Source organism: Mercurialis annua, linkage group LG3 (genome assembly GCF_937616625.2).
Source record: "Mercurialis annua linkage group LG3, ddMerAnnu1.2, whole genome shotgun sequence".
Taxonomy (NCBI): Eukaryota; Viridiplantae; Streptophyta; class Magnoliopsida; order Malpighiales; family Euphorbiaceae; genus Mercurialis; species Mercurialis annua.
This window is the reverse complement of record NC_065572.1, coordinates 65,810,518-65,951,579: the sequence shown is the minus strand read 5'-3', so window position 1 is coordinate 65,951,579 and position 141,062 is coordinate 65,810,518. Positions and strand designations below refer to the sequence as shown.

Here is a 141,062-nt window from a genome sequence, read left to right as displayed (position 1 = left end):
CTACCGTCCAACAGATACCAGCCAACAGTTAACAGCTATCAGCTATAAGAAACAGCTGAACCAAACAGGTTTTTAGGTGCACTCCCAAAATGACTATGGCAGTTGAGTTGCTTTCATGCTTTTTAAAAACCTGAAAATCTTTAATGTCATACATATTTGTTGAGAGTGACACGTTTGTGATGTGATGGATGAAAATGGGAGACAAAGATGGCCGAAATGTGAACAGTACAAAGTTTGGAGACATTCACACCATAGACTATGGTAGTGACTGGGTTGGCATTTTACTATAAAATAAAAACTTTTCTGATCCCCAAAGATATTCTTTTTACAAATACATTTTGTACCTTATCTTTATTTTTCAATAATTATTGTACTCAATTTGTCACATGTTGGTTCTAATAACACTTGAGTACACTTCATTCAAGCCATACATTTAACTAATACATGAATGATTGATGCAAAAATATTACTTTAATATATCACCATTAATATTTTGGCCCCTTTGTTTGTCTCAAACAATACCTTACTCTTTTTTTTTTTAATAATTAACAACACCTTACTTAGTTTGACCAATCTATACAGATTAATTGAGCAAAAACTAAGGAAATATAAAGTTGGATATTATTTAACACTAGAGATAATATTTTGAAAAAAAATATATTAAAATAAAACTTTCATTTGAATCCAAAAAAAAATATTAAATTAAAAAATCAATATTTCAGTAATTTTTCTAATTATTAAATAATATTAGTATTAATTTTTTTTGGTCTTTTTATATGTTGAAAAGATGTCGTATGCTATAAAATTAAATAATGAATTAATTTTAAAAAAATAAATAAAACATCATTAATAAAATATAGAATAAAAAATAAATTTTGTCTCTTTACATGTGGAGAGTTAGACCGTCCTCTACTCTAAATTAGTGTTATAAAGAGTTTGTTAATTTATTTTAAAGAGTTCATTAGAGTTACCTTTAAAATTACATATTTGAAATTTCTAATAGGAAGGTGAATTAGGTTTAATGGCTAATTAAAAATTTGGTGAAAAAGGATTATGTCACGACCCAATCTCAGAGCCGAGACCGGCGCTAGGGAATGGGAGTGGTTGCTCCGAAACCCGTAGCAAGCCTAAAAACGTAAAATAATTTTTCGCGAAACATAAACGTCATGCATGACATAAATAAACACGTGTCATGCCGAAGCACACATGCCAGGCACACATATCCTCTAGCAGTCATAATATATATAACGCAGCAAGCGTAAAACGTTTAAAACTTTAAAACGTTAAAGTAATATTTACAGAAAACTATATATTACAGCTGACTCACAAAATACTTATCTACTGCAGCTCTAAGAGTAAAGTACTGTTTCTTTACATACTCAAAAATACAGACTTCTGGAAGTAGGATAGAAGTCCGTTGCTTCAAGCGTCTTTATCCTGAAAGAAAATCTGTGAGGGGTCAGTATATTGGGATATACTGAGTGAGTTCATACATTTACTAATAAGTATTCAAATAAAACATAAAATCGCAATCAATCATATGCAGCCAAGTACAAGATCCGATTGAAACCCTAATCCTCAATATGTTAACCGTATATAATCAGAGGAAAACTTATCCAATAGTCCGACCCGGGAGTATTCACACTCTACCACGTCAGTCGCGACACTTCTCTTAATCCCAGTGGTGGGTCTAACCCACTAGATACGGGGCTCAGGTTACACTGTAACCGAGTTCACTCTCGTATCACAATCATACATCTACCTTCAGAATTCATGTACTTAATCATATTCACAGCTGTATCAAATCAAAACTGGTGATCACACAGTCCTATTGCCGCTCAATAGGTAGCACGTTCCATCGGATCAATACTGGTTTCAAATCAAGCATATGTGCAACTCACTTAAAGATTCAATATGTAAATCATGCAATTCAAATATAAAGCAATATAAAATAATTGCTTAATTAAATACTTTAAAAGCAAATCGTATAAACTCACTGAAAACGCTTATCCAAAAATACGTCGGGGCTTTAGAAACGTCAAGCTTCCCGAGCTCCTGGTCCAGCTCCTTCTTGCCTCGCTGGATCTAAAACAATTTCAAAACATTTGACTCACATCAGAATCCTATTCTAAGATTGACTCTAGACTCAAGACTCGACACGTTTCACTTTCATTAATCGTCGTGCTTCTCACGCATATCCCAATAAACGATATCAAACTCGTTTACGGATCGCAATTTACTTCTAATTCAATCTTCTTATAACCTCATTAGGTTAACTACTATTCGATTTCCGATTCAATACGCATAATTAATTCAATCGAAGTACGAAGACTCAGGGTGCGAGAATCGGAGGGTGCACGCTCGTGCAGGGAGGTACACGTTCGTGTACCCAATGTTGGTACACGTTCGTGTACCTTGGTACACGTTCGTGTACCATTGATGGTACACGTTCGTGTACCACAAGTACACGTTCGTGTACCACAGTACACGATCGTGTACTGTCGTGCACGATCCCCCGGAATCAATTTCCGGGGTTTCCGACCTGCTATATACGCAAAAACGCTCCAAACTCCACCAAAACGCGTATTCTAAGCTCAAAACGCTATATATCAATCCTATACTCTATAAAACGATAAAATCGTTTCGTGGCCTAAAACTTTGAATCGATATAACTCAAAATATAATCAACGAAATGGTAAAACGTCAAGCTTACCGTGATTACCCGTCGAAATACGATCGTTTGGAGTTATAAAACGTCGGAAACGGACGAGAAACGGAATCGAGCGGCGGAACGATACGGTATCGCCGTTTAGAACGAGAGAAAAGAAAAAGGAGATGAAGGTTCTGTAACCTTCATCTGAAGGTATGAATTATATATATAATGGTTAACTTGCCATTTGGTCCTTGAAACTTTTCAAAACTTACAATTTAGTCCAGATCGAAATCAATTAATCTTTCTATTAATTCATATACGTATTGTTTATATCCAAATAAATAATACTTACTTAAAAAATATAGATTTTCATCGAAAATCCTCAAATCTCTATTTTCGGGCTTAATTGGCTAATTTGCACTTTAGCCCCTAAACTTTGCAAAATTTGCAATTTAGCCCTAAAATGCTTCCACATCCAACTTTTCATAATAACTCCTTTAATCCCGCTAATTGACTCATCAAATTTTTTATTCTAAATTTCCGATATAATCAAATTAAATTCTCCTTAATTTAATTTATCAAAAATCTCGACACGTGGCACGACTTAATTACCTTAAAATATTTTGGGGTATTACATTCACCCCCCCTTAAAATAAATTCGTCCTCGAATTTAAAATTTAGCCACGTACCTCGAGTGAATAGATATGGATACTTCTGTCTCATATCCTCTTCCGTCTCCCACGTGCACTCTTCTACGGATTGACTTCTCCAAAGAACTTTCACCATTGGAATCTTCTTCGTTCGTAATTGTCGTATCTGCGTGTCGACAATCTGCACTGGCCGTTCTTCGTAAGTCAATTCTTCGTTCACATCCACCACTTGCGGTTGAATTATTCGAGAAGGGTCTGGTACATATTTCCGAAGCATGGAAATATGAAAGACAGGATGAACTTGCGACATCTCCTGTGGCAAGTCTAGCTTATAGGCAACTGAGCCTATACGTTCCACGATTTGATATGGTCCGACATATCTCGGAGCCAATTTACCCTTCTTTCCGAAACGAATAACTCCTTTCATCGGTGATACTTTGAGAAATACGTAGTCTCCGATCTGAAATTCGATATCTTTCCTCTTGGGATCCGCGTAACTCTTCTGTCGACTAGAAGCAGTATTCAAACGCTGCTTTATCAACGGAACTTTTTCTGACGTAATCTGAATAATCTCTGCTCCAGTGAGCTTTCGCTCACCGACTTCGTCCCAACAAATAGGAGATCGACATTTTCGTCCGTACAATGCTTCGTAAGGAGCCATCTCAATGCTTGAATGATAGCTGTTGTTGTAGGCAAACTCGACTAGAGGTAGGTACGTATCCCAACTACCTCCGAAGTCTAATACGCAAAGTCGAAGCATATCTTCTAGCGTCTGAATCGTTCGCTCAGACTGTCCATCCGTCTGAGGGTGAAACGCAGTGCTGAAATTTAATCGCGTGCCTAACGCGTCTTGTAAGCTTTTCCAGAAATGAGAGGTAAATACGGAACCTCTGTCTGAAACGATTGATACGGGAACTCCGTGTAGGCTTACGATCTTATCGATATAAATCTCCGCCAACTTTGCTGCAGAATAAGTCGTCTTGATAGGTATGAAGTGTGCTGACTTCGTCAAACGATCCACGATTACCCAAATAGAGTCGAACCCTTTCTGCGTCTTGGGTAATCCGATTACGAAATCCATCGTGATCTGCTCCCACTTCCACTCCGGGATGGGTAACGGCTGAAGAAATCTGTAAGGTCGCTGATGCTCCAGTTTGACTTGCTGACAAGTCGGGCATTTCGCCACGAACTCTGCGATGTCTTTCTTCATTCCGCTCCACCAATACGTTGATTTGATGTCGTGGTACATCTTCGTGGAACCAGGATGAACGCTATAGAGCGTTCCATGAGTCTCCTCCATGATCTTCTGTCTTAAGTCTTCTACATCTGGAACGCACATTCGACTGCCGTATTTCAAGATTCCGCTGACGATACTGAAATCTTGACTTTTTCCTTGTTGTACTTCCTCAATTAGATGCTTCAATTGAGGGTCGTCTGCTTGCAACTCTTTGATCTGATCGATCAACGTCGATTGTATCGTTAACTGAGCCATTAGGTTTCCGAGAGATGAAATTTCAAACTCAACCCCTTGGCTAAACATCGTATGAATCTCGTTGATTAATGGTCTCCGCCAAGTCGTTGTAACGTGCGCGAGACTTCCTGCCGATTTCCTGCTTAAGGCATCTGCCACTACGTTGGCCTTGCCTGGATGGTATTGTATCGTGCAGTCGTAATCTTTCAGTAGTTCCATCCATCTCCGCTGTCTGAGGTTTAACTCTCGTTGGTCAAAAATGTACTTGAGACTCTTATGATCTGTAAAGATCTCGCACGTAGCGCCGTATAAATAATGTCTCCAAATCTTTAGCGCGAAGATCACCGCTGCTAGTTCTAGATCATGCGTCGGATAGTTCGTTTCGTGCTTCTTGAGCTGTCGCGAAGCGTATGCAATCACTTGACCGTGTTGCATAAGGACACATCCTAGTCCAACTCTTGACGCGTCACAGTAAACTGTGAATCCTTCCGTTCCTTCTGGTAACGCTAAGACTGGTGCCGTCGTCAGACACTCTTTCAGTTTCAGAAAACTGAGTTCACATTGGTCTGTCCAATAGAATTTCGCGTTCTTTTGAGTTAACTTTGTCAAAGGTACAGCGATCTTCGAAAAGTCCTGTACGAATCGTCTGTAATATCCTGCCAAACCAAGGAAACTTCTAACTTCCATAACTGATTCAGGCCGTTTCCATTCTATCACAGCTTCGATCTTCTTTGGATCAACCTTAATGCCGCTTTGTGAAACCACATGACCTAAGAAAGCCACTTCCGTTAGCCAAAATTCACATTTAGAGAATTTGGCGTAAAGCTGATGCTCTCTTAGCGTCTGTAGTACTATTCGCAAATGTTGAGCGTGCTCTTTTTCTGAACGTGAATAGATCAAAATATCATCAATGAACACGATCACGAACTGATCCAAGTACGGTTTGAATATCCTATTCATCAAATCCATGAAGGCTGCTGGGGCGTTCGTCAATCCGAATGACATAACGAGGAACTCATAATGTCCATATCGAGTTCGGAAAGCAGTCTTTTGAACATCATCATCGCGAATCTTTAGCTGATGATAACCTGATCTCAAGTCGATCTTGGAGAAAAACTTCGCTCCTTGTAACTGATCGAACAAATCGTCGATTCTAGGTAACGGATATTTATTCTTAATCGTCACCTTATTCAGCTGTCGATAATCGATACATAATCGAAGCGATCCATCCTTCTTTTTCACGAATAACACTGGTGCACCCCACGGGGATACACTCGGTCTGATAAAACCACGATCAAACAATTCTTCTAACTGATCCTTAAGTTCTTTGAGCTCTGCTGGCGCCATTCGATAAGGAGGTATCGATATTGGTTTCGTGCCAGGAGCCAATTCGATACAAAACTCAATCTCGCGATCTGGAGGTAATCCAGGTAATTCCTCTGGAAAAACGTCTGGATATTCCGACACAACTGGCACATCACTTAAATTTACACTTTTCTTTTCCATGTCCCGTACTATCGCTAAGAATCCTTGACATCCCTTCTTCAACATACTACAAGCTTTAATAGCTGAAATGATACTCGTAGAAGATTCCATCTTATCACCCTGAATTGAAACCGCTTCAATTCCAGGCGTGTTAAACGTCACCGTCTTCTTCCGACAATCTACGTTGGCATAGTGCTGAGCTAGCCAATCCATTCCTAGAATGACGTCAAAAGCTAAAACCTCAAGTAAAATTAAGTCGACTAACAAATCTCGTCCTTGAACTTTCACAGGACAAGACGGATAAACGATACTAACTTCCACACTTTCTCCAACTAGAGTAGCTACAGATAAGGGATTCCTAAGATACGCTGGTTGCACTCCTAACTTACTAGCGAAACTAGGCGAAACAAACGAATGTGTAGCGCCCGGATCAAATAAAACTAATGCGTCTTGAGAAGCGATAGAAAAGGTACCTTGCACCACCGCATTGGAAGCCTGAGCCTCCTGAGGATTCAGTGCAAAGACCCTAGCTTGACTCCCGCCAGCCTGCGAAGTCTGGCCAGTACCACGACCTCCGTCATTTCTGCCTCCTCGATTCGCATAACCACGGCCTCTCTGGCCAGTAAAGGTACTTCCTGTTTGATCATATCCTGACGCTATCTGCTGCGCAGTTCTCTGCTGCTGATAGGAAGGCTGTACTACAGTAGTCATCGAACCTTGGGGCATCTGCCTTGGACATTCTCTAGCAAAGTGGCCTCGTTGACCACAGTTAAAACATGCTCCATTAGCAGTGTAACACGCGCCATAGTGCCTCCTATTACAGTTCAGACATAAAGGAACTCCGCCTCCCATGTCACTCATCGATCTGGCACTAAATCCGGTGCCTGAGGTACTAACTCGTGTTCCGCGTCGAGGTCTTTTGCGTTCTCGCTGACGTTGTGTATATCGAGAATAATTCCCAACATATGACTGAGTAGGCGCACTCTGTACGCTACGAAACGTATTGTCTCTCACAGGAGCAACATTGGAAGGGTCAGGAATTCTCCCAAAACGGATCAGAGAAACTTCCATTTGCCTAGCACTATCAATCAGTTGCACTAAGGTTCTTCCGATATCAGACGTCAGACTTACAAATTCAGCTCCTAGACCCTCTACAAACCTTGAGTTCACTCTAACAGGGTCTGTAGTCAGGTCTGGTGCAAACCTACTCACTCTGGTGAACTCCGTCACATACTCCTGCACAGACCGATTGCCTCTACTCAGGGTCAACCACTGACTACGATAACTCTCCGTCACCGCATATGGTAAAAAGTATTCCCTAAAATGGTTCGCGAATTCAGCCCAGGTCATAGTCTCCATGGTTGGCTGAACGTGCTGCTGAAACCAATCTTTTGCGGGTCCTTTCAAAGACATTTCCACCATAATGATAGTCTGTCTCTCATTAGCTTGCAGGCGTCGAGCGTTACGTTCTACTTCTTCGAGGAAATCGAGAGCATCGCCTGTACTGTCAAACTTAGTTGGCTTGAGGCGCATATAAGCCAAAACAATATCTCGATCAGTGAAAGCAACATTGCGTAACTGTTGCTGCTGTAGTTGCTCACGATGCATATTCTGCACCTCAGCCTGATTAGCTTGCATAGCCGCAATTCCCGTAAGAAACTGATTCAGATCAAAACCCACAACATTAGGTTGCTGGGCTTGCGTTTGCACTCCAGGTGCCTGCGCCTGGGCCTCTTGGCCACCACCTCCTCCGTGAACAGAAGACTCATCTTGAGCTTCTGGATGGACGTCATGCGCCCCTTCTATAACATTTCGTGCTGCAGCGGCAGCTCGCTCTACTTCTTGTCGTTGGTCAGACATCCTGACCAAGACAAACAGCGTTACTTAGCCACATAACCGCATATTATCGCAAACGCATACCGTAATAAACGCGCATCTCTTCACATACGAACACACACATAAGACAGACTCACATCCTAAAGGGAAAGCTGAAAGTTTGAAAAACAAACGAATACGTAACAAAGACAAGACAAGACTCGAGTCCTATGTGCTGCAGTAGAATCCTAGGAAAAAATCAATCACTTTTCTAACATAAGCAATGGTAACTGGACCATGCTCTGATACCAACATTGTCACGACCCAATCTCAGAGCCGAGACCGGCGCTAGGGAATGGGAGTGGTTGCTCCGAAACCCGTAGCAAGCCTAAAAACGTAAAATAATTTTTCGCGAAACATAAACGTCATGCATGACATAAATAAACACGTGTCATGCAGAAGCACACATGCCAGGCACACATATCCTCTGGCAGTCATAATATATATAACGCAGCAAGCGTAAAACGTTTAAAACTTTAAAACGTTAAAGTAATATTTACAGAAAACTATATATTACAGCTGACTCACAAAATACTTATCTACTGCAGCTCTAAGAGTAAAGTACTGTTTCTTTACATACTCAAAAATACAGACTTCTGGAAGTAGGATAGAAGTCCGTTGCTTCAAGCGTCTTTATCCTGAAAGGAAATCTGTGAGGGGTCAGTATATTGGGATATACTGAGTGAGTTCATACATTTACTAATAAGTATTCAAATAAAACATAAAATCGCAATCAATCATATGCAGCCAAGTACAAGATCCGATTGAAACCCTAATCCTCAATATGTTAACCGTATATAATCAGAGGAAAACTTATCCAATAGTCCGACCCGGGAGTATTCACACTCTACCACGTCAGTCGCGACACTTCTCTTAATCCCAGTGGTGGGTCTAACCCACTAGATACGGGGCTCAGGTTACACTGTAACCGAGTTCACTCTCGTATCACAATCATACATCTACCTTCAGAATTCATGTACTTAATCATATTCACAGCTGTATCAAATCAAAACTGGTGATCACACAGTCCTATTGCCGCTCAATAGGTAGCACGTTCCATCGGATCAATACTGGTTTCAAATCAAGCATATGTGCAACTCACTTAAAGATTCAATATGTAAATCATGCAATTCAAATATAAAGCAATATAAAATAATTGCTTAATTAAATACTTTAAAAGCAAATCGTATAAACTCACTGAAAACGCTTATCCAAAAATACGTCGGGGCTTTAGAAACGTCAAGCTTCCCGAGCTCCTGGTCCAGCTCCTTCTTGCCTCGCTGGATCTAAAACAATTTCAAAACATTTGACTCACATCAGAATCCTATTCTAAGATTGACTCTAGACTCAAGACTCGACACGTTTCACTTTCATTAATCGTCGTGCTTCTCACGCATATCCCAATAAACGATATCAAACTCGTTTACGGATCGCAATTTACTTCTAATTCAATCTTCTTATAACCTCATTAGGTTAACTACTATTCGATTTCCGATTCAATACGCGTAATTAATTCAATCGAAGTACGAAGACTCAGGGTGCGAGAATCGGAGGGTGCACGCTCGTGCAGGGAGGTACACGTTCGTGTACCCAATGTTGGTACACGTTCGTGTACCTTGGTACACGTTCGTGTACCATTGATGGTACACGTTCGTGTACCACAAGTACACGTTCGTGTACCACAGTACACGATCGTGTACTGTCGTGCACGATCCCCCGGAATCAATTTCCGGGGTTTCCGACCTGCTATATACGCAAAAACGCTCCAAACTCCACCAAAACGCGTATTCTAAGCTCAAAACGCTATATATCAATCCTATACTCTATAAAACGATAAAATCGTTTCGTGGCCTAAAACTTTGAATCGATATAACTCAAAATATAATCAACGAAATGGTAAAACGTCAAGCTTACCGTGATTACCCGTCGAAATACGATCGTTTGGAGTTATAAAACGTCGGAAACGGACGAGAAACGGAATCGAGCGGCGGAACGATACGGTATCGCCGTTTAGAACGAGAGAAAAGAAAAAGGAGATGAAGGTTCTGTAACCTTCATCTGAAGGTATGAATTATATATATAATGGTTAACTTGCCATTTGGTCCTTGAAACTTTTCAAAACTTACAATTTAGTCCAGATCGAAATCAATTAATCTTTCTATTAATTCATATACGTATTGTTTATATCCAAATAAATAATACTTACTTAAAAAATATAGATTTTCATCGAAAATCCTCAAATCTCTATTTTCGGGCTTAATTGGCTAATTTGCACTTTAGCCCCTAAACTTTGCAAAATTTGCAATTTAGCCCTAAAATGCTTCCACATCCAACTTTTCATAATAACTCCTTTAATCCCGCTAATTGACTCATCAAATTTTTTATTCTAAATTTCCGATATAATCAAATTAAATTCTCCTTAATTTAATTTATCAAAAATCTCGACACGTGGCACGACTTAATTACCTTAAAATATTTTGGGGTATTACAGATTAGATAAGATTAGGGTTTAGGAAAAGAACACAAAGTAATTTTAGAGTGGTTCAGATTGAACACAATTCTACTCCACTATTCAATCAATGATTGAGATTTTCACTGAATAAAACTTGATTACAAGTTACAAAAATGGTACTTTATAGCTAAACACCCAACTTGGAATTTTTCCAAAGCAAACCCCCTAACTTATAACTAATTGACTTTTACAAGACTTAAATCAACAACTCATAAAGGAAACAATAAATGTTCTAATAAATTAGAACACCAACCAATCAATGTTAAAGAATTAATGCACAACAAAGAGTTTTTAGTTGTTCAGAGTTTTGAATATTGTAAATAATTATTCTAACCAAGCTCAATAGGTTAGAGCAAGTCTTTGATATCTTTTTGATGATGTGTCAAATTCTCATTGGTTCTTGCCAAAAACTTCATGTTGTAAACTCTTTGAATTCTTCAAAAATAAGCTCTCAGGAGATTATGAGCGATCGTTTAAACAAGGTAAACAATCGTTCCTTTCATTATGATCGATCATTTATCTGATCGTTTACACGATCGTTCACTCGAATGAGTTCTTGAGAAAAAAACCCCAAAAAACTGGATGAATTTTATAAACGATGTTCCATAAAAGTTTCCAAAAACGCTCAGAAACGCTGCACAATTGCTTGAAACAAGTTAGAATTAAATAAATGTCAATTGCTTAAATATATCAAAATAAGATTAAATGACATATGATCCAACAATATTTTTATTGGGATTTTTAAGAAATTATAAAAATATGCCAAAAAATAATCTAATTCGTTGCACGATTAATGAACTATTTAGACATCCAACATAGCTAATAGAACAAGAAAAAACATGTTAACATTCTATTAACGGTAGCATGTTAACATTCAGTTGGCATTAGCACGTTAACAGCCAAAGAAGCAATATAAGAGGCGAAGAGAAAGCAGATGAAAAAGGTGAAAAAAAGTTATAATTTTGACAAGAGTAGGAGTTGAATAAGATGAATAAAATCACGACATGCAAAGAAAATTTGGAAGCAAAGAAAGATTTTTGTAGAAAATTTAAACATCTTTCATATCAAGAAGATCTCCTCCCTTTCTATTCAAGATCTCTCAATCTTTGTTAGGAGTTTTTCAACTTTATTTATTTTCAAAATAAAAAATATCAAAAAGAATTTTCAAATAAACTTAAGTATATTTTAAGAGTATATACGATATATTCTTGGTATTTTTAAAGTGAATATGTAGTGAAATATAGTGTATTTATTGTATCCATATTGTATTTTAAAAGGATATTTCAATAGATCTATAAAACAATTTGAGAAACACTAAGGTCCACTAAAATGCACTAAAGTTTATGGAATAGTAATACCAAAACTCGTAACTAGTCTTGCGGATAAGCAATCATCACAATTAAACCTGCATAGAACTTGCTCGGGGGCAATTGAGATTTCAACATAAACTAGCAGTTTATATAAACAGCTCTAATATATATATATAAAATACTCGGTTCAAATCCGAGACTCCAAAACATGCCTCATAAATATAAATAGTCGGACCACTCCGACAAACTAAAGTATGAAATAATCATAAATGACTAACTAGTTCTATTGCGGTCTAGAGTATAAAACAGTTGACTAGTTTTATAAAAACAAAAGAACCTCCGGGGAGATCGACCAACACTCTCAAATCATAAGCCTGAAAAAATTAGGAAAACAACGGGGTCAGATATACTGATATGAGTTCATAATGCTATTTACTTTTATTAAGATTAAAACCTTTAAATTCTGAAATCCTTTTATACTAATATACTTATATACTTGATAATGTAATACAGTATTAAAATGAAATACCAAAGTATAACTCATAGTAGATGGGAATAAATCCTCATCGATCCCAAAGTAAGCCATACATATAGTCAGCCAATCCCAAAATACTGAGCAGTACACAGTCTCGATACTCGTCTATCGAGTAGCTCGTTCCAATCCAAATCTATAATCATTAAAAACAGTTCGCAAACATTTGTAATATTAAAATAATTTGTGGTACTTAATAAAGCGGTAAATAACACTATAAACTCACAGCTTGCATATCCATGTGATAATCTCGGCAAGCAAGCTAACCCTGTGCAGACTCCAAAGCACCGTAGACGACTGGTCTAAAAATAAGGTACAAGTTAAAAACCATACAACACCTAACTCTAAGAATACTAGACACCACATATGACTAGCATCTAGAACCACAACCAAAGTACAAGTCAAAGTAAAATAAACATCCATGAAAACCAAACAAACCAATTAAGCAAGTTGAGCTTAGATGAGTTCTTAGTCTTTAAATAAATATGGCTACATACTTAAATAATCAGTTTAAACCAATGAAATTCCCAAAGTAGTGTCTTAGCCCTAACCACTATATAGCTCAACACTACATATCGAGCGTCACAAGTCTAAACCGACCCAACGTATACCAAGATATAATCCAAAGTCATTTAATAAAACCAAAGTCTTTTGAAAGCAAGAACTCATTTCAAAGCTTAACAATACCAAACTATGATAACCAATAAATCAATTACCTTGCCAACACTTGGTAAGTTTCATCCAAGGTACACACCACATAAGCAAATCACTTAAATGAAATCACAAAGGATTTAAATACTTCTAAAGACTTAAACTCAAATCTGAAATGAATAAATACCCAACAAATAAAAAATGTAAAATCTTTGTATAACTTGAAACCAAATTGGATATCCAACAATCTATAATAAACTAACCATCTTTTATGCGTCCAAAAACAGTTTTAAAAACATATTTCCAGCCCTTGAATTTTGATTAAAATCACCCTAATTATAGGCACATAACACAAGCCAAAAGCATTGGTTAACCACTAGACAATAACACTTAAAGTAACATCTTAATTATTTAAAACAAACTTTGAAAATATTTTCGGTAATGTTAAACAACTCAAAACAGCGAATTAATCTCATTAAAACCAATTAACACTATTCTTAAGTCTTAGTCAAAGATCACCCATCACCCAATGCATTAGCAAACTATTTAAGCCAAAACCAATAACATAAGATTATTTCAAGATTTTAAAATATGTCCAAAATAGAGTTTTAGGTTAAGAACGTCAACAATTCGGTATATTCAACCATATAAGCAATAATCTCAATCCACCCAAGGTATAATTACATCTATGATCCAATTACAATACCAAAACAACTATTTCCAGCTTTCATAATTCAAACAAAACAGAAAACAATAGCCAAACACCCTAAGTAAGGATCTAATACAACAATCAGTCAATACAACACATAGATTCTAACGTAACACCAATATAAAAGAAGTCACTAACCTCTTGAATGATCAAAAGAAGAAAACCTAGAACATATTTGATTAGGAAAGCCTACAATCATTCAAACACCATAACTAATGAATCCAATTCGAAGGGACAAGGGAATCAATGAATTAAACAATAAAAGATAGGTTTAGAACACTTACCAAATGTCTAAAGCACCAAGAAAGGGTAGGGAAATAGTTGGGAATGAGTTAGAATTGAGTTTAGGGTTTTAGAAAAGAGTGGGGGCTGATTAGGTTTCATAAACGGGGCTTTTATAAGCAATCCCGAAGTGAGCCGGTTCATTGGCCGGTTTTATTGGGCAGAACCGGTCAATGAACCGGCCAAGAGTAAACTGAGCCGGGCCTCTGACCGGTTTGCTCTTTGCCCAGTAAAACTTAGCAAACTGGTTCTATTCAGTGGGTCTAGTCCTAGGTCCTAGGTCTGGTCAAGGCCTAAAATTCGACTCAAAATGCGTTCGAACACGTCCCGAAAGCCACGATACGACCTGCCAAACACACACACAAGTGTGAACCAAACCAACACCAAAACACAAGCACAAACCGAAGTGAAAACACGACTAATGTTCAACCTAAACCAAACATTAAACGGTCTAACAACCTCAAATCAAGTCATAAAAACATAAGGTATTACAAAAACATACACTCAAACACTACTAAAGATACACCATATATACTCTTACAATACACTTAAATTACAACAAGTTTGAAGGAGAAAACTCAACCTTGCTCCCAACTACATCATACACTATTTTAAATTCTTTTGATGTGTATTTTTAAAACTATGTTTGTTTACCATCATTGTCGTTTCTGGCAAAACCCATAATTAGTTGCTTTATTTCGTTTGCCACAAAAGTACCCAACTTATCTACCCCAACACCAACTCCGACATTAAAATACTCAATGATATGTCGTGTGATAATGGTGTGGGAATAGATGATTGTGCGTGAATTTGAAAACAATGATTCTATAATGTCCAACGTTTTGCCGAAAATGAAAAATTCAGTCATGTCGAGATCATAGAAATTATAAGTGGAGGAGGATAAAGGTGTAAATTTGGCATAATTGGACTACGAACAGCCGAAAGAGATGAAACTTGTTGATCTTGATGATGATGGAAACAATTGAAGAAGAGTTTATTATAAATTGAAGTGGTTTGTATGCTAACTAGGAGTTTTTAAATACAATGTCTTTATAAATAAAAAAACTAAAAGTAAGTAAAAGATATTTACGTGGTCAAATAAGTTCGAGCCGATCCAGAATCGACCCTCTCACGTTTCTGGGCCAGTTTTAGCCTGGTTAAGGGTTTAACCAGTTTCGAGCCGGGTATGACTAGCCGATTCACAGGCTGATCTTGCCCATGGCCACCTCGAACACATGAGAAGCTATAAAAATCACCCCATGAGATACTATCTAGCAGCCATGAATCATCCCATGCTAGAGTGTTCTCACCTTTAAAACTACAAATTCTGTCACCATCCAAATAACGTACTTGGTTCTTTCTCTCCTTGGTCGACAAAAGTGGTGGCTATTAGGGTGGCTTTGAGAACAAATAGTAAACATGTCTTTAGCAACGGATCTTTCCGTCCCTAAAGACCTCATTTTCGTCGCTAAATTCATCGTCAATTTAGAGACAAACCAATCTATCGAACAAAATGGCAATCCGTCGTTATTTTCTATTTTATGGCATGGAATTAACGATGGTGGAGCATGGATTTAGCGACGGATTAACTCGTCGCTTAACTGTCGGTTTTGTAAATAAATTAGCGAAAAAATTGTCTGAAATCTGTCGCTTAAGTTGTAAAATTCGTCGACAAATTCACAAAAATGTCTATGGATTTTCTCTGCTTCCTGCTTATTCCATTTTTACGTCAATTTAAAACTAAAATATGTTAAATACAATATATACACACAAAACGCAATGACACAGTAATTGTTTTATATATAATTTAAAACTTGGTAAATTATACAAACGACACTATAAATGAGTAGTGTTGGCGCCATATGAGGGTGGGGGAAGGTAGACAACCACCAGGGACGTTGTGCACTAGAATTTGAATCTCATCACGGACCAGATCTTCAATTTGCTGGGAGATCCGCTCGTTGACCCTATGAAGCTCACACGGTTGTCGCGATGCCGGCTAGTCTAGGTACATGATGCGATATAGGATGAGCCAACTAACCCGATCTCGTACATCCGCTGCTTCCTCACCACGGTGTATCCAAACATAGTAATCTTGCACAAATTCATTTTTCAAGAGATGGAGTTTCACCTCTTCGACATCTCAAAAACTCATCTTTTGACATTTGTTCCTAAGGCAGGGGCATTTTATGTTTGCCCCACTTATACACTCAAGATGTTGTACAACAAATTCAAAAACTCTTCAACATGATTAATGAAATCTAATTGTAATTGTTGACAAAAATGCAAACTCGTAGTAATCTGTAAGTACGGAGTCGATCCCACGAAGATAGTGGTTGAGCGAGAATGAATTTTCTTTTGACTCTTAATTCGTCTAGCGATAGGAAGGAAAATGTTTGATTATCAAAAGAGCAAAAGGAATAAATTGAACAACAATTAAACTAGAATTAAATACTAACTTATGCAATGATTAATTAAAACGGATTTAATAATAGATAAAAAGCGCCTACGGGTTGCTAATCATGCTAAAGCAATTCCTAGAAAGGTAGGTCGAGTATACGGGTATTGGCTCGGGTCAAGTCATGCTAAAGTATCCAAATCCGCTCTCTCAAGCCAGAAGTAGAAGAATTAACAATTGATTGATAAGTCAAAATCCAACTCACTCTTGCACAATTGGATGTCGACTACACCAATCAATCCGATTAATCCGCAAACTCAAACGACCGCTAAATCCATAAATCACTTTCGTGCATCTAGGTCGTAATCTTATGCTTAACTAGGTATATCTGATTAGTTTTACTCTCGCCCTTACTAATCAAATACTAATCAAAGATTATATGATCAAATCAATTTAGGCATTAAGATTAATAACCACAACAAACTCTAACCCATACAACCCTAACCAATCATCTAGCAATCATGTAAAGCAATCATAACAACCCCTAGACTAGCAGTTTAGCTACTCATAATTAAACTTAAAGCAATAACTAAGCAATAACTAATTAACATAACTAAAGTGAAGATGATTACCTTAAATAGCAATGAAAAGCAACCAAACATAAATAAGATAATGAAGACCCATTAATAATACTTGTATTGAAAGGAGTTTTAATACCCAAAATCCAAAATCTGGAAATAAACACCAAGAACATTCAAATCTCTACTCTATTTTTGGAGAACAAAAGGAATAATAACTACTATTTGATTGATTCCTTACAAAAGTGAATGATTTATGACCTAAAAGATAAGGTGACTTATATAGTCAAGACAAATAAGGAAAGAAAAACACCATAGTACAAGAGTGTTGACCAAAAGAGAAAGTGGGCCAAATAAAGCTCTTTTTTCAAAACAGATTTCGTCTCAGCAATTTACTCATGTCTTGATCGAGAAGCTAACTTAAGTTGAGCTTCTCGATCGAGAAGCTCTCCTCAAATCCTTTCGTGCAAAATTCTTCTTCATGTCTTGATCGAGAAGCTCCTTTGGCTTATTCCCCAGATACCGTCATTGCTTCTTCTCCGGGAAAAGAAGTTCACGACCCGTAGGCCTTCTACCTCCACGCCGCATTGCTCCGTCAGGCTTTCGCCCTGGCTAAACCTTGGAAATCTTAATGCCATAATGCCTTTCAAATCCTCCTAGCTATTGTCCTACTGCAATAATTCTGCCTTGCGAGCTACCAAGCTGCTCTACCCTGCGTACTGAAGAGAAGAACCGGAAACTAATCTAATGGACAAACAAAGATTGAATGCGCCCCTCTACCATATCTGTACAAATAGAATAGCGTATTTATACAGAATGGTAAACCCAAGAACCCGACCTTCTATTTGTAAGATAGATAAGTGACCCGCCTTCTCCTCGTTCGATGAGGGGAAGGATTCCTTCTAGCACTGGTTGAGCTCACTTCCCCTTTCCTTGGATTGGGACGCATACATCGAGAATAGACAGATGATACTAACGATGTATAGCGCAGCTTGTGCCAGGATTACTGTCGATTTTTACCATGTGGTGTCGAACTTAGCCCCCATATGCTAGCTTCCAAAGATCAATGGGAGATCGAACTCGTTCCCCAGGAAATGCTAATTCTTCTTCATGTCTTGATCGAGAAGCTCCTTTGGCTTATGCTTCTCGATCGAGACATGTGTAAAATTACACATGTCTTTTTTTTCACGAACTTCTCTTCCAAGACATGCTATGAAAACTTGATTTCTCTTTAACTCTTCGTTTTTGCTTTCGAATTTGATATTTCTTCGATTCTACACTCTTTTTAGCCCAAATAGTTCCGCAAACGCTCTGAATCACCTGAAACATCAATACACGTAATAAGGTATCGAAACACCAAAAACACATGTTGAAACACAATAAAGCGATGCAAAAACTATCCAAATACTAGGAGTATTCTACTCCTATCAGTAACATGTCATTCCCAAGTCTCGTATACATCTAATTGCAATTTGCACTCGTTTCTATAAAACATACTTTTACGTGGTTTAAATGCTTGCTGATCGACAAGTCAATGAAATTGACTGCTAAAAATGTAGGGCCCTTTGCCATTCGCAAAACTGACGCCTACCACTCGATCACGATATACGCAAAAATACGGAGAAAAATATTTAGCTGTCTTTCAATGTAAGTTCTCCAAGTACATTACATAATATATATTGAATAACACTAATTCTTTCAAAAGGAAATAGCATTAGGCAACATATATTAAAGGCAAACTAACCAAAAAAGGCCAAACCTTTTATGAAAGTTTCACAAAAGTCCAAACCTTATAATTTTATCCAATTTATCCTGAAATGCATGATTTCGTTTCAATAATGTCCAACTATGTAATTATGCTCATGTGGCGCCTATGTGGCGCTGATGTGGCATTATGCCATATATCAGCGCTACATAAGCAAAATTGTGAATTGGATATAATTGAACTAAAATCATTCGTTTCCGGACAAATTGGATAAAATTGAAAGGTTTCGACTTTTGTGAAACTTTTATGAAAAGTTTGACCTTTTTTAATTATTTGGCCTATATTAAATAAGCACTAGAGAACATACGACAGAAAGTTATCAAATATTCTTCTACCATATTTATGTATACATGTTTTCCGCGATCGAATTGCATAGACATCAGTTTTGCAATTGTACACATGTACAATCTTGTGTGGTTCAATCTATTGACGATATAAGATGAGTTTTCTACGGCTAATTAAGATTTTATCGGTTTGAATAAAATCTTTATTTATATATATTTTAAAATTTTATTAATTCTATTAAAACTAAAATAAAAACCAGTAAATAATATAACTTACTTGTTGAAGAGAAGACCAACAACAAAGAGGGCAACAAAACGGAGAGATCTAGCAACGGTAATCAGCATAGATCTAGCAGGGGAGAGAAACCTACGTATAATAAGAAAAATAGGAGTTGTTAATCAGTTTTAAATTATAGAAAAATTAATAATTTTAACGTTATTTTTTAAATATTATTTAAATAAAATTCTAACAAAAATCTGGTAGTATTTCACTACATTATGAATATCACCCATCTTTTAGGGAATCTTGCAACCAGTTAAAACACAAAACTAACTACCAACACTCCAATTTATACTAATTAAAGAACTTTAACTAAAATTAATTAAATATTTTAACTAAGATATAGTAATTATTTTTAACTAAGATTAACAACATTTATCAAAATTAACAAATATGTTTAGACTAAAATTAACAAATAAATTTTATCAAAATTCACCAAAATTTAAAATTAACAAAGAATTTTTATTAAACTAAATATAACTAAAAGTAACAAAAAGCAACTAACACTGTGTATATTTTTAACTAAAATAACTAAATTAAATTAATTTTTTAACTAAAATATACTTATTATTTTAACTAAAATTAACTATATTTAATTAACTATTTCAACAAAAATATACTAATTTATTTTAACTAAACTTACTTAACTATTTTAACTATAATATACTAATTATTTTTAACTAAAATTAACTAATTGTTTTAGCTAAAAACCACTAATTATTTTTAGCTAAAATTAATAAATATTAAAACTCACTTTAACGAACGGCGACAGACCGGCAGTAGCGGATAGGACAGCAGCGGACTGGCAGCGGAGAGGACGGCAGACTAAAACTAGAATCCCTAAATAAAACAAAATCAAATACATGAAATAAACTAACAAAAATTAAAACAATACTAAAATTAGAAAACTCACCCGAACGGAGAACAATGAATGCCAGAGGACGACGAGAATTATTTGAATGACGGAGGGCGGTAGGATTAACGGAAGACAGAGGATGCAAGAACCGACGGTGATTTCAGCAAGGACGACGATGATTTTAAAGAAGACTGTGATTTTAGAGAAATGAGAGGAAGAGAGAAACAAGGAAACTGTTTGTGATTTCTAGGTTTTTTCTGACAGATTTCTGACGGACAGATCCGCCAAAAAAATAATACAAAAACGGTTTTTTTTCATTAGACAAACCGTTTAGCGACAATTTACCACCATTGTCGCAGAATTGAATTAAAAATCTAAAACGGAAGTTAGATATAAAAATTCGACAAACATATCATGGGGTACTTTACAACAATATTAGTAGTATAAATTAAATTATTTCTAATTTTAAGTTAAATTTAGGTCAAATTATTTTAAAACTCCTCACATCTGTCATAATCGATACTTTGGGCCCTGTTGTTTGAAAATCATACGATTTGGTTCCTTACTTTTAATTCTGTCAACAATTTAGTTTCTCCATTTATTTTTTATGTTAATCAACCAAATTAAAGGATTTAGGGATAAATTAATTTCAAATTTAAAAGACGAAATTGTAGACAAAAGTAAAAATGGGGAGCAAATCGTTTTTTTTTTTTAATTTAGTCTTTTGACTAAGTTTACTAACATTAAAAATGGATGGAAGAACTAGATCGTGGATGAAAATAAAAGTGAATGACCAAATTATTTAATTTTCAAATAAAAGTGATCAAAATATAAATTCTCACATGTGAGAGACTTTAGAATAATTTGATATTAAATTTAAACTGTCAATCAATTTAAAGTTTATCACCCCAAACTTCCTACCACTTACTTCCGCTAGAATTGTCGATTAAATTAAGTTACCACAATCACATGTTCTACACATTTTATTTCCGCATGCACAAAATTTTTTTTTTTTTACTTTACAATTTAAAATTATAAATGTCACATTCCAACATAGAAATTCTCAGCATTTTAATAATTTAATATATCAACTATATGTTTTTAATCATACATAAACATGATGAATTCTAAGATTACCTGTGGATGATTGATTTGATTTTCATACTAAAATATTTTATGATGTTGTTTTTTATTTATTATATCAAGAATTAAAAAAAGAAGTCATGTTTCATGTTTGATGCATTTATATAGATTGAAAAACTATATACGTATTTTAGCCGCTCAAATATTCACTCAGAAGCAATAAATAGATTTACAAAATTATCTTAATTTTAATAAAATGTACAAATGTTTAATGATTATTTAATTAAATTTATGATGTAATAAAGAGATTTCAGTAAATAAGTTTAAGATTATAATTTGTTTATCTTAAAACATAAAACAAGCTAGTTAAAAGTATTTCACTGGCTCAAAATAATCAGCTTTATTTATACATGCAATTTTAATGGATCATATCTATATTAAAGTTTTTTTTTTCAATGAAATTTGATGATTTCAAAAAAAAAGTTAATAGACTGAAAAAACAATTGGTTTACTTTTCAATTACACTCCAACATATTCATTTTTTCAATTTTACCTTATTTCGGATTTTTTTGATTTTCAATTGCACTCTGCATTAAAAAAATTATAAGGATTAAAATATGTAAAACAACTACATTTAAGGATCATTTCATACTTTTTTTTATTTGGACAAATTTAAACAAGTTCTTAAACTTAAAAAAAAATTCAAATAAATTCTAAAACAAAAAAATCAATTAAATTTAAATTAATTAATTTTTTTATTTTTTTAATTACGGAAGGAGGAGCAGCTTCAAAACGTTTGAATACACGCGCTTTGTCACGTTGGACAAAAGCGTGTGTATTCAAACGCTTTGAAGCGCGTGAAAGATAATTAAAGTGCATAAATTAACTCTTAAACTATGCTATTTAGTTTTATTTAATCCCTGAACTATTTTTTCCCAATTACACATTCAAATTTACTCATTTAATCTCTTTGCAAATACAATTATTTAATTTTCAACCATATTATGTCTAGCATAAATGCTTAGAAGCTTGCAAAATTAATTTATATATGATGACTTAGAATTTTATAAAAATGTATTTATTTCAAATTTTAATATTATTTTTATAAATTATTGACGACGATATAAATTAGAAAAAAATTGTAGAAAAAAATGAAAAATATTTAATGCTAATCAAATAATTACATGCTATTACTTCTTGTACATGTAGATATTATTTTACATTTCAATAATGATAAAAGGAGTTTGTTTCCCTTTTTAACGATATTTATAAAATACATAAATTTGATATATTTTGATGATATTAAATGAAGGTTTAATTGTTTACAATTCATAAATATTAGTGTGTTTTGTAAATTTAACATGAACTTTTAATTTTTGGAATTTTAAGATACCAACTTTTGATTTTTTGCAATTTCAAACCTTTCAAATCAATTTTAAATCGTTCAAGTTCGTGTTAAATTTGTAAGACACGCTAAAATTCATTATTTTTAAAGCAATTAGACCTTAAGTGGATTTTAAAATAATATATACCTTTTTTAAATTCAATACAATGTGCGAGAGGTTAGATAGGTAAAAAATAGTAGTTTAAATATACAATGAAAAAATCAGTTAAGAGTTGTTAATGGTCAAATAGTATAATCTAGACTTTAAAGGTTAAGTAGAATAAAATCTAAACATTTTTTTATTCATGTTAACGTGCGTCTCATTCACGAACAGTTTGAAGATTAAATAGAATAAAATTAAAAATTAAAAGGTTCAATAGAAAAATAACACTTTATATGACACAGAAAATAAAATGGTATTTAAAACGTTAGACTATATATTAAGCCTTTATATTTCTGGTGTAGTGTTTTAAGATAACAATCAATATTTAGTTTTAATCAATTATTAGTAATATATGGACTATGGTCATAGATAGTCACCCGCAAATTGACTACCATTAGAACATGTTTAATCATATTTTGTTTCTAAAGTTCGAATAAATTAATCTTCCTTCTTCTTGTTTGACAAAAATCTTCCTTCTAAAAACCATACATTTCGATCATTAAAAAAAATTACTAGCCGCATAGTACTTTTTTTAATTTTTATTTTGTTGGATACTGTTAAAAATAAAAAGTTTAATTTTATTTATGATTGGTGGTTGCCGATATTAATTTTAGTCTATGTTTTTCAAAATTTTTTACTATTATTGTCTTTTTTAAATAATTGAAAAAGATGAGACATATGGAATAAATTGGACTCATAGTCTAATAAAATGTTGTCCTGACACTTATATCATTCTTTTTGGTCTAGGATTCATGAGATTTTTTGAATGGATTTCAACTATGAGACGACACCTTTAAACCTTCATATTTAGACTAATCAGTACTCGAACTGTGTAGGTCCCTTGCGAGAGGCAAACTCTGACCCCAAATTTTAAACGGCTGCATATATGAGTACGGTTCGAATCCGTGATCATTTAAGTTAGAAGAACGCCTTACCAACTCATCTACACCTTGGGATTTGACACTTATATCATTTGAAATATAACTCATTGGTTATTATTAATACTTTTAGTTATAACTAGTTTCACATTACGTTTTATGTACATGGCATGGCGCATAATATAACTCGTTAATTTATATATTAAGTAAATCCATTATAGCTATGACAATTTATTTTATAGTTTCCCTTTTAAATACAGATTTTAGTATTGAATATTATATTAAGACGGCCCAACACCAAAAATGAAAATATTTAGCTAGAAATGTTGTTTTTTCATGATAGTTTTTTTTTATCTCTCATCATCAAAATTAATTTTATTTTATTTTTTTTTAAATTTATTTCATTATCAATTAAGAAGAGTTTTATTTTATAATTCTAGATAAGCAATTGTTATCTAGTTTTATTTTTAAATTTACTGGATGGTCTACTAATAAATGCTTCTATAATTTAAATATCTCATTCTATGTCAAGTCGGTTCAATAAAAAAGAGAAAGATATTTAGTTAGTTATTTTTTTAGGGTTAATATAAAAAAAATTACGAACTTTATACATTTTCTCATTTTAATCACGCAGTTCAAATTTTCTCATTTTTATGCATGAACTACCACTTTTTTTCAAATTCATGCACGGTGCTGAGCTGACATTCATTTATTGGTGTAAAATGACCTCCACCACAGCGAATTACACCAATGGAGCCGTGACACCTCAGCACCGTGCATAAATTTGAAAAAAAGTGATAGTTCGTGCATGAGAATGAGAAGATTTAAACTGCGTGATTAAAATGAGAAAACGTGTAAAGTTTGTAAATTTTTACGACATTAACCCTTTTTTTTATAATAGTCATTTTTTAATCTTTTTTGTGAATATTTTCATTGTGTCTTTCTCCATAGAGACTAAGGAGAGTTTTATTTTATGATTATATGTTAACAATACAGATTTAATTTTTTTAAACAAATTTAGTAGATAATCTGCGAATAATGCTTCATCTATTCTTATTCAAGCATTTTGTTCTATGTCAAATCAGCAAAAATACATTCTAACATTTGTAATTTCATTTAATATTTGATCAATGAGTATTTCAAAAGAAATTTCCACAAATAAAATACTAATATTCTAATAATGTTTAATACCAAAATAGCCATCATCATCAATGAACCAATGGACGGTCATTTACATAACATATTAACAATGTCGAATACCAACAAATTTATTGAGAAAGTAAAAAGATGCACTAAATAAATAGAAGTGAGCTAAGCCCACATGCCATTATATAGAAACCCCACTGGCACAGCAAGATAGAAAGCAAATTATGAGTATCAATCGATTGCATTGCTGACGGAAAATATATATCACTATGTGCTCCCTTCACCTTAATAACTGAAACAAACCGAACCTTGTAATAATTTGCATACAACAATGGGAAGAGCTCCATGCTGCAATGAAGCCGGAATCAAGAAAGGCGCATGGACTACCGATGAGGATAATAAACTCATTGCTTATATTCAAGAACACGGCGAAGGCGGCTGGCGTACCTTGCCTCAGAAAGCTGGTCAGTTTTCTTTCTTGAGCTCAAGAATGTTCGTCTTTCTCGAATGACTTAATTGCTTTAAAAATCAGAAATTTTATCGTGTTATTCAACATGAATTTTTGATTTTGGCAATTTAATACATGCAATATCATTTTGTTTGCAATTCAAAACACTGAACAATTTTTCATCACAAAGATACTGACGTGGAAACCAAAATAAATATTATTCTGACGTCCAGGTCATCATGTTTTTAACTGAAAATTATGTTTCGAATTGTAAAAATTTGAAAGTTGACGTTCGACAATATTAAAATTGAAAGTTTGTGTTATAATTGCAAAACACTCTTAAATTCGTGATTTTTAAAGCATTAAGCATTCTTGAATTCAAGAATGTCTATCGTTCTTGATGACTATTGCATATTATATTAAGTCAAGAATTTATAGAAAGGACAATGTCAGATACAGATTAGTACTTTCAAGATTGTAAAATGATGTAGTAATTATGATAATGATGATAAACAGGTCTCCAAAGATGTGGAAAAAGCTGCAGATTAAGGTGGGCTAATTACCTTAAGCCTGACATTAAAAGAGGAGGGTTCAGTGTAGATGAGGAGCAAGCCATCATTCGGCTTCATGCTTCTCTGGGCAACAGGTAATTTACTAATTATGTAATGTATTAAGTAGATTTCAATAAAATTTATACATCTAAAATTCACATACTATCACTTTATTTTTCTTTACTGTCATTTTTCCTCACTAAATCTTAGCTAATTAAATAAAAAATAAACAACTCCACAATAAAGAAGTAATCAAAGATTGAATTAGTCTTTCTTAAATATTATTCCGTCGTATCTTATTTATTGTGTTGTTTTCTTTCGTAAATTTTTATAAATAAAATAGTAGTAGCATATTTGAATATTCGTTTGCTTTGAATATTATTTACAAACGTTAACTGCAAAATTATTTGTATAAATTAATCAAATTAAATTTCTACATTAATTTGTAATTTAAAAGTTAAATAGTATAATAAAAAAAGTAAGTTAGTAGATAATAAAAATTAAATGAGAAATATCTCTTTAAGATATCCAAGATAACAAAAATAGTACCACTTTCATCCCACAAAAAAAAAGTAAAATTTAATTTGCACAAGAATTAGAAATGGTTGAAACTATTGAAGAATAAATTTAGTATTTTAAATTAATTATTCAAATTAATATAGCAAATTTGTTAATATAATTTAAAACGTCTAAAATAATAATCTTATCTTCTTTTATTATGAGACGACGAGTATGATTTTAAGAATATAGAATAATCATCTGGTGTCGATAAATGAAATAATTCGTATCTAGTGAATTATTAAACCAATAATTGAAGGTTGCGACATATGTCGTACTATGCAAAAAGTAAGAATCGGAATGATACACCATTCTCCACTTAAAAATTTATTCATGATTGAAAGAAAAATAACACCTTGACCCCCAAATTTACTAAAAATAATAAAAGCCTTATTAGTATAATAATTCAACTTGCAAAAATGAAAATACATTTATTGCCAAAAGTAGAGCTTTTGCTTTTGGGTGCTTTGGTCTCTTTTTTTATGATGGACCGTAAAATGCCAAAGCCTATAATGATCTTGTTCCTAATTATTAGCTCTCAATCATGTATGTTGTATTATTATTGCCAGGTGGTCAGCCATAGCCAGACATCTCCCAAAGAGAACAGACAACGAAATTAAGAATTATTGGAACACATATCTCAAGAAAAGAGTAACAGAATTACCTAATCATGACCCAGTTCCTGCTGCCCCATCCTCATCTGACCCTAGCCATTTGCCTGCTACCTCATCAAACCCTGCCTCTCCTCAGCTGCTCAACAAACCAGCTGCTGAGCTCACACCATCATTGTCAGATGGAGGCGGTGTAACTGCTGATGGTAAAGACAGTTCGTCGTCGCCTGTCACGCCAAGGCCTGTTTCTTCGTCAGCTAGGCTACTCAACAAAATGGCTTCACTGTCGTCTCGTTTTCACAGCCTTAACATGTTGAAGTCAATTTTGTCCAATTCGACGGATCAGAACAAATTCGAGGCTAGTGATTCGGCAATGAGCCTGCCAAACAATGACTCAAATGCGTCACCGTCTGTTTCTACTTCCAATAATGGTGTAGTAAGCGAACAGATATCTGTATTGGAGGATGATAATATTGATCCATTAGCAAATCCTTTTGATCTTGATCATCTCGACCTCTTCAGAGATTGGAACGGAAGTGACACTGACAGTGGTGCATTGGATTTTAGAACGTGTGATACATATAACTATAACATCGAATCTCCTATGTCAACATTCATGTTTTCCGAAGAATATTCTTTCCCGGACCTAATTGCAGAATCATATTCAGACATGCAGTAGTGAAGTTTTTAGCAATGATCACAACAGCAAGCTACGACTAAATGCCAGAATTTCCCCTTCCATTGATGTCATAAACACAGGACGGCCATGCAGAATTTTTATAAACTGAGGTCATAGATTTTGGTCCTGGTGAAGCTTCTCATATCATGTAATAAGTAGAAGTTGTGTGGTGAAGTGATTTAAGAGAAGTATGTACTATGTTTTTTTTTTTAGTACTATTACTAATCGGGAAATTTAGGTCTTCAGAGGTTGTGCAATGATGAGTAGTTGTCAGAATTAGTCCGATTGGATTGCAATAAACAATTTATATTTTTTGTTTATTGCAATTGCAAAGTACTTTCTAATATGCAGAGATAAGCAGATGAATACGGAATGAACAAAAAGAATATTTGACACAAGCAAATGATCTTATCACCCATAGGCAGCAGATTGGCTCTTCTCCCAATGCTTGCCCATAGGCTTTTGGGACAACTTCACCTTGCTTTATAAGTGCTTTAACCTATATAGGTTCCTAGATAATCAGGTTTGTATACATTCCTTTTTATAAAACTGTAAATTATCAAGGTCCAAGCGAACCAATAGCGTAAACATTGACAAGTGATAAACACGTATTGCACGTGAGAGAGTCGATTCAATTAGAAGATTGAATAGCATTTTGTTAAGCTTTAATGCGGTTCCTTGAAACAATGTTGATTAACTAACACAGAGTTTCTATGATTAAATATCCTCTCCAACCGAGGTTAAAAAGGGCTTAGCCCCTATAAAACTAAAAATCAAGAGTTTAACTTATACAATGGCTACTTTGTGATTATTTTAATTAGAAAAAACTGTCCCTATTTGCCAAAATAATTTTAATACCTGCTACTCGGAATCAGACTCTGAAAAAGGCATCTGCCGTGCATCTTTTGGTTCCGTGTCAGTCATGGAAGCAGGTACTTCCTTCTTGGAGGCATTTCTTTCTCTTTCTCTGCGTTTTTGAGTAGTTTCATCCTGTAAGAAGCATGGCAGAATTACTTGACCAATAGTAGCACACAAAAACATCGAGTTTCTATAGCATCAGCCCCTGCCTTCTCAGTGAGAAAATGGAAATTAGGGCAAAGTTCTGGGCTTTATCTTCTCCTCGGGCCGAACAGAGACGGATAATTTACTGAGTACTCGGTATAACTCACGCATTCGTGTACAAACCAGTGCAGACAAAGTAACACCTTTCCTGTACTATTCAAAATTCCCTATTTGATCTAGTAAGGGGAAGGGCAGACCCTCATTTTCATCCCCGAGCATTTTGAATTTCCTGTTTATTATTTATTAAAAAAATCCCATTATTTTAGTATCTCAAAAAATTAAAATCGTTTTTTTTTAAGTTCATCAGTATTTACTCCAAAAATTTCCCTTTCTTTTTCTTTTTTTGTTTGTCCACTAGTTGTTTTTTACGTAAAAGGATGGCCACATTTATAAATCAGATATAACACCTTAGAAATTACTAGATATCACGTGCATCAAGATAATTGTTGCAGTTATGGATAAGAGAAAGCTTCACCTAACTAACAATCTTTGCTTAGCAACAAAATTTAATCCATAGTCAATAAGTTACTTTGGCATAGATAACTCGCTCACCTCCAAGCTCGATTGACTTGGTTGGCTCTGATGAGCGGCTTGTTTCCTCATTAACCACATAGTACCGAAAGACATTAAAGCTCCCAAAAGTAGTATTGGACCAATCCTTGGATCTCCTATATGATCATTAATTTTGCTTCTGATTCCAAGGATCCTGTGCTTGATTCCCACACTTTTGGAAAGAATTCCTTGGGCACCTCTCGACCAGACAGGATCTGATGCTTCAGGAACAAGATCAGGAGTATTTGCTGTCTGCATTAAGAACAAATAAACATTTATGATCAGCTCGAACATTCACGAGAACTGTATCCATTAAACTCCACCAGCATTTTGCAATGAAATATTAGCCATTACACCACGTGACACGGACAATATTTCCACTTTGTTGAAGCTCCAAATTACAAATCTTCTAAAACAAATCCAAAACTCGGATATGCAGTTGTCATAATCACATCGTCAATATTTCAAAAAAGTTAGTGCCCCACAATAAAAAAATTTATGTCAGTGGAAATGTAAGTCATGTGGTTTGGGCCAAACATCTAGAGGGGCAGCCATGTGGTTTGGGCCAAACATCTAGAGGGGCAGTCATGTGTCCCTTTCTATTCCTTTGCTTGTCGTTACAGTGTCTGATGATTAAAGTTAAAGGTGAGTGTTTGGCTGGTTCAGTTCAAACTGAACTGGATGGGACCAAACTAATTAATCAAACTAGTTTTTTGGGTGATCCAAACCAAACAAATTAACAACACAAAACAGAATCAAACCACTGAATGACAGAATTACAAAAATAATAAAAACCGAACAAACTGAATAACCAAATGTTTAAAAAAGAAAGAACAAACCGAACTAACTACTCAGCTCGGTCGGTTTGGTTAATTAAGTCTATAATATATTTCTCATTGATATAAAATTAATGAAAAGTTTTTTAAAAAATAGGCCAATTTACTTTATTAAATTAGACCAAAATTTTCCAGCAACCAAACAGAACCTGCATCAGAAACCGAACAAACTGAACCAATTTAACCATAATTATTAAACTATCAAACCAAGCCAGCTCAGGTATTGATTCAATCGGTTTTTTCAGTCTAACTATAATTTGGCTCACCCCTAATAAAAGTAATTTAAAATAACCCTATTTCAAATGCAAGGTTAACACTTGGATGAAGATATTGCCAGAGGAATAGCTATAGAGTAAATTTGAAGCTTACAAAAAAGGGGAGATCCCTGGTTTCACCATCCCTCATTGTTTCTGAGATCCATTTAATGATCTGTGCCAGAATTAGCAAACAAGAAACATAATCAGAAAAACTATATCCACACAACAGTATTTCCTGCGGTTCAATATGTATCTTGATAAAAAATGACAAATAAATAAGCTCGTTAACATTATATAACAGAATTTATTTTTATTCAAAGTAATGAAACAGAACTAAAAATTCACCGAGAACTCTTAATACCTGTGGAATTTCATCTGAACCATTGTACCTTGCCACAAGCTGTGAAGCATGATCTGCATCCTCATTCATCATGTAATCTTGAGTAGCATTCCTTCTATAGCGCACCATGAATATCTTAGGTACATCAATCATATCCCTCCTTGGTCCGCATGTATCATAGCTGGTCTCAGAATGCAGATAAAAGAGACAATATTTCTGGATACGAACAAATAATGTCAGTGACTATGGAACAAAATAATCATTCACTATGCAAAGTAACTTCAAAAAATTGAAGCACGCATCTTTTCAGGCAATTCTAAATATCAAGGGCAGCCAAATCAAGAATTGTCTCGAAACATTTGAGATATTTGTATCACCATGTGCCATAAAAAACATGCTATTTCTTCTGTTCAATAATAATAATAATAAAATAATAAAAAATAACAGACTGTTCCAAAAATCGTCTCCTAAATGCCAGTTATTATTTCTTCACATTCAGAGTCTCAGAAGTCATGGCATTTTGCTCAAACAAATTATCTTGGTCCTTCTCAACCACTCAGAATTAATTTGCAAACAAAAAATCTAATACACTATGAATTATTTCACGACATTTATAGTCTTTATCATATTTGTTAACACAGTCTTAGTGTGTGTTAGCAGTTTTTAACTAAAAAGAAAAAATGTAATTGTGAACGGAAGTACGAGAACTTACTTCTTGGGCTTCTCCATCAAGCCAAACAAAGGTTAACCGCTTGTTTTGCAGTGCAGTCGCCAGCAATGATGATTGACCTTGATCAACATCACTTGGCTCTCCATTTAACAACAGTCCTTCTACCCTGCGAATTGTCTATGAACTCAAATAAATCACTCCATTAGATAACAAATGATGCTTGCATTCACAAGTTTATGAAAGTCATAATCAAAATCAAGTACGTGAAATCAGATGAATGTACAACTAAGATATAACCTATCCACGAAAAAACATATAGTTCAGCAACGTCAAAACAGGTAGATTTGAATCTCTTTTAGTAGTTACTCAAGTTCAAATATCATTAACCAACTCAGTGAAATTGTCAAATACACAAACATGAAAAACCATAGAGAATGCGGTGTGTACTATCAGATGGAGGTGCATGCACTTGGTAATTTCTGTCAATTCAACACTGTATTTTGATTTTGACTTTAAATATGGATTTATAAATTAAATAATTAGCCCATGAAAGATAATCGTGATAGAAATACTTACTTCACGGATTTCGTTGAGTTCTGGGCCCAGCCTTCCTGCTACAATAACACAATACCACGATAATGTATCATTTCCAGCACGAGAATGTCCTCGGGCATCACAACCAAGCTCCATAGATGTCACGCTTCTTAACTGAGGAAGGACTGAAATACAACTTGAAAAGTAATTAAAATGGTCCATAAAACTTATTCTCTCTGATGTATCTCCATAAATAACCTCAAAAATTTTCCATTTTTAACACAAAGTTTTCTATTATTCTAAAAGTCAACTTATCAGAAAAAAAAAACTACAAGTACATAGAAATGTCATTGACTAAAGCTGATTAATAACAGTTAAAAACAACATCAAGAAGTCAAAAAAACTAGCTAGAGATGGGAAAAAAATACCTTGCAGTTTATTCTTTTCCATGACATCTGAAAACCATGAATTGTTAAATGATCCTGCATCATAGCATACACCAATCAGCCTGGTTCGTGCGAAATAATTTTATCATCAAAATATAAGGCGGCAAAAGCGAACATGAAAGTTATATAGGTGAATTACCATGAAAAACAACAGGCTTAACCCTCGGATCTTTTAAGAACACAATAGCAGGAGCTGATTCCACCTCAAACCTAGAATTCATTTTTTTAAGACAAAATAAAATAATTCTATTAATAAAGACATCAAACGAAAGCATCTCTCAGAAAGCTATTAGCACACAGCAGTAAAAGTTTACAAATCACAAATCATAAAAAAGGAATTTCTTTACACCCAAAAGTGAAGGTCTGCAACTACTTTTCCTAACAATACCCCAAAAGATTTCTGCGTTTCAAAAGCCTACAGGTTCCCCTAGCTCCAATACAAGATAACTATGGGATTGGGATGCCAGGACTTTGAAAATTCAGCCCCAAATAAAACCCTCTTCATAGCCCATGCCTCATGTTCGTTATCCACATTTCAATACAAAACCATTCCATCGAAGTACTAAAAGGTTGTGATGCAATCATAATGCCAAAGGAAGATAACAACACTGTCTTTGCTAAGGAAGCTGGTTCATCAAATTGTTGATATTCTAACTTCCCCATGAATTGAATGAATAGTCAAAAGAAAAACATACTTCCAAAAGCGCATTCTGTTAGATATATGTTTCTCCTTCACCATTACACTTTGTTCAAAAGATCACATGATAAGAATTTATTGCAAGTTTTCTTTTTCATCATCAATATTAACTCACTCTTGTTCTCCTCGTACACCTGCACTTCAGACTAATTTTGAAGTTACTGACTATGTTCTATCTAGACTATCTCAATGTCCCAATCTTTCAGGAAACTTCTAGCAACCGGCACTGCGAGGATTATCATTTACACAACAATTGCTACCAGCACATGCTCAACACAATTCCAAAGAATTTTTAGGCAAATTCCAAGCCAGGAATCATGATAACAGAATGGGAGATCCATGACAGATTTCAAGGAAATTGCAGGCTAATAGGTTCCTCAAGGTATTTGTTATCGTAATAGAAGAAAAGTTAAAACACTGTACTCCGTCAAACGGTCAAAGAAGTGATATTTGCTCAAAAACGTATTAGTAGCACCAACATAGCATGCATAACCTACATGAAATTAAAAAAACAAAAAAGCAGCATACAATTAAGTGAAGGAGATAGAACATCCACATACGTATTCCACCAAAAAGAGAAATCTTCTTCTCTCCACAGAACAAATGCAAAAGAGGCATAATCCCGATACTTATTTGCAGTTTGTCGCACAAATGGCGTAGCACGCATTCCTTCTTTTGAGAAGAAAATGACTTTCACCTATAAGTCAGAAGCAAATACCATTTAGTGTTAACTAGGAGGCCGTAACTACCCAAAAAAACACACTTACTGAAAGGCTATTCTATATCAAAAGCATGTCAATTGAATGCTAAATTCAGTGTGTTTTTCTCTTTTCCTTTTGTACTTTTCCTCCCCAGACCCAATGACAGAAAGCCTCTCATATTTCATTCATAATATATACTTACCATAACTTAAACCCAAGGCCAAATGAGAACCATGAATGCCTTATTTCACAAGCAACCAAACTACTACAGTGGCCAAAATATTGACATTCATTACCACTTGTTGTCTCAAAGAAAGGAAGGAGAGCGACAAAATACCTTGTGAGGACCACTTTTTGCCAGAAAATTCTTTCCCTGGTAACATAAGATAGTTTCTCATCATTCCAGCAGCAGAGATATATGTGGACAAATGAAACACTTCATATTAAAAAACTGCTAAGACTTTTTTATATATATATATATATATATATATATATACACATATGCGTGTGTGTATATATATATAAAATAATGAAATAAACCAGAAACAAAATAATTGTACGCTTCGATATGGCCATGTTATCCATGTCAGACAAATTTAGTAAGCATTGTGACTTTGTGCAGATTGTCTGGTAAATTAACAATGTCCAAAAAATAATCCCAATGTATTAACTCTGATGAGGATTTCACCAATCATCTATTTAATCTCTATATTTATCTGTTCTTCCTTTTATCCCCACAGAATTTCATCTAGGACTGCATAACAGATTATCGCAACTACAAAACTTGCTTCACATGGCTCATTTACCTAACCTTAAAGTCAAGATTTCAAAGTATCCCATCTTCAAAGCAATATGGAAACAAGTTTGACAAAACAAACAAAATTCAACCCGTCCCTTTCTTTTATTCCTAACAAATGTGTTTTGAAAAATTACAGGCCTTTAAAGGAAATGAGATGAAGCCACAGGACTTGTAACATGATAACAGCACATGTTTAGCAAACCAGAGAGGAAACTAAACAGTTTCGATTGACTGCTCCAAAGAAAGGGCCCACCTATTAATACTTGGTTATAATACTTAAGTCTTACTTTTGCTCCTTCCACCTAGTCTAGTCCAGACTTATCATTTGGCATGCAATGCCTCATTAGGAGAAATAATAATAAATAGTTGAAAAAGTCACTTAGAGAAATTCTACAATTTTGGTACATCTGCAGCAAAAAAAATTCCAACTGAATGCTGCTGATAAAATGGATGCTTAAGCAAACATGAAAAAATTGCAAGTCCTTAATCCTTAATGACACAAGTGCTGATGTTCTATACTTTTTTACGTTTTAAATGAGAATTTAAGAAAAAAGAATTCCAATCAAAAAATATAATGAAATAAAGTGGGATCCAAATTACCAGCGTCTCTTTTGAATAATACAAAATGCGAGGTAAACTGAGCACAACGGAAGCAAACCAATCAGTAACTGCATCGACCGAGAGATCTCCCTCATACCTAACACAAAAGACGAACTTTAGAGCCATGCCAAACAGTATTCACACAGGAAGATGCATGTCTAAAAGTGCATAAGCTACCTACAAAAAGACGTAATTAACATGTAAAAGCATTCAACATAAAACAATTTCCGGTGCATAAACCTTCCAGAAAATTTTGAATGTAAAAGTATACCTTGACCAGCCATGATCACTCTTCATTCAAAAAATACAAATTATTTTTCTTTCTAATGGAAAATTATGCATATCTGGTCATTTTCTAATACAATCTCTAATTGCTAACTCACCTCATAAGACATTCTGAAGTTTTACACCCAGGTGGAAAAGCAACAACCGAGGGAAGCCCTACAATCATTATAACAGGTCAAAGGCAAGAAACAGAAGCAGCAGTACGCTTAAAAGCACATAATAAATAACAATGTAATTTGCAGAGGAAAAATAAATTTAAACGTTCAGTTCCATGAGATTTACGTGTTGAGCCATAAACTGAATTGAACCAAGAAACGTAGTAGAACATTGTAAGCAATTTGAATTACATTAAAATCCCTGATTTAGTGTGCCGAACACTTTGGTCCCCACATTTTCATAAAATTTACATGACCATTCACACAGGGAATCATATGAATCGGACCTTCCATATGTTCCCAATTAGATCAATGTAATTTTTAGTAGCAACAGCCAACCTGTCACTGAAAGTTGAGGATAAAATTATTCTGTAAAATTAAATTTAAATGACAAACCACTGTATAGTGTATAACTTGAGGGACTAGAGTGTTGTATATTATCTGGGGATATACAACTCAGTAAGGGGCATATGTTAGTCATTTCACCCCTGGACAACACTCATATGTAAAATCTCAGTAGTCAGTACCGATTCAAAAAAACAAGGAGAAAAAGTGTAATTTGGGCTAAATCTCAAGGACTTGGATGTAATTTGCAATATTAACCCTAATAAAGCAGCTCTGAACTCTGAAGTTTGACATGAGTAGTCTTAACTCTTAATGCATACTGATGCCTTCAATTATTTTGGCATAAATAGCTGAGGGGCATATGTTAGCCATATCACCCCTCACTTACACTCATATGTTAAACATCAGCAGTACTTCTGAATTGCAAGGAGATAAGTGTTGATCGGGCTAAATGTCAAAGACTCGGATGCAATTTCCAAAATAAAAATAAAAATTATAAAAGCAGCTCTGAAGTTTGATATGAGGGTAAATCTCTGATTTTAAAATGTACTAATGCCTCCAATTGTCAAGCTAATCATTAATCGAATCCTTTTATGCTATTCAAAAAAACAAAATGTAGTGGTGCAAATAGCAGCACAGTAATGGCGAGCAAAAAATGTGTTTACCGCAGTCAGGACCAATAATTATTTGAGAGAAATTACATAAGAGATCTACAAAAAACAAAAATTACTATAATATCACTAATAAGCCCTCTAGTAAATCCAAACTATGCAAACACCTTATTATCCCATGAGGAGAAGTAGCAAATAAACACACAGCCTCTTAGCATCGTTGTAGTTACAGCATGTAATACAAACCAAAGCATACAGCACTCCAGCTATAAAACAATAACTGATATCAAAGTTCTTGATTCTATTTAAATTGATTTAACCCAACCTCTTATTTATTTATTTATCAGAAATCGATAATGAATTCCCATTTGACCCTTCACTTATAGCATTTATCTAATCTCTGAACTTTGTCCATTTTATGATTTTTCACACTGAAAACAGTTTACCTATCAGTTTAGCAGAAAAATTGCACTTGAGCTAAGGACATGTATTTTGACTAGAAGTAAAACACTTACCAGTCCTGAAAAAGAGTTGTCCTGTTGGCTTTTTCTCAGCAAGAGATACAGCAAGTTGAACCTCGCCAAGTTCAACCATACCAGTATTTGCAACCCCATCTAATAAAGAAGCTGAATGCACACAAACAGTAGAGGTCATAAACCAGAGCAATACTTGATTGCGTACTAAATGACAAACAGTCATGCTAATTCCTATCAAAAGCATTCAACATAGGACATCATAAAAATAATAACAAAGAAAAGGTTGATTTTAATGAACATTATTATGGAAACATGTGAACATCATAAGAAGAGAAACCTTTGTTATCCTTCAGTTATGTGCCAATGCTTCATTAAAATTGGGAAATTATATTATTATCTGATTTCATTCTCTATTCTCTCTGCTCACAGATGTAATACGTAAAAGTTAAATGCAGCACATTCAACATAAAAGGTGTTACATCTATTTTTAGACCTCTAAAGAAAGCAAGTGAAAAGCATATGAGCAATTTATACTGGCAATACGTACTTAACTACGCCAACTTTTCACAGGCAGTAAACAAAGAAGCTCTGGTTGTATATAGTTTTACTGTGACTGTCTAAACAAACAGGGTGGACCAAGACGAGAAGAGCAATAATAATTGTCACTATCTGAATTTTTTAGTGCAAAAAATCGATGAAAAAAGAGGTCAGACTGTCGATGATAATTTTGCGATATTTATAGCAACTTTGAGCCATCAGCCAATTAATTATAGGGTTACCAATTGCAAGACAAAACAATGGCTGGGTATCAAATACATGCAGCAAAAGTAAGCCAAAGAGATCTTCATTGACATTCCACATTGTCATGAAGCACAAATTGATAGAGCATAAAGCCATTAAACATGCATATAACATTTAACAGGTATAGATACTGTGCAAGAATGGATGGGAGCCAAATTTTTACAAAGGGTAATTTACATAATCTATCACACAATCAATAAAAAGAAAGCATGTGGAAGTCCGTAAATGGACGGAAAAGCTACCAGAAACGAGCGAAGTATGAGCCGGCATGTAATAAAAGAGAGCTTTCAAATGTTTTGACTACAAAATTTTGATACTTCGGCAAATAAAGACATACCAATTTGTTTCCAGGAATTATAGAGTTGGGCAGAGCGGTTGCTCCCAAGTGAATACACCTATGATAAAATGTCAACTCAAAATTGTCAAATGAAGTGTATAAATAATTTTACTTGGAATTACACTAAAAAGAAATCCATTGACAGAACAAAGTTAATAATGAGGAAGAAAAAAGAAACTCGAGTGACTCAAGTAATTCATGAAACTGATTGTATTTTGTTGAATTTATTTTACAGAGAAGAAAGTATAGGATAGTATATTCTGATTAAAAAAGTTAATTTTAAACACAAGAAAAGATATTTCTACCTGTATAAGCAATGGCTTAGAATCACTGAACATAGACGAAGTATCCTCAGTTCTGATGGGATTAAGAGCATGATCTACAGGATCTACTCGAAACATAAAAAAGTGCATTCATCAGATCACTTCAAATTTTAGAACTTAAAATTTAAAAGTTAAAAATACTTATAAAAAGGTAATATTAACGAACCAGGTGATAAAGCTTCAAGTATGGGAGGGCGTATCTGTGTAAAGTTTTCACCAACATATTGTTCTTTGAGCTTGTCAAGAACATGCTGTGCCATGCAAATTCTCAATCATCAATGAAACAATATGACATTAAAAAAATTCGTGGATATAGTTAAATTAGCACTCACAAGTTGCTCATCAACGCCGAAAATATCGTAGTCCCTTTTCCATAAAGGATTGGTCAACAATTCATATGCATATTGAATCTGAGAGAACAAAAAACGAAATCATTCATCAACAAACATATCGGCAAGTCTAGCAAAATCATATTGAGTTGAACGAATCGCATTGTAGCAACTACGAGACTTCCAAACATGAGAAATTAAATAACTAAATTATACAATTACTATATTTTCTTTCCCAAACACTGACAAAAAAACAATATCAAAAAAAAAAAATAACCTCTAAAAATTCAACAGCAGTAGGAACCTCAGTGCCTGCATTCCTGTAATAAACACAAATTCCCCGTTTAATCAAGTTTGCCAGTCAACGTGTAAACAAAATATATAGTCAACATTTAAAATTACATGTATGATTAATTACCACGCGGAAGAAAGCTTCTCGTACGCATTCTTTACTTCTTCGACAGGACTATACCTTTCAATCTTCAAAACTGCCGCGAAAAACAACGAAATTAAACCTAAAAAACCTTTTCAAAAAATCATTAAAATTCAACGATAATTATGGAAAACGGACCATCGTAATGCGAAGGAGGAAAAGAGCGAGGGAGAACGACGAGCTGATAGAAAATAGAGATCGCTAATAGAAGGAGAGGCACAGCATAGGCTTTGACCGCCGATGGAATTTTAGTATCCATCGCTAAATCTTTTTGTTTGTTGCTAAACAGACACTGGAAACTGGACACTATCAATGGTTTATATACAAAAGAGTTGGGAGTGAAGTCTTAAGTTCGAAACTGTAGGAAAAAGGAGATTTTGTTTTTATAGGATTGGGTTTGCTATTGATAAGCCATAATCCTTATTTTATAAATTTTTAATTTTGATTTCAATAAAAAATACTGCAAAAGTTGTAGTAATTAATTTTTTTTTCCTAATGATAGCATTCATTAACGAATAGTAAATTACAATTCAAAAGTCATATAAAAAAGAGAAAATTAGGAAAAATACTCTCTTTTTAAAAATAATAGGATTTCTTACCTCAAGAAGGAAAAGATAGACAAAATACCTCACCCTTTTACTATAATTATTTTTTTACTCTAAGACATATTTATATTATAATTATACCTACTTTTTATTATTATTTTACTCTAATTATATTTTTTTACTCTAATAATATACCACCTGTTACTCTTTTTTTTCCTTTCTCTTTCCTTTCTCTTTTTTCTTCTTTCTCTTCTCTGCTTTCTTTTTTTTTCGTCATTTTTCTTCTTCTTCTTCTTCTTCTTCTTCTTCTTTATTTTTCTTTTCTTCTCCATTTTTATTCTTTTTTTCATCATCGTTCCTTCATCGATCCGTTGTCGCTCCGCCATCGTTTCGTCGTCGCTCCGCCGTTCTTTCATATTTGATTTTAGCGATTTTTTTCTTAATTCGTGGTGATAAATACAATTCATTTTAACTTTCAGATCTAAATAAATTAATCTTGATTTTTTCAATTTTAGATCTAAAAAGCTGCATGAAAAATGATTTTATGATGAAAAAAACGATTTTCTGCAAACAAAACAGCATCTGATTATCATATGAGTATCACTGCATTATCATCACATTATCATAACACTGCAGAAAAAATTATTTTTTTTATAAAAAAACAGCCTCTGATTATCATATGAGTATCACGCTATTATCATGTAGTTATCATAACATTGCAGGGGAAAAAATTCTGCATAAAATAATGTTTGATTATAAAATCGTTATCATAATATTATCATATTTCGTTATCATAACATTATCATATGATACCGAGATGATATTTATGGTATCAAGATGATAATGTTATGATAATATCTATGATTATGTTATGATAAAACAATATTTGATTATCATGTCAGTATCAGTATATTATCATGTTGTTATCATAACACTGCAGTAAGATAACTAGATGATAATGAAATATGATAATGTTATGATAATATCTATGATTATGTTATGATAAAACAGTATCTGATTATCATCTCAGTATCAGTAATTATCATGTTGTTATCATAACACTGCAGTAAGATACCTAGATGATAATGAAATATGATAAGATTATGATAATTGGATGATAACGTGCGCAAAAATATAATTACAAAAGGATTTATGATAACCAGATGATAACGGAGTAAAATCATAAATATTTTTAAACCCAGAGTAAAAACATAAATCTGAAAAAAACGTGAGGTATTTTCTGCAACTTTTCTGTGTTGAGGTAAAATGTGCAAATATTTTTATTTTTGGAGTAAATACCTAAATTTCCCTATAAAAAATTAATATATGATCTTTCAATTTTGATCTAAAATACTAACAAACCACTCAAAATACAAATAAAAAATAAATTGAAATTAGACAAATATAAACGTCGATTTTGCATGAAAGAACTGAACGAGAACTTGAGAGCGAAGTTCCATTGGAGCGGTTCTCAATTTGTCCTTCCAATTTAACCGGCAGTCCACTTGATCCGTTAAAATTTCTAAAAAATTAAAAGAATACCCATCCAAAAATCTTAAATTGACTATGAACTTTGAACAATCATTAGAAATTCTTGAGATATCTAAGAAAACACACCACAAAAGTATAAATTTTCAAGCATAAAAACACTAAAAGTCTTACCGGAAAAACTATCAAACGGTTAAATTTATTGAAATAAAGCCTAAGTTTATAAAATATTAAATTTTTATAGACAGAGAGAGGATGATTTCCAATTGAAATCGAAAAATTACCTCCTCCCGTCCTTCAAAAAATGAAGTATGGAGGAAGTTGTTTAGAAAGAAGAGAGAGGAAATTTTAGAGAAAGACAGTTGCTATAACATTAACATCAATCAATATTATGATTATTATTTCATATAATATTATATATATATATATATATATATATATATATATATATTGTTAAGAGAAATACAAAATTATGTAAGACAATTTATATTTTAAATTTTTTTAATTATATCAATGTGTGGTTTATGATTAAGAAATTAGTCAATCAAGATTAAAAAAATATATAAATTTAAAATTAAAGAGAATTTTTTAAAAACAATAATAATACTTATTAATGAAATTAATTTAGCATATATTACGGTTAATGTCAAATTTAACAGAACATCCACTTTAGCACTTGCTATATGAGTGCATTTCATTTAGACTATATGATTGACCCATTTTAAAGCCCCTTAATCTTACATTTTTAATTTAGTTGATATCTAAATTTTTATTTGGTCTCATTTGATTCTTGAATTTTAAATTTTAAATTTATCTGATCTCTAAACTTTCATTTGATCTTATTTGATTCTTAAATTTTATATTTTTTAGTTTATCTGTTCTTTAAACTCTCACCCGTTTCAAGATCTGAATAAGAAAAAAAACAAAATGCATAGTCCAGATACGACTAAATGAAAGTTAAAGGATCAGATAAAATAAAAATGTAAGTTTATAGATTAAATAAGATCAAATGAAAATTTAAAGATCAGATAAATTAAAAATATAAAATTAAAGGACCTTAAAATGGGTTAATTCAAGATTTCAAGACTCGATTCAAACTATATTAGCACATTAGTGGCGTATGATTGACTTTTGAACCAATGGGTCCATGCCATGTGTAAAAATAATACTTTGTGGATCATCTCTGCTCTTCATAAAACCACCAACGAGAGACAGGCACATTTGTATAATGTTTATATAATATTATAATTCAATTTATTAATTATTTTCTAATACAATTAAAATTTCATCTTTAGAGATAAAAAACATGTTAATTAATTAATTAATAATCTCAAAAAAAACATACTTATTAATTAATTATTCTAATTCAATGCATAGGATTCGTCAGTATGACCGGTGCTCTGTTTACCATGTCAAGAGTCTGGAACAGTGCTTCATTGCATGCTTGAAGGAGAGGTGGATGGATACTGTTCACACCTTTCATTTGTCATTAGAGGAGATGATTGTGATTTCGCTGGACTTCTTACTCATTACTAGGATAACTTTTGGTGGTCAGCCGGTACCATTGATGGTGGTTTCGCGACTTATAACTGATGGAATGAGTATATCATGGAGATTTTGGGTTTTGTACCGTAAGTCAAGGGTCGTACTCTTCAGTATACTGAGTTGTATGATCGCTATCAGGGCTATGTTTCAAGGAATGAACACAAGATGATTAGATTGTTCGAGTCTTTTTGTTTTATTTGATGGGGACTTGTTCTGCAATTCGAGTTCGACTCTTCCTTTATATGTGTTACCGGCGCTGGAGGATCTGGATCAGATTGCGTCCTTTGACTCGGGGTCTACTGCCCTCGCCTATATGTACACTAGCATAGACCAGGTTGTCCGTGGGAGATCCCGTCTCTATGAAATATCATGTACATGTGAGTTCTTATCCTGACCTTCTATCCTTTGTGCATTTTGTCTTCACTGACTTTTTGATTTGATTTTGTGCTCCCCTTTTTCAGATTTGAGCTGTCCAGACTGGTATTTTGACCGAATTTAGTGACTTGCCGGCGCCGGGTATTCTAATAGGAGTGAAATACTTCTATGTATTCTAGTTGTTTTCCGTATGTTGTTACGTTGTTTCACCATACTTTTCGGTACTTTTGTATACCTTATTGTGTGTGTGTGTTGTAAGAAAAACGGAGCAAAGCAAAGTCTTTTTGGCCTGAAGAAGAAAGAATCAATGAATCAGAAAAGGAGCGAAGTTTTGAAGCGTTTTAACGAAGTTTTCCACCCTTCTTGATTTAATGAAGGGCTCGATCGAGCCCTAGCATTTAGAGCTCAATCTTGAGCTCTTGGAAACTAAGCTCGATCGAGCTCTTCTCCTTTAATGAAGAGCTCGATCAAGCCAAGGCTAAAAAAGGGGATTCAGATTTCAATTTTTCACAAGACAAGATGGAGGCCCACTTTCGAATTTAGCCAAACACAACTATTGTATTGGAAAATTATTTTCCTCTTTTGTCTAGACCATATAAGACATTTTATCTCCATTTTAGGGTTGTATTGTCTAGACGAGATTATTTTCCTCTTTTGTCTAGACCTATAAGACATCATCAATTTGAGTAGAGATTATTCATTTTGTAGAGAGCAATTTTAGGGTTTTGTATCATTTTTTTTTTCAATATTTCAAGCTACATTTACTCCATTGTTGAATGCTTTTATGTTATTATTCAAGATTGACTCTCATTTATTATTGAAGCTTTTATGCTTTTAAGTTATTATTCAAGATTGACTCTCATTTATTATTGAAGCTTTCTCTACATTGAATGTTTATTGTTGAGTTTTCAACAAAAGTAATTAGTTTTTTTCTTTAATGCTTTATTGTTCCTTATTTGGTATTATTCTTGACTTAGCCATGATTGGCTAAGCCCCCTTGTTTGGTGGTTAGTATGAAGCTTGTGAATGCATGATTGGGTTAGGGTTTAGGCATGTTGTTGTTCTAATCAATGTTCTTAATGCTTGTTTTAGTCTAACTACCTAAAACATGATCTTAGGTTGATTAAGACTTTGAGAGAAGGTTAATTAATTGGATTAGGCTGATTAGAATCTTAATTGTTAACACCATGAGATTGAGTTGGGGATTAGGAAACCTTAAAATTGATTATTAATCGTTAAATTGCTTGTTAATCTTGTTTAATGCCACGAGAGTGGGTTAGGCTTGGTTAGTTTGTTTGCAGTTTTATAGCTCTTTGAGGCTCGAGAGAGCGGGAGTTATGTTCAAGAGACGTTTGGTTCACGTTTATTGCCTTAAGCCCAATTCCTTGATTGCATAACTTAAGTGTAGTATCGACTTCCAAACCTCTATCTATTAGTATCCCGTTTAGTTGTTATTTGCTTCAATCTTTATCAATTACTTATTCAGATTGTTAGTTGCAAGTTTAGATTATGTTGTCGATTGATGCTTTAATTGTTAAACAAACTTCCTTCTCGTTTTGCTAAGCGAATTAAGATTGGTAAGAAAATCATTCACTTAGTCCACTATCCTCGTGGGTTCAACAACCTGGACTTTTAGTCCAATCTATATTACAAATTTCGTAAATTTCGTAACGATTCACCTCTTAACAATGCAAATAAAAATTAAATTCTCGTAGTTTGTCGCTGCTTGCTCAAAAGTCCTCTTGTTTCTTACTTTTCAAAACATCCAAATGCTAAAAAAAGTAGGGCTTATTCACCAAAAAATGCCAAATCTTTGCGGCTTGAGTCAATTTTAGCCAAACCTTTAAAAACCACCATATTTAGCCAAACTTTATATGTTGTGTTTTTTTTCCAGCCATTTTTGAATCGAACCAGATTTCGTGCTTACATGTCATCCATGTCACTGCCAATTCAATTAAACTAGCTGACATGGCACATTCTAAATCACCAACCCAAAACTAACCAAACCAAAAATAAAGATGACCTGCTCGTCTTCTCCTGGCTGGAGAAGACGAGCAACATGGCTGGAGAAGACGAGCATGTCATCTTCTCCATGGCTGGAGAAGACTCCAGTCATGGAGTCTGAAAAAGACTCCAGCCGGAGTGGATGGTGGCCGGAATGGGCAGTGGCCGGAGTAAGAGTGGTGGTGGCAGCCGCGGAAGTTGATGTCCGTTGATAAATTGAAGTTTTATTAAACTAAACAAAATTTTATATTATGTTTCGAGATTAATTACAATATCCGTTTGAATATTACGATTTTTATTTATTTAGTTAAAATTTAAAATAAAATTATAAAATATGTATGAGTTTAAATAATTAATCCATTATTGATTTGAATAAGTTGGATTTGATTTTATTTGGGTTACTATATGGTTAATTGTGTGGTTTGATTAAATTGAGTTAGTGGTTTGAGATGTTGCCATGTCAGCTAAATTGCTGAGTTGGAATTGACATGGCTAACATATGAGCAATAAATCCGGTTCGATTCAAAAATGGCTGGAAAAAAACACGATATATAAAGTTTGACTAAATATGGTGGTTTTTAAAGGTTTGACTAAAATTGACTCAAGCCGCAAAGATTTGGTATTTTTTGGTGAATAAGCCAAAAAGTAGTTCTCTATAGAAATTTTGTATTTAATTTTGCCAAAACAAATTATCGGTTGTAAAAGTTCGCCGGATTACCCGAAAAGACCATTATGTAATGGCCAAATGTCGTAAAAAGGTCAAACCTTTCATAAAAGTTTCATAAAAGTCCCGACCTTTCAATTTTGTCAATTTTGGCCAAAAACAAATTATTTGGTTTCAATTGTAGCCAACTCTCAACTTGATTTCAATTTGCCTATGTGGCTCCTATGTGGCGCCTATGTGGCATGTCAAATATTGAAAGATCAGAACTTTTGTGAAACCAAATAATTCATTTCTGGCTAAAATCGACAAAATTGAAAGGTCAGGACTTTTGTGAAACCAAATAATCAATTTTTGGCCAAAATCGATAAAATTGAAAGATCATGACTTTTGTAAAACTTTTGTGAAAGATTTAGTTTTTTTACAACATTTAGCCTTATGTAATTCCCAAAAGCCAAATAAAAATATTGCAAAACCTTCATGTCGAAGGACAAATGTATAATGATGCGATTGGCATGATTTTCAACTGCAAAACAAAAAGAGCAACTGAGTTGATCTTTCGATATCAAGTCTCTCCAAAAAAGAAAGTGTAGTAATGCGATCCTTTCCTTGCAAAGAAGCCATACGAAAAACTGAAGACGAGGTGGAATTTTCTACTTCTATAAACTAATATGAAACCAGCTGCCAGTTTTTCAAATGATAATGCATGTGTAATTTAAAAAAATTTAGTAGGTCACATAAAACTTCCATAACTTTTTAGGCTAAACCCATTCTGAGATCCCTCTACTCTTCACTTTTTTTTCATTGAATCCCTTTACTTTATTTTTTCCTTTTCGAGTTCCTTTACTTTCGTTTTCGTTGTTTATATACCCCTAGACGTATAAGATGTGGAGAGAGTGCTACACTCTCCGTTAAATATTAAACTTATGTTAAATAATGATGTGTCAAAATAAAAAAATAAAAAAAATAATATGGCTAAAATACAAGGATCAAATAACACTTTTTTCTAAAAAAAAATGAGTGAGAGTTTTCTTTTTTCCTCCATTAATGGAGGAGCTTTCCTCCATTAATGGAGGAAACGCAGGTTTCCTCCAAATGGAGGAACCCTCCAAAGACTTCCTCCATTTGGAGGAAACTTGCTTGTTTCCTCCATAATTGAAGAAATAAGCAGATCTGTTTGCTCCATTATGGAGGAAACAAGCAGGTCTTGTTTCCTCCATAATGGAGGAAACGAGATCTGTTTCCACCATTAATGGAGGAAACGCTCGTTTCCTCCCATGGAGGAAACGAGCAGGTTTTTATTTTTCTATATTTCGTTCTAGTCTGTAGAGGTCGATCACCTTTTAATTTTTGGGTTAATTGTAAATGTATACACGAACTTTACCCTAATTTGCAATTACAACATAAACTTTGAAACTTGACAATGTCAGTAACCAACTTTCATTTTTTGGCAAATTGGTACACCGACCAATCTCGCAACGACACATGGCGGTATATTACAATGTCCACATTAGTGTTTTTTGTGTTTGGTGTATCGATTTGCCAAAAGTATAAAGTTGGTTACTAGCATTGCCAAATTTCAAAGTTTATGTTGTAATTGCAAATTAGGATAAAGTTCGTGGATGAATTTGCAATTAAGCCTTAACTTTTTTTATGAAAATCACCCTTTATTTAGTTACAAATAAACACATTGATATTTTTAATGAATTTGATTAATGCAATAACTTTAATCCAGCTTTTTTAAAAAATTAATTCAATAAAAATTCTAACTAATTTAATATAAATCGTACATATATTTTTATTATAATTATAACAAATTTAATTAATATGATAAATTATAAATGAATATTATGACAAGTAAGTAACCTTAAAAATTAATAACTAAAATATTAAATTTATTTTAAATAATAATTCTAACTAATGTAATAGCAATTATAAAATGAATATATTAATATAATTATAGTAAATTTAATTAATATATAAATTGACGAATCATCTCGCATAACACATAATGTAAAACAAGTATTAATAAAAAAAGATATTAAAATGGGTTTGTTCATTAACCATCTCTGAAAATAAAACATCTCTTTTCTTTACTAGAAAAAACTCTAAATCAAATAAAGACTCAAAATATAAAATTTAGAGGAGATGGTTCTTGTTCTTGGTCTTTTTATTCGGAAAGCTACCTTATTTACCTTACATATATATTTAAATAACTTTTTCTTTTTCAATAATCATTTTAGAAATGGAGTTTCTTCTTTTTTTAATTCACTTTTAAAAACTTATTGAAGATCCTTAACTTGCCTAAGGTCTTTTTACATGTGAAGGATATTTAGTCTGATTGAAATTGTTTAAAGTTTTTTAAGCTTGGATGTCAATTTTTTTTATTTGATTAAAATCCTTAAACTATAAAAAGTCTTTTTTTTCACAATTTATTTTGATGTTTGTTTTAATGTTTGAGTTTGATGGTTGTTGATTTTAAATCTATCTTTCAGATCCGTTTGAAGATGATGTTTGGAAAGTATAAAATTTCAACAGAACAAACGGTTCATCGGTCTAGTCATATATGAGAATTAAATTAAGACTGTCTGAACTATGTTCGTCGTTGTGAGTCAACTTGACATTTTTAGTGAGATTTTTAAATTAATTCTCCTTATTTCGATTAATATTTTACTTGTATCTTTTTTTCTTTTATAATTTTTTGTTAGATTAAAGTATGAAAGGTTATATATTTACATTTCACTATATGACTTTTATGGTTAATCCTATTCAAAAAGTTACGTCTCTGTTAAAAAATATTAATAAAAGGGATGTTTACAAAAATATTTATAAAAATTAACTCTAAAACTGTACTTTGAAAGTCGTATTCCAAAGCGTTTCTTACTATATTTTTTTCACTTTGTGTTGATTTCCTACTCCAAATGCCGTCAAAGCACGTTTTTTTAATATAAAAAACAACATCAAACATTTTTTAAAACACAATTTACAATTGTTTCCAAGAAACAGCACTTTAAACAGATTATGTTTTAAAAAAATTCAAAAAAATTCAAACGATTTATAATTAGAGAGTTTAGATAAAGTATAAAATAGGGTTAATTCTATATAAAGTTACCATCTTTATACGTTTTTTTTCATTCTAATGACGCCTTTTAAAAGACGTCATCTAAATTTATCACCTTTTATTTTTTTCACAAATATATTATTTATGTAAAAATTCGGTGTTTTCCTCCTCTCAAATAAATGCCCTAATTTGATCAGCGCCCTAATTAAAATAAAAACACTTTTTTTTGTCGATTTCAGTTGTCGAGTTGGTAAAAATACATCAGATTTTTATATTGGTGATAGATTTACAATTTTCAATGTCAGAAGTCCATAGGCTTAAGCCCATAAGATTTAACAATAGGCCCGTAAACAGAGACTTTAATGGCAACCCTGTAATTATGCGACTAAATCTCCTCCGATATTTTGCGTCTCTATTTTGGGAATTACAGCAGCATCTGGTTTCTCATTTCTCAGTCTTCGTATTGGAACTCTGTCGAGGTAAACTAAATATTTATTAGTTTTCACTTGTGGTTTCTCTGCCCAGTAATCATTAAATTTCTGAACAGTAGACCGTGTTTTTCATAATTTTAAACTATAATTAGGATGCTAGTCTGATTGGATTTTGTTAAATTTGAGTTTATACAGACATTATGCAGTTAAGTCTGTTTATGTATTGTCTGTTTTGCTTGTTTAATTAAATTTTCAAGCTATGGGAATCGAATTCATTCTAAATTATAGAATTGAAATTTGTGGATGAACTGCATAAGGAAAAAAATAGTATAGAAATTTATGAACCGTTGTTTTGCGATTATTGGCTTTTCTACAGTAGCTTAAAGTCTAATTTACTTATTAGGGTTAAAGTTTTCTGCTGTTAAGTGTTAACTCTAGTTTTTTTTATAGAACGGATGGCTACTATGGTTCAATTTGTTATATTTTGGTAACTGAACTTTATAGCTGATCAGGCCAATAATCACTTATGTGGCATCAAAGTCGGATAACCATACAATTTTCCGATGCCATACAAGCATTTATTAGCCTAAATGGCTACTCGTTGATATGAAAATGGAATTTCAGAATGTAACAAATTGAACAATGATAACCCGTTCTATAAAAGACCTATTGTTCAGTAACCGCAATTTTTTAATCCTTACTTATTGCACGTGCCTCATGTCATGGGTATACAGTTTTTGTTTTCTCTTTTGTGATGATATAGTGTTTTTAGGTTATTCTAGCTAGCAATGGGTAAAGCAAAAGATGCGGGAGGCAAAGGAAAAGGGAAGCAAGCAGCAGCTTCTAGCGACGAGAATGCTTCAAAGGGCAAGGGGAAAGCTGGAAAATCAGATGGACTTGGAACTTGCACTTATGTCAAAGGTTTTTATCCTTTCCTCTCTTAAATTTTTCTTTTTCTGCAGTTTATCTTTAAAAATTAGAACATTACTGTTGGTGCGATTTCGTCATCATGACATATTCTCATTTCTTAATTTTCTTCAGCAAGGCATATTTTATGCGAGAAGCAGGGCAAGATCAATGAAGCTTACAAGAAATTGCAAGATGGTTGGCTAGACAATGGAGACAAAGTACCGCCTGCTGAGTTTGCAAAGGTAAATATACTAGACTGGTAGATTCTGAATTGTTGACAATTTAATGTCTTCTATTTCTATTCACTTCAAAACAAATCTTTTACAGTGTTAGAGATGGAAAAACATAAGAAAACTGTCTTTCTGTTTTACCGATGACCATCTAATTGAATTATCTTTTTCCCAAGACATTGTGAATTTGTTATAGCTTGTGTCTCTTACAATGTGAATTCAATAAAACAGACTGGCATAGTAGAATTTTTACAGACATTTTAATTCAATAATCAAAATAAAATAAATTTCCGTTTTAATTTCTTTTATACAAAGTTATTTAAATCCATCAATTTTTTGAAGTTCTATACTCTGGTTCCAATCAGGTTTCATCATCTTTGAAGTAATCTAAAGTACTACCTGGCTCACTCCTTTTGTGACAGCTGCAGCCAGTCCTAACTAGACCAAGTTTCATCATTATTTCACCATACCCTTTCATTGCTTGTTGGTTCTGGGTATTATTTGAGAAATAAATAGTTATCCCTGAGCGGATCAATTTGTTTTTGGCTTTTCTAAGCCAAATAGTAAGTTATATATAATTGTAGTTTCATGAGGTGGTGTCTCTATTTTCTATTCCTCAGGTAGCAGCAGAATATTCAGAATGTCCTTCAGGAAAGAAGGGTGGAGACCTTGGATGGTTCCCACGCGGTAAGATGGCCGGCCCATTCCAAGAAGTCGCTTTCAACACGCCAGTTGGAGCCACGAGTGCACCATTTAAATCAACGTAATGAGTTTCTTTACATTCTAACCTATTAAATCCTGTCACTTTTCGTAGTTTAGTATCATTCCATTGATCGAGTCTACATCTGTATGCAGTCATGGATATCACGTAATCTTATCCGAAGGAAGGAAGAATTGATGGAATCAAAGCTCGAACTTATTGCACCATAGATTGTTATCAACATTCTGTAAACTGGATATTAATTGTGGCGCTTCTTTGTTACTTGTGATGTTTGAATACCCTACTAAGCAGGAGTTTTCATGAATATAGTTGTGCCTAGTGATTTTCCCAAATTCAGATCACAGTTTGTTTCCTTTTACCAATTCTTATATTTCTAAAAATTTATTTAGATAAGTAATAGTATTGTTTTCCTTTTAGTCTAGCTGTAAAAACTTGGGTTTTAAGACTTCGAAAATTTGGTTATATTTTTCACAAGAGATATTATAAGAGCTGTTTATTTCTAAGTTATGCATTTAAACAAATTGTTGAATTCTACCTTTCAGATATAAATTAATGGCCAAATATCATAAAAAGGCCAAATCTTTTATAAAAGTTTCACAAAAGTCCCGATTTTTCAATAAAATCGATTTTGGCCAAAAACAGATTTTTTGGTTTTAATTGTGGCCAACTCTCAATTTGTTTTCAATTTTGCCTATGTGCCTCTTACGTGGCATGCACATATATTGAAAGGTCAGGATTTTCGTGAAACTCCATTTTTGGCCAAAATCGACAAAATTAAAAAGTCAGGATTTTTGTGAAATCAAATAATCAGTTTTTGGCCAAAATCGACAAAATTGAAAAGTCAGGATTTTTGTGAAACTTTTGCGAAAGGTTTGGCCTTTTTACGACATTGGCCTAAATTAATTATGTAAATCGAACTTAATATATCTTAAAATTTTAAAGTTTGTTTAGGACCTTTATTTTTGTTGTGAAAAATCATGAAATGAAAATTTAATTTTAGAACAAAAACAAAGGAATCATTTTGGGATCAAAAAACTGAACTCAACAACGTTACCATGTCCTTTGGCAAAAAAAAAAAAACAACGTTACCATGTCCGAGCAGAAATTACACGTCAGCAGAGTGGAGCGCCAACCATTGCAGATAAGCAAAAACGACCTCGAAAATCCAAGACGACACGTGTCAGCCACGCGAATTCTCTTTGAAAGATTTTTAGTCGTAATCGCTGAAATATGGGTGGCAAAGAAATACAAACACAATTATTACAGAACCAAACCACCAAAAATTTTCTTACACTTCAAAATCAAAATTTAGAGACAACGAAATAGATTTTTAAAGGTAAAAGATATGACTAGTGCTTCATTTTGTTCATCCACAACTCAGATCAATGGGTTTGGAGGAGGATTTACTCTCCAAAAAACTCATCTTTTTAACCAACCCAGTTCTGTTACTCTTTCAAGGTATTCACTTTTCACTTTTTTCTTTGTTTTGCTCTATTGGGTTTACGAATTTCTCTGTGTTCTTGGATTAATTGGGTCTTTTGCAAAATTCAGTTTTGAAAATGCTGCTATTTCCTTCAGGAATTGTTTTGAATTATTTGGTGTTGCTTATGCTGATAAATAATTCAATTGACTTGGTTAGTTTTAAAGTAAATTGCATTTATTGAGTTGAAATATGTGCTCATGTATTGTTAGAATGTGTTTTGCACTCTGCTTGTTTGTATTTATGCTGACTTGAGATTTAGATCAGGAGAACTGCTTACTGTCTGACTACTTAAGTTAGTTAGAATTTTTGTTTAATTATATTTTAGATTCTTTTGAGATAGTAGATAGATGTCCATGTCCCATTATACTAATTCTAATTCAATTAGGTTATTAGAAACTTCAAATTTTAACCTTTTTCCAATAAGGCCTTGGTTGAGTTGATCATGGCGGAGGCACTGTGAATATGTGATCTCAAGTTTGAGTCCCACTCCATGGAATGATTGGGTATTAATAGCTGTTGGTTGTTGGATTGTTTAATTGCTTGGTTATTTGATTGTGTTGGTTTAGATTGGAATTGGACCCATTTATAAATGAAATTAGTCATGTTTATAATGTACTCAATAATTTTAAATGCCACATTTTTGTTTTACTGCTTTTTTTCTTTTTTCATATCCCCATCTCTTAAACCATTAAATGTAGCGGGAAGAATCAGGATATTTTCTATTTACATGATTTTTCCTGGGGCATAGCTGGATATTCTGTCTATTTCTTCATTATGTGAACAACTAATTTACAGTTTGATGGCTCTGAACTTTGAGTTCTCCTCCAATTTGCATGTTCTTCTGTTTGATGGTGGAACAGAAAGGCTGCATGTTACAAGTTCTGACCTGTGCTGCCAAACTTTTTTTATTTTATATTCTTTGAGAGTTGTATGCTAGAGTTAAGTTCATGTTTTGGTTGGACATGCGTACTTGTCACTAGTTGGGACTTTCTTTTTCCAGCTTATGCTGCATGACATCTTATAGCTCTAGCTATTATGCAGTTTGTTTGTGACACCTTTGCAACATTTTGGCTTGCATTGCAGGAGAAAGATTCAAACTGTAGTGAAAGCAACATCTCGGGTTGATAAGTTCTCTAAAAGTGATATCATTGTTTCCCCATCCATTCTCTCTGCTAATTTCGCAAAGCTAGGGGAGCAGGTTTGACTCTGTTTTCTACTACTGCCTGTCAGGCATTCTTTAGTGCTCTATAATATAGTACATAGCTCTTGAGCTAAAATGATGCTTGTATGTTTGAACTTCCTCTTTAGACAACTCTTTGTGCTATAGCAAGAGTTTTTTTTTTTTTTTCACTTTATGTTTATTTCCCATTGAGTTCTTGTGCAGTATGCTGACCCATGACAAGTTATGTTCTTCTTTCTTCTCTTTTGTTTTTTGAACTATTTGTGATGTTATGTTCTATTTGCTCTTTTTCTAGGTAAAAGCAGTGGAGCTGGCAGGTTGCGATTGGATTCATGTTGATGTTATGGATGGTCGTTTTGTTCCAAACATCACCATTGGACCTCTAGTGGTTGATGCTTTGCGTCCAGTGACAGATCTTCCTTTGGATGTGCATTTGGTACTTCTCATTTTCATGTTATGTTTTCAGCTATGCAGTTGTTTCTTCCATTTCTCTAACATTAAATTAAATACCACAGATGATTGTGGAACCTGAACAACGAATTCCAGATTTTATTAAGGCTGGAGCTGATATAATCAGTGTCCACTGCGAGCAGACTTCTACCATCCATTTGCATCGTACAGTAAATGAGGTATATTTTTCTTTTGATCTTTTTTCTGTATGCCCACGATTTAGCTATAAAATATTTTGTGGATACTAGATGTCAAAACACAATATATTTCATGCATCCTTGGAGGTCTTCTGAGGGGCTTGAATAGCAAACTTCATTTCTTACGACTGATGTGGATTAGAATATTTATAGCCTTTTTTGGCACAGTTTTGAAGTGGTAATGCTTGCATGCTTATTGGTTTAGAACTCATGTGTTTCTAACAATGCTGTAAGATCACACTGTCTAAGGTGTTGTAAGTTGGTCTTATTCTTTAATATTACAAACAAGCATTTTTAAGACTTGTGTTAATGCTTGAATGCTTAGTGTTTTAAAACTCGTGCATTTTTTAACAACTGCTGTAATCAAAATCACACGTCTTGTTCTTTAATATTACAGGCTTCTAGTTCAAAGTATAATGTGCTTACCTAAATATAAACCTCTAAAAATGCTTGTGTAGAATCCTTATGTGATTTTGAATTTGCAAATTATTATTTTCATATTTTACTCTACTATTAGGTGTCTACATTTTAACATTCTCTTACAAGGTAGGTAAAAAATCTTGGAGCTAAAGCTGGAGTTGTCTTGAACCCTGGTACCCCACTGACTGCAATAGAATATGTCCTTGATGGTAAGCTCATAATTACATTTCTTTGAGATTTTTATGTCCATATCTTTTGAAATTGTGCAATTTTAATAATTTTCACAATAATGTTATTGAGCAAAATTGTTAGGGTTCTCCCATATTTAGTGTGTTTTTTCCTCAGCTGGGACCAGTCTCAAATGCATGTCTATCATAACTATGCATGAATAAACGGAACCTTAAAATTCAGAAATAATAACCTCTGCAATAACCTTTGCATGACAGAATAAACAATGGCTTAATTGATCAACTGTTAGAACTCAGAATATGCAGACATGACGAAACGACTATTAATGTATCTTCTTCTCTATGGATCACTTTCTATCTCTTTGTCTGCATTAATATGTGGCAGTTTAGTCAAATTAAAGGAAGATTGTTTTGTTATTTAGTTTTGTAATGGCTTAGGTTGAAGCTTGCATGAGTATGGTGCTGGCTTAATTCATTAAATAGAACTGCATGTATGACTCACCTTGCCTACTGGTTATTCCATAACCTGCTCTGCTCTGATCACGTCTGAATTGGATTCCTTTACATGGATTCTTTCTTTTGCTTCCTCAGTTTAGAGCTACATTTTATTTTTTTCATTTTAAAGTAGATTCCGTTCCTGGATATAAAGTACAAACACAAATTAAGTTAAAATAAACTTTTAAGAATTTACAATACAACTCAGAAGTCAGCACAATACCTCATGTCACATGGCCAGTTGAAATGCATTATATCAAAGTAATGTTTTACTTGTTCAATTTTTATAGTGGTTGATCTAGTCTTGATCATGTCCGTGAACCCTGGTTTTGGTGGACAAAGCTTTATTGAGAGTCAAGTAAAGAAAATCTCTGATTTGAGAAGAATGTGCGCAGAGAAGGTATAATCGTGTTGGTGAATGCTTTGTGTACTCATCTATACTTGGTAGATTCTGTTTTGTCTTTCCTTGAACGATTTTATAATGTAGTACATCTCAATTTCATGTACAGGGAGTAAATCCATGGATTGAGGTTGATGGTGGAGTTGGACCCAAGAATGCATATAAGGTAAATATCATGTTTCATTTCATTTTGCAGACATTGTAAATCTCGATAGTAATTTGCAGAGTAGTATTTCCCATTTGGGGCCGACATTTTATATATTGCTGTTGGTGGTAAGTTGACACCTCATAGTATTTGGATAATGCTCCTTTAAAGGTTTTCACTGCACAAATACATTTTTGTTCTAAAGTATTCATAAAAGTTGTAAGAAATCTTCACAATGATATTAATTGAAGCTAATTTATCTCCAATTTGGCAGGTTATCGAGGCTGGGGCTAATGCTTTAGTTGCTGGTTCAGCTGTATTTGGGGCTAAAGATTATGCAGAAGGTAAAATATATACAACTTTTTTATGTTCAATTTTGGATGTTGCAGTTTAACCAAGATTTCTGGTATAATTGAACTTTTTCACAGCTATAAAAGGTATTAAAACCAGCAAAAGGCCAGTGGCAGTACCGGCATAATTTTAACAAAAGATCTCATTTGATAAAGGTACCACATCAATATTCTTCATTCTCAATTCTCATGATTATTAATTTATGTTTGGAACATCCCTAAGTTGGTATATTTTGAATTTCTGGCATAAATTAGAACAATGCTCATTTATGTATGGATAAAAAAAATTTCTCCCTATGTGATCCTATGTGTTTCTTGCATAACATAATTGTGCTCATATTTTACGACTTCAGTTCCGATACTGATATTCATCTAAGCCGGTGATGTTCATCTTTGCAGATTATTTGCATGGTAGATAATTAGCTTGTTGCAATCATCGTGTTGTTGTACAATGCACCATTGCTTCCCGGATTGAGTTCATTGATATTACTGATAAGCCAATAAGGATACATCTGTGGTGAGAGTGCTGCTGGGGTATACTATGTACCATATATTCTTTATAGGAATTCAGCTTGTTTGAAGCACATTGTAATATTCAACAGTGTCATTAGTTTCCAAATTAGCCACTTTTTGTATTTTTCTTCCGAAATGAAAATAAAATAAGATTGTTAAAACAGAAATCTTATTTATGTCTTTTTGTACTTCCAAATTTCTACTTGCATCAGCATTTTCTGTTTATGAGTTGACTCGTACACAGGCAAGCTGCCGACGTAAGATATGATGTTGAAAGATTGTCCAGCATATTTGGTAATGAAACCAGTATTGCAACTCTGAAAAACAACTATACTGCTAAGGATTCTAAGAGGTTTACAAAAGTGATACAAAAAAACTATTTTTTTTCTGTGGGTATATGGTAATCAATGCTACGGTACAAACAAATTGCAGATACATCACCTAACAGTTCAGTCACAAACTCTATCTCACACGACTCAAAATATACACATATATAACAAGTCTCATCTCATTGGTCTTCTAAACATCCTGCCTGCATATGGGGCAAGACCCGTGTCTTATGAGCCACTTGTCTACACACGTTAGGTGGAATGTATGGCGGCAACGGGGCAAAGTCCTTGCAGTTTCCCCTTTTACAATATCCTATCAATAGCAGGAAAAGAAGTGTTACTATCTTGAGACCAAAGCATCACCATAACCAGCTATAAGAAAAACTAAGTACAATCTGACGGTCCAAATTTGCCCTAAAGCGAACCCAAATGAAGAAAAGGAAAGGTAAGAAAGGAAAACCTGCAAACATATGGTGCAGCATATGGTCTGTTTTGCCTTGATTTCATCCAAGGTATGACTTGGCAATTTCTTAAGTGAGTCTCCTGACAATCCTCTGGATGCAACTTCACCATGAGCTTCATCAGAACTTAAGTTCGGAATGCTTACCTGATAATCCAGCAAAAAAAAAAGATTTATCATCCCAATATCAAAGATAAGCTTCAAATAGTTGTAAGGGGAGTTCAAATTTGGATTATGAACTCTTAAAGACCCGATAATTAGAAGTGAAACTTAAAATTGTTTCTCCAAATTATCGATATTGCATAAAAATATCAATCTCATCTAAAACACAGATTAATCAAATTTCAACACCCTTTATAATTTCTCATAAATTAAAAAGAAAAAAAAAAGCCAAATTGTGCACTCCGCACCTCTACGTGTTTTTGTAATGACAAAAGAATTGTAAAGAGTATATCATCACGGAAATATCAACATATCAGAATCACAAGATGAAATTAAGTCGTGTAAACAGGACTTCACAGATGAGCAAAGCGTAAATTATTTATATTACAGAATAAGTCAATAAGCTGTTCATTCATAACTCTGATTCAACACTTTGACATAGGTGAAAAATGACTGCAGAAAGAATTTAGTGGATTTAAACACTTTCACAAGGGAACCGATTGTCAGGAATGTTAAACATCATAATGTCAACAGTTCAAGCAAAAATATATAGCGAGATGAAGTAAATGGAGACAGGATCTTTTCATGTATCCAGATAACTAATTTTTCAATAGTAAAATTACGATCGCACTACTAGCTTGTGATAGCATATGCAACAGCTTTTTCCACCAAGTTTCGTCTAACAGTCAATGCACAAATTACATGATAAATACACCTAATAGTCATTGAAGAACAATATCCCCAATGATTGTACATTTCTGGAATTTCTCAATTGAGTAAAAGTCGATCTTACAATATTGGGTGTGAATATTCTGAGATAAAGAGGGAATGAGGTTTCTACACTATATACACAAGGCATTGAAAAAAGTATATATAAAAAATGCAGCAGTAAGATCCAAAAATACAGTTAATAAGAGATAACCTCTAAGCCAATTACAATATAAACATGAAATAGAATGCGTACCTGCCAGTGATATGCAGTTAGAATTGCTGGTGAAAACTGGTCATTTACGAATCTTCCCCGGAGAAGCTCTTCAACGAAATCTGCCTGGACCAGAAACACACACATATAGTTAGCCATTATTAAAATTTAAAAGATCTCAACGTACTTCCTTACAAATGCAAAGCTGTACAAACCATTGACGAAGGACCTCGAGAACCAGATTGTTCTAAACACCAGTAAGCCCGAGAAGCCTCCAAAACCTCAACAGAAAGGACAGCACCAGCAATAGCCCCAAGTCCCGCTCCTCGAAGAACGCCACAATCAGAAGCCCGGCCAGCTAATGCACCTGTAATAGCTCCTGTGACAGCTCCGGCTGCAGTAGCAATGCACAGAGATACCATATATAAGGAAACAATTTCCAACTCACAAAAGGGTTATACATAATTGAGCTCTAAATGCAAACAACACCAAGAAATACGTCAAAAAGATTCAATCTTTTTCATTATCGAACATTGAAATCAATAAATTAAGATCCAAGATTCTAAGAAAATAAATTCAAGAAGGGAAACAAATTACCAAGAGCAAAAAGTCCCGTGAGAGCACCAGAAATGGCACCAGCAACCAATTTAGGAACACAATCAAGAATCCGATTACCTTCAAACTGAACCACAGTTTCCATGATAGGCAAAAAGGTCGAACCACCGCATGTGTGGCATGGATCCGACCCAGATTGAAATTGGGTACAAGAGCAATGAGGTAAAACAACATCCATATGGGGAAAGATAAAAATGTTATTTTTCTTTGTTTTAAATTCTTAAAACTTGTGGCAAACAGATCATGAAAACATATTGAGAGGTGAGGTATTAAGTAAAGTTTATTAATTTGGAATTTGGATAAGGAGTAAAGAAATGGAGGGTGGAGAAAGATTTTGAGATACTCCTTTTTGTCCTAAAAAAGTGGTGAAGTAAGCGAAGGAGGAAGGCAAAGCTAAGTAGTTTCATTATTAAAACAACTTTAAAGTTTCAACAATCAAAAGTCTACACCTTTCTTCTCTTTAGCTTCTGTAGCTGCCAGGTGGAGTTTGCTGATTAATGCAGCCGTTATTTTTTCTAACAACAAATTGAAAGCACATGCAAGTTTATCTTTCCTAGCTTCCAAGGAAAAGTTTTGCTGTTCAATCACAAGCCTTATGAAGTGTAGCATGTCTTGTAAGCACAAGGATGGTCAGTTTAAAGATAGTAATCCTCCTTTATCACCAAAATGAAATGTTAAATCAAATTCTGAATAAAAAGCAGTACTATAATGTTGGGATGAAACTGAAACTTTTATTCAATGATTAGGGTACTAAAAGTCTAACGCACATGCAAGTTAGTACCCTACTAACTGAAAGAAAAACGAGGATGGTAAACTATTTATCTGTCAAGCTGTAATAGTAATAAATACCAGATGAGCATCACTGTCAAAGAACAAATAATCTGATGATTTCATTCGACGAAATCATTAAGCACATCCATGGTATTCCAATTCAGTTTGTGTCTTTGTTTCGTCATTAACTTAAGTTATGCTTCTGAAGGGCTCTGAAAAGGGGCTTCAAGGAACTTCTGTCGAGTCCTTAGAACACCAGAAAGCAGACTTCAGGTATTGATTTTCTTGATAACCCTTTTGTAAGATATGACATATGACTTCATTTGGAAAAATTCCCATCTTTATCATATCAGCATGCAACATCATCACATCAGCCATATGCTTGGCATTTAGATGTCCTTGTAACATGACTGCATAAACCAGCGCATCAGGTCTTAAGCCACTGCATCTCATATCTGAGAAGAATTTACTAGCTTTGAAAATCCGCCCATCCTTGCACAAAGCTTGAATCAAAGACGTATAAACCACATGATTTGGAGAACAAAAACCATCGCCCATTTCATTTACTTGATTGCCAGTAGGGCCATTGCTAGTCTTTTCTAAGAAAAATTTAATTGCATCAGATGTCCTTCCAGCTTTGCAAAGGCCATCTATCAAGCAACTAACTGTGAAAACATTGGGACTGAGACGGGCCTCCAGCATATGCTTATATAGCCAGACAGCCTCTTTCATGTTGCCATTTTTGCAGTGCCCATTGATTAAAGCTGTGAAAGCAACCACATCCGGTACTAGTGATTTAATTACCATTTCGGAATATAAACCCATGGCGGTCTGCATATTTCCCACCCTGCAGTAACCATTAATTAACGTAGAGAAAGTGATGATGTTTGGTTCTATACCCTTCTTTGTCATCTGAGAACATACCTCCAAAGCCTTCTCCATTTTCGATCCCTTGCAGTATCCATCAATGAGTGAATTGTAAATCACAGAATTTATAGGAACCCCTTCTTTCTCCATTTTTTTCAGTAAATCCTCTGCCTCTTCTACTGTTCCTAGACTACATGCATCCTTAATAAGAATACTGTAAGTGTAAACATCAGGTGTAATTTTAAGCTTTTCCATCTCCAAAAGCAAATCCACAGCTATGGAGTGGTTTCCTGCCTTGGAGTGCCCATCAATCAGACTATTAAACACGACCACATTAGGAAAAACACCAAACTTAGCCATCTGAGCAAAAAAGGTTCTTGCTGCTAATAGCTCACCCAATTTACATAGCGCATCCACTAATATACCAAATGTCATAATATTCGGCAGCACTCCATCATTAAGCATGTCTTGATACAAGTGAAGAGCTTGTTTCACATTAGCAATTTTGCAATAACCATCTATCAAAACATTATAAGTATACAAATTGGGTAAAACTCCCAATTCCTTCATTCTTCTGAACATACTTTCTGCTTCCATCAACTTACTCTCGTAGCAAAGACCGCGAATCAGAGTTGTGTAAATCACAACCGTTGGCTCAATCCCCTTCTTCGTCATCTCGTTAATCAAACTCCTAGCTCTCAAAACATCACCTTGGCTACAACAAGCATCAACCAACACATTATATGTAAAAACAGTAGGAACCAACCCCCGCGATACCATGTCATTATACAACTCCCACATGGTTTCAAACCTTCCCCTTTTAACCAATCCATTTAACAACCCATTACACGCTTGCACTGCAGGGAAAGCTTCAAGCTTTCGATACACCCACAAAGCTTCATCAACATGGCCTGTCTCAGAAAAGGCAATGATCAACACTCCAAACACATTGGGACTAAATTTGGATCCGTGTAACTGACTAAGAGCCTTGAAAACCAATGAGCTAACGCGGCGAGGTTTGCAGGAGCGGAGCAAAGTTTGGATGAGGTCTTTTGTCAAACACCTAGCGGTAGTGTATACTTTAGCATTTGTTAAGAAATGGATTACTGCAGAATACAAGTGAAGATTGTCTGTTGGGTTCACTGAGTTTTGTTTTAAAAGAGAATTGAAAGAGTCAATGGCTTGTTCAGGGGTTTTGGAATCAAGAATTATAGTTGTGAGATCGGAGGGAGAATGTAATGATGTGAGAAATCTAAATTTGGATTTAGTGGGGATCGGGCAGTGTTTTGGCGGGAATAGCTTGAACATTGTGTTTATGTGTTAGAAATGAGACAGGAAGTGTTATTAATTAAAGCTGAAGCAACTTAACACCATTACCCTTTCTAATAAAGTTTTCAGCTTCTTCATCAACTAATAGAGTTCTTTTCATTTCATTTAGTTACCTTACTTGGCACTTTGGAACATAGAAATCTTCAAGACTTGGGTAAGTTGGGTTGATTACGCCAATGAGGCAATCATATATTCCAAAGAACAAGAATCTCTCAACCATTACAAGAATAGAAGCTGTGGGTTCAAAGAAAGGCAAAGAATCCTTACTCAAGTCAGCAAGTGATTAACAGGTTGTAAATGGATCGACTGCTCGCGCTCCGGTCGATAAAAATTCGGTTCATGTTAGTTTGTATTGTAAATAAACCGAGCTCAATTTGATTTTATGATTTATTAAAACGGGTTGAACATGAACATAGTGGTGTTTAACTTGTTGACGTTTATGAATAGTTCAATTAGTTGTTTGTGAAGGAGTTCGATAAAAGATTCGCCAACTGACTTGTATAAAAACTCGATAAAAAGTTAAAAAATTTAGCTAATTATTTTTAAATTAAATATAAAATTTTCTTTCAATACATTACAACATATTTTAATTTAAATAAATTATGTAGTTTTGATTAAAAAAAATTATGTATTTTTTGTTCATAATCGTTCATTTAAATTGAGCTCGTGTAATTGTTCAAGAACTCGTTCACATAGCAACTAAACGAACGAATACGAACTAAATATGAATCGAACATGGACAGTTGGTTCATATAAAGAGCAATAAACACTTCGATACTTGGCTTGGTTCGGTTCATTGGAGAGTGTCTTAAACACATCTCCGTGGCTTGATATATGATCTGAACAGTGTAAAACCAGAATATTTGAAAAATACTCCACCAGATGTTATGTCTCCGGCGACTTGATTAACTTGGGCTTTCCCCATAATGTAGCAAATCCACCTAAACAAGCAAAGCCCAAAAGAAAGTCCAACTTCTCACGCTTCTTATCCCATTCTATAAATATTCAAAAAAACAAAAAACAGCAATCCAAACAGAACCTTACCGACTCTCTCTCTCTTACTTCAATTGGCGCGTCCATTTCATAACAAACAAACACTATACACTTTCATTACGCTTCTCTAGCAAGCTATTCCACGGAGACGATGACAATGGTTTCGGGTCAAACCGAAGAAAGATCCGAAATCGCATTCTTCGACCTAGAAACCACAGTCCCGACCCGAACCGGACAAGGCTTCGCAATTCTTGAATTCGGAGCCATCCTCGTTTGCTCCATGAAACTAGTGGAGCTCCGTAGCTACTCCACTTTAGTCCGACCCGCCAACCCCTCTTTAATATCACCAACTTCCGTTCGATGCAACGGTATCACGTACGACGCCGTCATTTCTGCTCCGAGTTTTTCTGAAATTGCTGACACTGTTTATGAGACTCTTGACGGTGAGTTAATTTACTAGACCCACCAATCAGATTGTTACACGTGGTTTAGTTTTGATTATGTTAAGGTTTTTATGTTGGTATTTTTGTTGTGTAGGGAGGATATGGGCAGGGCATAATATACAGAGATTTGATTGTGTAAGAATAAGGGAAGCATTTGCTGAAATTGGAAGGCCACCACCTGAGAGTAAGGGTATTATCGACACTTTGGCTTTGCTGACTCAGAAATTTGGAAGAAGAGCTGGGGACATGAAGGTTATTTCTTGAATTTGTAGTATGTGCTACCTAGTTTGTAGTTGTTCATTGTGATCAAGTTGAATATTGATTATTTGTTATAAATTCTTTTGGATTTGTTTATGTGCAGATGGCCAGTCTTGCTAATTATTTTGGGCTTGGAAAGCAGACACATAGGTTAATATTCTTTTAATTTTTGTATTTTAGTTTAAAAAGGTAATCTTTATGTGTTTAGTTATGGAGATATTCTTATGGGTGCAGGAGTTTAGATGATGTTAGAATGAACCTTGAAGTTCTCAAATATTGTGCAACTGTTTTGTTCTTGGTAAGTAAGTTCTCAATTATTGTGCAACTGTTTTGTTCTTGGTAAGTAAGTTCTCAATTATTGTGCGACTGTTTTGTTCTTGGTAAGTAACTCCGTATTCCAGAAGTAATAACCTTTGTTATGCTATGCTATCCTCGTTTCAGTCAGTTATTGCTCTTTGCTTTTCTTAGTTTCCTTTATGTTGCGTTTGCAATTCATGTTGACGCGAAGTTATCTCGGCCTCTTGTATTGTATTAGCTACCAGATTTTACTCAATGGGTAGTTAATCTGATCAACACAATAACTTTTCTGTGCTGAAGTTGCTTGCGGTCATGCATACATCAAGTCTTTTTATATGTTTTTTTTCTGTTCTGGTATGATACCAACATCAGTCTTCGAGCTCCGGGTGTATATATGTGTAATTGCGTTGTATTCTATTCATGATATTCTTTAACATTTTGTGAGGGTCTTTTTATGTGTGGGGCTCATGATAAAAAATAAATTGGATTTGAATTTTAAATGTAAATGTATATGTTATCAACTTCAGTTTTAGGTCGTTCAGTTTTGTGGTTATCTGATTTTTCTGGCAACGTCCCTCAAATTGTATTGGCAAAACCATTCCTTGCGCTAAGAATTCCTTATTTCTTAGGTTTCCATGAGTGATCTCTATACAGACCATTTTTCATTCAAATTGCATATTTATTAGGTTGACTAGTTAAGAACTGACCGAAATCTGTTGGTCTACAGGAGTCGAGTCTCCCTGATGCTTTTCCAGAAAAAAGCTGGATTTCACCTAATGCTACTACAAGAAGTCGTAAAAATGGGAAATCACCTTTGGAAGAGCATTCCACAAGCGCAGAAGCTCCCTTCTCAAGTTCAAAGTTTGAAAGTATTTCTCTCGGAGGTGTTAGAGCTGAGGGAAGCCATCCAATTATTTCTCTTCTGACAAGTGTTGGATCTAATACAACCCCATCAGATCCATTTGACATGGCAACTCTTAGCAATGAAATAAATACAGATACTGTCCAGAAAGATGTTTCCATGGAAGAAAGGCCCTTGACGGAGGAGTCTTCTGAGCTGCCTTTATCAATGACTGTCCCTGAAGCTGGCAGTGGCGATCCAGGGTTTTTAGAACCTGAGGAAGTTTCTATATCTTCTATTAGGGTATCTTTCGTTCCACTATTTCACGGGATTCAGAGAATGGTGTTGTTGCATGAGAATGTCAGTTTGCAGCTTTGTAGTCCTCGTTTAAGAGTGCGGTTTGGTTTAAGTACAAAGTTTATCGACAATGCTGGGAGACCACGGTTGAGTTTCGTGGTTGATGCACCTCCAAGTTTATGTCATGTTCTTGATGCATGTGATGCTATGGCTCAGAAATTCTCTGTGGAATCAGGTAGCAGCTCTGATTGGAAGCATGTTGTGGACAGAAGACCTGGCTATGCTAACTATCCTAAAATGAGACTCCAGTAAGTTCCTGTCTTTTTTTCTTATACCCTTGTCTTTATTGCTTTACCATATTGCCTCATTTTAGAAGTAATGCGGTTAATGTGTGACTTTATGCTGTGTATTAGGTTCGAACTTCAAACTGAATCAACCCAAAATTTTGATTTTTTTTTCCCAAAATTGAACCGAACCAAATTAAAAGGATTTATGAAATTCAAATGGAACCAACCTAACCGGTTTAGTTGATTTTTCTGGTTGGCTTTGTACCAAAACTTTATTTCTGAATGTCATGTTCTCAATTGCGACAAGCAAGCAAAAAACCAGTGATGTTGAACTTGCCTTAGCTTTCCATCTCTTTCTTTGCAGCATACCCACTGCAGTGAATGAAAATGTAGCTAAGTATGCAACCGAGTTATATCAGAAAGACGCTTCTGGAGCCACGCAAAGGCTTGTATTCAGCAAGTTCGATCCTGCAGAGCTCGATACCTGGCTCATTCCAGGGACCTTTCTAGACGCTTACGTCGCCTTAGTTCCGTATGACTATCAGCAGAATGCTGGCATCCGATTAGTTGCGCAAAAATTAGTCATCCATCAAGAGTAAAAACAAGTGTAACAATTAGGCTAACATACAGTTGAAACACAATTTCCTTTGTTTGTTAGAATAGATTGCTTAAGGCATGGAGGCTGGCTAGTTGTGACTTGACATGTTTACACGTAATTGCAAGATTTGTTAATAACAATTTAAAGTTTATTTATGGGATATAATTTAAATTGACATTTTCAAACAACTGTACGTTTTCAGTACTTGTCTTCTCCCTTGAAACAATTATATTACTCTATATGTATATATATTTTGACAATATTAATATATTAGAGTTGAAAAGCGACATAATTAAACAAAGACAACGACATAATTTATTATTAAACGACATTGCCTAACGCTGACTAGATAATGACATCATCTTTGTTTAGAGAAAGAAAAGAGTTCTATATTCTTCGGACATGGGTAAGCATTGACTTACTATAAAAGTTTGAATTTTTGTTGTTGTGAAGTGTATCTCATTAAGGTGCTATAAACTAATAGAATTTTCACATGATCTTTAATTTTTATAAATACTATAAAGTTATAAAATTTATGAGATGTAAAATTCATATATAATAAATTTATAGAAAGTTAGACTAAATAAAAAAATAATTTTGAAATTCACTAAAAAATTTAACTGCCAAACAAAAAAGTATTAAATTCATGAATATTTGCTTAAAACTAAAAGCTCTATGAAAATAATGTAAAACCATGCAAATTTTATATTATACTAAATGAAAGTGAAATTAAAGTTACATAGGTGTAAAGCGAGTAAGTTATGTAGAATAAATGAAAGATATTTTAAAGAAATAATGATTGGCCATTTTTCTAGCTCCAATTATTTTCAAGCAAGCCTGTAAATAGGGAACTCTATTTCTTTAGCTCATCCTACTTATTTTTAGACTTAATCACAAAACAATACCTCCACTTTTTAGCCCCTTTTCAATTGCATCCCGACGTTACGATTTTATCAGCTGCACCCTAATTCACACCTTTAAGTTTCAATTCCATCATCAAAATCAAATTGAACTCTTTTTCACTCGGAAAAAATTCATAAAAACCTTTATAACGTACTCGTTTGAACTCTTTTCCACATAAAAAGTTAAAAATAGATGACTTAAACTTTTTTCAAATGAAGAAGGGATTAATTTAGTATTTAGGGGTGGAATTAAAACTAAAGATGCGAATTAGGGTGCAGCTGATAAAATTGCAACATCATGATGCATTTGAAAGGGGTTAAAAGGTGAGGAATTTTTTTGGTGATTAAGCCTTATTCCTAGAAGTATGCAAAAGTTATACTATTGAAAAATCAAATTGAATAAACTTAGTTCAAGTTGGGTTTATTTTTTTGAATTAGATTAGTTCTTTTAGTTCGGTTCAATTTTAAAAATAAAATAAATATTAGCTCACTTTTGGTTAGAAGTAAGTAAATTATCCATTCAATTAAAAGCCGATCAATTTAAATAACATTGACTTGATTAAATTACTTTATCTTTTTAACTAAAAAATAATTTTTAAAATAAAAAAATTAAACTGATCAAATTAATCAACTAATTTGATTAACTGTAAAATACAAAAAAATAATTATTAAAAATAAGTGACAAACTCTGATGAGTCTACCTGTGTACCTGTAATTTGAGAATATGAAAACAGAGGTCATATAGAACATTAGATGGAGTCTTCGACTATTCGCTCTGACACTTAAGTCATAATTTTTAAATGACGAAAGAAAAGAGAAAAAAATAGCGGTGAAAGAGGAATATCTTAGAGTTTATGCTTAAAGTGATGTATACAAATGTACCAATAAGATTGTTTAGATGTTATTTTTTTTATTCTCATTTTAATTTGCTGAACTGGCCAATTCAGTTATAATTCGAATTGTGTGTTAGGTGTATGTTCTCATGTCAAAAAGTTTTCTACAATCCCCTTTTATAGGCTAGGCACGTGACTTTCCGAGAGGTGGTAAGTAGGATCCTTCTGGGTTGTACCGAAACTTCCCTGGTCAGGGTATTTCGAATCTATCGACTTGCTACTAATACGTTATAATATCAGGACGAGCTATGTGCTTATCTCGATCGATCTATATAATGAGTGCCGGTTATTATTTTCAAAATTACTAGCAATGATCGAACATATGGACGAACCCAACCAAATTAACCGAAAACTTTCAACCAAAATACATTACTTAATTGGATGCAACCTTGACGCGTAACATGGGACTCCGAGCGACGCGGCTTGACTGTCAAAGTCGAAAAGAGTTAAGACAAGCGAGTGAAGTGGAGTTGAGTTGGGTCAGTTACAGTCTAATAAATAACATCCGTACGATGACTCATCAAATCTGACGCGTGTTCTCTACTCCCAATAAACAACGCGGTTTCTTTCCACCGCCTTATTTATAAACAAACCAACCAACCAACTCCCTATTTTCTCTCCGCAAATGTTCTAATGGCTTCACCTGAAAACTTACACCCGTTTCTTTTCCGAAACGCCTTCCCTTATTCCGACGAAACGTTAACCATCACCAAAGCCCTACAAAAATCCCTCTCCTCCTCCTCCGCCGTCTCCGACACCGCGGATTACGATTTCAATCCATTTCTTTACCTCGCCGACGCCGCCGCTCCTCCAACTCCTCCAACTCCGTCTACTTCTATTCCGCCTCCTCCCAAGCGTTGCCGGATTTCTCCCGCCGCGAAAGTCACCAAACGGAAATCACGCGCTTCTAAAAAATCTCAGACGACATTTATAACAGCCGATCCGGCTAATTTCAGACAGATGGTGCAGCAGGTGACCGGAGTTAGATTTAGTAGTAATCCTCAGTTCCCGGTTGTACCGGTGCTTAAGCCGGAGGCGCAGAGACCGGGGAACCGGTTGTACGGTGCGGGTGGTTGCTTGCCGACGTTAGATACGTCGGCGGTGTTGCTTGATCATCATCAGGAACACTTGAAGGAACAGCAGGTGGTTGGGAGTGGTCGTGGGCCTGTTGTTGGGCCTGTGGACTTTGATGCTTTTTCTAGCTTTCCTACTCTAGAGTCTTGGAAAGTTATGTGAATTGTATTTTTGTTTCTTTTTGGGAGAAAAATGATAGATATGTTATTACTTAATTGGGATGGATATGTTTATATTTTTTAGTGTATCAGATATATTAGTAGTAAAATTAGTTTCATATTTCTAGTAACGGTTGGTTCAGTTCAATTTAACCAAAAATCATTCACTGAATTACTTTATCTCATTAATATTAACCGAAATTGAATCAATTGAAAGCTTAAAAGCTGAGAATCAAACTATATTTTCAGTTAGATTAGCTAACTAGATTTTTTAGATTTAATCACTTAAAATATCTCATTTATTATGTTTTTTATTCATACTCAAATGTTTAATTTCGTCAATTATATTCCAATTTTTTCTCTTTAATTTTTGAAATAGGAGGGTTTCACTCTAAAAAAATGTAAATATGTCCATATTTAGCATGTTTGGAAGGGTTTTCACTCAAAAGAACATGTCCATATTTAGCATGTAGTTTCAAATAACAGATGAACAAAATTAAAGTGTTTTTTCATGACTTTATTGATCTAAGCAGAATTTTTTTATTTCTAATTTGAATATCCTCTAAACCAAAATAGTGAAAATTGATACACAATATAAAAAACATAATTGATAACATAAAGATAACATAGTATTGAGCGAAATTACCTCGCCGACATTGTAATATCACTAAGTTAAAAAAACAACCACCATACAATATGGATCGCTCGAGATAAGCATGTGGCTAATCCGAAGATTAGAACGTACGTCCAGTTAGTCAGTCTGAAATACCAGAGTTGAAGACCATCTCGAGGTAACCTGAACACTCTATTTAGAGACGTCTGAATTAACGCACCTCGAATAACATGAGCGCTCAACCAACCAGAAGGACCATAGAAGATTCTCCGATACACAAGAACTATCTCGCGTCGCATGCACCTAACACACAATTTGAGTTATAACAGAATTCACCAGATCAGCGAACCGAAAGTGGGGACCCTAGCGAGTAGGTCTACATAAACTAGTTTAAATGCAAACATTAAGATACTTCTATTTTCATAATTGCTCTATTTTTTTTCTCTTCTCTTCTCTTTTTTTACTAAAAAAGTATTGCCCTGAGTAACAGAGTGAACAACCGGAAAACCCTTCAGTGTTCAATTCGATCTTTGTATTCTTTGGTCTCAGGTAGCTTGGTAACTCAGAAACTTGTATGTTTAACTGATTTATCACCATTTGAATCTTTTTTAGGTGAAAAAAAATATAATTTGAAATAATTTATACAATTAAAATTGAAAATTTAGAAATAAAATAAAATTGACGATTTTAAAAGTTTTAAATATTAAAAGAAAATTACTCTGAGACCTTGATATGTACCATATAGTTTGGATATTTCTTATTGGAGAATTTTACTTAATAGTCTCCCACTTTTAATTTTGTTAACAATTTGAAATTTTTGTTAATTCCGTTAATGATTTGGCGTTCACTTTCAAATGATTTAATATTTTATTTTCAATTCCGTATACGATTTGTTACTTCTCTTTCAATTTCATTAACAATTTGATATCAACAATTACCAGAAGCTCCTAACTTTTTACATAATTATAAATGAGAGACCATTGAGTAAAATTTTTAAATAAAAAGTATCAACTGCGAATTTAGTATATGTGAGAAGCCTTGGAGCAATTTGCTCAGTAAATAAAAAAAAGGATATATTTTTGAACTATCAAGTAAAACCAATTTTTTATTAACAGAAGTAATTGAAAAAGATCGCTAATTTAGTCTAACCAAATTTGTGCTCACTCTTACGAGAAATTCTTACGTGAACCTAGTTCACCACGTAGGATTGTAAATCATCCATTTATCGTGTGACACATGGCGTAATTAATATGAATAACCAATTATTTAATATCCTTATGTTTTAAATAAAAAAACCTCTAATTAATAGGCCATTAAATAATTGGTTGTTCATATTAATTACGCCACGTGTCACACGATAAATGGATAGTTCACAATCCTACGTGGTGAACTTGGTTCACACAATTATTTCTCCACTCTTACTTCCAATACAAGCCAAATTAAAATACTAAATCAAGCCAAACCATACTCAAAAGTCTCTTCATTTCATTGTCTAAGAGCTCAAGAGAATTTTATGTAGAATCGGACGAGCTTTACACATTACTTCTAAAGGTTCAACTTTAGACAAACTTAACGTAGTCTTCTCACTCATATTAATCTCCCTCCCATCAACTTTCTCCCACTCAAAACATTGTATCAGCGAACCCAACGCCAACCCCATCTCTTTGTACGCTAAACCCTTCCCCGGACAGCCTCTCCTCCCCAACCCAAACGGTAAGAACTCAAATCCCTCAGCTCTGCCATTCTCAAATCTCTCAGGTTTAAAGCTTGTCGGATCCTCCCAGAGTTGAGGGTCTCTCTGAACTGCCCATATATTTATCATCAGCATTGTGTTTGCAGGTACATGGAACCCTCCTATGGTGCAATCAGATGATGACATGTGTGGAGCTAAGAGTGGAGCTACCGGACATAGTCTTAGATTCTCGTATATGATGTTCTGGAGATAGTTCAGGCTTGTTAAATCTGATTCTTGTAGTAAGTTGTTTTGGCCGATTTTGTTGTCTATTTCTGCTTTAGCTTTGTTGAGGACCGTTGGATTGTTGAGTAGGTTTGCCATTGCCCACTCTAAGGCTAGAGATGTGGTCTCTGCTCCTCCCAATAACATAACCTGCAAAAAAAAGAGATTATGGTCTGCCTATGTAGCACGGAAACGGAAAACGCAGTAACAGGAAACAGTAAAACTAAGAAACAGCACTTTTTTAAAAATAGGTTATAAATAGAGTTTTCAAGTTTTAGAAGCATTTTCGAAAATGAAAATGAAACTTTAAAATCTCAAACTCGAAAATCGGAGAATGTTGGAAGTTGTAAGGGAGAAGGTAAAAATGTGAAACAACATTTTCTATGAAAATTGGTTATAGATAATAGAGTTTTCAAGTTTTAGAAGCGTTTTCGAAAACGTAAACGAAACCTTGAAATATAGAACTCGAAAATCAGAGAATGTTGTTAAGAAAACAGTAAAACTGTGAAACTAATAATTTCTACCAAAAATATATTAGAAGTGTTTCCGAAAATGAAAACAGAACTTCAAAATATAGAACTCAAAAATTGGAAACAGATTTTGGAAAAGTTTATATTAAAAAATACTTTCTGTTAGATGGCCTTCAAGCTATAGTTCAAGCCAATTTGCCAAAAAACTATTGAAAAGGAAAAACTAATATTACTTTTTCTGTATAATTAAAGAGTTAGAAAGAACTGGTAACTAACCAGAACGAGGCCTTTGATGAGTTCATCAGAATAATAGTCAGGTTGTGTTTCTTGCCAGACAAGCAAATGATTGATCATAGTATCTCTATCTTTATCAATTCGAAGCTCGTCGATAAGTTCTTGCAAGAACGAATCGACCTTCTTACTAAGCCTAATTAGCTTCTTTCTAAACCCTCCAAAATCAAGCCACTGCAATCTTGGAAACACATCTCCAATATTTGTCATCTCAGTACATCCAATAACCTCTTTCACAAGCATCTTAAGTTGGAGGATCTCGTCACCATGGTACCTTTTCCCTGCAACCATTCTCATAATTATATTAGTTGTCAGATCAAAGAACATAGGCCTTAGCTCTACCTTTGCAAAACCATGGCCAGAAAGTTTATGAAGTCTTTGAAGTAAAAAATTGACTTCGGAAGTTCGGATCGGTAGAAACTTATTGAGACGATTAGATGAAAAGAGCTCAGCGGCAGTTATGCGGCGGAGGTTAATCCAGTGGTCGCCGTAGTTCGCTGCAACAAGAGTTGTGTTGTTGTAGTTTAAATATATGCCTGCTAAGAAATCCTGAGGACGGTTGGCGAAAACAATGTCGTTGTTCTTGGTGAGGCATTCTTCAACGGCCGACGGTGAGGATACGATCACGGCGAGACGGGTTCCTAGCTTGAGATGGATGATGGGGCCGTATTTCCGCGAGAGATTGTGGAGAGTTCTCTGGATGGGGTTTTTGACGACGAGATGGAGATGGCCGATGATCGGAAGAGAAGGCGGACTTGGTGGCAGGTTTTTGTATCGCTTGCTTCTTCTTGTTGTATGTATCAAGAAAAGTAAGAAGAAACTGGTGCTTAGAATTGCAAAAAGAAAAATCTGTTCCATTTTTTTACAGAGTGAATGCATTTTAGAAGCATATTATGAATGATTTTAAGAAGTTGATGAGACGGCATATTTGGTGGATTCATATGTTATGCATGAATGTTAGATCGTATAATTTCAGCTCACGTATAGTCATGCAACATATATGTGCTGAAGTTATAATAGATGACTACACGAGGCATATAGTTGTTGACTATGTCGCACGAAAACTTATCGATCTTTCAGTTCTTTATTTTAATTTTCATAAATGCTTATAAAACTCTATATTTACTTTTTTATTCTTATTTTCAAAAATGCTTTTAAAAGTCTATATATAAAAAGATATTTCTGTAAAAATTGTGGCTTCATGAATATCAAATTAATGAATTAATGTCCACATTTCTCACCTTTACTTTCCTCTCTCTCACAGTCACTGCCATCATTGTTGTTACTGATGGAAATTTCGAGCTGATCAATTATTCCATCTTATTCAATCAAGGATCTGAGGACTTTGGATTCATATGTTTAGAATTCAATCCGCAGTTTGATTGGAGCTGGAACCTGGAAAGCATTCCGGACCTTAAAGTTCTAATATTTGGATTGTAAAAAGAGAAAATATAGAGGAAGATTTTCAATGTCTCAATATTCTTTCCGTGTTTGGGGATTGAACCAGATAAATTATTATAGCTGCAAGATACATTTCAGCTGGCACAATTTTCAGGCACGATTTCTGTCAAGAAACTCTCCGCAAGACGAATCCATAAAGCCGCTGCTTAACCCCGAGTATGCTGAACCAGCGCCTTTGAGAAGAATGCTGGAAGTAGTAGTTCAGACGACGTTCATTACTCCACCACGATAAATCCCTTGGTATGATGCACACACATAACATCTTCCAGACAAAGGCATCATCAATGCCAGGGACTTGGAAATAGAAGCTTCATAGCAATGAAGCTCATTTGAGAAATAAAAGGAACCTCATCAACAGCCATCTTACAGATTAAGATCCTGAAGAATCCCGAGATGCGAGTTCCTCCTCGTCCTCTTCTTCATCCTCATCGTAATCATTAGGATCAGGTTGCCCATTAAGATCCACGTTCACACCATTTACCTTCCTCACAAACTGCCCCCGCACACGGGGCCTCCTTTCCGCGAGTTTTTTCCGGTTAACATACCGAATCTTCTTATCAAAACATCTCTCTTTCCTTTTCTGTCTAAACTTCATCAATGCTGCCTCTCTTCTATCAGTTTTATTTAGTTTCTCAGGGGAAGATGAACCTCCAAATGATGGCCATGGATGAGTATTAGGCATTTGACCAGGCTGTAAACATAAATTAACAGGGTAGTACGGGAATGATGACATGCCAGCAACATGAGGAGAACACTGCGGAAGATGATTGTACTGAGGCCGAATAGCTGAAGGTGCATTACTTTGCAAGTCGTGCAGACTATTTTGGTATAGCTGTGCTGAGGATTGCATAATTACTTGATTCATAACACCAGACATGTAATATGGATAAATATTTTGTGCCGATAAACCTGAGGTATCATGTGGAAGCTCATTTCTTGGATGTACAACCGGCTGAGGGAGCTGCTTATCGTCCTGGAAATTCTTTCGGGCAAATTCTGTTGACATGGGTGGGGTGCAAGATCTCTCGAGAGAAAGAGAATCGGGGATGCTAGAACTGCTACGGAAATCATCCTGTGAATAGCTCTCCCACGCGTCTCCATTTTCATGTATTTGAGCCTCATTAACCACTTGCGGAACACATGATTCAAGTTTCTCTTCTGGCCTGATCAAACTTGGAACAGCGTTATCCTCACGGATGGGAAATTCTTGGGAAGTGTTTTTGACTGTGCTTGACTTGACATAAGTAAAGAAGGCAGATGATTCGCCAATCTTTAATTCACTCTTCCTCGGTCCAGATAATAATTGTCCTGAATATTATTTCCCAACCAGTATGAGCCAGATTCAGATTCAGTATCACTTATAAGAAGAAAAAAAAGATGTAAATGGCCATTAACAAAAATAACTTGAACAAGCATGACAAAAAAAACATAATGGAGCCGTAAAAGAAAAGGAAAAAAGAAAAAATGTTCATCGAGCAGGGTAATTATTAGTTCAAATGAAAGTACTACATTAAAACAATATTATTTCACTCCATTATGAATTTACAAGCAAACCTGAATGTTTAATTCAAAATAACTGTTCTCTGAGTTTTTAATATGTGCAAAATCTGGATTAACTCAACCAAGTGCTTGCGGACAAATATATAATGTCATTTTAAATCACTTTCGTAGAATAGAAATCAGATTGTGAGTTTTTATCTTTATGCTGACAATCATGTTCAATCAAAAGAATGTGCCAAATGTTAAAACGAAACTGTGCGAGTAGCATACGTAAAGCAAATTTAGCTAACCTGTTTTTCGGTCACTTATTCCAGGCACATCGGGTCGATATTCAAGTTGATTGATAGGTGCAGGTCCATAAACATTAGCACAACCAGTAGCACCAGCACCAGCACCACCGCAACCACCAACAGTAGGATTAGCAGAAGCAGCAGGCTGAGGAAGAGAGAAATGTCAACTTCAACACATTTTCAATCACTGAAGGAATGAATGAATTTTGGATTAACATGATCAGTTGAGCTGGTATTGGATCCCATGACACTGTAGAAAAGGGTAGATCCAATCCACTAGACTAGCAATTGACCTTTTTTAGGGAGTACAGGATTCATAAACTGCTAGACTATGCAATAGAGGAATGTTATGCGTTCAACAGGAAAAAAAGAAAAAAACTCATATTCTCAATACATGAAAAGAAATTTTTCAGTATGATAAATCCAAAGGTATGAAATAGGGTAAAAAAAATTAAAGTATAACTCTGCATGTAAATTTCAAGTTTCAGAAAAACGTGAAGTTCAACAGTCCCAACGGAATATAGCTCTCCACAATTTCAGTGCTTAGTGCACAATATAAATCAAGAAATGACAATCAATGTCATACAAGCATGATCCACAGAGCTGGCTGCTCTAGTATCTTTCAGGCTTCACAATAACTAACCTTCACAAAAGCAAAACTATTTTATTTATGTATATAGCAATTTTCGGTAACAATTAATCCTATTTTTTGTCCATTCAAATTTACTCTTCCTCACCGAGGATGCTACTACCTTTCCAAAAGCTAATTAAAAATATTTAAATTTCAGACTCTAGATTAGTTAAGAGCATTTCCATAACATAACAGGTAAAACAACCATGATAAGCGTGAGCCAGCGGCTTCCATGGTTGAAAGTTCACAACTTTACATGTTACCATAGCTCAAAGTATATTTTATACATACCTCGTCTTCCTGTTGAGCTGATACACCAATTTCTGGGTTTGTACACTTCCGAGACTTGTCATCCGTGTCATCTGAGAAAAGAGTAGTGCTATTTGTGTTTGCATCACTTGGATCTGATACTACCAGATCAAAGTCATAAATCAAAATGTTCTTCTCCGCCAATCCCAGCTGCCAATCAGAAATATGCTAATGAGAATCCTTCAGGTGTAACCAAAGTAATACATATTGCTTCAGGTTAACATATCATGAATGCAAACAAGTAAATTAGAAGTGCCCGGCGCCCATTCATAAGCATTTGCAAAAGTAAGAAGACCACATTTAAATCACACAAATCCATAAACAAATGTTCATGTTCCATTTGAGCAAGAGCTTCAAGATAGAATATCAAAATTCCAAAAAGCATTTCATCATTGCACAACCACATCACCACCTCAACAAATAACTAAAATAAACAAGCCAATTGCAAAATCCAATGGCATTCATAATACTTCTCAAGGCACAAAATTAAACTCATAGGGGTGTGTTTATGAAAGCATCAAGAGATAGTAAGCAAGAGAACCAACCAAGCGCCTCCTTCTCCACATGTGTGTCCACAGGTTTAATAGTTCATTAGTACGCAGAGGCTTTACAAGATAGTCCGCCGCTCCTAACCTCAAGCACTTAACAACAATTGAGACCTCATCCTGTGCCGACATCACTAACCAAAGTGAAAGCATTTTAAAAATGAGAATGTACAAGTCCAATAAATTTTTTAACGCAAATTACCAAAATTAATAGAATAAATGAAAGGCCTACTGATCACAGGAATGCGTCGCAACTCTTTATCCCGGGTGATGTACTTCAACAACTTCAGGCCTTTGTTCATTTGAAGGTCAACTTCAGCAAGTATAATATCAATATCAGGTCCCTCGGCATTCAGTGCATCAACAACCTGCCTAGCTGTTCTCACTGCTGTAACTGTTAAGCAAAGGCAGTGCAAGGATATTGTGAGAAGTGCACATTGACTTGCAAAATAAATATAAAAAAAAAATGGAACGAGATGAAAAATGAATCAGCCTCTCTAAGAGGCAAAACATTATCAGGATACTGATTCCTTCACAAACCAATTTCTAGTTGAATGGCATATGTAATAAAATCAAGTCTTAAAATTCATAAAGGATAAAAAAAGTATTTGAAAAGAATCAATAAAACCGTTCTCCCTTCCTTGTAAATTTTTCTTTGTAAACCTACCTTTTCAGGCATTACTACATTATACGCAATTATGACATTGTAGTTTAGCTAATTTGGAGTTATTATAACCAAACCATGTCATGTACCTGGAAAAAAAAATTGATCACCTCTAAGGTAGCCAATTCAAGACTTCCAAACATAACTACACAGCCAAAGCTACCTTAAAGAAGTTGTTCATCTTTCCGATTTGACCAACAACATTAGTTCAAATGAATGTTGGCATTGATCACCCAAACAAGGAAAAGCAAAGAGCTTTCCACACATGTCCAATTTCTGACACAATACCACAGCATCAAACTCATATACTGTATGTTTTACATCAAGCTAAACTTTGACAAAACTCCCAATACATACAATACAATACAATTAGCTTTTTCGAGCATAATTAACTATAATTCAAGTCAAACAGAGTTATAACTATAAAATTGAAAACGAAACAGATAAGGAAGAATGAAATTACCCTGATAAGAGCACTTCAAAAGAAGAGTAAAAACTTCATCAGAGCTTTTAGAATCATTATCACACAGCAATATCCTTACTTTGCTTCTATCTATTAATCCTTCTCCTCCTCCACCTCCATTTATACTCTTCCCCTTCCCCTCCATCATATAAATTACCCAATTGACCCTAAAAAGTTACCCCTCCCTCAACAAAAACAGACACAAAACAATACACTAGAGAACTTCCATTGACAAAATATCCTCCTTTATCATTATTAGGGTTAAAGCATGGATCAGTAGCTGTCCGTACAGCCAATTCATCATAAAAAAGAAAAAGAAAAACAGAATCACAACGAAGCAAAACCTAACTTGTAGATAAAGCTAGGGAAGGAAGCAAGAAGAAGCAGTTGAAGAACAAGTGGAAAATTAAAAATAAAAATAAAAATAAAAAAGCTGCCACGAAGATATTTTATTATTATTATTACAGGCGCAAGTTAGCTCCATCCATGGACACCAAGTAAAACTCGCAAGTTGTAACCACAATTATGCAAGAAGAGAGACAGTGAGAATCATCTGACGGTCTGAAACGTGGATTTGTAGTGGGACCGCTACTTAATCGAACGGATGGAATTAGATCGCCGGAAAAACTCCCACCCTCCTGCGCACGTTAGCTCAACGCCAAAGCATCTCTCTGACTCTCTCCTCTCCCACCTAAATCCTTTGCTTAAACTTATTAATAAAGCAAATAATCAGCTTTTTTATTCTGTTAACTCAATTATTTGTCATTTCATTGTCTAGCTTTATCAGAATTTTTTTAATTAATTGGCAAAAGGTACTAAATTGCCCTCTAGTAAAATTGTTTATTACTTGTACAAAATGTAAAAAATAACAAAAATAAAAATTGTTTGATTTATATTTAAAATAAAATTGTTTGATTTCTTTATTTTGATAATTTTTTAATAACACATACTATTGATCACGTATTTTAACTATTAGACTGTTTTTTTGTTATCATACTTTTTTTTACACTCTTTAGTGTAAAAAAAATATCAATTAAATTTAAAATAGATTTAATAATTAATGAAATAAAAATTTGCATTTAATGTTTTTAAAGTTAAAAATTAAATTATAAACAGAATATAAGATAAGTTAAATATAAGTATTATAAATTAAAGAGTTCGTAATGTCTAATATTTTGAAAATTATAAACCTTTTTGAATTAAATCATTTTAACTGAACTTTTAAAATGTTAAATATAATTTTTTTATTAGAATTAATCTCACCACAGAATAAAGAATGCAAGCGGATGAATGATAGGATGATTAAGATAACTTAGGAGTATAACTAACTTTTTAGTTAAAATTTTTAAGAGTGTTTATCTATCTTTTTGCCTATTTTGGTTTAATTAAATTTCTAGGATGCTCCTGATGCTAACGTGCGCAAGTGATGATAGTGGGGTCGCGGAGCGCCAAGCAGCGTACGTTAGATGCAGTGGAGACGTGTCAAGTTAAGGGACGGTCGGAGAAAAAGTGCAAGAAAAAGGAGAAAGTGTTTTTAGATATTTTGGTAGAGATAGAGAAAAGGCCACGTCATTTTTTAAAGATCCAATCATAAAAATAAATATACTATTAATATAAAATTTTCTTGGATTAATTCCTAAAAAAATCACGAACTTTACACGAAGTTTCATTTTAATCATGAACTTTAAAAGTTGTCATTTAAAGGCATGAACTTTCATTTTGTTTCAAATATATCGCTAAAGTAAAATCCGGTGTATTTTATCGAACCAAAAAATCCTAATCCTATATACTCTAATTAAAAGATAATAAGATTTAATGTCGATTTATAATTTGGGTCTTTCATTAATGGTTTATTGAAGAATTTAGTCAAAAAAAATACACTGAAATGATAGATTTGAAACAAAATGAAAGTTCGTGCATTTAAATGGCAACTTTTAAACGTCGTGATTAAAATGAAATTTCGTGTAAAGTTCGTGATTTTTTTAGGAATTAACCCAATTTTCTTTCATACATTTTTATATTATACTGAGAATTTGCATTACATCTCTTTTGTTTAAATTCAAAAAAAATAAGCATTATGTCTTGAAAAAACTCCGACCTTTTACCCTCTTTTTAATCCTACCTTGACGTTGCAAATTAGTCAATTTTATCCTATTTTGTATTTTTTTTCATTTCAATTGTACCATAAAATATAAAAGTGACCTTTTTTTAATTGATAAAAGTTCAAAAAAAATTCTCTAAATTGACCATTTTTGCATTAGATTAATATTTTATATAAAATTGATAATTTTTAAAGAATTTTTTTGGACTTTTGTTAAATAAAGAAAGGGCATTTTTATATTTTAGGGTACAATTGAAATAAAAAAAATGCAAAGTATGGTAAAATTGACAAATTTTCAACGTCAGGGTAGGATTGAAAAGGAGACGAAAGGTCGGGTTTTTTTAAGGCATTAACCCAAAAATATATATAAAACATGAGAAATTTTTAGGTAGACTCAATACACTATGTCATCCATAAATTAAGCATATCACATTATGACACGTCATTAAAATGATGACAATCTTGTAATATTACCATTCAAATGTGTAAATAAATAACAAACGAATTTACAAGATTGTCATCATTTTAATGACGTGTCATAATGTGATATATTTAGTTCATAGATGATGTGGTGGATTGAGTTTACATAAAAATTTCTCATAAAACATACTCTTACGTATTTACATTATGAATAATATAAATTATATTACTATATTATTAACTAAACAATTATTAGATAAATATATGATACAAAAGTTTAGATTTACATAATTTATAAATGAGCAAATTACTCTAAGGCCCTTCACGTTTGTCATAATTCACAGTTTAATACTTCTTGTTTGAAAATTAAACGATTTGATACCTCAGTTTTGATTTTTAAAACTATAAGGCCAATCTGTTATTTCAGTTAATAATCTGACATTTACTTTCAAACGATTTGGTATCTCAGTTTCGATTATGTAAACGATTTGGTACCTCATTTTTAATTATTTTAACGATTTAGTATTTCATTTTCAAACGATTTGCAAACAATTTAGTATCTCATGTTTTCATTACATTAACGATTTGGTACTTATTTTTAATAGAAGAGGTTTAGAGTTTACAAAATCAAAACTGAGGAATATTAATAAAAACAGAAATCGCATGAGAAACATTCATTATGCAGCCAGGCAACCGATCCAGATAAAATCCTAAACATCAAACCCTAAGGGTAAAACTATAGTATGAACCACAATATTTCACATCATAATCTGATACATCAATTTAGACCGTGAACTTAATCACTACTCTGCTGGTCCTGTAGCCCCAAAATAAAATTTGAATGTCCCCTACTCTGCTGGTCCTGTAGCCCATTGGCCCGTCAGATCTAGTTAGAATTCAATTGTTAAAACAATTCAAATAAGATTTATAACTCTAAAGAGTAAACTCTATAGACATTGCTAGACATATAATGTATAAAGTATATTCTCGTTCTCGATATCAACTTATAGTCCTCTAATTATTAATCACTTTTATTAATAGAGAATCTGATTAAAACATCTTTATGTTTTAATTAATTGAATGTCCTTAATTGTCCATGTCCTTTTCAGTCCTTTAAATATGAGATTTTGGACGGAAGAGTTTTTTTGTTCAATTTTAAAAGTTAGAGGGTCGATTTTTATCAAAAATAAGTTAAAGAGTTGTTTTATACTTTCAAATTTTCAGGGTATTTTTTTGTACCTTCGGCCTTTTTTTAACCAAAAGTTTTATCTTTAATTTTAAAAGAATATATTCATCATATTTGTTTTATACTACTATCATCGTAGTATTTTATAATTTTAACAATTTAAATCATATTTAAACTTTTTTGTATTTATCCAAAGTTATAAAACAACTAATTTTGTCTTAATAATAAATTAATAAAAATATATATTATTATTTAACAATATAAAGTAACTGCTGTTGTTGTTGTTTTAATTTAAATTGTTACTATTATTGTTGTTATTGTTATTATTATTACTGAAAATTTATAATGTTGAATACTATCGTTTTGTCTCATTTTGTTAAATGGTGTTGCTTGTTTGGTTTCCAATTTTAATTTATAATATATGCGAACTTTTATTATTTTATTATTAAATTAGTTTTATTATAAATTATATAAAAATATAATAAAAGTAATATGAAATTATTCATCAAAAAAAACTGAAATGGTGGAATTATATGAATATACTATTTTGTTATAGGATGTAATTTCATCCATTAATATTAATGAGTCAAACATGTAATTTGTAAAGTCAAAAAAGTATAAATTAATTTTTTTAAAAATATAGATAAATAATAAAACTATATATGTAAAGTAAAATGGTCAACATTAATAAAATAAATTTATAGAGAAATTGGAGTTGATTCAGCCTTTCAGATTGCATAATTTTAATGAATTAATCATATAATTTATGTAGTGCCGATGCAGTTATATAATTTCAACTTTTAAAATTTGTAGGACAACTAGGTATTTGTATTTTTAGTACAGATGTCTTGTAATTTTTATGAGAACAATTCATCAAAAAAAAAATTATATTTATCCAAAAAAATAAAATTATGAGAACAACCAAATGTGGCGCATGTTAATTGGTGGCATGTGTGGCCTGTCACGTGAGTAAGAGAGGGCGAATAGGCAAAGATGCGATAAGTATTATTGAACATGTGCTCTAGTTGGCCAATATCAATCAGTTTTAGATTTAGATTTTAGATTGTCTTTTTCTCCTCTCCATGCAAATTGCAATGCAACTCTCTCTCTAATGCCAACTTGAATAAAACAAATAATTAGTGACAATGATTATTATTATTTTGTCTTCATTTCTACCTCTAAATTTACTCTATATTTTTCATCAAAAAGTTTAGAGTTTGAAAATTTTCTAATATGGGTTTTAAATACTAGGCCTAATTACTTAAAAACACTCCACGTTGTAATTTTTTTCCGTTTATAACCCGACCTAGGAAAATTTTCAATTGTACCCTATTTTGAATTTTTCGTTTTCAACTCTATCCCAACTAAGGGTACAATTGATAATTTAAATATTTTAAGGATAAAAACGTTAATAACAATTAAATAGAAGGATTTTACCATATTTTTTTTTATTTGGAAAAATACAAATAAATCCTTCAACTTTAAAAAAATTTAAATAAGTTCACATAATTAATTGTTTTTAAAAATTTATTAAAAAATTAAATTATTAAAAAAAAAATTCGATCTACCACCATACTTCTCCGATCCGTCATTAAATTTAAACAAAAAAATTAATTTGTTTTTATTTTTAGACACCTTCACCGGAGCCGCCGTCCCCCTTCCGGAAAAGGAGGAGCAGCAACTCCTCCTTCATGTTCCTCCATGGAAGGAGGAACATCTATTCCTCCATTTTGGAGGAACATGCGGCGGCAGACGACGGTTTTGTCGGAATTTTTTAATTTTTTTATAATTAGTTGATTTTTTTTAAAAGAGATGGTGTTTTGGTAAAATTAATAACATTTATGTTTAATTAGAATATAGGTTAAAAATGAAGGACTATTTTAATTTTTTTTTTAGATGAAAAAAGATTAATTTAGTGCTTCAGGGTAGAGGTGAAAACGAAAAACCCAAAATAGAGTACAATTGACAATTTTCCTAGGTCGGAGTATAAACGAAAAAAAATTATAAGGTGGGGTGTTTTTAAGTAATTAAGCTTAAATAGTATTAGAGAAAACTGAGATTATTTTCACTAAATGATCAGCACTTTTAAATCAATGTCAGAAACTCAGTGATTTTTCTTTCTTTGATTTAAAAAATAACTCTCTGTGATTTTCACACAATATAAGATACTGAGGATCCTCTCTACATGTGAAATGAACACATGCTTATTTTAAAAACCAATTAAATAAGTTATATACATCCAAATTCAAGGGCTAAATATAGAAAGAACATAAGAAATGTCCCACCTATTCCATATACTACATTTAGAAAGAGCATGATGCACATTTTGAAAGTACCGAATATCGGTCCGATCAAAGAAATAAATAATTATATACTACTTGATGATTTTTCTTTTTAAAGAATGTATGGTATTAAACAAATTGAAATTCAGAGGACAGCAGATTAATGAGTGAGCTTTAAATAGAGTATCAATAAGATGGCAAAGATGAGTACTGTTATTATGGATCCAATTATGCATTTGTTTCTGTTCATCCTTCTTGACATTGCTGTCAATATCTTTCTGCTTATGCCAATATTGTCATCAACCCCATGGAGCTGCAAAATGTAAGGAACAATTAGGACATGGACAACATTTTTCTTCTCGATTCCTACATTTTGAAGTGTCATTTCATTTTCAAGAACTCAAAAACTCTTTATCTATAACTTATTCTTGTAAAAAATGTGGTTTCGGCGTTTTTCACGTTTCTATTTTTTAGGTAAGAGGTTTAGAAGAGGGTTATTGGAACTAACATATATAAATTACACACAAGATCAAGTATTTCTTTTAAAATGGCTATAAACCATGAGATCATAGTTGTTTGTCAATGCCTGAAGCAGAACGAATAAGGGATAAACTATACCGTGTTATTAGCATGTAAGAGAGCTTGGCGTTGTTGATGCAAGTCTTGCAGGATTGAGACACCGAGATCTTCTGTTTCCAACATTGTTCTTCTACTCTCCTTAATTCTATCAGTAGACTGATTCAGTCTCTCTGTCGACATCAATAGTCTTCCTCTTTGATTTGCAGACACCTGACCAGTCAATTCATACATTTCTAGAAAAAATTATATATGTTTAATAGTGTAGCATTTTTCGAACTTGTGAGACTTAGTAAACAACAGGATATTTCCAGAGATTTTAGACTCCCACATAGCATTTCATTCTCCAAACACAAGCAGCACTGTAACATGCGCCAATCATAAAAGTCCCAATTATAAAAATATCTTTCTAATCCCGGGACTATAAAAAGGATATCGAAAAGCAGTTAAAAGTTCTGAGAAGATCGATTTCATGATTTAGTCTTTGGACACTGGAACTGTGATAAACTAGATTCAATTTAAACTAAAGCCAAGGTTTACTGCAATCTGAACCAAGAGAGACAATTAAGAGCAAGTTTCATCAGTGAGTTAAAAACTTTTTTTTATCCAGCCGTATTCTTCACCATATAGTTAGACATATCATTAACTTGGTCAGTCAATAGACTTTAACTTCTGCCATAAAGTAGTAGGTTCAACAGGTTGCATTGCACTCAACAGATTTTATTTGATTGTTTAAATTTATCAATAGAATAGCAGTACTAATATCCGTTTTTTGTTGTTTTTACATTCATTATAGTTTCTAAAACTCTCTCAACCTCCATGAACTTCAGGCACTTAATGTTAATACTAAAAACATTGCGTAAACAGAAACACAGAGCTGTAATTTGACCAGCTTTTGACACTAAAGAGAACTATCTTGTAGCAGCCTAAATAAAGAAGTTGGTGAGCGGTAATTTTGGAGAACATCAAGGAAAATAAAAAGGGTACTTGAGGATAACAAATCAGCATTCCTACACACGAAGTACAGAGTAAGCAATGAATTACAACATGACAACATAAGAATGGGAAGCCTTGGATTAGTAGGAAAAATACTCTGAAACATGCATCTGCAAAATGCGCATATCATAGCTGAGATAGACCAAAAGTATTATGCATTTGTACTTTCTAGAATCCATTCCTTCGTTCCTTTTCATCAATTCAAAGCTTAACAAGATTCAAGAACTAAATCAGATAATTTGAACCAAGGGATAATTGTCAACAAAGTGACACCAACAAACACATGAAATAGCAAGTCCTTATGGACAATGAAGCATTATGCAAATGCAACCAGCTAGTAGAAAGAACTTCATGAAAATCACTCATAAGCAAATGACATTAATTCAATGGAAGCATACCATTACTGCATCTGCCTTTCCCGACTCCAACAACTCATCGCGAGCAAACTGATTGGTATTCAAAGATGTGATTCTTTTCATTTCATTCTTCAAATTATTCAAATCAGTTTTATACTCTCTCAACTTAGCAAGGAGCATTGTCTTTACATTTGGTGGAAGACACCTTGCCTCCAGGTCCATCTTTCGAATCTGTAGTACATCAAGTGAGATCACACGGTCCAGCCAGACTAAAAATCATAACGAAAAACGCAAGGAAAAGAATGTCATAACAAATACACATTACCAAAGTGTCTGCCTCTTCCAATCCTGCCTTAATTTCAGAGAGCTTCTGCTTTCTCAGCTCTACAAATTACAAAACAACAACAATATCATCATCACCAGCCAAATATATAAGCATCTAACGATAAAAATTGACAGTTCTATAATTGAAATGAATTACTATAATATAAAAATAATTGAGCAGATACCACCAACCCTACACATTTCAGATTATGATAACATAATTTCTTTTTTAAAGCAACACAAAATATATTAAGAAGAATAAAACAATTAAACATTTTACATTAAGTAATCAAAACATAACATTTTGTTACCTCCATCAAGAACACTGGTAGACGTGCATTTCCGCGACAAATTCGCAGAAAGCTCGCAGTATTGGCGTTCATATCCTTCAAAAACCTGACTCATCCCTTAGCCTTCACAAATCAATCACCATTAAACGTTATAATTGGAAATTTGGAATGCTTCAGAATGAAGTAAATGAGAATCGGAAAATCAGATAGACAGAGATGATTTTGTTGGTCTGGATTCGCGGGTTTTGGCAACTTTTTACGCCAAGAAAAAGCAACGCCAATTTCGTGTTTTTCTTTTACGAGACATTTCGAATTTCATTGGTTTGGTGCCATTTGTATAATTTTCTATTTATATGTGCCTTCAAAAACAATTTGCACCTTGAATTTTGAGTTAATAGACATTTAGCCACAATTTTAATTTTCTATCAGTTACTCGTCAAACTTCATCATAATGATCAATTCAGTCCAAAAACTTAAATTTTTTACCATATTCACCTGCTAAATTTTTGATAAAAGAACCTAATAAAATGCAAAAGAGAAAAAACTATAACTCTCAATCAAATACAGAAAAAGTAAACATAAAAATTATTAACAAATAAATATGTACAAAATAGTAACATTGTTTTTTATAAAATGAGTCATCAAGTAATAAATAAAAATTTAAGTAAAAAAGGTTAAAATTAGCCATTAAATAATTGTTTTTTCTTATCACTGCATACAAAGATATACTGTAAATATATTTTATTGCTAAACATTAGTTGCCATATTATTTATTCATTAATTTTCATTCATCTTATAAACAAAAATAATTTCTAATTTTTTTTCTCTGAAAACATGTTACTGTATACAAAAATTATGCCCCGTGCCCCTGAAATCATCCTTGCTCTTTGTTATTCTCGCGCGCTTTCTTCTTGCACTCTTTTAAAATTTAAGGGTAAGGCTGTTTTTTATGGATTAAGTTACATAAAAAATGATAAAGGTAACAATTATATGTGGAGAAGCTGAATTTTTGTGAGTGGTGCTGTTGTATTTCATAGCTAAATGATTAACACACCACCTGTTCGACTAAATTCCTCAGTGAAAAATGCGTTGCTTCTTTACACCCAAAGGGGTAGGCTTTCTGTTGAAAAAATTGGACGCCGACAAATCTAAGCATTTTCTAGTCTCTGGGTACTCTACAGTTTTTCATAATCAAGTGCCACTCGAGCTGCAGGAGATTTGCAAGGTTGTTTCGAGCTCGATTGGTAGTTTAGATGATTTAGAATCTAGCTTGAATGGTTTTAGAATTTGTTTGACATCGGCTATTGTTAATCAGATTATTGATTGTTGCAAACATGAGGCACCCACAAGAAGTTTGTTGAGATTTTTTCTATGGTCGAATAAAAGATCAGATTTTGATACGAAAGATGAGGATTTTAACCACGCGATTCGAGTTTTGGCGGAGAAGAAGGATCATACTGCAATGCAGATTTTGATTTCGGATTTAAGGAAGGAGGGCCGTGTAATGGAACCACAAACTTTTGGTCTTGTGGCTGAGAATTTGGTAAAGCTAGGGAGAGAAGATGACGCATTGGGTATATTCAAGAACTTGGATAAGTTCAATTGCTCACAAGATGGTGAAACTGTCACTGCTATGATCAGTGCTCTTTGTGCCAAAGGTCTTGCTAGGAAAGCATATGGGGTGTTTTGGCACCACAAGGATAAGATATCGGAAGTTATGAAGCCTTGCGTTTATAGGAGTCTTATATATGGTTGGTCAGTGCAAAAGAATGTGAAAGAAGCACGAAAAGTAATTCAAGAGATGAAGGGAGATGGGGTGATGCCGGATTTGTTTAGTTTTAATACATTTCTCAAGTGCCTTTGTGAGGGAAACGTCTTACGCAATCCTTCAGGACTTGTTCCTGAATCTTTGAATGTGATGATGGAAATGAGAACTTATAAGATAGAGCCAAACTCGAATAGTTATAATATATTGCTATCTTGTCTTGGGAGGGTGAGAAGAGTTCAGGAATCTTGTAGGATACTCGAATCAATGAAAAAGTCAGGATGCGACCCAGATTGGGTTAGCTATTATCTTGTTGTGAAGTTGTTGTATATAACTGGGAGATTTGGTAAAGGGAATAAGACAGTTGATGAGATGATCGAAATGGGGCTAGTCCCGGATCGTAAGTTTTACTACGATTTGATTGGCGTTCTCTGCGGGGTTGAGAGAGTGAATTTTGCTCTTGAATTGTTTGAACGAATGAAGAGAAACTCGCTGGGTGGTTATGGGCCAGTGTATGATGTGTTGATACCTAAGCTTTGTAGAGGGGGCAACTTTGACAAAGGTAAAGAGCTGTGGGATGAGGCCATGGCTATGGGCGTCACGCTTCACTGCTCAAACGATGTATTAGATCCCTTAATAACCAAAGTTTTCAAGCCAACAAGAAAGGTGGAGGAAGAGGTCAGGCTTCAGGTAAGCATTGCAGCTGACAGACCCAAGACTCGAGTACGGGTTAGGAAAACCAAGAGAAAACGAAACAAGAAAATGGCTAGGAGCCAAGGAGCAAGAAAACGAAAAGATCGGCTAAGAAATAACTGATAACTTGTAAGTTGTTACCCTTTGTCCCATTGCTTGTATTATTAGTCTCCATATGCTGCCTATGTTCTTTAGCTTTGGTGATTAAGAGAGTAAATTATTTTGTCTTACATCATTTTAGACTAACTCCCTTCACCCACTCCATTATGAAGAATAACTAGGACATAAGTATCTCATGGCACAGTTTCCCTATTTGCGGACATAATAATAGTTTTGTTTCTTGCTATACTGAGCTGTGCAATAAAGATGAACAGTTAGGATTGTCTCCAGCTGATAACATTGCTTCATTTTCATTTTTTTATACACAAGGATTGCTGCTTCGTGAATTTTATTGCACGGAAACTTTTCAAGTTCAACGAAAATGTTTCTGAAACCTCAAAACTCTATATTTACAATTCATCCTTATCTAAAATTTGTTTTTCCGTTCCCTTTTTTTTCCGATGTTTCATTAGTCGTGAAAAAGTAGCTGTCCGTTAGCTTGCCCCACGACTCCCACCATGTTCTTGTCTTACTTTCAAACCTGTATTAGAAATTATGCAAAAATCATTGTTACAATATATGTTAGCCTCATTCTCCATCATCAAAGTACCATGACATTTCTTTTGGCAGTTTCTATAATGGCTTTTTTTTTAAATCTTTTGGGGTCTCAAATGGTTAAAGATTGTCCAAAGCTTGCACTTTTCTTGCAAGTTGAGTCCACGTTTACATTGAATGTCATTGTTCTTTCTTTGCTGTCATGATTATTGTTCAATTATCATAACCTAACACACACACCATTCAATAATTAATTGTTTTTCTTTACACAGATAAAGGATCAATTCACCCTTCAATTTTTATCGAAATCTCAATAAAGCCATTTTCAGCATTTTTTACAATTAGTCCCACAACTTTTCCAATTTTGAGCATTTTAACCCCTGATTAGGAGAAGCAAATGGGAGATGATAAGGAGACGGCATGTAGATATTGGAAGGTGGATGGTCCCTACATCAAGCAGACCCATAATACAAAAATGCACATGGAAATGTTTTTATTATTTTGAGAGAGTGTTATTAACGCGCTTGTCGTGGAGCGTGAAAAAATGGGGGATCGGTGTTGCAAAGCTGCAAGATTAGTTCTAACATGTACGAGAAGAAAAGAGGAGAGTTTTACATTTCTAGGATCTTTCTTCTTACATATTAGAATCTCAGGATAGACGCGTTAAAGTTAGATTAGAGCTGTACTTTACCAACACAAAACAGATTGGCCCGCAAACACAGGACTGTCCATTTGACAGACGGATATTTATTCCATTAATTCTTTTAAATTTATACAATTATATTGTTAAAAATGTGTATTATAGAAGGTAAATAAATATGAATTATAGATAATTTAATTTAATAATTTATCAGTTATGGCCAAATAGTTCATAGTTGCATGAGGTTGGAAGTTCGTTCCTGACTTTTTTTATACGGTTGTTGCCTCTTTGAAAATGGTTACTAATACTTTTTCCGTTTTTATTTAATTGTCCATTTAATTAAAACCGTACATATTAAAATTGTGTGTATTTTATCTTAAATTATAAAAATAAATACAAAAATCACCCTATTACTTAATAAATGCATTGTAAATTGATCTATAGTGTTATTTATTAATAAGGGATAAATTTGGAAGATAATAGTTGAAGTCACATTGAAATTTTGAATGAACAATTAAAAAAATGGAAGGAGTATAAAATACTAGTATAAATAATAATAATAATTTTTGAATTAATGTAACAATTAATAAATAATAATAATAATAATAATAATTATAATAATAGTAATTTGTTTTTGAAAAAATAAAAATAAACAGCAGCTAAAAACTACTACCATGTGTAATAACCAAAGTCAAATCGAAACTGATTAACACGCTTTCACTAACTCACATTCACAATTCAGACATAATGTTGTCTTCAAATCTTAAACACTCACCTCTCTCTACTCTCACAACCATCACCACCACCGCCGACGCTGCCAATCCTACATCCGCCGTCTCCACCGCCGCTTCCATTTAGGGTTTATCCCATTTCCCCCAAAATCCTCAACGCACCTAACAAAATCAAGAAACCACAAAAAAAATCAAATTATTACATTAAATTAATGTCAGCTTCCAGATCGAATTTATACTAAATTATACGAAAAGAAAAACAGAAGAGAGAGAAACCGCATCTGTTTGTTCAATTTTTTAAACTTCTCTCTCTAAAACCTTTGCTGTAACTGAATAAGAACAAACATTGAGGGAGCGGTAATGAAACAAGACAATACTCCTCTAAAGAGAGCCAGCGGAGTTGGCGGAGGAGCCTTACCGACCACCGCGAACGGCAGAGCTTCCGGTGGCCGTCCAGCAATGTCACGCGGCCGACAGATCCACAAAACGTTCAACAACATCAAGATTACTATTCTATGTGGGTTCGTTACTATTCTTGTTCTTAGGGGCACAATCGGTATTGGAAATCTCACTAGCTCAGATGCTGACACCATTAATCAGAATTTAATCGAGGAGACTAAACGGATCTTGGAGGAGATCCGTTCTGATAAGGATCCGACTGACCCGGATGAGCCACCGGAGCTTGAGTTCAACCCCAATGTTACCTACACTTTAGGTCCGAAAATTGGTAATTGGGATCAAGAACGTAAGGTATGGCTTAATCAAAACCCTGAATTTCCTAGTTTTGTTAATGGTAAAGCTAGGATTTTGCTTTTAACTGGGTCGCCGCCGAGCCCGTGTGATAACCCGATTGGAGATCATTATTTATTGAAGGCTATTAAGAACAAGATTGATTATTGTAGGATTCATGGGATTGAAATTGTTTATAATATGGCTCATTTAGATAAAGAATTAGCTGGGTATTGGGCTAAATTGCCTATGATTAGGAGATTAATGCTTTCACACCCTGAGGTTGAGTGGATTTGGTGGATGGATAGTGATGCTATGTTTACTGATATGGTTTTCGAGATCCCGTTATCGAAGTACGATAAGCATAATATGGTCATTCATGGGTATCCGGATTTGTTATTTGATCAGAAATCTTGGATTGCGTTGAATACCGGAAGTTTCTTGTTTCGTAATTGTCAATGGAGTTTAGATTTGCTTGATGCTTGGGCTCCGATGGGTCCTAAAGGTATTGTAAGGGAGGAGGCTGGTAAGATTTTGACTGCGAATTTGAAAGGGCGGCCGGCATTTGAGGCTGATGATCAGTCAGCTTTAATTTACTTGCTGCTTTCGCAGAAGGATCAGTGGATGGATAAGGTGTATGTTGAGAATCAGTATTATTTGCACGGTTATTGGGCTGGGTTGGTAGATCGGTACGAGGAGATGATTGAGAAGTACCACCCGGGTTTGGGTGATGAAAGATGGCCTTTTGTTACTCATTTTGTCGGTTGCAAGCCGTGTGGAAGCTATGGGGATTATCCTGCTGAGAGGTGCTTGAAAAGCATGGAAAGAGCTTTCAATTTTGCTGATAATCAGGTGCTTAAGTTATATGGGTTTGGGCATAGAGGATTATTGAGCCCCAAGATCAAGAGGATCAGGAATGAGACAGTGACTCCCTTGGAGTCTGTAGATCAGTTTGATATTCGCCACTCCGCTGATAAAAGCAGTAGATGAGGGAGCAAATGAATCGGAAAGTTAGTGAGCGAAATATGTTGGTTGTGCCATACTTTGTAGGTAATGTAATTCCTCAGTCAAAGGCAGATTTAAAGTTTATAACACTTTACATTAAAGTGAGTTTCTTTGGTAAGTTGTCTTTGTTCTGCTTCTGCAAACAAAATGTTAGAATTCTTTGATTGACATCAATATTGTCTTCATCCTGTGTTTTTGAGTAATCAATGAAGAAAAATCAAATATACAGTTTGATTCTCCTTTTTCATAAAGATCGTTTTGTTTTGTTTTTCTTTTCATTCATTCTTCGAGAAAGTAATTGATAAATTGATTGTATGTTGCATATATTATGGTATATGCAGAGAAGAATCATTTTGAGATTCCCAGCTTTTCTTTCAAGTTAAATAGCTGCCTTCAGATTATTCTTTATGAGATTCACTTTGTGATGTGCTACTTTTGAATTTTGTTCAATGCATTGCAGTAAGACATTCATTTGTTCTTAGTGAGATATTCCATATTGCTAGTGTGTTTTACTTGAAATAGACATCAGTTGCTAAGCCAGATGCCAGAATTTGTGGTTTGAAGTTTAAGAACTTGATTTCTCAAGATAGATCTTGCCATATAAACATATGACATTTCAAGATTATTTGTGTATGATATATGCATATGATCTCTGATAATATTCCCACCGGCTGTGTTTATGTTGTCTCCGCCTGGAAGCGAGTTGATGGAACGTGTTCAAACTCTCGTATTAATGCAGAGTTAGACTGTGTGAATCTCTGCAAGGAATACCAGAAATGCTTCTATTGAATTGAAGCAGTGCCCTGTATGAGCTGCTAAACTACCAACAGGGCTCAAATTTTCTGCAATAACTGTTAGACACCGTCAAACTTTTACTGTTTTACTATAAAAACAGTCACAAACTATTAAACGCTGAAAAGGGGGAGTTCTTAATAATATGCTCATGCAATTTATATGAAAATTGGGAATGCAAAAATCAGAACAGTATGGTTCACTTTACTGTAAAGCCATAATTGTTCAACTCCGACGTTGCCAGCAAGTTTGTAATTGGCAAATTTGTATGCTTTAGATGCTAAATTTTTTGGATCGACCCAGATTCCTGTGAATCTTAATGCTGAATAGCTCTCAGGCTAACTTTTTGTATATCTAAAGACCTCAATTTGAGTGAACTTTTAGATTCTACAACTTTTTTTAAAGTGCTCAAGAAATAAGCAGCTAATTCACATACTGTTTGGAATTGATGTTTAATGCCTCAATATACTTTTTGAATTCGTTTGGATTATTGGTTTGATTTTTTAAAAGTTTGCTTTTTCTAAATCTATTTTTTTAAAAGAAAGCAGCAGCTTTCACAACTCAAAAAAAGTCATGTTTAAAAATGTTTTAATTCGATCAGAATGCCAAACTCTCCCTCAATCACGTATTGACCACTATCCAAATTTATGAAAGCAAGACGTGCAAGGCTATTAACATTCCAGTCTGATAAATTTTAAAATGTACTCAAACTAGTCAAAACTAAGCTCAATTCAACTGCTATGAAAAATTAAATCACTATATAAAATGATGAACAATATTAGTAATAAATTTGTATCTAGCTACTACTAGTTTACCATTGCCATAGCCATAGCCATGTAAAGAATAAGAACACATAATGTATAACAATATCGGACATTACAAATTGCTAATCTTTCTAACTATAATCTGCTCTATCAAACAATTAATTCGGCAATTTTGAAGCAAGAACTTTATGCCTAGACAAGAGCACTTCATTCATTTGAGCAACCTGGTTCAATAGCTCCATAATTTTCTGCAAAATGACAGACACGACAACCAAAAAAAATCTTTAGTGAATCATATTCTCTCACAGGCATTTCAATAAACACCTTTGGATTAAAACAATAGCGAAAAACAAACCTTGTCTTTCTCGTTAACAATCTCCATCAAATGCTCCACGCTCTTTCTCGTCCGCCTCCGCCGCCGCAATCTAACAGAAAACCACCACAACACCACCGTCGCAACAAAAGCAACATTCTTGAATGACCAAAAGGACGGTGATCTTTTTCCTGTACTGCATCCAAAAAATAACCCCACGTTACCAATTCTAGAACGCAAGATCTCAAACGCAAGACTCCACCATTGGGGCAAAAGGGTAACCGGCGGCTGCGGCGGCGGTGGAGGAGGAGGAGTCGGAGATGGTGGAGGATCTTCGAAATCAGATTGCGGAAATGACAACGGAGACATAGGAGAGGAGGGAAAGTACTTCGGATCAGAATTGAAAGAAGAAGGAAGTAAATTCTCGTGGTTGCTTGGAGGAAAAATGGTTAAATCCTCGCCGGAGACAGCGTGGTGAGCGGTGGTGTCGGAGGAGGTGGCGGAAGAGTGGTCTCTAATTACAACCATAGAGAAGCATTCTTTAGAAAAGGAATTCTTGCGCCAATCTTTTAGTAGACCATCTATAATTGAAGTCTCAGTGTCATCTTCATCCATTTTTTTCTGTTCTTTTGTTCTTAAAACCCTAACTTATTGGAGAAGTGCAGTGTTGTAGTTTGGTTTAAATGGACCTTTCAACAATCACAAACCACGACGAATACTCAGCATCCGCGACCACAATCAAATTTGACAACCCAATCCCTCTCATTCGAGGTCCTATACCCGCGTCCGAACCCGACGACCCATCATCCGGCCCGTACGTTCTGGCTTTTCGAAACCCTCAATCCTGAGTCAATGCGTACAAACTCAGTGAATCCAAAATTATGTCGCAGTGCGAAGGCGGGGCGAGGATAGGGTGCGCGGTAGCAGCATCGGAGAAATGCAAGACGCCGTGGTGGCGGAATTTGACTGGAGCAAAATTGGCTGATTTAAAAGAGAGGGAGAATTGCGAGGAATGTGAAATGGAGAGGTGTTTGATTGTCGCTAAAGAGAAGTGCGTCGGCTTTGCTAAGGATAAGTGTTTTAGGCCTTTTAGTGACGCGAGAATTGTCGTCGAGAAAGAGAAGAATAGTTCAATTGAAAAATGTAGAAGTCTAAAAGCTAGTGAGTTGCTAGCTTCTGATCCAAAATATGAATGGTTTTTCAAGGTAAGTTAGACTGTAAAATCTTAAATTTAACAATAACATTTCACGTTTGTAGCGATTTAATCTCATTTTTAAAACATAGCATTGTACATCTCAATTTATGGCGCTTTTATATTGTGTACTCTATAGTCATTTACTCTAAAAGATACTAAAGAAACGGCGCTGTTTTGGATAAGATGACATCACCGAAAGGAACTATTTTTACAATGCCAAAAATTAAAAGATATCGCTACAAACGTGAGACGTTAGGATTTAATACACAAATATCCCTTAAAATTACTGCTATATTTTGCCAGTTACCCTAGCTTTTCTAGCTTCTAAAAATACAAAATACTACGAAAATGAAAAAAGAAGATTACAATGAACTGCAACACATTCAATGAAATGGGGAAAAAAGAAGCTTAAATCAAAAAAAAAAAAGGTCAATTCTGCAGAACACTCAACCAAAAGCTTCAATCTTTAACCATATCTCTCAAACTGCTAATTCTTGATCCTGAATAGCATACAAGGAATGCAAGTGGAAGCTCAAACCATGAAAATGTCTTCTTTTTCAGCATCAAGAACTATCTAGAACTTGCCAATGTATTACTGCTACTGATCATTTGGTTTCTTTACAATTTGATGTCTGGTTTTCGTTACCTTCCATTTGCTAGCTGAGAAAATATTGGAGACCCCACAGTTACTTCAGAATCATCATTTATTGCTACTGCTGTTGCAGCAGATTCCCCTCCTGAATTCGCTTTACTTGGCTTTTCCAAATCTATCAGATTTGTACTTTTATCGTCCAGTGCTTCAGCTTCACTTGAAGCCTCCTGAAGCTGCAATGCATACTCCAAGTTCCATAATACATCTCCCATTCCAGGCCTGTCGACTCCGTATTCTGCTAAACATTTCTCTGCAGCTTCCACGTATTTTTTCAGGGATCCTGAATTAATGGTACCTACAATTTTCGGATCAATGATTTTTTCGATCATTCCCTTTCTGTGCCACTGCATTGCCCATTCTGCCAAACTGACCTGCTCTCTTGGTAAGGCGGGGTTTATAACGGACCTGGCACACAAAACCTCGAAAAGAACAACTCCGAAAGAGTAAACATCGGATTTCTCGGTTAGCTGTTGCTTCCTGAAGTACTCAGGATCGAGGTATCCGAAGCTACCCTTTACGGCAGTGCTTACGTGCCCTTGATCCACTGATGCAGCCTTGGAAAGGCCGAAATCAGAAACTTTCGCGACAAAATTCTCGTCTAGAAGAATGTTTGTTGTTTTGACATCACGATGGATAATGGGCTGTGATGCACCCGTGTGGAGGTAATGTAATCCCCGAGCTGCACCGATGCAGATTTCGAGTCTTTGTTTCCATGATAGAGTAGGTAGGGTCGAGCCATAGAGGTGATCGCGGAGAGGGCCATTAGACATGTACTCATAAACAAGAATCATCTCGGAATTCTCATCGGAGAAGCCAATGAGCGACACGAGGTGTCGATGTCTGAGCTTGGAGAGCATTTGAATTTCTGTCTGAAACTCGTTTATACCTTGCTGCGAACTATGGTTTCCTCTTTTGATAGCAGTTTTAGTTCCATCTTCCAAATCTCCAATATAAACTTTTCCAAAACCACCTACACCAATCACTGCCTTTTCATCAAAATTTTGAGTTGCATTCTGCAATTCAGCGAGCCCGAAATACCTTCCGAAACCCTGATTAGAGAAGAAACCAGAGTAGCCACTCTTGCTTTTACGCGAACCGAACATGCTTGATCTTCTCGAGCCACTCTTACTCGAAAAGAATGTCGAATTAGTGTTTCCCTGCAGAGGAAGAAGCCATGATGAGAAGCTGTTTCGTTTCTGCCAATCCTGAGGTCGCTTCTGCCACCTGATAAAACTTATTGCTAGAAGTAGCATTGCTGACACTCCCATTGCTAGCCCAATTCCTGCAAGAATCTTCATTATGCTTACTCCGTGGGACACATCTGCAGCGAAAAATCCGTTCAAGCTTCCATCTATGTTGCTCATCTTTATCACCTCTAATCCATTCAGAATCGCATTAGCCAATCCTGACTCTATACCGGAAGCAGTTCCAACCTGAACTCTGACAGAACTGTTGGTGATTGCTGAGGCATTGACAACAAAATCCGCATAATAAGCTGTCGAAAGACCACCAGTAAGCGATGATAGATCAAGACTCGACACGCCTATCATGTCATTTATATACACATTGAAGTACAAGTCATTAAGAGACTTGCTGACAATGTCACAGAAATGCATTCTGACCAAATACGAAAATCCTGGATCAACACTCATCTCCCAAGTGAGATTGAAATTAGGCAGAACTGTCTCAGAATCCGCCATCTGATCGGCGGTAGCATAAACCCAAGGCGGAGCAATGTAGGGGCTCGCTCCGCCCTCCCTGAATTTAACGGTACTCGGAGGAACAGACACAGCTTGAGCTCCTTGTGGAAATGTGTTAAATGGTGTATCAGGAAACCATGTTCTTGACAACGTATCATTCTTCGGAGACACAATTCCGCCACCGACATTCAACCGATAAGAAACCTCAAACGCATAATTAAACAAACCATTAAAAGTTCCTCCTTGAGGAAGTGTGGCTGCAGAGTCAGAAATGAGGCTGGCAGGTGCAGAAACAACCTCAATAGCATTGATAAATGCGTAAGAGTTCTTGATAGGCTTGAAAATGAGGGAAAATCTTTCATCTGTAAGATTAAAGAGATATTCTTTGAAAACGACAGAACTATTATCTCTTACAGAAAATTCATGTAAAAGAACAAATTCGTCGGCTGCAACGGTAAAAACCGCGTCATTTAGATTGTATTTCGGATGAGGAAGAGGGTAGAAGTAAAGGCGAATCCAATGCCATCCCGGATGAGAAATATGAAGAGTATATTTTGATTCAGAAGGTAAAATTCTTGCTGTTTTATATAAACGAACAGCCGAAGAAGAAGTATTTACAAGAAGAGAATCAGCTGAAACCTGAACCTCTTCATTGGTTTCAAGATAACTCCGAGTCGAAGAATCCGATTTAAAGACTCTTCCATCATCAAGAGTAGTATCCTGAGATGATCCACAATCGATCAAGAAATTATCAGGAGGAGAAAATGCAAGATCATTTTTAGCAAAACTAAAATTTACTACAAGAAAGAAAAAAACAACTAAAAAAGTATGAGTTTTTCGAGTTTTTGATCCCCCCATAATCTTATCAGAAATGTACAAAAACTAACTAGTGGACCGTGACGGCGACCGCGGTGGTGAAGGAGGAGGAAGAAAAGGAGAAGCTGACATTTGTGAAGAAAATGTAAGGAAAGAAATGGTGGAGTTTGGAAGAAAGAAGTGAAGCGTGTGATTCGGACAAAAATAGTGAACTATAAGAGATAGAGATAGAGATAGTTGGAAGCAAGTAAGAGAAGAACGTGCAAGGTTGTCTGATGAACAAAATTGTAATAGCTTCTATTTTTGTTAAGTTTATTAAAGTTTGTTTGTGATGGATGAGATAAGACTTGGTAGTAACACAATATTCTTAACTGAAACCGAGTTCTGCGTTGAACCTTAAAAGATTTTTTATTATTGTCTCTATTAGTTTCTAACTACTACAACTAACAGAAAAAAGGGCCAAGCCTGCAGCTTTTTTAATCATCCAAAATGTTTTTAGTTGTTTTTTTTTTATTATTTGGCTTATGGGTATTGGAAAAAGGTGAGGGTTTATCTCTTGAATTGTTAAAGATTTGATCTTTTGTTATATTTGCTATGACATGCATCCCATTATGCTATTTTTAGATGCAGAGAATGTGGAGTTTAAGGATTTTATTTGTGGGTTTAAGACGGAAGTTAAGTTAAAAGGTTATCCATAATGCCACCTACTTATATTATTTACTCCAACTCAAAATGCTAAAAATGACATTCTTGACACTAAGATGCCAATTAAATTTAAATAAATTTCATCATTTTTTACTGAATTAAGTTACTAATCAGGGGTTGATATAGCAGCATACTGATATTCTATTAGCTTCAATTTCAGATGATGATATTTATTTTGGAAGGTCAACCGAGCTCCCAAACTTGTATCTTGAGATCAAAGCACTTTTAACCTTTTTAATCAATAGAATTTTTAAATTTATATCTTAAAATCAAATACATCACATATTTAAAATATACAGCATTTTAAATATACAGATTATGAGTTATTTAACCCCGAAACACCTTGGAAAAAAAACACAATATTTAGAATTTAAAAGTTAAAAGCAGCTTACTTATCCCTAAAACACAAGTTCTGAAATATGATTAATTAAAAACAACTTATTTGACCCGAGACACAAGTTCGAGGACCGGGTTAACCCTTTGCTTTATTTATTTTATCAAAAGACTAATTATATAAAAATAGACAGTGCTGAGCAGAAACTAAAGTTATCTATACGCACGAATGCAAATATAAGGACTGATTTGATAGTATAAGAAGTGAATTGATACAAAAAGAATAGGATCCACACACATGTGAATCAAAGAATATAAATTTATAAGTATTGATTTTGGTAAATGGTTCTTTTTATATATACAACTCTTATTATTGCACACTGCAGCCTTGTTCTGCAGCTCTCAGATACACCAATCCACGTTTTATTCTCTGCACAACGAAATCACAAACCGAAGCAGTTAAAAAAAAATCATCAAACATGGTAATTCTAGATACTACATAGTATCTCAGCTTTCGGTGATAACCATAATCGGTAAATACGAATTCTTTGCCTAGACCGATCCATCATGGATCACTCTCATAAGAATTCCATTACCGTTGAATAGTAGAGTTCACTGTGAGAGTGATCCACCATAAACCGGGTCTAGGCATGAGTTTTCTTGGATAGAATGGGCAACGAATAATGTAAGGTTGATGGTAAGTAACAGTCTGGCAGACCAATTAAAATGTATTGAATAATTCCTTAAAAGGTTAAAGATGGATTGTATACCTCTTCTGTATCCCTTAATCGCAGGAGCTCCAATCTTTCATCAGGTCTCCTTTCTGATAAAGTAGCAAGCTAAATGCAACCATAGATCAATATCAGAATGTACATCACTATCACAGTTGATCACATACTTAAAATAATCAAGGAAAAATACCCAGAAACTAAAGCGCTCGGGATCTAATGGCGTGGGCATCATTGCTTCTACATTTAATAGTCTCTCGAGTCTTCTTCGATCTGAGCACACGAAATAGGAAAACATAATGGAAAACATCATTTAAAATCCAAGCATCTTCTTTGTACTAAATACCTAATACAGCAAGTGGCAATCAAATCTCATCAAAATAACACTTTATAGTCTTACTATGACATATAGCATCAAAAGGAATAATTTCTACTGCCATCTTAAACTTAAGAACAGTAGTCAGTGAAATAACCAGCAAGAACATGATATCAGGAAATAATGTCCATAGGTAACATAGCTTGGTGCAACATTTTTTTACCACAAAAACATATTTATCACTTTTTCCCAGCCCAAAAACCACACTCGTCGCCTTTCCCCTGATTGTTCCATTGTGGTAACAAACAATGTATTAAAGAAAATTATGTCCCTAGATATATTTCATTGTGGTAGCACAATAAAAATTGTAGAGGAATAAACAAGGAACAATTAAGGGAACATGCACAGGTCATAATTCTTTGCTTTCACCCCAAGTGTTTACCTTGTCTTGCAGCATCCTTTGCCCTCCTTAACCAAGACTGGGCATATTCTGCTGCGTTATTTGTAATTTCCTGTAACTGAAAACGAACAGAAATGAATCACAGACCAATAACATGTAACATAAGGCGAAATATTTCCTGTATTGCAAAATTAGAACTTTCATGATCAAGATCTGAGGTCTAAATCCCTTCGGATAATTGTTAAGGAGAGAGGTACCCTCGCTTTTCATGTACACCAAGGAGTAATGAAATCTGAGGAACAGCTAAACTTAAACAAAGCCTCCATCCCATGTAAGTTTAAAGAAACTCAAACGAGTCGAACACATTTTATTCTTATACCCTCCTAAAAAAATTGAACCCATTTTTAATTGCTATGATATCATAAAAGTACAAGAACTAATAGAAGGTAACATGATTAATTAAATTTGATGAAATTAATGTTTATGTCAAAAAATGTAGATATTAATCTAACCAAGTATCATAAACTTTAAAAACATTTTCCCACCATTTAACATTTGAAAATCTATAGGCACCAAAAGAACAAGGAAAGGATATTGATGATGAGAAAGAAAAGAAATCATACTTCTGCTTTCCTTGCTGAAGGATCATCTTGTACCCATTCAACCTCCGCAACACGATACCTGCATCGATAATGGAAGAAAAAGAAAAAAATAAGGACGTGAAGGCTAGCTTAATTTATATAGCTTCTATTAATATTCCTAGCTATTGAAATAACATAATAGAAAAGACCAAGCTCACCCATCTTGATCCCAGGATCGAAGGATGCGACACCTACGACGACTCTCAACCTGCAAAAGAAAAAGATTTTTTATCACATAGGAATCAACATAAATATGTAAGGTCTAGATCCTGTACATTCAGATTTTTCAAGTTTCCAAGTGTTGTATTCTTTACCCAGTAGTCACAAACAGAAATAAAATAAAATAAAGGCCATCTAATGGCAGGTTAAGGTTCCAGTCCTGCATACTAATATTTTTATAAATCCTGTAAAGTAGTTCATCAAGTACACAGCCCTGCCACTTCTAAAATACCAAAGATATACTCAAATACATCATTTTCAAAGTGGTTCATTATGTTTCAGATTTCTAATTTACACGGAAAAGAAAGAGGAGCATTCATACCTCTAGATAAAATCGCCCATCAGGAAGTGGCTCACACCTACAAGCGACGATCAGTGATTCAGAACATTGTTATGTTTAGAAAAGAAGAAATAAAAAAATAAACACGAGAAAAGTCTAAAGACTAAACAGTTGAATGGTTCTCCATAACTAAAACAAAATGAACAAATGACCTACTCTGTAATCTCCACTTCACAGGCAAAGTCAACTATTGATCCTGTATTAGAGTCACGGATAACCTGCATAATCACAAAAAAAATTCAATGGTAAAAGGTTTCCAGGCTATGCAACAGCCCTTAAGGAGAAAAGAGGAGAAGAAAAGGACCAGTGTCAACAATCTACCATTCCCATGCGACGATTCCCTTCCATGATTCTCCTCACCTGTCATAATAATGTAAAAAAATGAGAATTAACATTAACTTTGCATCCAAAGAATAGTAATCGAAATAAATAACTTGAAGCTTTTAATAATCAATAATTTGAAATAAAATTCTTATTAAAGGATCAGAATCAAAACTTGGAAAACATAGAAGTAGTAACATGGACATCTCATTATTACATACATGCCACCAAATTTACAGTAGACATAATTGCAACTGTGATCTTAAAAATTGATATTTCTTAGATTCACATTTCATTTAAGCACAGTACACAATCACAAACACTGGTAATCCTTCTTTTAGATACACATAACACAAGATAATGATATACCCACCTTAATACTTTCATGTGATGAAATAGTCAAACTTTAGATTATCAATTCAATGATCAACTCACCATTAGTCTGTATCGAGGTTCAAATATGTGCAGTGGAAACTTCTGACATGGGATAACAACATCCATTACAAAAAGAGGGATCAGATCAGCACCAAAGTTCGTCAAACTTTTATGTTCATGCTTTCTCTCAGCAAATTCCTCTGGGAAATTCTTTTCTATGATGTTGTTTAACGTCACACTGTAAAAATTAAAAAAATATCATAAAATATTGAAGTTTTTAAGCTTTATGTTATCCTTCTCTTTACTTATTGCAAATTTTCCAGCTTGCAGATTTCACTGTTAGGGACCAACATGACGAAAGGAAAGAGGTGTTGCTTATTGCCAAGAACACAAAAAAAAACAACAACAAAGTACATTTTTCAAATAAAGAACTTAAAAATGTCTATAACAAGTGCTTTAGAATTATTGAAATTGTGAAAATGACAATTAACTGCAAGAACAACTTCAAGAAGGAAATTACGGTTCACACTACTCATCAATTGCTTGGCATGCATGTTAAATCATGCTACAAATAAAATTCTGAGACCATAACTTTTCCCACATAAAAGGTGTTCTCAACAGCTAAATCTTTGATATTAAAACAATAAATCTCCACATCACCAAGACTGAAGATATTAGTTTATATACTTTCAGTCGGGCAATAGGATGCTTCTCATCATGCATTTTTTGATGCAGTACCCACACTAGATTTCCTAGATGATTGCCACTCATGGCTGCTTTAAATTAAGACCAATCACAAGAGCTAAATTAAAATTGCAGACAGAATTTACATGACTCGTGCACCTCTTTCATAATGCAATCCAAGCACAAAAAAGAAAATTATTGCTATTCGATAAGAACATTACCTGACTGCACATGTTCTGGGACTGATAAATAGAACGGTTCTACACAATGGACATTTATTACCTGACATGATAATATGGTCAGTAAACATAATAGATATTATACTGTTGCTGAAGTGGCATAAAAAGCTAGAAACACTGACCACAATCCATGGTCTGAAAAAGACATGAGCGGCAAAAAGAATGCCCACAAGGAGTTGTAACAGGTTCATACAGTAACTTTAGGCAGAGCGTGCAATCAAATTCATCACTACGTTCAGGCTTGCTGTAGCTTCTCCTCGATGTGCTGGCTGCCATTTTCTCCAAATTCTGAAGAGAAGCCCGAAGAGGATTGCTACAAATTACACAGTACTCAGCAGAAGAGGGAAAAAAACATATAGTACACACAAAGAGCAAATGGCATGGTGGTAGTAGACCATTCTACAGCACGTAAGTTGTAAATGAACCATATAATAAAACCTTATGCGCTCTCTATCCCATAATAACAGGCTTACTTTCCTTCTTAATCCTTCTCCAAAATACAGGCCATTTTTTTTTTCAAAACTAGGATTTATTAGCTGGTTTCATATTATACTAAATTGGAAAGAGAGAAATTTATTGTTAATTAAGGATATCATGGGGAAAATACACTATTTTAACTACAAAAGCGTTATTGTCTAAATCTATATGAAATAAACTATAAACTTATTATTTGTATGGAAAAGGGAATAAGTATCTTTTAAGAGTTTTAAAAGTAATGGAGCAGCAGGGCAAATAATGCAATACCTAAAAGGATCAACCTGAAGGCCTGAAAGAATAACATCCCGAGCTAGCTCATATTGTTCCAACTGCCAATCCAGATTGCAGGTTGAATGTTAAAGTAAAGAACCCTCGGAGAAAAAGAGAGAGACATAGAGCGAAACTTCAATTTGATCTTACCAGGATAAGAGCACTAGATTTTAATATGTACGAATTCACTGAACTGCTTCTGAGATTCATCACCTTCTCGGCATCTTTCAGAGCAAGCTGAAATTATACATTAAATAAAAGAACATAATTATACTTCAGAAAATATTTTAAATGAGATAAATAATATTTCCAAATTTAGAGAGAAGACATACTTCAGCATGTATAGTAGGATCCAGTCCACTAAGTGGTTTATATTCAGAAGCAGAAGGAGGTCTATGTTTCAGGAATTGGCTAATCCTGGTTAAAAAAAATGTTGCAATTGCAACAAAACCCGTTATAGTAATCAATGTAAAGATCAAAGTACTTCCATGTGATACATGAATGGTCATACTATTGTAGCACATTGAAAAAATCAAGAAGCCAACACAATGAATGATATAATAAGCAGGAACACACAATTACTGTATCAAATGAAGCCAAACCTGCTATAAGCAGCGCTCCTGTTTCCAAGAATGACAGGATCTCCAGGTTTAACATTATTGGCCCTTGAGTAACAATTAATTGCCTGATCAGAGAAGATTAATCATCCTCAATTCAACTTAAAAACAATATTTACACCATATAATCTACTTCGAGCCAAAATTTAGCCCCCAAAAGAGGCGGTCTAAGTTCAGAATTGCTGCAAATAAAGCAAATTTCGAATATTTTTTTCTAACCACCAAAATGAAGAAAGTAGTAAAACAAAACAATTCATCTTCTGCATAACTGGCCAGAAATATTTACCTCCTCAAAACGATTCTCCCGGAATGCCTTATTCCCATTCTGAACCAGATCAAAAACATGACTAAACCTATCCCATGACAATGATGATCCGCCTTCATTGGCCTACAATAAATTCAAGATTTCTCTATTTGAGACTCACAAACATAAATTATTGCATTATCAAAAACAATTGAGAAATGGCAACAGCATTAAAGCTATTGAATAGTCATAAAATTCCCAGAAAGTGACAGCACAAAAAAAGCTATCCCCTTTTGCAAAGCACAATTATTTTCTGCATAAATAATAAATTACTATCCAAATAATTCCTAGATTCTTTTAAAAATTTAAGGTTAAAAAGGAGAGGAAAAGATTGGAAATTTGATCAAAAATTGAACCTCGGATTTCTCGGCAAGTATAGCAGTAAGCGAAAAGACAAGTTAATAGAAACAAATAAAAATTACAATCAGTGTATGTATCAGAAACTGTTATGAGCTGGGAAACACTTTACCAAAACAAACAAACAAAAAGAAACAAAATCAAGGACAATAATAACAATGATGCCTCTGTACTGTTTGGCTTCCAAGAAAATGCATAAAATTACATACTGTCCGATTTAAATTTTTTTTTTAAAAGACAGCTTTTTTATCAAAACACGCATGTCAAGTTGTTAATTTAGAATAAATTTTCCTGCATTTTCTGGGTAACCAATCACTCAAACAGACAGACATTCAAAGAGTAAAATCAAAAGAAAAAAAGAATTCAAATTTACCCAAACATAATCCTCGACGTCTTGAAGACCCTCTAAAGGCACAAGAGACGGCGTCGTTTGGTCGCCTTCGCCGGACATTGCATCAACCAAGACAAAGTACGAGGTGAAAGAGAGTGTTTTGAATGTGAAAGTGAAAATAGAAGAAGACGAGAGGAGTGAGTTAATCAAAACAAAGTGAAGGTTTGGTGTTGGGGTTTGGGTGTCGTGTCTGTAACCTTTCGTTCCCCATACGGACTATATTTCTCTACGTGTTTTCTTTTCTTCTTCTCCGCCAAAACTAAAACTTCCAATTTAGACGTCTCTGATTCATTTATATCACTCTCTCTGATAATCTTAGCCGCTCGATTTCTTGATTCTTTTTTTTTTATTTTTGACTTTGACCAAAATATAGTGATTTAATAATCGAATTTGTGGTCAAACCGATGTGGTCATCAATGGCCGATTCATTCACTATTCAACCGATTCAAATATTGATTCAACCGATTAAAAACATAACAAGATTAATTAATAAATTCATAATTATAGCATATTCTAACTAATAAATAAAATATTATATGATTTAACAGCTTTAATAATTTTAAAATCTATAGTTTTTCGGTTTAAAGAGAAACCGTATTCAACTTTTAATTCAACTCAAATCAGATTGACCATCAACAAGTCGAACGTGGTTTCTAAAAAAAACACAAAATTTCCTAAATACCACCAACCACTAAACAAATTTAGTCCAAAAATAATAGAAGCAGCTAATTTTAGAGCTGTATTTTCTAGAAGCATAAGATAATGTTTCTTTCCTTCTCCAAACAGAAGAAGAAATTCAAACAAAATATTTTAAAATTAAATACATAATTTTTATCACTAAATCAAATAATTCTTTCATCTATAATTAGTAGGCTGATTTTTATTTTTTGTGTTCAAAAGTATAGCTTATTTTAATTTAGAAGTTTATTGACTAGATAAATATTTAGAGTTCCCTTAACTAAATTAAGTTTATCCAACTAAAAATTAAATCTATGAGTATTGTTTTAGTAAAAACATTATTTAATGATTTTTCATAATTTTAACATTAAAATCATTTTATATGCATTTTTTGAGTTGTTCTGAATCACTTTTAATAAACTGCATTCGAATGATGAATGATTTAATAATTAACAAAAATATTATGTAGTTATTATAACTTTAATTATAAACATTACTATTTGTAAGTTAAATAAGTCTATTAATTGGAGATCGGAGTGAAGGGAGTAGAATATCTTAATGCTACACATTACATAAAAATAAATAAGCATCTTTAATATTAAATTCAATGAAAAGTATACTTTTTAATTGAAAGTGATTATTTTTTTTTGTTCTGAATTGACATATCACCTTATTGTTTTTGGTATTTTAAATTATAAAACATCTTTTATTAGTAAATTATATAAGATCTAAATGTCTTATTTGTCATATATAGTATGTATGTATGTAATCCCAAATAAATTAATTGCTCCATGTTATAATATTAAATAAATATTTTTATATCAATGCAAAATAAATTAGACTGGTTAATTTATTTGCACAATACACTAATAAAAAATTTAATCATCAATATACTATTTATATCTAATAAAAAAAATTACTATTTATATCTGATAAAAAATATACTATTTATATATTTAAAAAATTATTAAAGTATAAAATTAAATAAACAGATAAAAAAACTAATTTAAACCAATAAAAAAATTTTCTTTGTTTGTTTGTCTAAAGTATCATTTTAAAATGAAGGAAGCATTAAATAAAAAAAAGGCATAATGAAAATTGATTTGACTCTTTTATCGTTAACAAACAAATTTCATTATATATTTTATACTCTATCTGTCCCAATAGAATTGTATACTTTTTTCATTATCACAATTTAAAAATATATAATTAATATTTTAATTTTTTTTTTTACTGTATCCTTATATACTATAGTCAACAATGCTCATTTTCTTATATGTATCAATAGATTAAAATAAATAATGATTCATTAGTTAATTTTAAATAAAAATAATATAGAGAAATTAGTTTAAACATTATTATTTTTTAGGAACAGACAAAAATTTTGAGATAAGAAAAATAAAAAAGTGCAAATCTATTAAGACAGAAAGAGTATTTAATTAACAAAAAAAAATGTTTTTTAATAAAAAAATGGTTTATTTTCAATTAAAAAAAATGAAAGTAATGAAAGGAAAAAAGAGAATAAAGTCGTATGAATTGTCTAGCTTTTAAAAGTAAAGTATAATTAAAACTAATATCATATATCCAAACTGTGAAGTAAAAAAAAGCATAATTAATTTATAAAACCGGCCAATATTACGGTTCAGTCGGTTTAGTGGTTCATCAGTTTGGAAAGTTTATGGAGTTAAAAGAAAGAAAGAAGTGGCCGTCTTCATAGTAACAACATAAAATCATCCACCGTGGAGGCCGAAAGATGCCAACATAAAATCATCCAGTGCATTCTTTTATAAAGGTTTTTTAATTTTAGTTAATTTGCCAAAATTACATAGTGAAGTCAAACATTAAACTTATTCCACTAGTTTTATAAAATTAGTAATTAAAATTAGTAAAATTACATAGTGAAGTCAAACATTAAACTTCTATTTTCTTGATAACAAATCACCTTCTTCAACACATAACCACACATTTCTTTTTTCAAAGTTTTGGAGAAATGCAATAATCAAATATATTAATCATTTATCAAGTAGTAGTACTTTATACTTTATCCAATCTCAATTAGAATTTTGTTTGATGGACACAAATGAGTATAAATACACTACTTAGTGCATATGAAATTGTAAGTTAATAAAAAAAAATTATGTTAATCAAACTTAATTTACTTACCATTTTCACATTATTTAGTGCTTAAACAAACATAAATCAAAGGTTTAAGGACATTAGACATCAATTTTGTCAAATCTCATTGTTAGTTAAAATTGGTTATCATATACAGAAGAAATGTCCATTAGTGAGTGTCATCTTCGTCTCTTCCGGCTCAGTAAACAACGAATAACTAAGAAACAAACAAAAATCAACAATTCTATATCATAGCAAACTGTCAAATAAGCGTCAAGAATCTGCAGATTTTGTATAGAATATAAATTGGACCGCCGCATCTTATAGTTTTCAACCATTTTGCCTGCTGTAAAGAATCTACAAACTGCTTAAAACGGTTAAACTCAATTATTTTAATCACTAACCAACCTAATGTCAGTACATAAGATAAGCCAGAAATGCCAATTGCAGTAGGCAGAAACAGCAGAACAGCTGATTTTGAACAAACTTAGTAGGATTTGATGCTTTGAAATAAAGAAACTTCACATGACTGTGTGTTTAATTTAGTTAATAGAAAATACCTTCCACTGCCGAATATCGGAAAGGTGATGGGTTCTTAGGTTCCACCTGATGAATAAACCGACATGCTCCTTTATTTCTTAGGTAAACTGTAAACGAGTTCGTTTTCAGCTCAATGAAAGCACGACTCGAGCTTGTTCGTTAGTCTAGATGAACCTAGCACGGCCTCTATCTCATATTCAATAACATGATCAGCTCGTTTACTTTCAAAACTAAACCAAACCGTAAACACCAAATATTATACAATTTCAAACCAAACTGAGCTGAAAATTTTGGTTTGTTTATTCAGTTTGGTTTGATTTTGCACATCCTAGCTCTATGAAGAGATAACAAGGCAACTGAAACAAGTTATAGAATAAAATGAAATCAGGATATTCAGCTTGGTTAATAATTATAAGAAAAAAGTAGAGTTTGGAATTATAGAAGTTGCAAAGGTAAGTATGCAGTTTTCAGCTAACCGAAAGACATCCTTTCTCAAAGGCATCCAATTCTTTGTGCAGACATTTTTGCCAGTTTGGAGCCAAGATGAAGCCATCACGTGCTCTTCATGCTTCATTTGATATCCTGGTTTGGTTCTCGGCTTCATTGCTGCAGTTTGCAAAAGTTTAAGTTAATACGTATAAAGCTGTACAATATCCTGATAGAAGCATATTTAGGTCAGAAAAAGTGAATTTGTATACCTAAATAGTAGAATATGCAAAACTTGCACTCGTATGACTTGCATCATGCCATGTCTTTAGTACCAGGTAACAAATTTGAGGATTGAAGTGCCTCCAACTCTGTAAAAAACATATCATCTATGCAAAATTGGTACGCAGTGGAACCATTTGCATGGATTAATAGAATTTCGCGGCACAAAGTATGTGCACCGATGCCTGGTTATCACACTGGAACTGACCATCATGTAATTATATGTGATCTCAAACAACATTTAATTCCTAACTTCAATCACCAAAAATTACCACAGGAGCATGTTCCCCCGCGGAAATGATGGAATATCATGTTATCCCTCACAACAATCTCCCTCCCTACAATTTTGGATGCACCGCACATAAATAAGTGGCAATCCTCGCAGATCCGCAAGTTCTTCATAATCCTTACAGTACAACCAGGATCCAAACTGATCAATGCAAAGGCCAAAGTCAATTTTTCACTATGAGTCATTAATATACGTCTTTTTTCTTCATCACTCAAATCATAAGGTAAAGAGCTTAGATTCGGCTGGTATCCATTAGCTTGCAATCTATCCAGAAGATTCATCAACACTTGCTTAATTTCAGTAGACATAAAATGAGTCATATCGCCTGAAAAGAATTCGTGAATTACTCCTTTTTTGGTCTCAATCCAGCTACATCCAGGATTCTTCTTCAAACCTTTCTCTCTCATCAACTTCCTTACCCATGAGACATCCTGCCACCTTCCAGCAGATGCATATATGTTAGAAAGAATGACATAATTTCCGATACTACTAGGTTCAAGCTCAAACAAATGTCTAGCAGCCGTTGTAGCCATGTCAGGGTTTCTATAGACACGGCAAGCTCCAAGCAGTGCACCCCAAACTTCTGCTTGGGGTTCAACTGGCATTGTTTTAATAAGTTCCATTGCTTCATTCAAACGACCAGCTCGTCCAAGCAAATCCACTACACAAGTATAAATTTTATACGATGGTTTAACGCCAAAATGATTTTCCATTGACCTAAATATGTCCAAACCTTCTTCCACCATACGTGCATGAACGCAGGCCGTAAGCACTCCAATTAATGTAACCTCATTCGGCTTTACCTCAGTTTTCACCATTTCATTAAACAAATTAATCGCAGCAACAGCATGTCCATGCATAGCAAAACCCTTTATCATTGAGCTATAAGAAAACACATTCTTATCCTTCAATCCTTCAAAAACTGCATAAGCATAATCAACAATCCCACACTTCGAATACATATCAATCAATGCTGATCCCAAGACAACACTATAACCCGTGAAATACCCATGTATACTCTCAGCAATATGGTGAACCCAAAAAGCATACTCCGCTGCACCCAATTGCGCACAAGCCGAAATAACGCCAATCAAAGTAACCTCGTCAACTTCAACACCAGCCTCTTGCATTCTCTCAAAAAACCGAATCGCCTCTTTGGGCTTAGCATTCTGCGAAAAACCAGTAACCATAGCAGTCCAAACCACCATATCCTTCACAATCAACCCATCAAACAACTCACGAGCAGAATCCATATCCCCAATTTTAGCATAAGCCACAATTATCTCCGTCCAAGAAATAATATCCTTCACAGGCATTTCATCAAACAGCTTACGTGCACATTCCAAAACCCCGCATTTCACATATAAATCAATCAAACTATTACCAACAAACAAATCAAACCCAACCCCACCAATCAAAACACACTGCCCATGCATTTGTCTCGCTAAACCTAAATCAAGAACCGCAATACACCCCTTAAAAATTGCAGTAAACGTAAAAGAAACCGGCCTAACATTATCAATTCTCATTAAACTATAAACTTTAACCGACTCAGTTAACAACCCTTGCATTGAATAGCCTCTGATCACAGCAGAATAAAGAAACGGGTTAGGAACTATAACCCGGTTAAAAATAGACCGAGGATAAGGGTCCATGGGGATATTGAGAGCAGTAAGTTTACGGACAAGCTTAGTGATAATATACGAGTTTTGGGCAAATCCATGGAAGAGAATATGGGCGTGAACTTGTTCGATCTGAGAGAGATTGGAGCAAGAACTGAGCGAGTTGAAAATCTGGGTTTCGAGCTGTTGAATTGAGTTAAAGGATTGATTAAATTGTTTTGGTAAATAGGAGACGAGTTTGTTAATGAGGTTAGTCATTGATCAACTGCTTTCTGTTTTGCCATTGGTTTTTGCTTGAGAAGTTTATTAAAGTAATTGTTTTGGCGCGCCAAGGATACAATTTCAATTTTAAATAGTTGTCTGTTTTTCATGAGCATTTGTCAAAAATATACTATATTTAAAAATATTTGGGAAAAGTATTCCAGAGTAGAAATATTCTTTTTCTATTCTTTTTTTTAATTTATTTTTCTACTCTGAAAATTAGTAAAAATACTCCGTTTTTCTTTTAAAAAATGGTTTGAAACTGTTTTGGAAACGGTTTCAAAAATATGCATATAGAAACTGTTTGAAACCTTTGAAAACAAAATTAGAAACAACTTTTTAACCCAATTTTTTTAAAAACCGCTTGAAACCCCATTAAAAACTGTTTATAAAACAGTTTCTAAAATAATTTCAAATTGTGTTTTTTAAACAACATTTGAAACTGCGGAGTAAAAAAATACATATTGAAATTTTTGAGTACGACTAACAAGGATAAACAGGATCAGTACTGGAATTCTTCAATCTTCAGTAGAAATGCATAATGAGTTCTGAAGTTCCACATTGCAGAGTCATTTGCTTCGGCCTACAAAATCAGGGAAGAAAATATATCACTGAAAGATCCTGTGATTATATCTGTCAAATTATGCACAGGATAAGTTGCTAGTTCTGCACGATATGCTATTGGTTCGGCAAGAAAGGTTGTGGGTTTGACAGGAGAGGTTTTCGGATATTTCAGGCAGCAGCAACACAACAGGAGGAACCACAGGAGGCGCAGCTACAACAGGGGGAACTATTGGAGGCGCAACAGCAATATGAGAAATCATTGGCGCAGCAACAAGAGCAATCGACGACGCGGCAACAAGTCTAGAAGCAAGAGTAATCACCATAGTTGGCATTTCTAAAATGAGCTTCTTACTTCTATTTTGTAATTCATCATTCAATTGAGCTAAATCCATTATCATTTTATAAGCAAAGACAAATGGTGGTATCATGCCAGAAAAAGAAATGACAGTATTAAACCAAGTAATAGTGAATTTATTATCGAAACAAGACCGCAAAGCAACTAAATAAAGAATCATACCAAAGAAAACCAGTAAATCAAAGTAAAATTCATTGACTGTATTAAACCAATTAAACAGTGAATTCATAACCGAAACAAAACAACAAAGCAACTATTAAGAATCATGCCTAAACAAAAAAGTAAAAAAACAATGACAGTATTGAACTAATAAAACAATAAATCATAACCGAAACCAAACCGCAAAGCAACTAAATTCATGATCATGCCTAAACAAAATAGCATATCAAAGCAAAGTTAAAAAAATAATGACTGTATTGAACAAAATAAACAATGAAATCATAATCGAATCCAAACCGCAAAAATATAATGGTATGGCACATTGTGACAACAATTCAAATTTATACGTTAATAATTGGCATGCTATATTATTAAAATTAACAAAAATGATAATGAGAATAACTGTATGGGCAATCAAAATATTAAATAGAAATTTAGAGTCAATTGGGGTATAGATTAAAGTTTATGAACGTTTCAGAGACACAATAATCCATGGACTGTTAGAATAAATTACTCTTAAAGATAGTACCGATGAGTAACGACATGTCTTCTCTTTGCTATACAAAAATAGTCAATTTCCTTCCAAGAGTTCACCTAATAATACAAATCAAGATTAATAATTTGAAGAAAAACTTGTGTCTCAATGACTTTAATAATATAAATTGATCAACTAATTATCTAAAATAGGGTTTGGAAATTCATGAAAAAACATGTGTCTCTGTCACTTATTTTCTTATTGAAAATAATCTCTTATGGATAGAGATGAATGATTTATGCACAATTAAATTAAAGCCACAAAATGTATTGTTTAATATTTAATCTTAAGATATGAAATAATAATGTATCAATTGAGTTAATGAGTTGATAAGTAAGCTTCAACCTCCAATTAATGATATAAGCAGCCAAATAATATTGGTTAAATTAGTATTATATATTTAGACTTTAGAGCAACCTAATCATATCACATATATAACTAAGATTTTATAGAAATTTCTCCTTTATATATTCCTTTTGTTTTAAATCATCCAATTTTGTTTTTATGTACCAGAATTAGCTTAACTGTACTTCCACACCGACAATATTTTTTTAGAAAAAACTTTATAAATTGAGAATTATCCATTTTTACATTATAGAACCACTTAGCAATAATAGAAGATTTATTATCACTTTAAAAAAATTACATTTTATAGTAACAAAATGGAGCAGATTCTAAAGCAGTTGATAGCTATATTCTAAACAAATATTCGCCTCATATACCATAATAGCAAAGTGCATTTAGATGTGAAGTTCTATTTCAAAAGTTTTATTTAATTTTAAATGGATATTAAAAGAGCATTTATACCGATTTTTTAATTTCATCTTTATTAATGGTAACAAAGTTTTCTATATAATTTAGGCCAAATGTTGTAAAAAGGCCAAAACTTTCACAAAAGTTTCACAAAAGTCCTGACCTTTCAATTTTGTCGATTTTGGCCAGAAATTGATTATTTGGTTTCACAAAAGTCCCGACCTTTCAATTTTGTCGATTTTGGCCAAAAATGAATTATTTGGTTTCACAAAAGTCCTGACCTTTCAATATTTGGCATGCCACATAGGCGTCACATAGGCTCCACATAGGCAAATTGAAATCAAATTGAGAGTTGGCCACAATTGAAACCAAATAATTTATTTTTGGCCAAAATCGACAAAATTGAAAGGTCAGGACTTTTGTGAAACTTTTATGAAAGGTTTGGCCTTTTTGAGACATTTGGCCTATAATTTATTTTAGGTTGCACTCATCCGAAGGTTCCTGTAATATACTATTTTTATTGAGAAAGCCTATGTATTGTTTTGTTTATTCGTTCAATCTCTCTACTTACTTAATTTTCATTTTTTGTGTCATTTTTTAGTTTTTCTCCAAACTCAATTTTTCTCTGATAACGCACAAGGGCATAAAAATAAAAGATTAGATAAATAGAGGACTAGAAAAATAAAAATTTAGTACATGAACTTTCTGAATAAAAATGATTTAATACATGAACTCTTGATGAATTTTGCCTTTATTTTAAGTTTAAAAAAGAATATAAGAATATAATATAAAATTAAATCATTTTAAATTAAAAATATGACTTTTAAAGTTAAATATTTCAAAATGAAAGGTGGACTTCTAAATTAAACAGAGGAGTATAATTTAATTAGTAGGTCAAAACTATTAGTAATGAACATTTATTCCAACATGTATATAACTAGACTAAATTGCAATTGTGAATCTAAAATGCAAGGTTAACAAAGTAATTAATATTGTGTGTTTGGTTCAAATATTCAAATTCCATTATTTATTTTTTTAAAAGTGTATTGTCTAAATTAATATTATAGTTATTTTTGGTTTAATTAAAACTTATTTACTAACTCTCCTTAAAATAGCAAAGGCTAAATAAAAATAGAACAAAGAATTTTAGAAAATAAGTTGTTATTTGTATTTCTTGTTATTTTCACAATGACATTATGCAGATATAAGGATTTGTAAAACTCTAATAGTAGTAGAAATAAGGTCTCAGACTCAACTGAAAATATTTTGAAATTTCATGGCTTTAAAACTTCTTGTTTAAAGTATCAGAAAAAATTCAGCCAAACATGATAAAGGTAAGAAGAACGGCCAAGCAGAGTAAAAAAGTACTAGTGATTGTTTCTCTTGAATTTTTCAAAAACATTATATTTTTCTTAATTTTTAGATATTAGATAAATGAAATTTTATATAAAAAAAATTCAATTAATGAATTTTTATTTTGAAAGCAAAAAAAATTACATTAAACGGAAGTTGATGATATAAAATTTGATAATTGTAGAGACATATCTAAACAAATTATAAAATTCAGTAAAAACATCTTTTTCTAAAGTATGAGCTATTAAATATATTTTACTATCAATAAAATGAGCTTTTTATATTTATTGCTCTCAATCAAATTAAAGCAGTCATGTGGTATCAAACTAATAATATTATATACCGTCTTTGATCAAAGGGAATTATATACCATCTTTGATCGCACAACTGCTAGAACTAACAACTCTAATTTCATCGTTTCAATTTCTGACTACTTTTTATGTAATATATTTGTTTTCTTCAGCATTTATGTCATCATCAACAATAACGTAAAAATACTTATATTTTGTGGAACTTATTTATAAGAAGATAACTGTAATTGCCTTACAAATCTAACTCGCTTGAACCGCATAATTCAATACCGCAGCTTAAGATGAAAACAAATTATTACTAAAGTTTTGGATTAGAATTTCACTTTTGAAAACACTTTCAACTAATTTTTTAAATGAAAAAACCCATCTTCATCTCAAATTAACTCTTATAAATGGGATTGATTGTCATTTTATATATTGAACAAGTTTGTAGTTAGAAGGTCACCAAATATATTGACCCTTTACCATATCCCTTCCAAATTAAACAAGTAAATAATTTCCTATAACTCATATCTTCCAAGTTCCAACCTAACCTACCACCTCAAATCACTTCATAACAACCTCACTCACCTTTGCTCAACATCTCACCTCATTTCACCATCTATACCATGCTTCCATTTTGGCTCTACTTAAATTTTATTATATATGTATCGTCGGATATCTGAAATCATTATTTTTAAGTAATTCAAGCAAAATTAAATATAATTTATTAATTTTTTATAAAGATTTTAAAATTATTTTTTATTCGCAGCGCGAATTTAAAACATCTGATTATGAGGGAAAGAACTCTTGCCACTCCATCCTATGGACGCTTTGCTTATATTTTTCAATTTTCTTAGTTTACTCAAATTAAATTATTTCTTAATCAATTCATACCATTGATAAATTCAACTTTCAAACATATAATTGTACATTAATCTATCAATTTGTAATGATAAAAAATATATTCACATTGTACAGTCATATTAAAAATTGAAACTCTAGAGATTAATGTATAATATTTGATCGGGTTTATAGCTATAAAATTTAGATTTCAACTATGTATCCTATTAAGTATATTGAAACATGAATGCTGGTATTGAAGTTGAGATTAGAAATGTTATTTCAATTGGCATGTACACTACGTTCAAATCAAATCAAGCCGAACTAAATTTATAAAAATGATATAATTTTTCAAACCAAATCAAGCTGGTCAATTTGTTTTTTCAATTAATTTGTACTAAAACTTAACTGAAATTATTTATATCCAAAATTGGATCGAAAAATCAACATTTCAATAGAGTCAAACCGAACCAAATTTGTTGGGTTGGTTCGATTTTTGCACTCCTCTAACTGTAATGAACTGTAAAAAGATTGCAAAGTATTCCCATCCTATCTCACAACAGAAGGAGCCATAGTGAATGGAATGGAAAGCAAGAAATTATCAACTCATTAACATCTATAATTGAGATTAAGGTTATGTTTGGGAGAAAATAATAGAAAATGGGAGGACATGTTCCAATATATAAAAAAAACAAGTAAATTATAATGAATATTAGAAGAGAAGATTAAATTGTTTAATATAGATTCAACTTGGTTCTTAAGTCAATTCTGTCCAATTTAGAATAATCTGCAAGTATCAATCATGATTAATGGATGATGCAAACTAATAATTCATCAAGAGAGGAAAGGACCCAGCTAATCAATTGGAGTTAGTGAAATAGTTTTAATTAAATTTGTTGTAGTTGATTCATTCTCATTTTTCTTAATTAGTTTTTGTTTATATTATAATTTTTTAATAAAAATTATGACTAATGTAGAATCAAGTTTCTTGTTTATACTATAATTTTTTAATAAAAAAATATGACTAATGTAGAATCAAGTCGGATCGACTCGTAAGGAGATAAAAAAAATCTATGATACTAATTTTCTTTGCTCATTAAATTTAAATTCAAAACTCTAATTAAGAGATATTAAACTCCTTATTTATATCAAATTCATTTTCTTAATTTCCTTTTTTTATAGAAGTTATTATTAAAGAATTTCTTGAAAGCTAAGATTCCAATCACTTACCACGTGAAAAAGAAATATAAATAAAACAAAGGGAAGGATTGAGTCTATTGACCCAACTCAACTCTACATATCCAAGCAATCTCTAGTACTTTGTGCTTTTTAATTTCAATGCATAATTTTCTTGGAATTCTAGGTCAATTCTAATTTGATCATCACATTCTTAATCTTGTTTTAGTTTTCTTGTAGAACCTGTCTTTTATATCTCTTGGCAACTAAATGGCCAAATTTTTGGGTAGCTAAATGGGAAAAATAAGAAAAAAGTAGAAAGTTTGAAGCCCTTACTTCAAATGTAAGATTTAAATGATTTCCAACATGAAAGTTTTCTTTTATTTTGTACTATGATTGACAATATGCATATTGCACACAATCTAACAAATATATCAACAAGAAGCATAGGAGAAACTTGAAGCAATCTAAAATAAGAGAAGTATTTGCAAATAGTGTTTTAAGAACCAAACTAGACCAACCAATTCGATTGGTTCGATCAGTTTAATCACTTCAACCAGTTTGATTAAGCTATTTGGTTCAACTGGTTCGATCGAAAGTTAAATGAATGTTATTTTGATTTGATTCTTTCTAAAAGTTAAAAATGTGGTTCAACATCTTGTTAGAGTGTGATCTATGTATTAATTTTCAATCAATTTGCAAGCTAGACTTTTATATTTGTTTTTAAATCGTATATATATAATTATTTTAGTTTGACCGGTTAAATCGGTTGCTGAACCAGTTGAATCAATGGCCACAACGATTCGTCTCGGTTCGACTTTTAGAACATTGTTTCCAAGGATAAAATGAATTAAAATTATAACTTTGTTTCCTTATATAATATTAGAATTTGTAAAGTAGGAATACATATAAAAAAAACAAGGCAATCCTCTTTATATTGTCCAACTACATTATAGTTATGGAGCTACCAATGTTATAAACCCTAAGAGTTTGTATCATAGTTAAAAACAATGATCAAACAACTCTTCCACATCTTTAGCTATTTAAAAAATTGTTAGCTTTCTAGTTGGCCTATCTAATTCATCCAAATTAACCAACTCTCTCAAACTCCTCCTCTAACCTTACCTATTCCATTCATCACACAAAAACCCCATTTAAAGAACACCTCAAACCCATCAAATTTGCATACTTGCATGCAAGAACATCACAATTTCTCAAGAATGGCAAAAACAACCAAAATTATCAGAAAATCAATCTTTACTTTTCTTCAAAACTATCATTTTTTCACTTCAAATTCTGCTCTTTTCGCCTTACCTTTCTCCGTTTCAATTCTCCTCTCGCAATCTTTATTAGTCCCTTCTTCAAACTCTCTGTTTCCGGTCATACAGAGCCGGTTACTGACTCTGTTTCAAGCCGCCGGATTCCCTGTGTCGTCGGAGTTTTTCAGTTTTCTTACTATTAAACTCTCTCAGACTCTATGTTCATCAATCTTGGCTTTACCCTTTACTCTCAGTTTCTTGATTCTTGCAAAAGCATCCGTAATTCAATCTTTAAAGAAAGAAAAAACAGATTCTTTCTCATCTTTAATATCAATTTTTAATCCTATGTTCTGTACATATGTTTTCAACACATTCTTGATCATATCAGCAAATGCCACAGCTTTTTGCTTCTTGTTCTTGTCGTTTACGTTTCTTGAATTCTCCGGCTTCACTTCCCGGAATACCCACCTCATTCTCTCGGCGGCCGGTGCAGTTTTTTACTCGGTGATTCTTGCAAATGCCATCATTATAAGCAACTTAGCACTGGTTCTATCCGGGGCTGAGAAAACCGGCGGGTTTACAGCGATTCTTAAAGCTTGTGTAGCGATGCGCGGAAGAACTTCAACTGCACTGTCGCTGGCTCTGCCGGCAAATGTTGCTCTGGCCGGAGTTGAAGCTTTGTTTCATTATAGAATCGTTAGACCGCTGAGTGGCGGACCGGCGAGTTCTTGGATGGTTATGGAAGGGATGTTGATTGCGTATATATATTCGGTTTTTATAGTTATTGATACGGTTGCTACCTTTATGTTCTTTAAAAGTTGCTGCAAGAAAAAATGTTTTAGAGATGAAGAAGATGAAAAAATGTTTCATCTGATTGAGATTGAAGATGAAGATTATGGATCGTGTGGTTATGGTATTAGCTCAAAGGGTGAAAAAGAACTGCCATGAGTTTAAAGATTGGTATATAAGTATATACAAATTCAGATGAATATTCTTTTTCTTGATTTTTCTTAGAGATGGGATTTTCAGAGATGGGGATGAATAAAGAGCAACAAGTGAGGTGATTCAAATGAACAAGTAACTATGCTGCACGTAAACTTCTGGAACTCGGAAATTCTATATTTATGGTTCTTATACGAATTGTCTTTTAATGTTTTTTATTTCCGTGATACATAGAGAAGAGGAAGGAAAAGGGAAATCGATACAATTTATTCAATTTCCCTCTCAAATTCTCCAATTGGATTTTTTATTTTTCATTTTAGTGTTTAGTTTATATTCTTCATAATTTGTAGATGGGAAAGTGTTACATTGTGAATTACAAAATATTTTGGGATTATTTGGTGGTGGTTGTTTGAAGAAATTTTTATGTAGACTCAGTCTACCACGTCATCTGTGGACTAAGCCAATTATATTATAACACTTCATTAAAATGAGGGTATTCTTGTAATTTCGTTTGTTATTTGCATACACTTTTGAATAATGATATTACAAGAATACCCTCATTTTAATGAGGTGTTATAACATGATTGACTTAGTCTACGGATAACGTGGTGGACTGAGTCTACCTAAAAATTTCTCGGTTGTTTGATGTAATGAAAATTGAAATAGAGACAAAAAATTAGAACTGAGTGTACAATACAAGAAAAATACAAAATGAAATCAAATTTCAGCAAGTCTGTGATTTGGCATGAGCAATTTTTTCATTAAGAATTTACCGAACAAGAGAGAGTGAAATTTAGAGGCATCTACAAAGGTAATCACATGCTGCTTGCTGATAGATTAGAAGCAATGTAAGCTATAAGCAACTTAGGGAATGATTCAGTGTTTTCTTTTTCATTATGGCTCACACTAACCATGGCGTAGAGTGCTGAGTGCTGAGTGATAGATCAAACATCATGAAAATATCAAGTAACATTTTTTTAAATTGAATCTTGGCCATCCATCATTACACCTCCTTCATTAGTATTATAGTATATAACATAATGATAGTTCTTTTGTCCCTCGAATTTAGTAAGTATAAAAGATCAAAGAAAGTAAAGTTAATAACGCTAAACTTATGATTCTAGTTTACACTCATGTGAGGGGGTTTTTGATATTTGGGTGCCAAATTTCCGGATCAGTGCCTCTTTCGGATCTAGAAATGCGGAACATGTGAGGTTCCGCATTCCTAGAATGCGGAACATGTGGGTCCATGCACTCTTTTGGAATTAATTCCAAAAAAGGCACAACAATAGAAATTTAGGCACCCAAGTATCAAAACCCCATGTTAGGAGATAAAAAAAAATAGTAGAAAAATTGGATACAAATTATAGCTGAGGTGACGTAAATCTAGTAATTTAAAGCTATTAGGCTCAAACGAGCCAAAATATAAAATTTGGTGATGTTTTTTAAAATAACAAACTTGACATTATTTATTTTTTAATGCCTAATTTTGAGAGGAAAATGAATTCTTGTTGACAATGTTTGCACATATAAATTCCCATGAAGGGAATTTTTTTTTTTTTTGCTATAATACTGCCATTCATGGAGCAGCTGAAGCCTGCCATTATTTCTAATTTTGTGCTTATAAATGTAACAGTACATTCAGTTCAAAGTAAATCTACCAAGTTCTTCAGAATCAACTCCCAACGAAATAAGAAAGAAATGACAGCATTTTATGGACCATACGGAAAATAAAGTAGAACTTGGAGAAACGAGAAATTTGCTATCTGCAACCTATATTTTCATTATTATAATACAATTACACTAAATGTAACCCGTTTTTCTAATAACTCTATCTGAACCTGAACATCTATACAACATCTTCAAGAACGGGTTAGGTCAAAATTGGAACTCAGAGCAAAAACTACAATTGCTGCCTATATGTTACAAGAAAAGAATTGAATCTAATGTTAGAGAAGGGTTAGAGCTTTGTACATGGTTTCATGGTACGGAGAATGTACAGAGAAGCTTTGCGTTTTACATTTACTCTGAAGGCATCCGCTCTGGTTCTCCAAAAAAAATTCCCCTGAACCAATGTCGACGCCGGAAACCAAATCAAGTCACCGATCAGCTGCTCTAGTTAGTAATAACCTGAATCTACAAAGAAATTGTTGTATGATTAATGCGAGTGAGGCGATTCATCATCCTGATAAATCAAGCGGGGAAATGTGCTGTATCAGCATTCATAACCGAGCTATGATGCGATGCATTACATCTGACGTGTTGAACTCGTTGATCATTGTCTGATTAATTGAAACTTATCCACGATTGAGCTCCACAAGCCTCCGAGGAACAGCTTTTCCAACTAGCCTATATCACTTCGTGAGGCTTATTTCAGGCTGTAATGGAAAATTTTGAAGTTAGGATCGGATAAACTTTGACCAATCCTCACCAGCAACTTTGCCGCCATTCACTGAAAACCATTGCAGCCAGAGCTGCTGTAGCGCTTGGGAGCTCAAAGTGCTATGCAGGGGACCAGAAGAAACCGATATACAGATGTACAGCTATTTTACGGTCTTCCTAGTAAGATCTATTCCCCCCTTTGCTTTTGCCATCTCCGCCTCCTTTTCAGCTTTCTTCCTGTCCATTTCAGCCTGTTTTACATTTTCGTCGTGTGCTTTCCGGAACAATCTCACAAAATTTAGCAAAGTCGCAGTAACTGCATTGATGAGTACAGAGTTATGGAGTATTCTGGCCTCATAAACGATAAAACAAGATCACACTACAATACCACTAAAGAATCACAAAATCATGTTTCATTTAGTCTCTCCTTTCTTCCTCTCCCCCGTTTGTTTCACAACTATATCGTATTTATTTATGTAATTTTCTTCTAATTCTCTTGAGTTGTGTTTTTTGCCATCTAAATCATCCGTTTCAGCAGTCGTCAAATCAGTGAGACCTCAAATACAGGTGAAAATGCAATTCAGAATGTTCAAGGTAATTATTAATGTCAATCATGGTACACTAATAGTGGAATTGCTTAAATATCTTGACTTTAAACTTGTAAAAGATCTTATTGCACCAAAATCCACATAGCTTACCTTGCTCAAATGGACAACGTGCAGGATCCTCACCAAAATATTGTGCCAGTGCATCTGCATGTCTACCCTGTGCAACCCAATATAAACAGTTGATGACACCACTAATATGGAATGTTGCTAAACAATATCTCACTAGACATGTTGGGAAGTTACCGCAACAGAATATATGTTTGATACAGATTTGACGTCCGTCTCAGCAATGGAAACAAATTCTTTCAGTGTCTAAAAATTTGTAAATTACATGTCAGTGCACAAAATATATTCACAAGCAAGAAAATCGGCAGAAAACAATATCTGAATCATAAAAAATTAATCCTGACCTACAAAAGTGACGTGATAAAAGAAGATCCTACTAGGTGATAAGATATACACCCATATTATTATCTTTTTACGACCAATTATCTTATATATTTGATTTAAAATATTAAGCTGCATCATAAATAAGGATGATTTTGATGAACTCAGATGCAAGTATTTCTTCCAAAATCTAATCAATTTGCTGCTTCTTTGATCATCCTAGACACTATATAAAAGAGAACATAATTCAAAGTAAGAAGGCTGAACAAATTGGTAAAAGTTACAGTTTAGTGACATTTGATCTACAAAAAGAAAGCGATTAAGCAAGTATTTACTGATAAGAAACCAAGGGAAGTGGAGTCAGAAATTATTAAAATGTGAAGGAGCACATTTCAATATTCAGTATAACTCATAATATTAAAAAAATCAACCAACAGCTTTAATTTGGAGAAAAACAGCACACTTCATATATCATCAAACAAAACAGAATAAGAGATGATACCTTGCGGAAAACTTCAGAGACAGGACCATCGTTTTCTGATAATACCAGTTCCTGCTTTACCTTTTCTAATCCCTTGATTATAGCTTGCATTTCTTCTGCTAAAGATTTCAGTTGTATCTGCAAGCAACCAAAAACAAATTTAAAATTATCATCTGATACGTTATAGCAGCCTTAGAAGGTCAAATATTGAAATGACTGAAACCTTAGATGCAGCTTCCAAGCTAACAAGGTCGCGGTGAAAATCTAGAAGATCTGATGATCTGCCTGCAAGCGACTGCGAGAAAACAGGAATTAGGAATGGACATCAACACTTAAACTTCAAAATAATTAAAAAATTGAAAGACAGACTAACACCTCATTATAGCTTGAGACCAAAATGTTACTCCCTCTATCTCATTCTAATTGAAAAAAAATTATTGTTTGAATGTCGCATTCTAATTGTCAATTTCTATTTATATTATATTTTTAACTAAATCTTCCTTTGTTACCCTCTTTTATCATTAAGTTTTTAGATAAATGTTTTAGTAAAATGTAAAGTATTTAATGTGATAGGATAATCTAAAAGTAAATTTGTAATATATTTAATGCATTTTCTTAAACAATGTGCCTAAAGATTCTTGACAATTAGAATCGGTCAGAGGAAGTCTATTTTTACTGTAAGTTGCAAAGAAAAGCCTTTACATTTCTTTTATGGAGCTGTATCCTAATGCTCCTTTAAGTATATAAACATCCTATAATAACTAAATCCTACAATGATTTATGTGTTAATTCAGGCTGCCGTCCTAGCAATGGGACGACAAGGATCCGAAAGTAACATTCCAAATCCATTAAAGAAGCAACAAATAAATAACTTTCAACTTGCGCAAGTACAATAGATCTAAGTGCAAAAACCTAAGATTCTTTGGCATCCTCTGCTTAATTCCTAGAAAGCTTCAAAGATTTTCTATAAAAATAAAGCATCTAGACGTATGTTATTTTGCATTTGATTTTCATTTTATATAGCAAACTGAATTTCAATGATAAAAAGATGGGTACATCATTACCAAAGTAATTTTCCACCATGAACTAGTTTATTTCATCAAATTCAGTCACCAAGCTAATATATTCCTAAATTTCAAACTCAGAAATGCAGTGATCATTATTTTTTTCGCCACCTATCCTTTACAAATAATTATTGATGAATAGTATGCATTTTCCTCGTGTTCACTGTACTAACAATATTCAGATTGGTCTATTCAATAACCGATAAGAATACAAGGTTTTAAGTGCAGTCACCACACTAATGAACAAATAAATTTTTAAAAAAAAATATTATACCTTGCAAATGAAATGCAAAAGTGTCATCTTGCTATTGGAAGCTCGGGTATCAGCAAGTTTCAAAAGACTGTCCAACTTAAACCCAACGGCTGAACCTGTACAAATCCAATGTGGATATTTTTGCTAAATTTTATTAACGACTGTAATATTTTGAGCAATGGAAGGATAAGAAAGACGTCATTGCATGGCATTGAGCCAAAAGGAACTGAAAATTAGACCAACAGCAAGTAAACAAAAGAGTGGCATTCTCCGAGCATAATAGAGCATAAAGAATGCAAGTCATGGTGATTCTCAAATAACCAAAATAAACCTGCTAGTTCTATATTGTAATTCCTGCGAACAGTTTCAAGCTACAAACATACATCAATAACCAAATGCAAGTCAAATACATTCCTGTAGAAATGCAATCATAACAAACTACCCTGTGCATTCAAAATCTAAATGTACATCTGAAAACTAACAGCATTTTCCATTCACAATCTACCATACTGAAAGTACAAGTTGGCAGCAATACAATAAACACTTATCGCATATCAATCTAGAGAGATGAGAGTCAACACTTATCGCATATCAATCTAGAGAGATGAGAGTCACTCCCAAGTTTTAAAGAAGCTAATGGTGTTCAAATTTCAGCTGAGTGAGGTGGAAATATATAGAATAACAAACTGCCCTCCGGCTTAAGAGTTACTTACCCCTGGCAGTTCCATAATTCAACGTATTCCCTAAAAAAAGAATCCTTTTCATAATTTCCTTCAACTTTATGGAATTCCGAACCTAACAAAGAAATAAAACAAGATATCAGGATGACGAAAAAAGAAGCAACATTATGCATACTCATTACCATTTGTGGTATACCTCTTCACATGCAGAGTTTACTGTGTTTAAGCTCTTCTTGAATTCTGATATCTGAGAAACAAATCAGAAAGAAGATGACTGGCTCGAACTGAAGAAAGAGATCTAGTAATTTGAAAGAGTTCTTAATATATCAAAATCAAACTAATAATGCAAATACCACCGAACCTGAGAGCGGAATTGAATCTTGAAAGAAAAAATTCTCAATTTTGACTCAACACGGGGCACTTTCATCAGCTCCAGAAAATACTGTGTTTACAGAATATAATAAATAACTGAGTTTTTGTTTTACGACATCAAGGAAAGAAATAATAACTCATGCATTTAAGTTATCCAGCATATCTAACAGGCAACAGCAAGCTCTTATGGATCATGCCAGGACAAACCAAAATTAGAAAATGCGATATATTCGATCATTTAGCTACGCTGCCAGCATGCCTAAAACGTTCTCAGGCACCCTAATTAGTAGTGGACCCCCCTCAAGAAGTTGAATAATTGAATTAAGAGACAAATATTAAGTCAGATTAATAAACTAAACCTAATTCTTGTTCTACTTCTCCCATGAGCCCTCATGGAGCCCCTAGCTACCCAACTTTAACATTCTATGCATTCTTGAGCATAAAATACAGTTCCAACTGGCAATAGATATTCTAATAATTTCATCATCAGAAAGTCTTCATCACTACCTTTATCAAAGAAACAAGATTAAATAATACATATTGGGAGGCTTAGTTGAGTTGAATTTAGTTTAGTTCGGTTTCATAATAATTCTTGTCACCAAGTCAAACTATTATACTGACTTCACTTGGATACCAGTGTTCCTATATCCATAGTTATTAAATGTGAAAGTCGACCCGAGGCGACCAGGGGTCCTACAGCCTGAGGCGCAAGGCGTGAGGCGATGCGAAGCCTTTTGGAGAAAAGGTGACTAAATAAAAAATTAAATATATATAGTACTATGATTACAAACCCTATGTATTAAAAAAAAAAGTTAAAATATAAATTTAAAACTTAAAAATACCATAATCATATTATTAAATTCTAAATTAAAAGACTACTAATCATTAAGATCAACTAAAAATCATCGTCTTGCTAAATGTGATTTAAATAGAGTTAAATTAGGTTAAATATGTTATGTGGCTGCTGGCAGCAGCTTCTTTAAAGAGTTTAAGTTAAATAGAGATAAATTAATTAGGTTAAATATATGAAGTGGCTGCTGAAGCAGCTTTTTTAAAGAGTTCAGGTTTTAATTGAACTCTAAAAGGCCCACATGAATAAAACAATATCTTATTTTTTAAAAAGAAGAAAATAGGGCCCGAATGTCACAAAGGCTCGCCTGACCAGCACCTTGCCTCACGGCAGAGGCGCGCGCTTCTGTGACAACGCCCGCCTCTCAACAGGTGAGGCTCCTCGGCCATCACCTGAGGCGCGCCTTTAATAACTATGCCTATATCCAGAACCAGAAGGATGACATCATCCTTAAGTAAAAAATCTGACAATCCAATACAAATTTTATAAATTATTCCTTCAAAAAACAACTTATGAATTCCTCTTCAAGGTCATCATTTAGTTTAAGAGCCTTTTGTTAGCATTGCTTCTTCAAATTTTGACTTGGACATCAATGTCACACCAATTATTCTCACATTGCAAGTTTAAAACCTCCTTATAGCTGAATAAGAAAAGTGACAACCCTATTCACTTGAACATTTAATAGTACTCACAAGAAAAACAAAAACAGGCCAGACAAACACATCATTTGTAAGTAAATTTAGTAATACAAGCCTGACTACAGAATAAAAACACATATCAACCTCTCAAAGGAACTCAAATAACTCGGGAGCAAGAAAAGAATTAATAAGTGAATGGCAATTCACCAAAAATTATCAATTATTAATCAAATATATAAGCAGACTTTGCAGACCTGTTCACACTTTCCCAGAGTCTCCTTGTCGCCAGTGTAGCCCTATTATTGTAATGTGACACATGATCAAACATCAAAAGAACTCTTGAATATTTAATAAAGGATAAAACAAAACTATTATTACTCAAAGCTTCACCTTGAGTAGTTCCATCTCCTCCTTAGTAGGGCAGAACTTTATAAGATTTTCCACTTGATCGGAATCTAATACTGACTCATCCATTGCTAGGACGGCAGCCTGAAAATGTGTAGAAATGCACAAAGTTATTGGCAATACAAGTGACCTTAAATTTGGAAAAGAGGGGAAAACATACTACATCCAAATTGACCAAAAGGAAACTAGCTACATCAAAATTATGTAGCCACTAGCAAGAAATAAATATAGCAAGCCTTGTATCTCAGTCTAAAGCAGCCAACAAGCAGAGCCTGTTGTGAAAGCAAACTATGCATGATGGACAAAATGGAGTCAAGCAGAGAAGCAATAGAGATTCAGAATAATCCCAAAAGTTACCAAGAGGGTGGGCAATAAGGTATCTTAGTCAACAACACATATTTCCAAAAAATTACCCCTCATTTTTTACTGTGGCTGAACGAAAGCCCTAAAGCAGCAGAAGTTTATCAAGAGAGCCAGTTGCATTGTTAAACTTGCATAACTTTATTATACACTACAGTACTATACCATGTGGGGAGACGATAGATATGCAGCTCTGGTCCATTATATCACCTAGAAATGCTAACCAAGGGATACACTGGGGCAATATCAATTCATTTGCCTCAAAAAACTATGAATAAGAGCTTCCATAAAGTGCTTAAAAAATAAACAGCCAACATAGAGGTAGTTCGGCCCTCAGTTAACGAAGAAGACATTCTTCAACTCAGGAATAACACCAGAACAAAACAAACAACAGGCTATTACTTCATATATACTCTTTAAAAAAGATTCCAAATCTCAAATATAGAAATATGATGACCATGCCCATAGTTCACAAGTAAAATTAAGAAGAAAAGAACAATAGAAATTATAGACAGTGCAGAAGCTTAAAAGGTATTACTCTTACCATCATGTCGGACAATGGCATCTTAACTTTTGTAAGCATAATTTCAGTGTTATTGGCCCTCCTCAGGTCAACCTAAAATACCCAAAAAAGAGAAGTGATCTGTCAGAAATAGCATGCCAAATTCACTTAGAGAATATTAGATAGTAAAAATGATCATCATGATCCCATCACTATTTTTGCATTTTATTTTTATTTTCCAAAGTGCTACCACTTGCTTTAATATAAGGCAAAAAGAAAGCACATGCAATTCAATACACTCCCAAAGAATACACAACAAGAAGTGCTGAGGACAAGCATCAGACGGATGCAGCAATTCCAATCCAACTGCAGAAGTAACAGCGTGGCAGAATAAAGGATTTCAATAGAAGCGCACCTCAAAGTTACTTCATTTTAAAGGCATGTATTGAAACAAACCCCTCACTACCATACAGTACACTGGTAAGCTAAATACCCGAACTAGCCAAAGTCAGACATGACTTCTTTATTCTCCTTTTACCCCATGTTGGGGAAAGAAAGTATGAAAGATGTTTAAAGCTAAATCCTTTCATGAAACTTTAACCCCATCTCCCAGTTTATAGCTTTCACTCCAAATAATGCTCAACACTAGTTTTTACACTCGTTTAAATATGATTCTCTTTTGTATTGCTATAAATGATACTGCCAGAAGATTATTTTATATATATATTCTGGTAGTGTAATTCCATAGACACCATTGATACATAAAGAACTTTAATTATTTGAGCTATTCATTTCAGTCCCGGCGATTCTTATAGTAGACACTAACATCAAATGCTTCAAACAATTCAAACTTTGTTTGTGTGATAATATTCTCTCTATACAGTAAGCTAGTTTAGTTTTCTCGGAGCTTCATTCAATCAAAAACACAACTTAAACAGCAAGTACATCATTTAATCACTGCTAAAAGGAATTTTTTTCGGGTTCATAGCAATGCACACACCACATCCACATGTATGCATATATGGGTATCCCTGCAAAGAGACTTTGAATGCTGAAAAAAGCAATTAAAAAGATACTTTTACTTTCTATATTCAACACTTGGATGCCAAAAGAAAAACACCAGCTTCAGTGGTACAACTATTTATCATATCTTACCCGGAAAAAGAAAAGACGCAATGTTACAAATAACAAATGAGTATAAGAGCTGCATATTTAACAATTTAACTCATTTGATCTTTTACAAGAAAATTGCAAGTTGCCGATTCTTAAGTATGAAATGGGAAGAGAATGGTCATGGCAGGAAATAAAAGATGCACAAAGTAGCATGCAATGAAAGCTTCTTCACACAAAGATCCAAAACTTTGGGAAAATTTTCTAGAACAAAATATTGAATAAAATAGATACCAGGGTAACTTTGTCAGCTTTAGATCCAACAGACTTGCGTCTTCCTCCAGCTTTACCACCTGAATCAGCAGCTTTTGGGACTGCTGCAGAGAAAAGGGACTCTAACTCTGACACATCAAATTCAGGCGCGCTGCAGCACAAGGGTAGAGCATAAATTTAGGGAATGATCGTAATACACATAAACAATCACACAGTTATATACATTTGAATATCAAGAAAAAATAGTGGCTAAAAGACAGCTGGTAATTATAAATAAAATATTAGAAAGATAGGTTACAAACATTTGAGGCTCCCCGTGTCTTTGCAGCTCCTCCCATAAACTTCCTTGTATTGCCCTTGTTACCTTACTCCAATGCAGAGGTTTTAATGAAGATCTTCTTGGTGCTGTAGCAGTAGGACCCATCCCAGGAGGGCGTACATATCCTCGTCCTCTTCCAGAAGCTAGGCCTCTTGTATCAGTTGCAGCTCCTTTAGCACCTAATGGTGGAGGTGGAGGGGCTCCAGCACCTGGAGGTCTTGGTGGAGCAGGAGGACCAGGAATGCGGCCTCCAGGAGGAGGTGGAGGAGGTGGGCCTCCCCCGCGTCCAGGTGGTGGTGGTGGTGGTGGCGCTCCACGTCCTGGAGGCGGAGGTGGGGGTGGTGCTCCACGCCCGGGAGGAGGCGGTGGTGGCGGAGGGCCTCCATGCCCGGGAGGAGGCGGTGGTGGCGGAGGGCCTCCACGTCCGGGAGGAGGCGGTGGTGGCGGAGGGCCTCCACGTCCGGGAGGAGGCGGTGGTGGCGGAGGGGCTCCACGTCCGGGAGGAGGCGGTGGTGGCGGAGGGGCTCCACGTCCGGGAGGAGGCGGTGGTGGCGGAGGGGCTCCACGTCCGGGAGGAGGAGGAGGTGGAGGCGGAGGGGCTCCACGTCCTGGAGGAGGTGGTGGAGGCGGTGGGGTTCCACGGAGAGGAGGTGGTGGTGGAAAAGGAATGCCACTTGGAGGAGGAGGTGGAGGTGGAGGTGGGGGTGGAGCTCCATAAAAAGGTGGTGGCGGGGGAGGTGGCGGGGGAGATGGAGTTCCTCGTGAAGGAAGTGGCGGTGGAGGAGGAGGGGGAGGTATAGTACTGCCCATAGGTGGAAATGGAGGTGGATTAGGAATTACAACACCACCAACCTTTGGAATAATTGATGCATTAACAGGTGGAGGAGGAGGAGGTGGCGGAACACTTGAAATTGAAGTAGGGGTAGTCGAAGCATACACAAACTTCCAAGGCGTTGCAGAAGGTGCAGGTGATGATATCCCAAAATTCTGCCTGCTTAATGGAGGAGGAGGGGGAGGAGGAGATGCATAGTGTGGAACCATCTCAACACTCTGCTCATTAAATGATGTATGAGAGGGTGGGGTTGGAGGGGGAGGGGGAGGAGGTGGAGGTGGAGGTGCTTTCGCCAGAATCTTGTGTGGCAAAACACTGCTAGAATGAGGTGGGGGTGGAGGTGGGGGTGGAGGTGCACAAGAAGGCACATTTGGGGGGCTAAAAGAAGTTGGTGACTTAACTGGATAGGAAGCAACCTTGCCTGGGGCTGAATCTGCAACGGTGGTAGGATCAGTTGCCGTCCCAAGAGAACTGGCATTAGAATCTTTTGGAGAAACACAGAAAGCAAGAGCAGGAGGTGCACTATTATATCTAGATGGTGGCCGAGCTACAAGATTTGAATTGGTAAAAGGGACTTTATTGGGGGGAACCCAACGAGGTACAGTATTTGGCCTTGCTTGTTCTCCATTTGCTCCCATAGGCTCAAGTTGTTTCATTTTTTGTTTCACAACAGTTGAATCTGCAGCAGTTTTTCTATTCAAAGAAGGTTGTCTCCTAGGAGACGGTGGTATTACCTTCTCAAATATCTGCTTTCCAACATCAACAGTTAACTTTAGCTGAGGAAGCATAGATTGTGATAACTTCGTATTATCATTTTCATAATCATCTTCATCTTCCATCCTTCTGAATTCACTCACATTTTCTGCCACTTCCTTGATTTCTTTATTTGGCGAGAAAAGTACAGATTCTGATGATATAGCACTGTTGTCTAACCCAATAGCTTTATCTTCCATCTCTTCAAATTCCCCACTCACATCTTCCGCCACTTCCTTTATGTCTTTATTTGCCGAATAATCAACAGCAATAACTATGGAATTCTCCCCATTATCCACAGCTATGTCTTTCACAGTTTGAAGATCAGGATCCGCTTTCTTATCCACCTTGTACTTCACATCATCTACAGCTATGTCCTTCACTGCATCAATATCATAATCTGTCTTCTCATCCTCTTTCTGATTTACATCCGTAATAGTATCTTTAAAGACTTCTTTGTGCTCTACATCAACAGATATGTTACCATGATCTGCTTGAGTATTATAGTCCCCTTTTGCTTCATGTGCATCCATTGCATTGCTAAATATCTCTTCAGCCTCAAAAAATTCCTCTGGTGAACCAAAGTCTAGCTCATTCCCATCTTCATTCGAGACGATGGTGTTGACATTAGGAACAACAGCAGCATTACCATCCGCAAACAGTACCTGATAAAGCAATGAGTATTTATTCATGTCCTATAGCTTTTGAAAAATAGAAAGAGAGAGAGAGCGACATTCAGTAAAAAGAATGGCAACCCACCTCTGCCTTAAAGTCCTTGGGAAACTGGTCCTTGGCATCCCACATAGCATCAATTTCATCTCGACTAAGCATCAATATATTTGCCCTAACAAATGCCGTATGAAACATAACTCTGAAAATCATCTCTTCCCGAATAAGATCTTCATCTAAATGGATGCATTCAAGAACCACATCGCCTTGGACACGGCAGCGGACATCTATTTTTACCAGCATACATTCTTCCTGAAATTAAGATTCATAAGAACAACTAACAAAGTAAGCAGCTCATTCAGTAATAGTCCATTACACAAGTTAGGTATTACCTGAAGGTAGTGCCGAACATGCTTTTTAGTCTTTGAAGTAGAGAACAGAAGCTTAGAAGTTCTGTTAGCTGGTTTCGAAGAATCCTGGCCATAAACCCGTACAACTGGCCTGCAACCTTTCCCTCCCTCAAACAATGGAAGTGATCTAAACATCAAGCAATCTAAAACTAACGGAGTATCAGCTGGAGGCCAATCAGAACCAAGGTTTCTTCTAGAAATGTACTGGAGATATCTTAGTTGAGAAGGTTGTGGATTTAAAGGAGATAAAAGGTGCAACAATTCTCTTGGGGCTTGCTTATAGACCATTTCAAGAGTCTTTAGCTCTCCAGTGTACTGTTTCCTGTACAACAAAAGACCCGCAAGCATGAAAGCAAGAACAGGCCATCCTCCTCTTTCACAATGCATTAACAACACATTTTGTTGCCCTTCTAAAGACAGCCAACTCTCACTAGATCGAAGAAAGTGATGAATCATCTCTAACGGAAGCATAGGACACCCTTCATATTGGCGCGGATAGTCCATAACCGTCATATCATATTGCGATAAAATGTCCGAAATTTGGCTCCGTCTTTCCCCTTCTCTGAAGTTAAACACCATGAAAGAAGCTTCAGGAAAATGATCCTGAAGCTGCGCCACAATGCCACCCATATACACTTTATATTCATCTTCTTCCAACACATCCGTGGAGAAGCAACAATCAAAAACTACACAACACGAAAAACAAGAAACAAAAACAAATAAGGCAACGAAATGCACTTGAATTATTCAACTTCCTAAAAATGTTGCTTACTTGCTTAAATTAAACCAAATGTCTGAAATCTTTCAACTAAACAAACTAGGTAATGCATTGTTTAAACAATTAATGCTAAGCTCTAATAACTGAGATTACAAAAAGAACAATTAAAAACCTCATTGAGCTGGAAATTAAAAAATTATGTCAGAAACGGACAAAATGTGACGTAATAAAGGACGAATTTGCAAGATTAAAAAGAGTACCGTAAACTCTTTCGGAGATCTCGAGAAGGCGATCCGGTGGTTTCCGGTAGAAAAACCGTCTGAACAGCGCCATCAGATGGCGCTGTTTTTACCCCGATTGGATCCAAACCGTTGATTACTAATACTAACAAAAACACATAGATTCTCAAAATTCGCCTCAATTTCACCACAGATCCCGTAATTCTCCAACTCAACCTAACCTAACCTAACCAAATTCCAAATTCCGCAAATGCTTCACAAAAATCAAAAGCTGCAATCAATAAATTCAATAATCAGCCACAATGGGCACGATCAAAACGCTCAAAACGACACAATCAGGTGCGCAGAGAGGCTCGAAGCTCAATAATTACAGAATTGTAATAACATTATATAATTAACAATCTCTGCACATAATTTACACAAGTGGAAATGATGAAGTGTGACAGTAAGATGACGAATTCAATTTTGTTGCAAACGAATTTGAGAAATTTCGTTTATTGCAAAAGAAATTTGGATTAAGCAATTTTTTTTAGAGAGAGAAACTAGGAGAGAGAAACGCAGTGGACTGAAAAGGGAAAGGAGGTTACTTTTAGTTTTACCCCTAAATTTCGGGTCGGTTCGGTTTGGCTGGTTCGATTCATCTGATCAACGACGGGTCTGCTGTCATCTGTATGTGTCGTGTCGTGTCTGTGTGTTGGTCTACGTGGCGTTACACGTGGCTGTTATTTCCCGCTTTTTTTATGTTGGAGAGAGAGAAATGTTGGGTTCTGTTATTATTACTGTTACGTTTTTTTGTACAGAGGTTGTCTGGTCTGGACGGACCTAAGAGATTTTTTTAACTACTAGAAAAAATTCTCGTTATTTTTTACTTTGTTGAAGGATAAGATGTGGAATTAACTGTACAGTAAAAAATTAGGGGTTCTAGAAATTGTTGTGATGCTAATACTTGTAATGAGTATGTCGTTTTGATTGTTTATCTAGAATATTCACTAGAAATATTCTATCAAATATCAATATTTATCTAGAATAATAATTTTTAGTATTAAAAAGAACAAATTATTCTCTAACCTCTTACATATTACTTAATTTACACTTTAACTCTTTTATTTGAAAATCATATGATGTGATTTCTAATTTTTATATTCGTCAATAGTTTTGTCATTTTATTGTTAGTTAACTGAGTTAAAAGACTTAGAGGTAAATTAGTTTTTAAATATAATGGATGAATATTCATCAAAAAAAATATAATGGATGAAACCGTTGACAGGAACTAGAATTGAGGACCAAATTGTTTTTTTTAAATTAATTTTTTTAGTTTAATCTTTTAAATCAGTTGACTAATACCAAAAATGGACGGAATGGCTAAATCGTCGACAGAAATGAAAGTGAGGGATCGTACCGTTTAATTTTCAAACAAAAAAACGAAAATATGAATTATGAAATATTCGGAGGGCTCGTAAGTATTTGCTCTATCATGAATTACGCAATTAGTTATAAATTATTGACATAATAGTATTTAGATCCACGCATTTGTCTGTTTATATTTTTGATCCTCATATTTTTATGTATCAAAAATAAGCTTCTATACTACTAATTTTATAAATATTGATCCTTTAACGTTGTCAATTCATATTAAAGACATTTAATTAGTATTTAATTTTCTACTTTTACATAGATATAATTGTGGTTTTTACTAATTATATTTTAATATTATTTAGATTTCTGAAATAACTCAAAAATCATAAAAAAAATAATTAAATTGGTAATATTAAAAATTAATCAAAAAGTTTATAAAATTATTTTTTATTGATATCAAATTTTAATGAATTTTATAATTATAATTAAAAAGATAAGTGAAGCATCCGATGATAATTTCCAGAGATATATGTCCGGATGACGAGCTAGCGATCCGCTTGTTAGAAATCAAGTGAAGTAGATCGATGCGTATTGGTAAACTTGAAGAACTGAAGCATATGCAAATAACTCATAAAAATCCAAAGGGGTTGTAATAGAAGTCTAAAAAAATTGACTAATTACAACGCTTTAACAGTTTATAGGCCAATTTATAGGTTTGGCGGATTAGATTGTCCAAACTCTAACCTTAAATATTCTAATGATCTTTTTTTACACTTTCAGAGACCAAAAATAACTTTTGTCACCTTTTTAATAGAACACAATAATAAGTCTGAAATTAATATTTAGTTAACCCAGAAAAGAGTGTTAACCTAATCTAGACACTAAAAAACCCTAACCCTAAATCTATATGAACTAACCTTAACTCACTGATTAAAAGGGTGACACATTAATTAATCAAAAATCCTAAAATTGGCACACAACAAAAAGAAAACCCTAATTTACATGCTAATTTTCAGCCACACAATTTCCAGCAACAAAAAATCAATCTAAACAAAATCTTACGCTTTGAATCTCCAAGGATCTACTATTGCATAGCGATCAATATTGGATTCTACATCTGGATTTCGAAAAAACCACCTCATGACTCAAAACGGTACTTATGAAGACCCTAATCAGTCCATACACACATATCTACTGTTTTTTATGCATTTAATTTTGATTTTGATTTGTTAGGATGCATGATTAGCGGTTTTAGTGTTCTTGAGTAAATTGTCATGATTTGTCATGATTGTCATCGATCTCACTCCTAGATGCATGTTTAATGGTTTGATTGTTTTTGCGTGTTATTTTGATTATATTTAATTTTCAGAAATTTAATTATGCATTTTTATATTTTTTTGCATGTTTCTCGATGACATCCGAACCTGAACAGACATTAGAGTTTTGACGTTGCCGCTGATGTGGACTAGAGCCATTTTTGGTTCATCTGTTGTTGCCTCCAATCATTCTGGTGCCGTGGTGCCCCGTCTGTCAGCTCTCCCAGATCTTCAATCATGATTCTGAATCTTCTTTTCGCATTTTCGGGTTCATTTGAACTCAGAATCACTTCATGTTTGAACTGTTGGCAATGTAATTAATTGTAGTTTATTTTTTATTTTTGTAATTTTCCGAATATATCTTATCCATCACACCTCTACTATGTCAGCAATGGCGCCATGTGCTATGTCATCATGGGCCATGAAGCCCAATATCTAGCCCAACAATTTTTAGTATAAATTCCTGCTTTGTTCAGATTTGGAATCAACTCCGGTTTGAACCAATGGGTTCGTGTTGACCATATGAACAATTTTTATGTTTTGACTAGATCCTAAATTTGACTATTTTGACAGACAATCGCCAAACACTTTAAAAGCAGGTTAAAAAAGTAATTTCTAACCTTATATGTATTTTATCTATTGTTTGGGCTTGTAGATGTTGTTTATTGTTTTGAATGTATGACCAGATGCAATATTAACAGGACTAATCATATAATCATGTTAATTTAGTTTCAAACCAATCAAATTATACAAAAATCTTAAAACTGCCATGAAGATTTTAATTAGTAAGTTTATAGGCAGTCAAGATGATAAAGTATAAAATCAATCTCACTTTTACATATGGTTTAGGTTTTATGCATGTAATTTGAATAAAATCCACCTTTGTCTGTTACATGTTAGAAATCCCATAGTCTGATGTTTTGTTTAAGAGTACTTGCTTCTTGTTCACCGTGTCAATCCAGATCGAGGCATATGTGAGTCATTAATGTAATACATATTTATATTTATGCACTCACTTTCTAGTTATTTATTTTCCAGTATTCTATCTTCGGACTCTCTGTTATGCTGAGATGATTATTTCTATTTATATGCCTGATAAATCGATAAAATTAACAAACTAAATACAAGAGTTAATTGTGTCCACGAAGCCGAATTTTTCGATCCGATGCACGATGTCTCATCTATAATCGTGTGAGACGTCCAGTAGGTAAAAAAGACATTTTCTAGTTTTGCTGAGTGACACTTCATTTTTTAAAACTAAAATCGTAAAGATTTCCATAAGGTTGGATGACCCCGTCTCCTGGTCCGCTAACAAGGTGATTTTAAAAATTGTATAAATTTAGAAGTATAACTGCTGGTATTTGGGTCGGGTCGTCCATAGCGAATTGACCCGAATCCAATTACATATTTGGGTTTGCATGAGTTTGCATGGAATAGGTACATTAGATGGTGAAACATAAGTATTTTCTATTGTGAAAATACTTGAAACTTACAGCATAATACCAATAAAATTTGTGGAATCAACAAGAGGTATGTCAAGAACGACTCTATTTAATTTCCGCATATTCCAACATATAACTTATAGGCCAAATAACTAAAAATGAAGAAAAACATTTAGTGAAAACATCAGTTATTTTACAACATTTAAAAGGCTCAAATTTTATTTTTAATCCTATTTTATTGTTTAATTATGATAATAATTTATAAAGTAAGTCACGTTGATAGACTTGTCACGCATAAAGAAAAAAAATAGACAAAGCACTTAGCTTGTTCTCTGAAAACCTTGTTATGCCATCGAAGTATATGTTGAGTTTTTTTTATCAATGATAGATATATTGAAGAACAAAATTAAAATATAATAATAAAAAGCCATATAACAATAAAAAAATATATGATCATTCAAATATCCTAATTTAAAATATATGAAACAAATAAAAATACAAGAAAATGATAATAATCGAAAAGAGAAAAATAAGCCGAAATCTCGCTACTTTTGCCAGTTTGGCATTCAATAGGAAACTAAGTTTCGGTGCGAGTGTCTTAACTTGAAACTTAATCGATTATGCCGAGAAACCGCTTGAACT

The 141,062-nt window shown here is 33.9% G+C and overlaps 19 protein-coding genes across 23 annotated transcripts; 8 read left to right on the top strand and 11 right to left on the bottom strand.

The window, feature by feature from the left end:
* The first annotated feature begins 25,059 nt into the window (after positions 1-25,059).
* Positions 25,060-28,112, top strand: LOC126673093 (transcription factor MYB8-like). Its single transcript, XM_050367070.2, has 3 exons — positions 25,060-25,409; positions 25,910-26,039; positions 27,072-28,112. The coding sequence occupies exons 1-3, from the start codon at positions 25,277-25,279 to the stop codon at positions 27,790-27,792; spliced, it is 984 nt and encodes a 327-aa protein (XP_050223027.1). The 5' UTR covers positions 25,060-25,276; the 3' UTR covers positions 27,793-28,112.
* On the bottom strand, positions 26,840-39,762 carry LOC126673092 (uncharacterized). 3 transcript variants are annotated; one of them, XM_050367068.2, is made up of 21 exons: positions 39,520-39,762; positions 39,367-39,436; positions 39,226-39,268; positions 38,952-39,029; positions 38,786-38,870; positions 38,602-38,684; positions 38,297-38,354; positions 37,198-37,308; positions 35,670-35,727; positions 35,287-35,383; positions 34,225-34,260; positions 33,747-33,883; positions 32,629-32,699; positions 32,472-32,525; positions 32,086-32,228; positions 31,552-31,686; positions 30,861-31,055; positions 30,612-30,671; positions 29,407-29,658; positions 28,651-28,782; positions 26,840-27,655 (listed from the first exon to the last, which is right to left on the bottom strand). In XM_050367068.2, exons 1-20 carry the CDS (start codon positions 39,638-39,640, stop codon positions 28,654-28,656), a joined length of 2,016 nt encoding a protein of 671 aa, XP_050223025.1. In that variant the 5' UTR covers positions 39,641-39,762; the 3' UTR covers positions 26,840-27,655; positions 28,651-28,653. The 3 variants fall into 3 exon arrangements, with proteins under 3 accessions (XP_050223025.1, XP_050223026.1, XP_050223024.1); XM_050367069.2 differs by having other exon boundaries at positions 26,840-27,492; XM_050367067.2 differs by lacking the exon at positions 26,840-27,655 and having other exon boundaries at positions 28,391-28,782; positions 39,520-39,761.
* A 9,672-nt stretch (positions 39,763-49,434) lies between these two features.
* Positions 49,435-51,687, top strand: LOC126675497 (uncharacterized). 2 transcript variants are annotated; one of them, XM_050370142.2, is made up of 5 exons: positions 49,435-49,539; positions 50,255-50,412; positions 50,533-50,642; positions 51,251-51,393; positions 51,486-51,687. In XM_050370142.2, exons 2-5 carry the CDS (start codon positions 50,280-50,282, stop codon positions 51,526-51,528), a joined length of 429 nt encoding a protein of 142 aa, XP_050226099.1. In that variant the 5' UTR covers positions 49,435-49,539; positions 50,255-50,279; the 3' UTR covers positions 51,529-51,687. The 2 variants fall into 2 exon arrangements, with proteins under 2 accessions (XP_050226099.1, XP_050226100.1); XM_050370143.2 differs by having other exon boundaries at positions 49,485-49,539; positions 50,264-50,412.
* Positions 51,688-52,593: 906 nt separating this feature from the next.
* Positions 52,594-57,339, top strand: LOC126674380 (ribulose-phosphate 3-epimerase, chloroplastic). Its single transcript, XM_050368828.2, has 10 exons — positions 52,594-52,809; positions 53,918-54,032; positions 54,310-54,450; positions 54,530-54,643; positions 55,212-55,290; positions 56,055-56,164; positions 56,274-56,330; positions 56,584-56,653; positions 56,738-56,815; positions 57,059-57,339. Exons 1-9 carry the CDS (start codon positions 52,697-52,699, stop codon positions 56,785-56,787), a joined length of 849 nt encoding a protein of 282 aa, XP_050224785.1. The 5' UTR covers positions 52,594-52,696; the 3' UTR covers positions 56,788-56,815; positions 57,059-57,339.
* A 142-nt stretch (positions 57,340-57,481) lies between these two features.
* On the bottom strand, positions 57,482-60,032 carry LOC126674381 (NEP1-interacting protein-like 2). The gene is made up of 5 exons (XM_050368829.2): positions 59,643-60,032; positions 59,261-59,439; positions 59,088-59,171; positions 57,962-58,108; positions 57,482-57,814 (listed from the first exon to the last, which is right to left on the bottom strand). Exons 1-5 carry the CDS (start codon positions 59,836-59,838, stop codon positions 57,692-57,694), a joined length of 729 nt encoding a protein of 242 aa, XP_050224786.1. The 5' UTR covers positions 59,839-60,032; the 3' UTR covers positions 57,482-57,691.
* Positions 60,033-60,371: 339 nt separating this feature from the next.
* Positions 60,372-62,996, bottom strand: LOC126674372 (pentatricopeptide repeat-containing protein At5g61400). Its single transcript, XM_050368819.2, has one exon. The coding sequence runs from the start codon at positions 62,604-62,606 to the stop codon at positions 60,657-60,659; it is 1,950 nt and encodes a 649-aa protein (XP_050224776.1). The 5' UTR covers positions 62,607-62,996; the 3' UTR covers positions 60,372-60,656.
* Positions 62,997-63,645: 649 nt separating this feature from the next.
* LOC126674376 (protein NEN1) lies at positions 63,646-66,829 on the top strand. Its single transcript, XM_050368822.2, has 6 exons — positions 63,646-64,063; positions 64,158-64,315; positions 64,425-64,471; positions 64,556-64,619; positions 65,346-66,064; positions 66,408-66,829. The coding sequence occupies exons 1-6, from the start codon at positions 63,772-63,774 to the stop codon at positions 66,640-66,642; spliced, it is 1,515 nt and encodes a 504-aa protein (XP_050224779.1). The 5' UTR covers positions 63,646-63,771; the 3' UTR covers positions 66,643-66,829.
* Positions 66,830-69,029: 2,200 nt separating this feature from the next.
* LOC126674384 (calmodulin-binding protein 25) lies at positions 69,030-69,799 on the top strand. Its single transcript, XM_050368831.2, has one exon. The coding sequence runs from the start codon at positions 69,070-69,072 to the stop codon at positions 69,670-69,672; it is 603 nt and encodes a 200-aa protein (XP_050224788.1). The 5' UTR covers positions 69,030-69,069; the 3' UTR covers positions 69,673-69,799.
* Positions 69,800-71,746: 1,947 nt separating this feature from the next.
* On the bottom strand, positions 71,747-74,183 carry LOC126674377 (cytochrome P450 81Q32-like). The gene is made up of 2 exons (XM_050368824.2): positions 72,985-74,183; positions 71,747-72,388 (listed from the first exon to the last, which is right to left on the bottom strand). Exons 1-2 carry the CDS (start codon positions 73,876-73,878, stop codon positions 71,774-71,776), a joined length of 1,509 nt encoding a protein of 502 aa, XP_050224781.1. The 5' UTR covers positions 73,879-74,183; the 3' UTR covers positions 71,747-71,773.
* A 226-nt stretch (positions 74,184-74,409) lies between these two features.
* Positions 74,410-79,578, bottom strand: LOC126674375 (two-component response regulator-like APRR1). The gene is made up of 6 exons (XM_050368821.2): positions 78,863-79,578; positions 77,968-78,129; positions 77,736-77,869; positions 77,173-77,340; positions 76,251-76,395; positions 74,410-75,768 (listed from the first exon to the last, which is right to left on the bottom strand). Exons 1-6 carry the CDS (start codon positions 79,008-79,010, stop codon positions 74,831-74,833), a joined length of 1,695 nt encoding a protein of 564 aa, XP_050224778.1. The 5' UTR covers positions 79,011-79,578; the 3' UTR covers positions 74,410-74,830.
* A 5,195-nt stretch (positions 79,579-84,773) lies between these two features.
* LOC126674382 (vesicle transport v-SNARE 13-like) lies at positions 84,774-87,715 on the bottom strand. Its single transcript, XM_050368830.2, has 5 exons — positions 87,415-87,715; positions 87,105-87,163; positions 86,822-87,010; positions 85,470-85,640; positions 84,774-85,164 (listed from the first exon to the last, which is right to left on the bottom strand). Exons 1-5 carry the CDS (start codon positions 87,506-87,508, stop codon positions 85,012-85,014), a joined length of 666 nt encoding a protein of 221 aa, XP_050224787.1. The 5' UTR covers positions 87,509-87,715; the 3' UTR covers positions 84,774-85,011.
* A 497-nt stretch (positions 87,716-88,212) lies between these two features.
* On the top strand, positions 88,213-91,279 carry LOC126674378 (pentatricopeptide repeat-containing protein At5g61370, mitochondrial). Of its 2 annotated transcripts, none has more exons than XM_050368825.2 (2): positions 88,213-89,980; positions 90,894-91,279. In XM_050368825.2, exon 1 carries the CDS (start codon positions 88,478-88,480, stop codon positions 89,972-89,974), a length of 1,497 nt encoding a protein of 498 aa, XP_050224782.1. In that variant the 5' UTR covers positions 88,213-88,477; the 3' UTR covers positions 89,975-89,980; positions 90,894-91,279. The 2 variants fall into 2 exon arrangements, with proteins under 2 accessions (XP_050224782.1, XP_050224783.1); XM_050368826.2 differs by lacking the exon at positions 90,894-91,279 and adding an exon at positions 90,778-90,886.
* A 567-nt stretch (positions 91,280-91,846) lies between these two features.
* On the top strand, positions 91,847-93,861 carry LOC126674379 (probable xyloglucan 6-xylosyltransferase 5). The gene has a single exon (XM_050368827.2). It carries the CDS (start codon positions 92,237-92,239, stop codon positions 93,593-93,595), a length of 1,359 nt encoding a protein of 452 aa, XP_050224784.1. The 5' UTR covers positions 91,847-92,236; the 3' UTR covers positions 93,596-93,861.
* Positions 93,862-95,227: 1,366 nt separating this feature from the next.
* Positions 95,228-96,694, bottom strand: LOC130015364 (uncharacterized). The gene is made up of 2 exons (XM_056105325.1): positions 95,522-96,694; positions 95,228-95,414 (listed from the first exon to the last, which is right to left on the bottom strand). Exons 1-2 carry the CDS (start codon positions 96,092-96,094, stop codon positions 95,325-95,327), a joined length of 663 nt encoding a protein of 220 aa, XP_055961300.1. The 5' UTR covers positions 96,095-96,694; the 3' UTR covers positions 95,228-95,324.
* Positions 96,695-96,950: 256 nt separating this feature from the next.
* LOC130015363 (probable receptor-like protein kinase At5g61350) lies at positions 96,951-100,131 on the bottom strand. Its single transcript, XM_056105322.1, has one exon. The coding sequence runs from the start codon at positions 99,882-99,884 to the stop codon at positions 97,317-97,319; it is 2,568 nt and encodes an 855-aa protein (XP_055961297.1). The 5' UTR covers positions 99,885-100,131; the 3' UTR covers positions 96,951-97,316.
* Positions 100,132-101,110: 979 nt separating this feature from the next.
* LOC126672874 (uncharacterized) lies at positions 101,111-107,826 on the bottom strand. The gene is made up of 18 exons (XM_050366822.2): positions 107,542-107,826; positions 106,794-106,895; positions 106,493-106,575; positions 106,223-106,307; positions 106,041-106,127; positions 105,888-105,949; positions 105,266-105,456; positions 105,126-105,186; positions 104,281-104,458; positions 103,846-103,884; positions 103,681-103,742; positions 103,507-103,543; positions 103,124-103,173; positions 102,948-103,005; positions 102,367-102,442; positions 101,802-101,881; positions 101,651-101,719; positions 101,111-101,310 (listed from the first exon to the last, which is right to left on the bottom strand). Exons 1-18 carry the CDS (start codon positions 107,617-107,619, stop codon positions 101,251-101,253), a joined length of 1,458 nt encoding a protein of 485 aa, XP_050222779.2. The 5' UTR covers positions 107,620-107,826; the 3' UTR covers positions 101,111-101,250.
* A 2,609-nt stretch (positions 107,827-110,435) lies between these two features.
* On the bottom strand, positions 110,436-113,923 carry LOC126674374 (pentatricopeptide repeat-containing protein At5g44230). Its single transcript, XM_050368820.2, has 2 exons — positions 111,591-113,923; positions 110,436-111,498 (listed from the first exon to the last, which is right to left on the bottom strand). The coding sequence occupies exon 1, from the start codon at positions 113,767-113,769 to the stop codon at positions 111,859-111,861; it is 1,911 nt and encodes a 636-aa protein (XP_050224777.1). The 5' UTR covers positions 113,770-113,923; the 3' UTR covers positions 110,436-111,498; positions 111,591-111,858.
* A 6,829-nt stretch (positions 113,924-120,752) lies between these two features.
* LOC126671026 (uncharacterized) lies at positions 120,753-122,395 on the top strand. The gene has a single exon (XM_050364715.2). It carries the CDS (start codon positions 120,994-120,996, stop codon positions 122,005-122,007), a length of 1,014 nt encoding a protein of 337 aa, XP_050220672.1. The 5' UTR covers positions 120,753-120,993; the 3' UTR covers positions 122,008-122,395.
* Positions 122,396-123,750: 1,355 nt separating this feature from the next.
* LOC126674594 (formin-like protein 20) lies at positions 123,751-136,875 on the bottom strand. The gene is made up of 17 exons (XM_050369069.1): positions 136,328-136,875; positions 135,332-136,035; positions 135,030-135,251; positions 132,669-134,935; positions 132,388-132,517; positions 131,026-131,097; positions 130,107-130,205; positions 129,971-130,012; positions 128,218-128,298; positions 128,053-128,103; positions 127,890-127,971; positions 127,198-127,292; positions 126,083-126,154; positions 125,881-125,997; positions 125,235-125,303; positions 125,082-125,148; positions 123,751-124,699 (listed from the first exon to the last, which is right to left on the bottom strand). Exons 1-17 carry the CDS (start codon positions 136,398-136,400, stop codon positions 124,545-124,547), a joined length of 4,398 nt encoding a protein of 1,465 aa, XP_050225026.1. The 5' UTR covers positions 136,401-136,875; the 3' UTR covers positions 123,751-124,544.
* Between the last annotated feature and the right edge of the window lie 4,187 nt (positions 136,876-141,062).

Excerpts from the sequence above, each read along its gene's own strand:
- LOC126673093 (XM_050367070.2), top strand. The coding sequence starts at position 25,277 with ATGGGAAGAGCTCCATGCTGCAATGAAGCCGGAATCAAGAAAGGCGCA. Across the intron at positions 25,410-25,909 it reads TACCTTGCCTCAGAAAGCTG|GTCTCCAAAGATGTGGAAAA; the intron begins GTCAGTTTTCTT and ends GATGATAAACAG. Across the intron at positions 26,040-27,071 it reads CATGCTTCTCTGGGCAACAG|GTGGTCAGCCATAGCCAGAC; the intron begins GTAATTTACTAA and ends TATTATTGCCAG.
- LOC126673092 (XM_050367068.2), bottom strand. The coding sequence starts at position 39,640 with ATGGATACTAAAATTCCATCGGCGGTCAAAGCCTATGCTGTGCCTCTC. Across the intron at positions 38,355-38,601 it reads CTAAGCCATTGCTTATACAG|GTGTATTCACTTGGGAGCAA; the intron begins GTAGAAATATCT and ends ATTTTATCATAG. Across the intron at positions 34,261-35,286 it reads ATTATTCAAAAGAGACGCTG|GGAAAGAATTTTCTGGCAAA; the intron begins GTAATTTGGATC and ends TTATGTTACCAG.
- LOC126675497 (XM_050370142.2), top strand. The coding sequence starts at position 50,280 with ATGGGTAAAGCAAAAGATGCGGGAGGCAAAGGAAAAGGGAAGCAAGCA. Across the intron at positions 50,413-50,532 it reads AACTTGCACTTATGTCAAAG|CAAGGCATATTTTATGCGAG; the intron begins GTTTTTATCCTT and ends AATTTTCTTCAG. Across the intron at positions 50,643-51,250 it reads CGCCTGCTGAGTTTGCAAAG|GTAGCAGCAGAATATTCAGA; the intron begins GTAAATATACTA and ends TCTATTCCTCAG.
- LOC126674380 (XM_050368828.2), top strand. The coding sequence starts at position 52,697 with ATGACTAGTGCTTCATTTTGTTCATCCACAACTCAGATCAATGGGTTT. Across the intron at positions 56,165-56,273 it reads GAAGAATGTGCGCAGAGAAG|GGAGTAAATCCATGGATTGA; the intron begins GTATAATCGTGT and ends TTTCATGTACAG. Across the intron at positions 56,654-56,737 it reads GGCTAAAGATTATGCAGAAG|CTATAAAAGGTATTAAAACC; the intron begins GTAAAATATATA and ends ACTTTTTCACAG.
- LOC126674381 (XM_050368829.2), bottom strand. The coding sequence starts at position 59,838 with ATGGATGTTGTTTTACCTCATTGCTCTTGTACCCAATTTCAATCTGGG. Across the intron at positions 59,440-59,642 it reads CACGGGACTTTTTGCTCTTG|CCGGAGCTGTCACAGGAGCT; the intron begins GTAATTTGTTTC and ends TTGCTACTGCAG. Across the intron at positions 57,815-57,961 it reads GCTGCACCATATGTTTGCAG|GATATTGTAAAAGGGGAAAC; the intron begins GTTTTCCTTTCT and ends TGCTATTGATAG.
- LOC126674372 (XM_050368819.2), bottom strand. The coding sequence starts at position 62,606 with ATGTTCAAGCTATTCCCGCCAAAACACTGCCCGATCCCCACTAAATCC.
- LOC126674376 (XM_050368822.2), top strand. The coding sequence starts at position 63,772 with ATGACAATGGTTTCGGGTCAAACCGAAGAAAGATCCGAAATCGCATTC. Across the intron at positions 64,316-64,424 it reads GAAGAGCTGGGGACATGAAG|ATGGCCAGTCTTGCTAATTA; the intron begins GTTATTTCTTGA and ends GTTTATGTGCAG. Across the intron at positions 64,620-65,345 it reads GTGCAACTGTTTTGTTCTTG|GAGTCGAGTCTCCCTGATGC; the intron begins GTAAGTAAGTTC and ends GTTGGTCTACAG.
- LOC126674384 (XM_050368831.2), top strand. The coding sequence starts at position 69,070 with ATGGCTTCACCTGAAAACTTACACCCGTTTCTTTTCCGAAACGCCTTC.
- LOC126674377 (XM_050368824.2), bottom strand. The coding sequence starts at position 73,878 with ATGCATTCACTCTGTAAAAAAATGGAACAGATTTTTCTTTTTGCAATT. Across the intron at positions 72,389-72,984 it reads TCATCAAAGGCCTCGTTCTG|GTTATGTTATTGGGAGGAGC; the intron begins GTTAGTTACCAG and ends TTTTTTTTGCAG.
- LOC126674375 (XM_050368821.2), bottom strand. The coding sequence starts at position 79,010 with ATGATGGAGGGGAAGGGGAAGAGTATAAATGGAGGTGGAGGAGGAGAA. Across the intron at positions 76,396-77,172 it reads CAGCTCAACAGGAAGACGAG|CCTGCTGCTTCTGCTAATCC; the intron begins GTATGTATAAAA and ends TCTCTTCCTCAG. Across the intron at positions 75,769-76,250 it reads AATAAGTGACCGAAAAACAG|GACAATTATTATCTGGACCG; the intron begins GTTAGCTAAATT and ends AATAATATTCAG.
- LOC126674382 (XM_050368830.2), bottom strand. The coding sequence starts at position 87,508 with ATGAGTCAGGTTTTTGAAGGATATGAACGCCAATACTGCGAGCTTTCT. Across the intron at positions 87,164-87,414 it reads TACCAGTGTTCTTGATGGAG|AGCTGAGAAAGCAGAAGCTC; the intron begins GTAACAAAATGT and ends TGTAATTTGTAG. Across the intron at positions 87,011-87,104 it reads TGGAAGAGGCAGACACTTTG|ATTCGAAAGATGGACCTGGA; the intron begins GTAATGTGTATT and ends GATGTACTACAG.
- LOC126674378 (XM_050368825.2), top strand. The coding sequence starts at position 88,478 with ATGCGTTGCTTCTTTACACCCAAAGGGGTAGGCTTTCTGTTGAAAAAA.
- LOC126674379 (XM_050368827.2), top strand. The coding sequence starts at position 92,237 with ATGAAACAAGACAATACTCCTCTAAAGAGAGCCAGCGGAGTTGGCGGA.
- LOC130015364 (XM_056105325.1), bottom strand. The coding sequence starts at position 96,094 with ATGGATGAAGATGACACTGAGACTTCAATTATAGATGGTCTACTAAAA. Across the intron at positions 95,415-95,521 it reads TTGTTAACGAGAAAGACAAG|AAAATTATGGAGCTATTGAA; the intron begins GTTTGTTTTTCG and ends GTCATTTTGCAG.
- LOC130015363 (XM_056105322.1), bottom strand. The coding sequence starts at position 99,884 with ATGGGGGGATCAAAAACTCGAAAAACTCATACTTTTTTAGTTGTTTTT.
- LOC126672874 (XM_050366822.2), bottom strand. The coding sequence starts at position 107,619 with ATGTCCGGCGAAGGCGACCAAACGACGCCGTCTCTTGTGCCTTTAGAG. Across the intron at positions 106,576-106,793 it reads GGGAGAATCGTTTTGAGGAG|GCAATTAATTGTTACTCAAG; the intron begins GTAAATATTTCT and ends TTCTCTGATCAG. Across the intron at positions 103,174-103,506 it reads ATGGGCGATTTTATCTAGAG|GTTGAGAGTCGTCGTAGGTG; the intron begins GTATGAATGCTC and ends TTTCTTTTGCAG.
- LOC126674374 (XM_050368820.2), bottom strand. The coding sequence starts at position 113,769 with ATGACTAACCTCATTAACAAACTCGTCTCCTATTTACCAAAACAATTT.
- LOC126671026 (XM_050364715.2), top strand. The coding sequence starts at position 120,994 with ATGCAAGAACATCACAATTTCTCAAGAATGGCAAAAACAACCAAAATT.
- LOC126674594 (XM_050369069.1), bottom strand. The coding sequence starts at position 136,400 with ATGGCGCTGTTCAGACGGTTTTTCTACCGGAAACCACCGGATCGCCTT. Across the intron at positions 125,998-126,082 it reads GCTTGGAAGCTGCATCTAAG|ATACAACTGAAATCTTTAGC; the intron begins GTTTCAGTCATT and ends GGTTGCTTGCAG. Across the intron at positions 125,149-125,234 it reads CAAACATATATTCTGTTGCG|GGTAGACATGCAGATGCACT; the intron begins GTAACTTCCCAA and ends TGGGTTGCACAG.